A 144,179-nucleotide genomic window follows, 5' to 3' on the forward strand; every position below is an offset into this window, starting at 1 on the left:
GGGCCTTGGCTTCCACATATGCAGCAGAGGAGAGACAGGTGAAGTAAAGATAACGCTGTTGATACCAGTAACTAAAGAGCTGTATAGTGAACAATAAGCTGACATGATGACAGATGTGTCATCATGCTTTTGTGTTTTTCGCTGAGCTAGACCTGAGAATATTTGTTGAAAAACTGTTTGATGATGCTGTTCTGCCCTCTTTGTTCTCCGTGAACTTCGTTGGCAGTGGTGAGCCCCGATGTGCTTCATGAGGAGTGACTCCTGGTGTTCGCTCCTGTTCTTCACCACTGTTTTGGAGGAAGAAAAAAACGTGAATAATGGGCAAACCGGACAATCCTTACTCCTGTAGCCACAGAGTGTTGAGTGACATCTTATTCAGTCACAGACACCACTACCTGTTATTAATAGATGAACATATAAAGGTCACCTATTATGCAAAATGCACTTTTCTTAATGGCTTTTAAACCTAAATATGTGTCCCCAGTGTCTCTACAGACCCCCAGAGTGTCGGACAAAAACACCCTCTTAGCTTTTCTCCTGCTCCAATTGGAAACCTGTGTAAATAAAGAGCTGGTCAAAATAGGGTCTGTAATATTAGTGACACACCATAGGAGTTCCAGAGTAACGTACATACCAAACTACTGTCAGCAGCCCTCAATCTCTCCGGTCACGGTCTCACTCAGTCGCTATTTGCACTTAATACAAAATGTACACGCTCTTGGTTTACACCACACCAGTTACACTCCTAGTCAAATGCTCTGTGTAATTCATTTTCTTCCTCCGTACTTGATAAAACAAATTTTTACACTGTTTGTTGCCATAACTACACATGAAAAGTGATGATGTTGTAGTAAACTTTACTCCTGTTACACTTACTGTCATACACGTTGATGTTATCCTGTCTAACAGGGAATCTGCCGTGTTTTGCAGGTGATCTCAGTGACCTGATGCTCGGTCCTGAGGCTCCTGTCTGATGAGGTGTTCCTGAACGCAGCAGATGCTCCTCACAGTATGAGGAACCATCAGAGGAGAAGACGAGCAGATCAGAAATGTGTTTCATTTTTGATCAATGCACTTTTAATGAGGTTATCCACGGTAGAGATGCTCCTAAAACACTCTGTTGACATGTATTGCCGAGGCGAGCAGCACTCGTAGAGCTGAGCAGAGACTGAGGCTCAATCCCAACAATAAAGCCTCAAACCCTGAACCCTCGGGGAGTTACTGACGTCACCTGGTGAATGCTTGAGTGTGAGAGACTGTAAGGGCTTGAAATGGTGTAAATCCGAATGGGACAGCACTTTGCTGCGACATATCACTTTACCATGACAACGTCAACAACTAGATGTCAAATTGTGGGTATTTATTTCATGCTTTTCAATTTGAATGTCTTCCAGGCTCTTTCCCAACAAGATTCGAGGTAATTTCCAATAATCTATTTGCTCGTTGTTTTTTGTCAAAACAGCTTTAATGACTAAATGTAATGTTTGATGAATAGATCTGTGAAATACAATATCTGCTTCCATTCCTCTGATTTCATGTGTTTCTATGTTCCATCTTTAGTCCTTAATGTTTCTGAGTAAATGGAATATGCCAGTCCTCTTTGTTTACCTTTTTTTTACGTCTCCATGCTTCCACAGGTAACCGTCACATTGCTATGAATTGTGGGTAATTCCCTTGGGCAAAGTCTGCAGAAATGCAGATTTACGGAAAGGGTTCATAAAGGACTTAAAATGTCAGCCAGAGAGCCCTCAAACACTCAGTGATTTGACAGTGGGACAGCCCTAAACCTCAAAGTCCTTGAGTACGTGAGTGTGGAGTTTGGGGCCTAATCCCAATCTCCACACTCACGAACGCGCCTTACAGTCCGTGAGGGTTTAGGGTTGTCCCAGACTTTGTCGAAGGGAATTACCCACAATTCATAACAATGTGATGTTAAACAACGGGTTACCAGTGGAAGCGTTGAAGCCAGAGACGTAACAAAAGGTAAACAAAGAGGACGGCTCATGGGAGTTCAGCCTGACATTACATTTACACTAAAACATTTAGGATAAAAGATGAGTACAAAAAAAGCACATGACAGCAGAGGAATACAAGCAGAGGAATGCAAGCAGAGATTATTACTCAGCTCTATTCATCAAACATTTCATTTTGTAATTGTAGCTGTTTTGACAAAAACAAGTAAATAGATTATTTGACAATTACCTTTCATCTTGTGAGGCAAACCTGGAAGATATTGAGATCAGGGAGTAAAAAGTATAAAATAAATACTCACAAATGTTGTGTAGCATGTTATGACGTAATCATGTTAACGTGATATGTTGCAGCGAAGTGCTGTCCCATTCGTATTTACACCACTTCAAGCCTGTAGAGCCTCTCACACTCAACCATTTGACAGGTGACGTCAGTTAAGTCCCTCAGGGTTCAGGGTTAATGGCTTTAGGGGGGACATTGGGATTGGGCCCAAGAGAATATTGTCGAATTACAGGGAGATGCGGAAGTGTTAAACCAATCAGAGCAGACTGGGCTTTTTCGAGAGTGGGGCTTCAAGAGAACCAGAACTTTTCAGACAGAGGGTAAATGCAGGCATATACTGACAGGCAGCATGATAACAATTAAGTGTTTTTGAACATTACAGCATGCAAATATGTTGTTATAGATACACCTGAAAATGAGTATAACAGGAGATCTTTAAGGCATTCATAGATCTTGTTTGAATTGCACCTTTTGAAGATAAAAGGTCCGGCACTATGCCATTAGAGTAAATGCTCTCTTAACATCAGCGTGTTAAAACCTGCGTGGTATGGGTTTGGGTTTTACTCACTCAATTGAATTCCTCATAGTTGAGTAAAGTGCTGCCCATCAGATAGCTGATCCCAACTTTTATCCCCTTTACTGTAAATTGCACACCAGTCATCTCAGATATAGTATTTAAAGATGCCTCTGAACATTACATCATACAATATACAATACTTACAAAAAAGCAGAATTCTGCATCCATGATAATTACTCAGAGAAATTGAAGAAAACAAAGAATTAAAGGTCAAATCAATACTCTGTGAATATTTTTGTCTCCACTACTTTTGCTATTACATATGTAAATTCAAATAAAAAGGCTCTTGCAGAATGAGATCTTTATTTCAGATGTAATTCACTGCATGATGCAGATGCATTGTGAGCTGAGCTGAGCAAGCATGCTGGAGTAGTTGCACACTACAATGTGCCTTTACCCAAGGGCACACAGCTCTCCATGGGATATTGTTTCCCCTGTGTGCAGCTCTCAGTAAGCATCACCCAGTGCTACCCTACCAGTCAGCATGTATGCCAGTATTAATCAAGTATGTTTCTAGAAGTGAGATACACACAACAATGATATTTCTCGCATTAGTTATACTACTGTACGTAATAGTTTGGACGTCTGTTCCAAAAATGGACAAATCAATCAATTGAATTCTCATCCTAAGATGCAAAGCTAAACAAACAACAGAAAACAGGCAAGTCATGATTTTTCTAAACCTAATTGTTTGTGAATAATGGCTTCCCTCCCCACCGAAAGGTTCAACTGTAGCTGTGTTGTGAGTAATGGAAACATACTGCAAATTGGCTTAATGCAACAGTGATTCAATAAAATACAGCAGACAAAGCACTCTGGTCTGAGGAGATCTGTGTTTCTGGGTCCAGGAGGAAAAACACTCCAAAATGATCTTGCAAAAAATTCTATCCATACTGACTTTTAAAGGGTGCCAGTGCAGTGCCAAACAAGAGAACAGAAACCGCAACAACTTTTTGCCTCAAACTCCTAAATGTAGGCCAATAAAACTGAAGGAGAGAAAAAAAAGAACTCCTCGAGTGTTTTTCACACACCTGCAGCTATACACAAGCTTCCAGGGAGTAGAGTAGAAGGCAGCAAAATATCACGCCAGCCAAGGTGCAAGTATTGAACAATGATGCATTTTTCATAATACATGATGATACGGCCTGCCAGGTAGATTAAAACCCACAATAAGGCATCACATTATGGGTGGTAAATGGTCAACTACACAAGTAATCTTGATATTCATGTGTGATCTCTGGATTTGATCATGTTTGTACATGTGCATTCATGTGTTCTCTCAGTCTATATTAGCCAGATGAGTGAGGACCTCAAGCTCAACTACCAGGACAGATGTTTCAAGACTGTAAGTGAGGTTTTGCATTATGCATACATTTCATTTTTTCACCACCTGGCTGATGGCTATAGCCTTCACGGATTGGTCATACTATTATTTTTTCTGGTTTACATGGACCCATTCATGAATATCAGTGCACATCAGTGAAGTATACCAGCTTTCCCCCTGTTCCCATGGATACAGAGAGGGTTATGTGTACTGCAAGCAGCACCATGGACAGCGTCCCATTCAAAGTCACCTCATGTTGACTTTTATGGAAAGATTAATTTAAAAAATCCAAAACATCCATATATATCCAAAATATGAAGCTCATTTCGTGAATAACTGGAGGGGAAAATCTAACATTAAATGTGCCTCATGTTAGAAAAAAGGTAGGCTACACTTTTAATGTATTCAAAGGTAGTGTACTAAAGTTTTGATGTAACCACTTAAGCTGAAATCAGTTCTCAAGAAATGCTGAAATATATTGGAATTTTACCATACATGTATTCAGTTGTACATATAAACCCATTGAGCTATTACTAATATAAGCCGCTTTGACCAGTCAAGAAACAACAGCCCCAAAACTTTGCTACCTGCAAAGTGTGTAATTTGATGATTGATTCATCCAATAAAACGGCGGATGTCTAACAACCATTATTACAGATAGTCACAATATATTTTAGTCTCCTACATTAACAACATAGCTTCCATAACGTAAGCAATATTTTTGATATTTCTACCATTGAATCATATGATGGCTTGGAATATGAAAGTATTGTTAGCCTATGGCAGGATTCCCATTATCACCTGAATTTATAAACCGTTTCAGCACCATGGACAGCTCATGGCATTCAAATGCCTGAACTGACCTCTCTTCGCAGAAAGGGTGCCAGCTCCAGAGACCTAAATTTAGCCAGTGCAAACCTATCGCCTCTGTTTCTGGAGCAGCCAGAATTCAAAACAGTAGATGGCGTTTTGAGCGAAATTACACCAACCAAGCTGAAAACAAGCTTGATAAAACACGTTTAACCTATAGCATATACTCTCGTGAATGTATTTAATGTGCGATGTTATATATCTACGCACGCGTTATGGTTTTTAAGCATTAATATGTAGGCTTTCATTTTGGTCTACATTTACTTCCACACAATACAGTCTAGGCCTACACTGACTTACTGAAGAGCATGCTGGAATGTGCTTTAGTTGTACTATTCTATCTATGTCTGGATATTCCTAAGCCTCTTAGTAAACAACAAGTTACTTATTATTAAAGGAATGGTGCAGCATTTTTGGAATCTCGTTCCAAAAACGAGTGTGAACCAACAATTCACGGTTTTACCGGGGGTAAGGCTATATGTTCTATGTATTAGGATGGAGCGGGGACGCCCAGTCACTTTTATCGGTCACTGCTTTAGAACTTCTGGTGGATTTTAAATTCCAAGCTTTATGCTAAGCTAACTAGCTGTTGGCTGTAGTTCTGCATTGTAGTGACTGACATGAAATATCAAGCTTCTCATCTAACTCTCAGTAAGCAGATTTCCTAAAATGTTGGTGAGTTGGTTAGTTTCAAAACTCAAAAGTTCTAAATTATGTGTTTGTATAAAATAAAGTTAAAGAGGTATAGGGAACATTTAAGCAGAGCTTTTATAGTATGAAACCACAAGAACACAGTGTACTTAATCTCTGTGCACTGAAAGTGCGCTGGCGAAATTCAATTGCACGTGTTTTTCAAGGCAGCCTGTATGGCATAAAATAAATTACGAGTAAGTGCGTATGTTACGATAATGCTTGGTCTCGGTGCACGAGGCTGGGGTTTATCTTTACTCGAGGTGGAGGGAACTAAGTCCCATGGGAACAACGTCACTCCCCTCGGCATATCAGCCACAGCCCGCTGAATGCGCCCAGCAGAGCGCCACAGAGGACGTCAGGATCGCATCCATCCTCAACGCGAAATGCTTTGCGAACAGAATATAACTCGAGCAATCCCCTCCCCGATTCCGTGCGTTTCGGCGAGGAGGCATTCACATGCTCCGGCATACAAGCGGGCGAAAGAACTCCTCGGAGAAGTGGGAAGGTAAATTATAGGTGGAGAGAGCGCTCGCGTCGAGCATGGTCTCTGGTAAAGAGAACGTCACAAAGAGCCAACATCTGTAACTTTGGGATTTACTTGTAAAGGCGCTTTCTACTGGAGATCGTGGGATATTCTTTTTGTAAACATGCCTGTGAGAAGAGGTCACGTTGCGCCACAAAACACATTCCTTGGAATGATTATTCGGAAATTCGAGGGAGAGAGTAAGTATCTTCTTGATTTACAATTAATACTACCTAAAAATATCTTTCAACAAATTAACCTTAAGGTCGAAATGATGAATGAAAACATGTAAGACCTTTTTGTGGAGAAATAATTATTCACATTAAAAACATTTTATGGGAGTAAAAATGTTTTTTTGCCAGACTTTCTTTCATATGGAATGCAAACCAAAGACCTTGGCTGAATGTTGAGTTATATGAGATTTGCTAAACAAAATCATCATTGCTTTTTTTTCTATACAGTGGCAGTTAATCAACTTCATTGCTAATTGCTTGTTGGCTGACCCCATGTTGCTCTGACGTCAGATTTACCACAGCAGTACTCATTACATACTTTTTCTTTACTTGCAGACCGGAAATTTGTGATAGCCAACGCCAGGGTGCAGAACTGTGCAATTATATACTGCAACGACGGTTTCTGTGAGATGACGGGCTTCTCGAGACCGGACATCATGCAGAAGCCATGCACCTGCGACTTCCTCCATGGCAACCTGACGGACAAGGAGGCCATAAGCCAGGTGGCCCAGGCTGTGTTTGGGTCCGAGGAGCGCAAGGTGGAGATCACCTACTACCGTAAGGATGGTGAGTAAGTAACCCGGTACGACAGCGTCGCTGTCGCAGAATACCCGTAAAGGGTCTTTTGATGCGTGTTGCTCCTGACAAAGCACCTACTGCAGCTCCTCACTATGTCCATCACTCCCTGATGTGGCCTGTCAGCCTGTTACCAACCAGCCAGAGTCGATTACAAGATGTGTTTCAGATTCAGACATTACCCCTGCAGGAAAAAGGGGTTGGCAGTTGGCTCTAAAATAACTCCTTGTGTAAATTTAAGCCAGAAGTATTCATGTCGTATTTGGTGAAAGTAAACCGATACATATAGACTAACTTTCCTCATACATCAGCAGGTTTATGAATACGGATTTAAAAATAATGACCTTGTAGAGCAAATAATCACCATATCATCCAAACAGAAAGCAACATGTGCCGCATATAACATCCACCTTTAAACAATAACACATTCGATGGTTGTGGTGGTGTGGTGCGAAAATGCCATGTTATTAGTGTTTGGTTATATGCATTACAGAAGAGGTGTATAATAGGCAAAAGCTCCATGTCCAAACGTGTAAAAACACAACGGTAGTATAATGGATACATCTTTTTGGCACCCGCCATGATTGACAGCATCATGTGCCTGGATGACACAAAAAAAGTCTGGCTGCCAAAATGATGGTGTGGATGTTTTGCATTGAATGTAGAAATAGCATGAAGCAGTAGGTGCAATGTCAAGTGATGGACAGAGTGAGGGATGGTGGTAGTGAGACAAAGCTCACCCGCTGTCCTGTTCTCTAAATTTATCAAAAATACATCGGCTTAACACCTTTCAAATTTAAACACATTCACGGTGTATTTGAGATCCATGACGCATTTAGCCATGTTGTGGTTTGCAGCAAAGTTGTACAGCAGCCTTAGTAGACAGCGGATCAATCCTCTAATCTGTAAATTGCTGTACATGTGGTAGACTACAGCATTGTCAGTTTTGCATGAAACATGCTCTCCCTTTAATGCTAGACTGGTGTTTGTCATTCATTTTTGGCCAATCCTAGTGTCAGCATGAATGGTGCACTGATGAGATAGGAATCCTGAGTCAGAGAGTATTAATACGATTTTACCGCTCAGTGGCATAAATCCCAGGATTGACCACCTCCTGCCATACTCTCACAGGTTTTTATGGTCAACCTGACATAGCTGTACAGAGTCAATCCAAAATAACTCCTCTTTTAGAGCATCACTTTATAGAGCTTTTTTAAATTTTCATTGTGTGCCAGCGTTTGCACCGACACAGGCCAACATCTGTGTTTGTATGCGTGTTATTGTTAACTCATATTGTGTTCTCTGAGATAACTTCCAAGTCATATTGTATATGATACAATATGTATCACATACAGCAGTATATGAGGAGTCTAAGCTAGAAAATAAGAGACATCATATTTTATTTAATCATAAGGAGCCAGGGCTTTAATTTTTAATTGTGAGTTTGATTCGATTCTAGGCCACGGATACATGTTTGATCTGCCATCAGCTGCCATGTACTGCTTTTAGTTTGATGTGTTTTTATTTTTTTATTTTGCTAATCAGGAAGAAACCAAGAGCCAGCTGCTACACTGCTAAAATAGATTGTTTCAGAAACCTGCAAGACAATTACACAAAACACTCCAGGGTCTGTTTGTGAGGGCATGAGCAGCTTGGTTGTTGACAAGTAGGATTTTAAAGCAACTTCATTTCGTCTCCCATCTTACACGCATATGCAAAGCATCATGTGCATGCAATGTTTAAATTGTGGCAGCTGAGAGCTACAGAAATCTTTCGACGTAATCTTTGCTCTGTCTCTTCACAATCCTCCCCGGTGTGCATCGCAGCTTTCAAGACAAAACTCCAAATACTCCTCAGAGGAATTTACAGCGAGCGTGTGTGCTCATGAATATAGAGGTGAAGGCTGACAGTGCAGTGACTGGGGATGAGCAGCTTACAGGGTAAATGCATTAAACTGGTATGGAGGGGACACAATCCGCACGCTCCCACTGCTATGTGGGAATGAACGATTCACGTCATCCTTGAGAGGGATGGCCATATTGATTCAAGTCGCTCTACAAATTGAAGCTGACGGGTTGAAAGCGGATGTATTCCGTGTCTCCTCTCCTAACTGTATTCCAAGTTATCGGTCCTCGTGCAAATCACTTAATCCCTTGAATTAAACCCCTTCCATTTTCCATGCACCTACTGTACGTCCCAAATCCCACAGGCATGTTTAAAAATAGCGTTAAAAAAATCTGCTCAGATATGTTACCACTATTCCCTGCTCTATTTCTCCCTGATTTTTCAGGATGCAGTCTCTCTAAACACTCGCTGAATTATGATCTGTAGACAAGCCTAAATGCTTTAGTCTTTTGAGTAATTCCAAAAAGACATAGTGTCGTTTGTTTTTCCTCTCCCATCAATAACTACAGTGGGGAAAAAAACAAGTTTGAGATTTGAGGAAGCCGTGTGACATCAGGAGCAACAAAGCTTTGTCTTTTTTCTCTGAAAAGGCAAAAAGTTAAGCTGCTTACATGCTTAAACATTAAAAAGTAGTGGAACAATGGGGACCGTGGGAGCGCAGTAAAGGCCTTAAGCATGAGGACAATTTAATTTTGTGTTCCCCTCGATGTGAACAACCAAGTCGGGTTGTGAGAGAAGATACCACATACACAGTCCTCCTCCAGCGATGATACATAATCAATGAGATAAATGCGTTCCCTTGATGTCTTTGTTAAGCCATCCTATACCAGAGGGTGTAATAATACTTTGTACCTGAATGAGTTTTAACAAAAGGAAGCTGACACCGTGCAGAGAGAAGTTAAATGGATAATTGCTATATAACAGTGACAGCTTAGCTAACCGTGCTGAATGGTCTGGGACATGTGGTTTGCGTGGGTGCAGGGTTTCATAGGTGACTCCCCACTGAGGGGACTGAAGGGCCGTGTACCTCTGCTGAGGGTTTAGTGGCAGGGGTGCCTACGGTGCACTAGGTGTGCTGCAGGACTCTTGGGTAACGTTTCAAAAGAACACATCCATTTTTCATCACGCTCATCCCTCTTTGGTGTCTCGCAGTATGAGGTGAAGATACAGAGCTTTCCTCATCATGTTTCATCTGGTAGATTGAAATCAGCTTGTCCAGCTAGATGTTGCAAATTAAAAAAAGCCCAGTGGGGATTTCCATCTTTGTGCAATGGAAAGTGTAGATAACATGTTATAATTTATACTCATTTCAAAGGGATGACATGGATACGGTGTTATTAGAGATACATTTGCATATTTATTTGAATGGACGGTTTGCTGCCCTTGCTTAATTACTTTTTAATTCCGATGTCAAACAGGTTTAGCAAGGAGGAGCAGATGGAGCATTGAACACCACATGAGTACAGGTCTAAATTTGCATTGGACAGGAATGTTCATCCACGGCTATTTTTTATCTCATGGGATGCTTGTACTGGAGGTGGTAATCTAATATTCCTCTCCATACCATCTGTGTTTTTCTTAATCAGTCACTGTATGCCAACTTAAATTTTATTTTAGCATCCATTGCATTCAATCTGCCAACATTTGCGCCATATTAAACAGAATAGAAGATCACAGAGCGATACATCATGAATTGATAAATGTAAACACAAATAAAATGTACCGGTAGTTTGAGCCGGAGCTGCTAGTTATCCCTGATGGCTTTTGAGACACTGATTGAAGATGAAATTAGGCCATGCTGTGTAGCTTACAGCAGTCTCGCAGAGGCGAGATGTTGCCAAGAGGCCCAAGGACTCTAAACAAAGGGTTAGCTTGCATGGCCTCTGCCTACATGCCCTAGTGCCGATTGGCTATGCCCCAGTAACGTTGTGTATTGTAATAGCCCTAAACAAGAAACATGTCAGATTTCATTATACAAGACGTACTACCAGGCAGTAGTCTGCGGCTGTACTGTTTAAAAGCTCTAGTTGTGGATAGTAGTTTGGTAGAAAGATGCAAAGACAAAAATCAGCGCTCAACAGTCATGTTTTTCCCTCGAGCAGATCAGCTGATGCAGATTAATATGAAACCTCAATACATGAATTGAATAACAGGGTTTAAAAAATAGCTTCTCACATACTCCACCACTTTCTCTAAAATTTTGGACAGGAAAGGCAGTTTTGATATGGGCCTGTAGTTCATGGGCAAAGCTGGATCTAAGTTAGGTTTCTTTAATATGGGCTGGATAGTGGCATGTTTAAAATAGGAAGGGACAATTCCTGTAGACAATGAGGAATTGACAATAGATGTTACTGCAGGGCCAATAGTTAGCAGAACTTTCTTAAATACAGAGGATGGAATTATATCCAGAGGGCAAGATGATGGCTTTGTTTTGTTAATTAAGTCCATCAGGTCTTGAAGGCTGATAGGCTGGAAAGAGTCAGCAGGAGAACAGCAGGAGATTGTGAGGAGCTACAAGTAGACGAACAGATCCCAGGCCGAATGCCAGACCTAATACCTGTTACCTTATCAATAAAATAGATCAGGAATTTGTTGCAATCGTCAACAGAATAGCATGGTAAAGTGGAGACAGACGGTGAAACAATTCCTCTGATTGTGTCAAACAGAATCTTGGGATTTCTCTTTGAAGAAGAGATTAGGTTGGCAAAATAAGCAGTTCTAGCTTCCTTTACTCTAGTATCAAAAGAAACTCTGAGGTCTTTGAGATATAAACGATGCACTTCTAGCCCAGTAGCTTTCCAGAGCCGCTCTGTCCTGCGACACTTCTGTCTCAGGCTGCACACAGCGTCTGTCATCCACGGAGAAGTGTTATAGGCTGCCCTGGTCCTTTCCTTAAGAGGTGCCACTTTATCCAGCAAAGTGGTGCAATGTTCATTAAATGACTGTATCAAGTGTTCAACATCATCGAGATTTGTGTTAATATCACAGCAGAAGTGCATAGAGAAATGATCAGCTGTACTCTGAGTAACAATGCGGGAGCGGAACGTTTGTTTCAGACACAAGGGGTCAGTATTGACAGAAAGATCAAAGAAAATACATTTATGGTCACTGATCAATCGGTCCTCATGTTGTGAAAATAAAGCTGTCTTTCACACTTAGAGCGGATTTAAGAATGAAACAGAAGCTCTCAGAGGCGTATAGTTATATTAAAGCAATAGATTTATTTATCAACAGAGTTATTCAGCCCAGCAATCAAACATGCTTGGGTGCTAATGGTTGAACTTCGCAGAGATTCACCATGAGTCACACTTCAACACAGCAGTGTGAAACTTAATATAGGGTTCCACCCCTTGATGTCCATTTGTCAAAATCAAAGTAGCAGGCGGAGCACATTTGTATGTGAATACAACCTGGTTGGAAGCCGTGAACGTCCGTTCACCTTGGCCCCTCCCAGAAGGCGTCTTCTTATATCAGTGTGCATGAAATGTTGAATGAGTGCGGACCTGAGAAACAAGTTGTCAAGAGAGAACTACTTAGGGCGTTGTCCCTGCATCTCTGTCTATTGTTCCTTCCTTATCTTCTCTAAAGATGGCGGCCTGTTCTTTGTGGCGCAGTTAAGTCAGTAATCTTCCTCGTGGTTCTCCCTTGCCCTAGTGTATAAAGTGTGTAATGCGTGAGTGGTTAATAAAGCCTCATAAGGTAATGATTATTAAAACTACTAATATACTAGTGATTAATTAAACTGTATATAAGCTAATTGCTACTTAAAGCTGCATATAAGCTAGCTGCTGATTAAAGCTGTATATAAGCTAATTGCTGATTAAAGCTGTATATAAGCTAATTTTATCAACACTCACAACGAGTATTATCAATATCAACACCCAGAGAAAACACAAGGTCCAAGGTGTCACCACCCCTGTGAGTGGCGCCAGAAACATGTTGCGTGAAATTAAAAGATTCAGTAATATTGAGAAACTCAGTAGCAATACAGTCTGTGGTATCATTGATATGCAGATTAAAATCACCAACCAGAAGCACTTTGTCTAGCTTGATAATAGAGGTCAGAAAGTCTGTGAACTCTGATAAAAACTGACCTGCAGGACCTGGAGGTCGGTAAATAAAAAAACAGTAAAACGGCTTTAGCCGGCCCACTTTAGTCAGCTGTAGTTCAAAAGTAGCATATGATTCTGTGCTCCCCAAGTGGCAGGAAAACTGATTCTTCCAGACCACTGCAAGACCTCCACCGCGGCCTGTCAGACGCGGTGTCCCAACATAAGAGCAGTCCACAGGGCAGAGTTCATTGAAATGGATGCATTCCATATTCCGTTGCCAGGTCTCGGTCAGAAATAAAAAAGCCAAATTATGACTTGTGAACAAGTCATTTAAAATGTGAGCCTTGTTTGTTACAGAGCGTGCATTAATCAGACACATTTTGATGGGGGAAGACACTGTGTTGTCATCAGCACAGGAAGCTTTGGGGGTATGTGCAATAGGACGGGTCACTCGTGCAGCACCTCGAAACGACCATAACTAGGGCGTGAGCGCGAGTCTGTGATTCTCACGGGAATGCTCATGGGTCGTAGAGTGGAAGTTACGGTAGAGGCTGGGGAAAGAGTAGTAGGAGACCCTCCATGCCGCCAGGGGGAGCTAGTGTTGCTATTAGGGATGAATGCGGCTGATGAATGATCGTAGAGGAAGCGTGACAGCGGACAGGGGATCCAGGTGTAAACAGTCAATCATGTTAAGACATCTAACAGTTTCCCCACAACTCTGTCTGACCTGTGAGTCGTTATAGTGAGAATGTCCAAAGGATCACTTGATTAAGCAGCAATGTTTAAATAATTGATGATGGAAATAGAATCTACAGTCATGAAATTTCCATCGTGAAAAGGCAGCTGGTCTTAATACACTGTCCATTCATTCAAGCAGGTGGTAATAACATTTCTTGGCTCACAGGAACACTCTACCTAAAGGTCAGGGAATTAATTTCACTCGCTCTACTGTACAATGATGTTAACCATGTCCAGCAGCTACGGCCAAGTTTGAAAGATATTATGTTGTCTTGTTGACTGATGTAGAAGATTAAGGTTGGATAGCCTGAAACCCAAATGCTCAGTAGTTTTCAGGAGCACACATACCGTACACTACAGCTCACATCTCTACATTTAATGGGGTCAGAAGTTAATCTTGTGCCTTCGCAAATAAATAAAACATAAGACAATTTAAAACAATTCACCAATTTGAAAAGACATATTGTAGACACATGTAGAAATGTCACACGTTGTACAGAACACAACAGAGTTACAACACAAAACAAAGTTTGATGTTGGATACAGCATGTTCAGGCCTTGACGTTAACCTTTTTCATCAAAAACCACTGTGGCTGGTGGTTTTTCAAAGTTACCAGCCACTCAGTATTTATAGCCACAATTTTGTCGTTGGGAATTTACACAGCTAGCTAGTTGCCGGGGTAGCCGCGTAATCTAACTCGCCTATTTACATTTTATTAAGGTTTAAATGAGGCATAATTAAGGGTTTTGCCCTTTTGAGTAATAGGTGGGTGCCATCTCAGGTCGCTAGCTGTCTCTTCTGCTGTATCAACGATCCAGCTCTTTTCACATTTTCAGTTAGGCTGTGTCGTCACTGCCAAGATGGCGACTGCTGAAGAGCTTTGAGCTTCACAACACCTCTTCAGAAACCTATGGTTGACACCATGGAGACTACATCCATATCTGTGCATGAGCACAAACAACAGTCAGAGATTCTTCTCAGCGACTCACAGACACATGTAGGTAACCCTCTCGTTCCCCGGGGAGAACTCAAACGCAGCAGCGCTCAGCTGGGGGCTCATGAGTATCCCCACACCCACCCGGCACCTCTCAGCCTAGGCAACTCCAGAAAAGGCCAGAGTCCAGCCTCTCTCCGGGAGTTTGGTTTCAGAAAAAGTGCTATGCGGAGGTGAGCCCAACTTTACCTAGTTTATATAGCTCCACCTCCTGCACCAGCTCCAGTACTATCCCCAACAGAGAGGTGACGTTCCACATCCCTGGAGGAAAGAAAAGCGCTCCTTATTTAGTTCGCAAAAAGTTCCCTTTGTTTACCAGGATAAGATTAATGTCTGCAAATACGCACGTTTACAAAACCATAAATAATGTAGTGACGAGAACATAATCAAATGTTGCGCTGCACAGTCTGCCAATATAACACAGCAGTTATAAAGAAGCCTTTCCTTTGATCCATTTTTGGGAGAGGTGACATTCAGCAGGAGACCAGATGAAAGGGGACCCCCATGGCCTGGCCTTTAAGCATGACCATTGTTTTCCCATCTGGTCAGGTAAACTCTAGCCCAGAAATATTTCTGCTGAATTCACCGTCTTGGCTGTAGACATAGCATAGTTCAATGTACACTAGATCTCTGTAATCATGTAATACAAATATTCCTATAGTGTATTACTCCTATTATCTCGTTTTTCAGATGGGTGATTTAGGAGCTTATTATTTCATATTTCATTCACAAAAAAATATTTACATTTTTCTATGCTCATGGCTGTAAAGTTAAGAAATGAATATGCAATGCATGGGTTATTGCTCAATTCAGAAAATTAAAGAGTTCCCTGTGTTATTTAGAGTTGAAGCACCTCACCCGAGTCAGATTCACACAAGACTCACACTTCTGGAGTCAGACTCAGGAGGGAAGCTCGTCACCAGAAGGTCTTGTGGCCGGGCGTTAACACATAGTGCTCGGCTGGGCACAGCCCAAAAAAGACCACGTATGATATGTTTATCTTATCTTGAGTGGCTCAGTAATAAGGTCACAATGGACATGGACTTATTTTTGTACATATACATACATACAAGTATAGCCTGTAAAATGAAATCACACATCGAAATTTCATAGTATCACATCAAACTCCCCCCTTAGACAAGACAAGTGGAACACATCAGGTCACAGTAACAAAAGGGTGTCATATTTTCATGCAATTATGTTGCCGATCCATCAGTTTATGACGTAATCTGTCATAGAGGAAGATTTTGGCTATTTCGTCCACCCATTCATTCACTGATATACTGTATCTCCTTTAGTTTTCCAGTGACGTAACACTGGACAACATTGCTAAATGTTGGTGTTAACGATATTAACAACAACATATGTTGGTAAATATGTCATTTACACATTCTGGTTGAAAAGAAAAGAATATGTGGTTCTACCTGTTTTCTCAAATACTGTTCATTTTTTATGTTTTCCATTGTCTTGAAATTACATTATCATATTGTCAGTGGTGACAAAATGCAGCATCACTCCTGTGATTTGATGCAGAAATCGTTCCAACAGAACTCTGGCATGTTGAGGCAGACCGAGATTGTTATATTTAGTCAGACAGCAAGTCTACTGCTAATGAATGCTGCTGGCAGGGTGTCTGTGAGCCATGCAGAGATTACAGGGAACACTGGTAATACGTGTCCTCTGTGAGTAGGAGCAACACAACAAGCCAGACAGAAGGACAGACGGACCTATATAGAGTTGCAGTTAGTATTAGATATATTAATTCCATCGTGTGCTGATTCATTTCAAGATATAGCTTTCTCCCGCACCGGACATGGTCACTGTAATATTGTATGTCAAGCTGGTTGTATGGGAGCTATTGTGTTCTTGTTTAGGGTCCAGTGAGTAGCTAGTTTCATTGCTGGGCAGTTGTGCCCTCAGGCATCAACAGCTTCCACTCTCAGCTATAACCAGTTCAGCTGATAAATTGGTGTATTCAGGGCTCAAGACTAAGTTTAGATCATGGATTGTTTTCTGCTCCACCTCACACAATGTTCGGTGCGAGTGATTGTTCCTTTGAGCACATCGCAATTCTCCAAATTGGCTGTAATCTGTGCTGCCTGTTTGATCTACTGAACCCTGCTGTCTGCACCATGGTGGGGCTCTCGCATTACATTTTTCCAAGTCCTGCTCAGCTTTGTCAATTTCCTCCTGTCTTGCTAATTAAAATACTTGCAGTGCATGTATATGGCACACGCAGCACACATGAACTCACACACAAACATACTTTGTTTAACCACCCCTGGGCTCAATTATTTTATCTCTCGCTACTATTTCATTGGCTCTGACATGCAGGCATTGACCTTTAAATCGGTTCAACTTCTCCTCTGTTTTCCCAACATTTATGTGAAACCAGAGGGAGGTGTTAGTCATTTTTAGATTTCTGTTTAATTAGCATTCCATATAATGGCTGCTAAAATGACTTGCCTGGTTGCAATAGTACTTGTTGATACATTTCCTTTAAGCATTTTGGGTTGTTTTTTTTCTATAGTTTTAGGTAGAATAAAGACATCTTTGGACTTACCCTCTTAGAGGTGACTGGCAAAAGGATAATGAATGATTCTACTTTTTTGGCGCTGACACTTTGTTTCTCTTGCAGGGTCTGACTTCCAGTGTAACATTCACGTAATCCCTGTGAAACATGAAGAGGGCGTGGTGATGATGTTCATCTTAAATTTTGATTTCATCGCGGCGGATGAGGAAAGTGACCACTCCACAGAGAAGATAAGCCCAACGTCCCCTACAAAGTCAGATCAAAGTGAGTATTTGATATACCATTCCCTCCTTACTGTGATATAAATGCACCTGAAAAAGCATTGCTACAGAGAGGGACTATGAAAATAGAAATGGGACCATTATTTTGTCTTTGTTGCTGTTGCTGGCATTTTCATTCGTTGAAATTTAATTTTCATCCCACACCAGTATTTTCTAGGTAAAAACGTCTTTCATGATCAAAGCAAAAAAAAAGTCATGATATGATGCCGTATCAAAAGATGATGCATGGCATTGCATTTGGCATTCATTTGTCACATTGTCTCTTTTTTTTCCTCCAAATTAAACATGTGCCCATTTTGTGAAATGGCACTATTCCTAAAAAAAAAGAATAAATAAAGTTCTATAACAATAGCACTTTACATCTGTTAGACACTAATTAAGCACCAGAGATTTTTACTCCGTTCCCTAAGATGCTCATCCAAAAATTGTTGCCAGCTTCTATTATTATTCCACAAAAAGATGCATTCTTTAAGTTGCCAGTACAATGCAGTTTACAATGATGGAATGCACCGTGTATGAGCAGTCTACTTACATAACCTTATCTTGTTGAAAATGTTTAATTGTTGATCGTTATATATTTGTTTCATGTCTTAGGAGAACACCAAATATATAGCATTTATTTTTGGATGTGTGTCAGTAGGTGTAAATGTCAGTGAGATGTTCCAGCTCCTCTCCGACCGGAGCTCAGCTATCCACTTCCCTCAGCATAAATTCATCCATGGCACTGGCATTTGACTTGTGCTGCACTGTGTGTATGCATGTACGTTAGTTTCTGCATGCATGCATATGTGTGTGTGTGTGTGTGTGCGTGCGTGCGTGCATACATGAGTGTGGTTTCGAATGTGTGAGCGAGTGCCTGTGTCCGTTGCCCGTTGCTAACATTGCTAATCAGAGTTGATTGCCTGTGACCATGCTACAGTGAGGGGACGTGTGGGTAGATGGGGGTAGAAAACAATATGATGTGACTTTTGATTAGAAAGAGTCTTGACTACATGCACACATCAAACTTTAAGTACGACCTTACTATTGTCTTCATCTTTAAGCAGTCCTTACCTAGCACCAGGGCATAAAAGTGTAATTTTACGCGATATTGGGTTTGACGAAATACTCATGCTAATGATTTAGCTTTGGCGCTGCATACTATTGTACTATATTATGTGAAAATACTGTATTGTCTTTTTTATTTTCACACCATATTCAGTGTTTCTTAAGATGTGTTTGAAAAATGCATGTATTCAACTGCATTTAGACCATAACTAGATACTTCAAATTGAAACTGGCAGGTTGTCAGGCACAATGACATGACCAGGGTGTCATGGGCAGAGGAATGACTTGGACATGTCCTTGCTTTCAAAAATAAATTCAGTTATTGTTTAGCACTTTACTTGAAACGATCAGGGAGAACATTCCCAAAAAGCCGAGCCATACATTTTGGTGTAGCGGTCTATTAGAAGTGATTTTTTGACATTGGGGAGCTCATTATGATCTGCTGTTGACAGCAGGCTAAAAGCCCGCAGGTATCAACAAGCACAATATTGAGCCTGGAAGAGAGTAATCCCTCTTTCTCTGAACTGCCATCTAGAACACACCATTCAGCAACTTCAATATGCCTGTAAGGCCCAAAACCTGAGACAATATACTTACAAATTGCTCAGCAGAAAGATACACTGTTCGGTGCACAGAGACTTGCAACAGATTGCACAGAGACATTAGAATATATTAACTTTAAAAATAGAGGCCCAGCCGAGCCAGTTTCTGTCAATATGAAGGTCCACTCCTGGCCCTTTACAGATCTTTAAGTTCCTCATCTTATCCCTAAGGGTGAGCACATGCTCCCTGTGAAGGGAAGTTATGTTGTATCCACAATCTCATACTCTGCAATACTACCCATAGCTCGTGAGCATAGCTGAGGGCTGGAAAATAAATCAACTGCTCAATCATGAGCTTCACCTTCAGGCTCAGCTCAGCTTTTTCAGCACAAAAGACCATGTCACTGCCAATGTCGCATTGATTGTCTTGTTAATCTGACGCACCATCTTTCTTTCTCTCGTGAACAAGCCCCTGAGATATACTTTAACTCCTTCACTTGAAGCAGCAAACTTGCCCACAGTTCAAAGCACAAAATCCACTGTTTTCCAGCAGAGTGAAATGGATTTGGAGATGCTTGTTCTCATCCTCGCCCCTTTACGTTTGGTAATGGAGTCTTAAGAAGTCCTAAATCAGGCAGCTGGAGTTGCTGTTTTATTATTGAAGACATTTCATCACTCAACCTCGGGATGTAATCAGTCTAGTCAGTGGGGAGTCCCAAGTAGGAAGACGTCTTTGGATGATTCACACTTAAAAGTCACATGAGGTGTCATTAAGGCGACTGGTATTTCTAAGGCGAATTCAGATAAAAGTTTTCAAAGAAAAAAATCCTGTGAGAAGCTCTCACTTATTTAATCTCATCAATAAATGTGCCCATGAAATAAATAAATATGCCTATCCTACAGCCTAATCCTTACATAATTAAATGAGACAATAAATGTATAAATGAGTCAATATAGTTCAATAAATAAATATGTTGCTTTTATTCATTTTAGGGGAATATTGTTTCATAATTCCACATTTATTTCCCAGCTCTTATTATCTGTATCTAAAAGTACAGTTTGGCTACTCTGGTATCTGGTACTCTGGTATCTGTGTGTACCATTTTTTATTTTATTCATGGGGTACTGTATGTGTGTTAGTGGTGATGTCATTGTCGAAGGGTTCGGTTGTGGTCATTGATACTACCGTGATTTACTTAAACCACTCCAACAACAAACTGCATCTAATAAGGTTTGACAGCGCTCGACTTTTCCATACTACAATATGTTATTCAGGGATTATATAAACATTCAGCCAGAGCAACAGTCAAGAGCATTGATGACAGTCTCCCCGCAGAGAAGAGACAGGAAGGTTGTCCATATATCTTGCCAGCTCAGGATGTTATTATGTTCCTTCTCAGGAAACTTGTCGAGTGTCATGGCTCTATTTTAAGCTGCTATAGTTGTAACATCAGCACATTTGGCCAGGGAATGGAAACAAATGGCAATGACGTTATGTAAGGAGGCTGCTGAGAGATGGGTGCCTCGCGAGTGAGGCAGGGTTCACTTTTCACTTTCTTTCCTCCTTCTATTTTTAATGAGGCAAAACTGTCCCAAGAGGTCATTAACATTGGCTACGGTGTCCCTTGTGGAAATGTGGTTTCTATACAAGACTTTGGTGAGGCATAATAAATTGATTGTGTAATCTGCACTGAAAGGAGATGATTTGGCAAAAGCACATCTGTTTTGATCGGTCTTCATTTTCATAGTTTACTGCACTGATCTGCGAGCACCGCAAATGTTTAACACTATAGACAATAAAATATTCTGCTCAACATTGTTTTGTTAATTAAAAGACATGAAGCTTAAGTTACAAAAAGATTACAGAAATTTGATCCCCTGCTTGTCTGGGGACAAAACACAGCATGGATGCCTTATTAAAGATTCATTTACATTAAAGGCCAGTACACTTGAGAAACCAGAGCCAAAATGTCTTCATCTCATAAGAGTGGACATGTTTCAGAACCTGACGTTCTCCACGTTGGGCCTCCGTGTACTTTTTTCTTATTACTGTTGTCGCTGAAAGGGGAAGCCGACATGCCAAAAGAACTTTAAGAATAATATTACTTTGCTAATTAACTATACTTTTTCAGAAAAAGGAGTTTGGTTCTCCTGGTTCCACTTTCATGACCTTTGCAATTGATGAAAACGGGTCTATGAATTGAACATTTTATCAGTTCTAAATTACATCTGAAACATTTTTTATGTGTCAGTTTCCATTTTCCCTCATGTCTTGTAGGCAGCATGAACCTGTTATCCAATCATGGCTTTCATTCTGTAAAACAGTGACTGTGGGATGTTTTTATTTTCCGGTGCTGTACACTGAAAGCTTAACAAACTTTCTCACAATGTTTCTCACTTTTTAGGGAGAAGTAGATTCTTCCGCTTCCGCCATGCCGCTTTGAGCCTAATGAATACCAAACAATCTCTTCCGCAAGAGGATCCAGATGCTGTGATGGTGGACCCGCCCAAAGAGAATGAGGGCTCAGTAGCCCTGCGGAGCTTCCCTTCACCCACCAAGAGCATTTGCAGTCCCATTGAGACCAATGACACGCATGGCCTCATAGGCTCAAGCCACCACTCTTCCCAGGCTAGCGTCGGCCCTGAACCACTTGGCCATTCGTCCCCTAAACACATCTGGGAGAAGCTGTACCAAACAGAGCCACACCAATCTTCCACCACCCTCTCAAACACCTTCCCCAGAGGCAGCATCAACAGCATGAGGCGAGCCTCATCTGTCCATGAAATGGAGGTCTACAGCTCAAATTACAAAAGCCTATTCAAGGATCGTCATACCAGTGACGGTATGTACATACCTGCACTATATAAGTAGAGCTTACAGCATCCCATTATGATTGAGTTTGCATTAGAAGGCAGACCAGTGTTAATTCAACCACATGACACTTGGGTCAGATTTAGTCTTCAAAAGTTATATTTAAGACATTATATTTAACATTTTTAGAACAACACACTGTACTTATTTTTACTCTTATTTTGTATTAAATATATATATATATATGTTTGTTAAAAGGTTTCTTCTTTAGTTACTCTGTCAACAAAATGCTCCCTTTGACAATGTCCCAGGTAATCATGTATTTTGCTGATGAACCATGACTCTACTGTTCTGGAGCATGACTTTCAAGAAAGATCAGCAAAAATGCTCTTCATAGATCCACTTTTGCTGGATCAGTTAAGTGGGCTGACTCCACTTAATTATGTGAAATTATGTTTTCTTAAAACAACGTTGTCATTTTGTCACATCAGCCTCATAGCTGCTCTCATCATGCGCTAATCAAAGCATTGCTTTTAGACTAACCTGCATGAATGTATGCTTGTATTATGTGATAACGTAGTAGTTCTGCTGACTAGCTATTCTTCCAAACTACGCCAGCCGTTAATTATACAGTATCCGTGGTAAAATCCTGAATAATTGCATAGCCGTGCACCAACACTATATTATGTTACGTTACAGAAACACTTACTCCACAAATGTCATAAAAAGTAATTTTAGCCAGAGATGTGTCTCCAGTCTGCCATACTGTTAACACGTGTGTTGATGTGTAACCTGTGATGAAAACAGAGGCACAGGTTTTCAAAACTTTGCTTTTAGGAATATGTGAAATTGAAAAGCTTATGTCTCTAAATGAAATACCAGTTCCTCATTAAATATTTAATTGGATCTAATTCACACCCAAGTATAGTTCTCGGTAGCCCACCTTATTCTTACAAACATAAGAGCTGTATTCCTTTTTTCATTTGTACATAAAGTAGCTAAACATTCCCTGTAGCTCCTCCACTATCAGCTGATGCCAGAATATAATAGTCAATGGCAGCTACTGTGTAAGTATAGTGGGCTGCTGCTGTACAGCTGGCTACACCAATGCATCTACAGTATCTACAAAGTATCATTATGTCACCCTATTACCAAAACATAGAAATAAGGTGAAGCATCCTTTTTAATATGTATTAAGTCTAAAAACCAATATCCTTATTTCTCTCATGTATTAACTGTATTTGCTTAAGCTCCGCTCACTACATCAAGTGAGCAGACAGCTTGGGTTGTTGCTGAAAAATGTGAAATCCTTTATACATTTGAAGTATTGTGTACGGCTAAGATTACCAATGGTCCTAATGTGACTGTCATTTGTTCTAAACCACCAGGCACTTTTAATCATGTGCAGTCCAGCCTGCTTGGCTCTACCTCTGATTCTAACATCAATAGGTATAGCACCATCCACAAGATCCCTCTGATTGCACTCAACTTCTCTGAGGGGACTGATAAGAAGGGTCATTCTCCGCCAATACCCGAGACAACCATCATAGCGCCGAAGGCCAAAGACAGAACCCACAATGTCACGGAAAAAGTCACGCAGGTGAGTCAGTATGTTCCACTTCGTTTGATACTGCAGTACCTTCTGAACCACAGGCAAACTCTTCAGCCACCATCACAATACCTGGGGTTTGATTCTCAATCAGCCTTGGTTCTGTAAGAATGGGTGATGGGTGGTAGCTGGCAAAGGGATTACGTCTTCATCACTGCACTGACTCCAAATGTAGTCATTTGATGGAGTACCTCGAAGGTGGGCTGTTGGATTGCGTGGTACTCTGATACACAGCACATATTACAGCTTGCTGGTGACATTTCCTGCTGACCCCATGGTTCACCGAGGTAACACATGACGGCATACTGCCCTTCCAGGTCAACAGTGGAGGAGAGACATTAAGGACATGAGTCCAGGGCATTCCTAGCTGCAGAGAAAGTGAAGATAATATTGAGGGAAAAGTGGGAAAATTCATACTCATCAACATCAGCTAAGAGCAGTTGTTTGAGGAAGGGAGACAAAGGACTGATCCCTCGTAAAATAATTCATCTTTTTACTTGCGTGCCTTCTTTATGGATTCTTGCTCAAGGACAATGCAGCAGGAGTAACACTTCCTGTCACAGGGGATATCTAGTCGCACAATTACCTGTTGACGAGACAAGCAGCACAGCTGATGCCAGCTTGCCAAGGACAGCTAAGAATGCAGGAATCCAACCCCATTTTGATGAATGGATGCCTATGTTTCACCGGATTATATATTCAATAGAAAGTCAAAAGTAATTGAATCGCTTGAATCATCCTGACGAATAATGTTGTTAGGTCTAAATAGCCACGAAAACTTTCTGAAAGTGTCACGACAACAGAAAAACAAAACAGCTACTTTGGGCAATGTTAGCAAGTTCCGAATAACTTCATGTCATTGTTTTCTGTTCCTGTTTTAATTAGTGCTTCTTCAACCACCCTTTTTTATACCGATGTATTTGGGTCCTTGGGGACCCCAGTCAAAAGCAATGGAAAAGCATTTTTGACAGATGTAATTGTTTATTAACCTATCGCATGTTAAACTATCCCACACTAACATGGGTGTTTTGTCAGTCATTTTGAAGGAGACAGACACAGATGCAGCAGACATAGATTTCCTCATGTGCTCTCTCTATTTTCGTCTTATACAATATGCAAATTAACTGTCACTTTCATAAGATAGAATAATGATGTGTTCCCAGGGCCCCCAATCGATAGTCCTTGTATGTTTATTGTTTTGGATGAGAGTAAAACACTCTCCCTCCCTGCTGACGTTACTTTGGAGTTTTGAAACACCGCTGAGACGTGAACACTGCATCTACTACCTGACTGCTAGCATGGGAAAATCCATAATTCATGTGTTGAGGATAGGGGAATGTGCTGAAATTAATAGAGAGACCCGCCGCCCTCATCCTAACTCCTGCACTATTTTCTGTCCTCTCTCTTTGTCTGCCACTGCTTATTAAGCCAAAAACAGCACACTGAATAATGTATCATCCAGTCAGAGTTCATTCACATGGGGAAATAAGTGATTTTTGTTTACCAAAATATATGTATACAAATATATATCAGCACAGTTTATACAGCTTTTCTCCAATTTATCATTCAGACAGTAAAGCACTTAAACCTTGTCCCAAAAATGTGGAAGAAGTAAGTGGCAATCCAATTATTTATGGAGTTGGGACGACACAGGCAATCTACTTGTCATCCTGGAGTGGCTGCCTTTACCTAATACTGTTTGACTGCAGAGCACTTACCTTTGTGTGTCACAGTTGCTGTTGAATCAGTTTTGTTGAAGGCTTTGAGCTGGCTAAATTACCTGGTGGGCCTCAGCCAGCAATTAGGATCATAAGAATTAAGTATGAAGGTGTCTTTAATTCAATTATCAGGTTTCCCTTACTGTCCTGACCCTCTCTTACCACTCCCCCAGGTCCTGTCACTCGGAGCTGATGTCCTACCAGAGTACAAACTCCAGACAGCCCGCATTGACAAGTTCACCATCCTTCACTACAGCCCCTTCAAAGCTGTGTGGGACTGGCTGATCCTGCTGCTGGTCATCTACACAGCAATCCTCACTCCCTACGCTGCTGCTTTCCTTCTCAATGACACAGAGGAACAGAAGAGGCGTGAATGTGGATACTCCTGCAGCCCTCTTAATGTAGTGGATTTAATGGTGGACATCATGTTCATCATCGACATCCTCATAAACTTCAGGACCACTTACGTAAACGTGAACGAGGAGGTCGTCAGCGATCCAGCTAAGATAGCAATCCATTACTTTAAAGGCTGGTTCCTTATAGACATGGTGGCGGCAATCCCCTTTGACCTTCTTATCTTTGGCTCAGGATCAGATGAGGTATGTTATCTCTAAAGCATATATTTCTTCCCTGTTTTTTTTGTTTTGCTGCACATCAACCCGGCCATGCTTGCCCTGTTATCCATTTACTAAGTCCAGACTTGTGCCCCTGGGCCACTATTAAAGCCTGAATCTTTCTGCCTCGGCTTTGAAAGGATTACTTTAAATTGCATGTTTTTTTTCATACTTTTTTCTCTTTTTTTTTTTTTTTTTTTTTGAATGGTCCTCATTCTAGAATCCATTTACACGGATTAATAGCTTACCAAATGGCAATCAATGATGCATTTATGAGAGGAGCAGGCCAACAGGGCTGTGTGCACAGCTTACACGCAGACGTGAGATGGCCATTGGTAGCCGGCTGCCAGGCCTGCTGGCTTGTTTGTTGATAGGATATGTCCCCTCAGGCTCTAGATCTACTTCAGTGCTTTACCGTGCTTTGTAGGCACTCCATTACACCAGAAAAGCTCCTGATTATAAACCACAATCATCTTTTCAGCCAGGGCGGCTGCTGCTGAGTCAGTTCAGTGAATCACAACAAATCAGAAAGAAAATGGATGTTTGTTTCCCCCACAAGACAGTGTACTGTAACAAAGAAATCACAAAACAGTTCTGGCAAATCTTCTCAAAAAGTTGCAAGTAAAACATATAATCTTTTGCGTCTGGGAAATCATTATTATTCATTATAATGAATAATAATAAATAGCATGTTACTGTGATAACATGCCGATACATTGCTTGCAGTTGTAGCTAACCAGCGTGGTCTTCATCATTTTCAGACAGAACATGCAACGTCCCACTCAACGGCATTCAAAAAATAAGAAACAACTGAGACAGTGGCAGATGGTTTTCACAAAGCTCGTTTAATTTAGCAGCAAGACGGTTTTAACCTACAAGCGCTAAAGTAAACCTTTTGATTGGAGCAGAGAATATATTCAAAATAGATTTCAATCAATATCTCGTTGCAACAACTTAGTCTTCCCACAAGATTGAACATACTACGAGAGGCATGATGCAAAATTGACACCATGTGGGGTTTTGTTGACAATGATAATGATTATAATAGAAATACAAATTAAAAAAAAGATTTATTTCAAGCTGTTGAACCTCCTAAATCTTGTACCCATTAGAGAGGAATGGGGAGAGAAGAGGGGAGGGAGGATTGTAGTGCTGTGCAGCTGTGTTTCAGTTTGAAATTGCTTGTTCAGGTACATTTAAGACGTAATTGAACTGCTATTTGATTGTCGAGTGCACTTTGCCTGTTGGCAAATGCATGGCCAATGCATGATTTTAAAGGCTTTTAAAATGACTTTTAGTCATGAAGCAACTACCAAAGAAAACAGAATAAAAATTCCTGCTTATGGCACCATTATAACCAATAGAGAGCTATAATTTAAAGCACATTAAAGAGAATGGTTGTTGGCTCATTTTTAATGAAACGAACATTTAAAGACAGGTTTTGAAGGCCCGAACAACTGACTTTGTATCCTGTTAACCCAGATAGAAACAGTTGTGGAAGTGCAAGTAAGATTCAAAAGTAGTGGAGCTATCGTTGAACAACTTTAACTTCATCCTGGAAAAGAAACAGAATGAGAAAAATGTCAGCTTTTAAAAAAATGTTTTTTATTTTTTAAGAACATCAAGATTGAAGGCGATGCTGTAGTGGTTAAAAAGGAGAGTGTGCAGGCATTAGACATTCGCTAATTGTCAGGTAGATAAATGACCGTTCCAATGGGAATGGTAGTTAGTGCTGCTTAAACCTTTCTTGATGACACAGAAGCAGCAATATACTCCCAGGGAGCCGCTGAGTGAGTGTTACTGCCCGTTCGGTGTTGAACAAATGAGGATTTATCTGTGTGCTGCTGGTGTCTTCACGTCTGTGTTCATTTGCCTTCGGCCAAAGAGCTGTCGGGAGTTGCCACAAGGGAGTCTTTATCTTTTTTCCCTGTTACAGAAACTCATTACCTCAGTTTGTGAAGTGACCCTCTGGATTTATCACTGCTTCAGTGATGCATCATAATGCATGTTGTTGACAGAGCATGTCAGAAGATGTGCCTGTGGTAGATATGCAGCAAATAAGGTTGCTTCTTGATAATTGCATGACAAATGAAATGTCCCATACTGAAACCAGATACATTTATTATAATACTGTTTTATAATACAGTATTATTATACACAGCTTTTGTTCAGTTAGTTTGACATATTAACATTCAAACTACTACTTTTTGTTTAGACCACCACTCTGATTGGCCTGCTGAAGACAGCTAGGCTCCTGCGTTTGGTGCGTGTAGCGAGGAAGCTGGACCGCTACTCCGAGTACGGTGCGGCAGTCCTCATGCTGCTCATGTGCATCTTCGCCCTCATTGCCCACTGGCTAGCCTGTATATGGTACGCCATTGGCAACGTGGAGAAGCCCTACTTGGAGCACAAGATTGGCTGGCTAGACAATCTGGGCGTGTCTATAGGAAAGAGATACAACTACAGCGACCCGAACTCTGGTCCCTCTATCAATGACAAGTATGTCACAGCACTTTACTTCACCTTCAGCAGTCTGACCAGCGTGGGCTTCGGAAATGTTTCCCCAAACACCAACTCAGAGAAGATCTTTTCCATCTGTGTCATGTTGATTGGCTGTGAGTATGTTTTGGTCTTTTTTTAAATTTTATTTGAGCATAACTTTATTCTGCTTTTATCTGGCGCAGCATTGAAGTGGACTCAGTCATGAACTTCATTTTGATTAGATCTATTGCATGTATGTCCATCCTGGGAGAAGGATCCCTTCTTTGTTGTCCTTCCTGAGATTTCACCTGTTTCCTAATTAAAGTTTTTCTTTATCGGAATCGAGGGTCTAAGCACAGATGATTGTCTGCTGCACGGATGTTGTGCAGCAGACATGCAAATTAGTGATTTGTGATATTACTATGATTTGACTTGACAGGTATCTAACTTACCTCTTTTATTGATCATTGTTTGTATTTCAGCCCTCATGTATGCCAGTATTTTTGGAAATGTCTCTGCCATTATCCAGAGGTTATACTCGAGTACGGCCCGATATCATGCTCAAATGTTACGGGTCAGGGAGTTCATTCGCTTCCATCAGATTCCCAACCCACTGAGGCAGCGGCTGGAAGAGTACTTCCAACACTCCTGGGCCTACACCAACGGCATTGATATGAACACGGTAAGTAAAAGGGATCACCACATCTAACTGTTATTTTAACTGGATAGCATGCCCAACAAAATGAACTGATCTTAATGACATTAGAAATGCTGAATATGCAAGATTCTAAAAAGAGCTTTCTTTCTCTTGTCTGCTTTTCATTTGGATTAACATCCCTACATTGGTAAGAGCAGGAGGTACATGTTTTTATTTCTTGTCATTTTCATGTCACTGTTTAAAATAACAACCCCATTATCCAGACAGTGTCAATATCAGAAATGTCATCACTTGCAGTATGCATGATTTGTGTGAAATCATCCAATTATTATCGTGTATTTCACATCCTAAAGCAAATTAATCATATTTTAGAGCGAATTATGCGAGGGTAGCATGCACTGAAATGGCATTTTGTCTTGTTTTAATTCCATCTGAAATTGTAATTGCAATAACCTTATCAGTAACTTTTGCAGGCAACTGCTATATTCCTCAACAATTCATGTGTTAATGTTTTGCCTTTTTATTGCTTTTAATGTTCAAGTAGATATATTCGATCGATTCAAGAAATGTAAGTTTAGGTATTTAAGGCAATATCCCAAGATGAAGTGCCTTCTTACTAATTAAGGCTTTACGATCCCATATATTGGCTCCTCATCCATCATATAATATATAATATATACCATATAGTGGGATAAAGCATAAAAGTTGTGATTATTAAATGTGGTTACTGGTCGGAGAAGTCTGTTTTTCTACTTTAACAAGTTGTGTAAAATGAATAATGTTATGCAGTCAATTATTTCCTTTGAGGTGGATGCATACATCAAAAGTCTGTTTAATTCATGGCTTCTACAAATGAATTGAGGGTATAAAAATGGTCGCTTCTGTGTTGCTCGCATTATATCACACAATACACTTTTCTCTAATATGATGTGTTACCAGTTAAAGAAAAGAAAGAGACAAAGCCAAAACTGAGTAGTCAATGTGGGGCTTTATTTGGTCATTTTTACATATGACATTTGGTATGAAATCAGAAATTGTTACATCTTGATATAATTAACATGAATGCGTCTTGATTAAGAAACACTGTAGTGTCCTATTACATTTGAGCTTGGTCTTCCAATACTCTGTATGACTGTTTAATGGGTCTATAACTCTCCACATTTGTTTCCCTCACATGTCCTTATCTCTGTGCTAGTGTCAAGCTAAATTACAACTTCTCTTCGTAAAAGTACATTCATCTTAACACATTTGCTGCTCACAGCTTCCCGCTGGCTCGCAGAACAATCTCTTTGAGATTATCAAACTCAATATTTTGTGCATTTTGACTCACCAATTGTCTCTGCATCACAGGTCCTAAAAGGTTTTCCTGAGTGCCTGCAGGCAGATATCTGCCTTCACCTCAACAAGAGTCTTCTTGAAGACTGCAAAGCGTTCCAAGGAGCCTCCAAAGGCTGCCTGAGGGCCTTGGCCATGCACTTCAAAACCACTCATGCCCCACCTGGAGACACTCTGGTCCACAGTGGTGATGTGCTCACCTCTCTCTACTTTCTGTCCCGTGGCTCTATTGAGATCCTGAAAGATGACATTGTGGTAGCCATCCTGGGTAAATACAATGCCTTGTTGCTTATGTGAAATATGATAATGGGCAACACTAAATTAATAAGGTATTGTTATGGCCGTCCTATGAAAGCTGAATAAGTTATTAGTGGATATATTCATCTCCTTTGAGCTAAGATTGTTTTTATTTGACCTTTTGCCAGTTTCCATCATCAGCATCAGGAATCTAGTGACACACTCTAGTGAATAACTGCAAAAGTCACCTCCCTGTTGTATTGAAGATCTGCCAGCTGTTGAGACAAAGACTGCTTTTGTCTGAGCTTGAAAGAGGAAATGGTTAGATCTCGTAGATCGGCCCCTTTATAATTGATACAAACATAATGCTCCATCAGCATAATTTTGCTCCAAACTGTCCCAGCTCCTAACAAGGTAGTGGTCAGCCGATGGCCCTCAAGCATTTTCCTCTAGTAATGAGTCCAACAAGGCTGCCAGCAATGTTCCTCGGGTGAGGAATTAGTCTCTTATACCTCCATCCAGGCAGTGATGAATTAAATCATTGTGCTGAGAGCTGCATGTGGGGGAGAGATAAACCACTCTGTGTGAGGCTGTGCTCTGTGGCAGAAAGGTGTCTGGTGCGTGCTGTGATAGGCACACTGGCAGCCAACGTATCATATCTCATTCTGCTGAACCCCTGCTTACAGTGTTGGCATATAGTGAACCCCGGCACCAACAAAGGGCTTTTTCATCATGGCCTTCAAACCAGACCTGTCGTCCTTTGCTAAATTGACCCTTATTTAAGCAGGAGAAACTCCGGTGGTACAACACTTGACTTCCTAGAAGTTTGCTAAAGAATTGGCTTCATTATGTGATTGCCGTTATCGGCGCACATTCTTCCTTTGAAGTACACAAGTGTGTCAATCCCAGTCAAAACCTCCTCTCCCTCCACATCAAAGTTGCTTTGAGCATAAATAATGGATCAAAGATAGAAAGACAACTGATGCACAGCCCTGGGAGAACATCTATACAGCGAGGGAAGACTGTCTGTGCCCTTTAGTGAGACCCTTGGGAACAGCGAGATACATCCCTAAAGAAAACAAGACGCAAGTTATTCTCTATATTGCGACCTGTAGATATAAAAGCAGGTTACACTGACATGTTCCCTATCCCAGTAAACCTTTGGAGAAGATTTATTGTCTCTGTGTGTGTTGATACCAGGAAAAAATGACATCTTTGGAGAAATGATCTGTCTGTTGGCCAAGCCTGGGAAGTCCAATGCTGATGTGCGAGCTCTGAGTTACTGTGACCTGAGCACCATTCAGAGAGAAGATCTGCTCGAGGTGATAGACATGTACCCAGAGTTTGCCGACTATTTCTTCAACAACCTTGAGCTTACCTTCAACCTCAGAGAGGAGTCTCCAAAGGTAGATGATATTGTTGTTCAGGGAGCCACGTTCAATTGATGCTGTTCACATTGTCATGACTATGGATCATTGGATTTATATTATAATTTTGGACAATTCAAAGTCTATCAATGCTGCCAACTAATTGTATTAATTAATAGATTCTAATACTCGCATTGTTGCAGCCCTCAAGCTGCCAAGGCGGTGATTCAGATGGCGAGGGCAGTAAGAGCATTAAAAGAAGGATCTCCCTCACACCGGATGTATCTAAAGGTAAGTGGAAACTAATATGCACACCTCCAGTACAGCCTCTTGTGGTTGCAAATGTGTTCTTTGTTATTGTTAACTGAGTGGAGCGCCCTAAGAGCATCTACTCCACATGGAATACAGAGCAGAACGGCAACGCCTGTTGATTGCTGTTCCACAGGGGAAAGCAGGAAAGTGGTTAAAGACTTGAGTAGGGAGAGGGAGTCCAACTCGTGCCTAAAGAGGAGTTCAGAAGTCCTTTGTACCTCTCCACCCAACGCCCCAGTCCTGGAATCAAATCTCGTTGTCAGAGAAAACGTGGAGAGAAGACCATCCTTTGAAGGTAATATATTTTTGTTTTACTGATGAGTATTTTATTCATGTACTCTTTACTGTTGAGACAAGTACTCGTGGAGAAGTGTTGCTAGGGGTTCCTGGGTGGTGCAGGGCGAAAGGCATGACGATGGGAAGCCAGTGTGGGATTATGTCCTTGTTGCTGCAATAGAAACTCTCATCAAGTGGTTGGAGCAAGTGTGTTGAGGTGGCTGAGATCTTCCGAGGCTTCCAAGGCTAGTTTGAGTGATATATCCATCATTTTAAAGGCTTGTCTTACACCAAAACACTTTGTTCTGGGAGCTTCAGGTGCCCAATGTTTACAGCTGTATAGGGTTTTAAAGACATAACATTTCCAATAATTAAACATGTCACTTACTAAACCAGTATTCATGATATTAATTTGCAACCTTACTCGCACAAATGAAATACAGAATACAGAAAGAGGAAATTACAAATGTACAGTCTTCTTTCTTTTCTCCAAGGAGTCTGCCTCAGAGACATAAAATACTTTACAGTAACTGACAAACCTGATATAGAAATAACAGGAGTTTGTATGGGCAAAGCACATCCCACTGATAAGACTGACTGAGAGCAGAAACCTGAGTGACAGACTGAAGATATTGTTAATGTTAGACTGTTAGACAGATACAGAACATATGGCTGCATAAGGGCAATGGTAAGTGCACACACAGCATCCTACAAGGGTCCAGCCACCTGCACAGACTGCTGCACCAGATAGTGTAATCACAGAACGTGTGTGTTTGAAATCACAAAAGAGGCTGAACACATACTGTATCATTGGACAGCAAGCTGAATACTATACAGGTGCCCGGCAGAGATAACAACAGGGTTGGTTTGCTGCTGGAAAACATTGCGTTGATTCGCCCAGTTTACGAGTTTGATGGATTACAAAAAACAACCTACCCGTAGCTCTCATGTAGAGATTAATTACGTTCTAATTTAGTGTGTGTGTGTGGGGGGGGGGGGGGGGGTTGTATAGTAATGACATTGTTCTGAGGATGTCAAGCATGTGTGTTGGTTTGGCTCTTCAGATCTGTGCTGTGATAAATGGGCCTGTAAGAAGCCTACGGACTACCTGGATGAGTCAGCACAGTTCCAGGACCTGAGAGAGGATGATAATTCTACCAGCGAGATCACGTATGGAGAGGTGGAACAGCGCTTAGGTCAGCTTCAAGACCACTTAAACAGGTACACATTTTCAAAGTCAGCATACAGGGTGTTGATTCTCGTGTAACACATGAACACATAAACGGTGAATTACACCAGAATGCAAACTTTACCAGTTTATAAACCAGTGTATGATGAAAGTGCTTTTGTCTTTTCTTTCATGGTCTAAATGGTTTCTTTTTGTCACCAGCACAGAAAGTATTTTACTTTTTTTCTTTATCATAGATTTATCCAGTGCTTAATTTGTAGATCAGGAGATGCTGGAAAACAGAGAGGAAGCTTTTTTGATCGGTCAGCAGGATAGAAAAAGTCACTCAACGCATCAAATATCCACAGTGCCAATAATCATTCATTCATTATTAATAATAATTTAATAATAATAATTTTGCACCAACGTCCATTTCGACTTGAGGGTAAACTGTTCCAAATTTGATGAACGAAGGTAACTGTGACTTCACAAAACACGTTTTTGGCCATAACTCAAGAATGAATGTGCTAATTATGACAATTTCACACAAAAGGTCTAATTAGATAAAATTATGAAGTGAGGACAGTTTGGACAAACATAGATGTTAACAGAGAAATACAACAAGAATGCGGTCATTCAAATTTTTCATATTTTGAAGAAATAATACTAATAAATAATAAATAATAATAGAAAATTAAATTCATGGTTATTCTTATTAATTGTCCTGCCATTCAATTTTCAGTTCGTGACTTCATGATAATAGTGTGCCTTATATTTTAAAGTTGTCACCTCCTACACTGCAAAAAGTAAGCCACACTGTTCAATCACTGGCAACGTGTAGTTCAATTGCAAAGTGCATGAGTGGGTGGACGAAGACAACTAGCTGACAGGAGCCGTTGTCGGACTCAGAGTGGGAGGCTGGATTTACTGGAAGCAGGATAATGTACAGTACCGCTGCAGAACCGGAACCAATTAAACAAGAGAATGGTTGGATACAACATTTTGCAGTGTTTGTCGTGCTCAGAATCTAAAACTGATGACTGAGAACAGAGTATGTGTGAAACAAAAGCCACTCTCGAGCTAAACTCCCTGTAATTTAAACAATAGATGAGCAGGCAAGCTACCTTTCCAGAGTGAATACATTGCATTTTAGTGTCATTATTTTCTGTAGCGGAGAACGACACTGGCCATAGTTCTAACAACACACCTGCAGTCTGCAGGCCACCTGAAATAGACACACAAATGAACAGCAGGTGGTATTTTTAGCTGGAATAATGACAGAGAACAAGAAACGGCATCAGGGTGCGGGAAATACCGGGCTGGCTCATTTTATTTTGCTGAGAAAAGACATTTTATCCAATGCACTCTACCTGGCCTTGTTTTTTCCCACCAATGCTAGCTTGCTGCAAGAGGAGCAGCACTTTTCTGCCATTTTGTGCTTTTGTGGCTTTGACTGGTCTGAAAGGATATGACAGGAACATTTCTTTGCTGTAGCACAGTGTGGCTGCTTTATCCCTCATCAGTCATAACCTATAAACAAATGCTGCCTTGTTACAATAAGGCAGCACAGCGACACAATAGAGACATAAGACATGACATCGCCCATGTAAATTTGAATTATTATTATTAATTATTATTGTTATTATATAAGGTTATTTAGCATTACTCAGTTTTGCCTGAGCAGAAGCTCAAAGTAGTGTATGCAGGGAAGTACAGCTGGGTTCGTTTTCAGCCATTGCATGATCAGACTTCATCTCCACTGTGATCATCTTTCTTTTTTCTGCTCTTTTCGAGGCTGGAGTCTCAGCTGATGACAGATATTCAGACCATCCTGCAGCTGCTGCAAAGACAATCGACGCTGGGACCTCCAGCCTACAGCACTGTGACTGCCAGTCCAGACTATCACAGACCTGCTGTAAAGGTTCAGCCGGTTGCACCGACTGCAAGCCATTTTTTCAGCCATACAGGAACTCAAGTAAGGAAAGAGGTAGAGACAGTTTTTTCCCCCACACAATAAGTTATTTTTGCACATGATGTTCATGAAGCATTGCATTTTTTTCTGGCAATCACCAATCGCATTCTCACCAAGTCATCAGTGGTGTTGAAGGAGACAATGAGGCAGTCTGTGTAATCTGACAAGCTCCCACTGTTTCTTATTGCTTAGCTGCAACCTGTTTTGAATGATTGGTAGGCATGCCACAGTGTCGGCCAGGAAGTCTGAACAATCAGAGGAACAAATCTGAGCCACTGTCTGACACCATCTCAATTGTCTGGATGACATAAACCTTACCCATATGGGAGTCAATACAGGCTCAATTTTAAATACAGTAGTTTTTATTTAGTTTTTTTTGTATCTGTCAATTATTGCTTTTTTCTGGAATTTATAACTTCACAATTATCGTTCAGTTTTTAGGTAAATACATTGTATATTCTTTTTTAATTTTTCTTTTTTTCTTTTTTCTTTTTGTTTTTAATACATTTTTTATTGAAAGACACGAGACAATATTAAGACAACATAGACATAACAACAAGAGGATGACAAGAACAGTGGGATAAAAGCCAGCAAATGTCATATAGTCAGTGTGTGTGTATGTGTGCGTGTGTGTGTGTGTGTGTGTGAGAATGTCCTTCAGCCTTTTGAGATGGAGGGAAAAATATATAAAAATAATAATAATAATAATTTAAAAAAAAGAAAGAAATAAAACACAACAAACCAAAAAAAAAATGAAAAAATGAAAAACAGGTAAGTATGTGTGCATATGGATGTTCATGTATGCATGTACGTGGGTTTCAATTGGTTGTCCGGCAAGAAAAACATTGTATATAAATACATTGTATATTCTGCCACTTTTCTTCTTAGGGCCCCAACCACAAACTGGAGAGGACCATTCAGGAATCCAAAGACTCTCTGTCGAGCTTGGCCAACGTGAATGCCCCCATCGAGGGCAGCCTTACAGCGTTGCTTGTACAAAGACACACAGAGCCGCAACAACAGATCACAGGGCATCAACAGTCTGCACTGATCCTTCTTCCAACTGAAACCTCGTCCACCTCCTCCTCTTCCTCCCCAGCCCCTTCTGACTCCAACCTGAACACCACTGGACTCAATAAACCTGTCTCAGAGTCTCAGAGTTCCCAGGGCCATAAACCTTCCAGCAGCACGGTGTTCTAACATCTGGGTTGGATTGCTGTAATTACTTTTTAAGTAGCGGCTTTTTATTGGCATGCTGGCACAGACATCTGTATTGTTCATTTGCATTGGCTTGGTATTAGTAAGATGTTTGTTCTTTTCATTATGCATGTGGATAAAATACTGTTGCTGCCGTTAACAGTGTGTTCAACTGTTTACTGCAGTTATCAGTGTAATAACAATGGTTACATATTGTAACAGTAGTTCTATTAACACGGAAGCTCTCTGATGGACTCTAGAAGGACAGAACTTCCCCATTTACTCAGTCGCCAGCTTCCTAACTAAGTTCAACGTAATCGGCAGGAATGCCGGTTAAAGCAGAACTCCACCTGGTTGTGATAGAACTAGCACTACAACACCTAATCGACTTTCTTTTTCAACCAGCTTTGTTCTCTAATGGGCTCTAATGGACTCTGTACCACTGCTCGTGACTCAACAGGTTATGTCCCAACACACAATTGGTCACACTGGGCTAGACTGAGTGGGCAAGTGAGTCAGCCATAGCGAACACCACATGTACTGTATCAAATCGGGGTTTTCACTTAATTCGTGGACCACCAGAAAGAGAGATAGAGATGTCAAGCCAACTGCTCCTCGTCATCCCCAGATAAGGTTCCTGTAGGAGCTGAACATGAGCTGAACACTCAGAGAGAGACCAAAAACAGGTAGAGACACTCAAAAAACATCCAAAGTGCTTCCTGGTCAGGTGTGGGTGACAGCAGCACCACACAGAAAGCGTAGGCCAAGAAAAAGACAGAAGTAAGTCACCTGACGAACAAGGTGACAAATGCCAGCCACCAATCCTTCCTTACAAGTAAAAGCAAGGGAGGGGGGCAGTAAAAAGCCAAACACCCAGATCACCCAACTGTATAGAGCAGAGATCTGGGGCTCCGGGACAAACACTGCCAGGAGAGTTTTTGTCAATCGACTGATGGAATTAGTTGATGCCTTCCGCATAGTTAACAATAGTTTATTTGGACAAGTATTTGCCAACAACCTTTTCAGGCCTTTTCCCACCCTTTCGTTTCTGTAGTCAGAAGAGTGAAAGAGTATCTCCCGATAAGCTGAGTGTCAACGGAGAGCAGCTACTTTACCACTCACTGCCAAAGTGACCATAGAGACAGGGAAATGCAATTGATCGCTTAGCTTCCTGTACTCCAGTTAGTGTAAATAAAGGAAGTAGAGATGGAGACCTCGACTTAAATTTGTAGTTGTTGGCGAAAGGTGGCCCACCTCTGTCACCAGGTCGTCCAAACAGTTTTCAAGTGCAACCTGAGACTTGGAAGCAAGGAATGTGAGCCAAATCTTTGGCCCTGCACTACTTTTGTGTCCTCATTGCCATCATACATGTACTGCATGATTATGTAAAGCATGAGAAGGGGACTTTGTCACAACAGGAAAATGGTGACATAGCCATTCTTGCTCCAGCTGAAGTGTTGGCCTGGCACCTGACTCTGAGGCGCTGACAAGGCCATAAGTCAGAACACATATGGTGAATTTCCTCTGCTGGGATGGTGGCCACATGAACACCCTCAGCAGTCACTGAGGAACCTGGAAAGTCCTGTTAGAGCCTGTTTGAGTATAAAGCCTGTGTGTTACATATATAACCTCTACCACTTAGAGGGCCTGTATACGGTTTTCAGCTATTAGAGCAATACAGCATTATTACAAAGGTGTGAGAACAGTTTTCTTTTCCTTAGTTGTATGCCCGTCTTCTCTGAAGTGTGACTCAGGGGTTGTGGAAAATTGCACTGCAATATATAGCACAGTATCAAGTATACTGTCGTTTTCTTCTTAAAACAATGTGCATTATTACTGTGCAACACTGACGTGCACCGACTGCACGACATTAAGCCAACAGAACGCACCATACATGCTTGTCCAGGTAGTTATCATAACATGCAGATTTAAGTAGTCTGTATTCTGCTGTTATCTTAGAGATAGGACTCTGACAAACAAGTATGATGTAGGTATTTCTACATGGCAGTGCATGTGTTTTCTATTTATATATTTACTGTTTTGCACTGTTTATGAGCCCAAAGTAGCACATTACAATATACAATGATGTCAGAGTATTTGTCTCTTTTTAGGATGCACTTAAAGGGTGGGTTGGGGGAGAGAGGGGAAGGGGAACACATGGAAAGTTAGTACTTGCGCATAAACAGGCCCCAGAGAGGGTTTTGTGCCTATACAACCAATCCAAATGCTAAGTCAGCATCTTCATGTATAACTAACCATGACATCAATGAAGCATATCGTTTGCCTGTACTGTTTTTGTTGGCAATGTACATTCAATTTTAAATATTGTTAGACAGTTGTTAGAAGATAAATACATCACATTGCAAGGTGTTAAAAAATATTTTTTTTTCTTTTTTTTAACTGAGTAAATTATATGAGAAACTCATTAGAAAAACAGTAGTAGATATGTTTGTTTTGAAGCTGTGGGAGCAATAAATGAAAACACACTTCTAGTTGTGTCACATTTCTCTTTTTAAGTCCATAAAGGTGTACTAACAATGCAAACACAAATGACTACACTATCACTTCTCTAAAGTTGCACAAGCTTGCCAGAGCTATGCTCATGAGGTCAGGTCACCGATAGTGAGTCAATGCACCAATGATACAATGGTAAAGCTGTCCCGCCTTTGCAGGTGCTGAATGATAGTGAGGGAAAAGAAAATCAAAGGATTTGAATCAGCCACAACTAAAAACACCTGTGTGAAAGGACAATTGGTGTGTTGGGCCTTTAACTAAATTTACTTCTACTCACGTTTAAACAAAGTTCCTAACAACATGTTGCACGAATATATCAATACATGTTAACAAATGCAATGCCGCTATGAACAGCTGAGTGCGAAAGTCAGTTCTTACAGGTCACTGTTAAAATACAAAAACAGCTTTAAAAACCTCAGTCAGATGCAGGCTAATGTTGTAGGGCCTATTATTATTATTATTTATATATTTATATATTTATTATTATTATTATTATAGGGCCTATGCAAAGACCTGTTATTGAAACGTATTATGTGACAATGCTGACACCTGGTGGCCAGTTCAGTATGGCGTGAATTTGATTACATGGTCGTTGACGTACCAAAAAGTCCCAGATGTCCCAGTTTCCCACTAGCACCTAAACGCAGCATGGATATGCGTCTTTAAACTTTACGCAAGAGACAGTTCATGTAACCTGATCCATATATATATATATCAGGCGATCCGTGCGCACACGTTAAACGATCTAGAAATCCATAAATAAAAATGTCACAAATATTTCAGACATGTGTAAGCTTTTCGAAGGGGATGTATCAGACCGGTGAAGTTTAGTTTATGCATTTGCATAACTGTTTTACAAGTGTTCAAACCGCTTGGTATTAGATTGGAACACGCATTTGTGAATACCGAATATTATTTTGAATTATTAATATTTGTCTATATCACATTGTTCATTTGTAGATCATGTAATAAACAACATGTCTGTGTCGATTTTGAAATCAGTTTCACGACAGTTTAATCCGTGAGGGTTTTGGGAGAAACGAAAGTGAAACCTTTTCATTTCCTAGATACAGTGAATCGTCGTTTTTTAGTGACGCTGGCTGGAGCGACCCTGTCGAGGCTACAGCGCTATCGATCACGCTGATTCGTAATGGCTTCGGATAACGATGATATCAATTATGAGCGTCTCATCGAAGACTATCGGCCGAGGTTGCGAGAGCGCGTTGTGGTGGATCGGGTTCTGGATCATATACAGTTCATCGAAACCGCCCAAAAGGAGCAGATCAGACAGAAGGCGAGGACCGATGGTAATATTGTGGCCACGGATCTCCTGATCTCCGCTGTCCTAAAGAAGCCACATGCCCATGGCTGGTTCAGGGCATTTGTTGACGCGTTGATACACGCAGGTTGTGAATCTGCAGCGGAATACATGCAGGACAATCCCCCAGAACCCGAAGTGGAGGCCGAGAATGATTACTGTGTCAAGCTCATTCAATTGCTCTCTCCAAGTCTTGTGGACATGAAGACTGAAGTTGTGTCCGTTCACTGTTTCGCCAAAAAGCTCCTCAGCAAGGATGACACTGAGCTTGTAAGTACACCGATCATATTTTAATCTGGAACTGAGTAGCACCTGGAGGACAATCAAAGTCTCACAACATGCACCCACTGTAAATGTACAGCAGAAAATGGTGATCACATGTAGTCTGAAAACAAACTTCAGTGTGTATACTTTTTCCAGTTCCACTCTTTAAACCCCATGTCCCAGTAGATGTATTTGCAGTGATTGGCCACACGGTGGCAGACAAATCTAGGCTGTTTTCATCTGTTTTGCACAGCACAGTATCTCAATTCTGACAGTACAAAACCAGTCAATTATTATGCTCATGCTGTAGATTAAAACTACAATGGCAACCCAAGGAAACAGGAGTGGAGCCCGTGAACTTCTCAGTTGTATCGTGAGAGGTCGACCAGGATGGTTCTCTGTCTTCCTCGAGGTTCTGCGTGAAACTGAACACCAGCAGCTGTACGAGCTGACTGGAGGGTCACCTGACTCTGACAAGAAAGGTGACTCACATTACAGGAGCACACACCCAGTGCGTGGAATGCCATTGGTGAAGTATCCGTGTTTGGATGATTCATGAGATAAACTTATTTACTACTGACTTACTTACGAATTAAATGAACTGCCAAAGTGTGATTTGATTATTTCTCACTAGGCTCCGGGGAGAAACTGCCTTCAGTGAAAGATGAACCTATGGAAAGTGAAGCTCCAGCAGCAGCTGAAGGCTGTGAAAGCCTGCAGTCAATGGACATCAGCTATACGGAGGAAGGAGAAGCAGGTCTTGCAGAACACCTTTGTCCAACAATCAGTGAAAGATATATTATCTTTAGATGTCAGTGATAACAACTGGCAGCAGCCCTGATTCAGTAGCCTTTAAATGAAACAAGCTAAGTGAAATTAATTCATTTGGACATTCATACTGTCCAGTAGTAGCAGTTTATGGTTCAGTTTACCCAAATCACAAGACACATATTTCTCATTCACCCATTACCGGGTGTCTGACCACGTAGATCATTTGTTCCTTGTAAAGAAAATTCAAATGTAAGTTGTCAATGCCTCAAGGACCACCCACACAATTCAATCTACCTCCTTTGTTTTTTTGAGAGGCAGGAGACGTCTCCATCTGAAACTATCTGCATTGTTACCACCAGGGGTGAGAGGGGATTGGTCATTTTGGTGAACAAGTCTGAGATGTATCTCCTGCCTTTACCGACTGTGATTTGTATACCTTAGTTGATATCTCAGTATAAGCGTCGTCTTTTTTTTCTTTTATAGTTTTAAGGGCTGAGAGAGCCAGGACAGATGCATTTCATTGCATTTTTATGTACAATTGTAATAAACTAGAACGTTGACTCTCTTTTCAGACCTGTACGAAGGAGCTCCCACTGAATCCAGTCAACTACCAAAGAGCTTGACACAACCAGGTGGGACTAATCCACCGTCACTCACCCTACAGTTGTTGATACTGTTTATGTTTTTTAAGGATTCAAAGTAATGTTAGTGATCTAAAAAGCTGGTGCTGGTCCCACACACGCAAAAACAAAACTCTGGTGAGAGAAAAAATGAATGCTGGATGTGTAGATGCCGTGTAGTACCATAAACGCAGAATGAGTGTGTTTGGAACGTGCTGTAAGTGGAACATTTCAGGCTGCTTACCACCAAAGAATAAGTACCATGTGTGTACCATGATGGACCACATATAGGTCAAAGAGGACAAAGCCAGCGCTTCAAATGAAAACCACATGCTGCTGTATTCGCGCATTGTAAAGTAATGTAAAGGAAAAGTTCCCTTCAAGTCGCTGTGGAGTGGGGCCTTCCATTCCATGATGTGACGAAATGGAGGAAGTGTCTTTTATTGTCCTAATAAGAGGTGACAGTACAGTTTGTCTCATTAACATGAGTAACGGCATGAGCCTGACAGGTTGGCCCAGGTTGCATGGATTAAAAACAGAAAGGATTACATGTAAGATTGTCCCATGTGCAGATTGATTTGTTTGTTCTTCTTGAATTCATTTCACTGCACTGGATCAAACTGAAAAATAAGCCTGTGGATCTTCAGTTCCTTTTGGAACGATATTAAACATAGCTGATTGTTGACTTTCCCGCTCGAATAAGTTCAGCGTCAGGGAACTGCTGGTAAAAATACAGGGGGCCTCACAGGCCACTGTTTACTTGTTATTGTCTCTTAAGCCTTATCTCGCCATCGGCACAGACATGTATTTACTTCGATGTAGTTCCTTGAAACAGCACTTTAACCTCTGGCATACCCAGTATGAGAGGGAGCATTAAAAGCTGTCTGCACGGAGGGGGGAAAAAAAACTCATAACTCATAACTGGGAGGACACGTAGTACTTCTAGTTGAAGGTAGCAGGGAGGGGGGGGGGGGTTAATGTGGAGTTAATTCTGTGTTAATTGTGGTTTAAAATCAGGTGGGTTAACAATGAAAGGAAAAAGTCTGAATGCTCAGTGTTTATGTTTTAAAAGAAGAACGTATTCCATGAAATCAGTGCATATGCACAGAGTGTGTTGTGCATTTTTGATAGCGGCTTAAAGAAAACATCCCACCACAGGACCAAAACCTCAAACAATGACAAGCACAGTTATTTCCTGCTTGTGATGCCTGTAATTGTGGGTTGCTGACCTAGACAAGAAGTTGTGTGTGTCTGAGGGGCTCTGCTCTGCATTACAGATTCAGGAGCAGCGGCTGGAGGCCCCGAAAGAGCTGATATTGTTCTTCGAGATTATCAGATGGACGTCGCTAGACCGGCCTTGGAGGGGAAAAACATCATCATATGCCTCCCGACAGGAAGTGGTAAAACCAGAGTTGCAGTTTACATTACCAAAAAACATCTGGACCACAGGAGGACAGGGGGGCGTTCAGGGAAAGTGGTCGTCCTGGTGAACAAGGTACAACAACCTGACTTGAAACAGTTTGGCTTCGCACCACTAGGCTGACCTACTTATCTGCTTTTTCAAATCCAAAGAAAACATTCTATCTTTCAGTCAATTTGGACATGTGGGTCAGCTCACCACAAATTACATGCCGTACGGTTTAGTCATTCCTCTGCACTTTGCTTCCATTTGGCATGCGCGGGATCTGCCCTGCACTGGAAAAGACCTCTACTTAATCCATTTTGGATTAAAGTTTCTTCAGATATAAAACTATCGAGTTGAGTTTTAAAACAGCTTGAGAAATAGCGACCGTATAGTGACTTAGACTGATCAAAGTGGTTCACTCATCAACTCCGGAAAGAACAGAATAATAACTTGCCATGTCACTTCCCGCAGGTTCCTCTTGTTGAGCAGCATTACTCTGCAGAGTTCTTGCCGTTTTTGAAGCACACGTATAAAGTGGAGAGAGTCAGCGGAGACTGCCAGCTCAAGATCTCATTCACAGAGATTGTGAAGAAAAATGACGTCATCATCTGCACAGCCCAGATCCTTGAGAATTTCTTGGAGAGGTCTAACAAAGGAGACGACGAAGGGGTGAACTTGAGCGGTATGGTTTTACAATGTGATTTTACAAAAGCTTGACGAATCTGACACGAGAATGTAAAAAAACATTCCTTTGGCGCAGTCATTTTATGGTTAAACCTGATCGAAATATTAAAAAAAAGACCAGCATTCAAAATTGAAATAAGGTCAAAACAACCTAATGTTTTTATTTTTTAAAGACATCCTAAAACCTTTAGTTAAAATCTGTTCAGGCTTAAACCACAGACACTGACAGGTCTTGGAATAGAAAGCCACCCAGAGGACTCATAACACCTCCCCTGATGATACCTGACAGGATCTTGTCAAAGTCTTCCGGCTCTGCTGTTCACTATTGTTGGCACTCACCAGCCCAAGGTGGAATAGCCACCTCAGTGGAACATATGCTGTTTGTTGAAACGCCTGAGAGCGTGTCCTTTTTCTTTCTTTTTTTTTCCTATCTCCTGCCTTCCAGGCCACACGTCTGTTCAAGCCATCAGTGTGCGGCTGATCAAATTCACATGAGACCTTCTATCACCCACAGTACATCAAGCTGCCACTCCTCCCTTCTCTTTTTCCTCCGGGGACACATTTGTACTGGTTAAACTTTTTCGTGTGAATGATTATAATTCACCTCACTCTGACTTTTGCTAAATACAAAAAAAATAAGTAATGAGTTTTCCAGCATATGTTATTGTGTGGCTGAAACTGCTGAGTCAGGTTCCTAGAAAAGTGCTGGTATGTGTGGAAGGATCTCTCTCGCAGACAGATGTTGTAATCTGTGAGTTAAAATCACCTCTATTTATTTAAGAAACACAAATAAATGTCATATAAATGGCATTGCTTTGGATGAGAAAATTGTAGTCCTGGATGGTAATGCTACAGTGAGACTCGCAGAAATGTTATTGTTTTGACAAAGCAAGCAGTAATCTTGCCAAACAAATGAATCTCCAAAGAATCTCTTTTTGTAATCCTCCATGTTGCTTTTTACAACTCGACTTCTTTGTGTGACATACTGTACAATACAATGCATTTACATGTTTGGCTGTCTTCTCTTCAGATCTGTCACTGATCGTCATAGATGAGTGTCACCACACTCAGAAAGGAGAGGTCTACAACCACATAATGATGCGCTATCTGACGCAAAAGCTCAAGAACACAAGGCTGAAGAAAGAGCAGAAGGAGCCCATGCCCCTCCCTCAGATCCTGGGCCTGACTGCCTCACCGGGTGTCGGGGGTGCCAAGAAAATGAAGGCCGCTGAGGACCACATACTGCGCGTAAGTACTATTCTCAGCTTCCTGTCCACACCCATGTAGACAAAAGCACAGAGCACATATTAGGTACACCTGGCAAACTGCTATGACACCAGAGGCCATGGCCATAAGGATCACAGAAGAGATGAGTAACCTGTTGTGTCCACACTTAGTACATTCACATGTATCTATCTATCTATCTATGTCAACATCAAGAAAACAATTGTCTTTCTTTGAGTTTCACACTCCTGCCATGTCTCCGCCTTAGTCAGCGAGGATCCTGTTTATCCAGCCAAGCTGCTTCAAATGTTCCACACAGCCATAAAGTTTCCTCGTGCCACAAAAGTCAAAAATTGAAAACAGCCTTTTGGCTTCAGCTCAACTGTGTCTGACATGCAGAGATGTTCGTAGAAATAGTGTCACTAACACGGAGATGTCTGATTTTGATTTATTCCAACGGAAATATATCAACATGTGTCTCTTTCATAGATTTGCGCAAACTTGGATGCTTACAAAATCATGACGACGGACCTTGGGCAGTACCAAAGGGAACCAAGGAAACTGATTCAAACTGTTGAAGACAGAAGAGAGGTACATTGGTTTAACAGGAGATGACCTCATGGTAGCTTGTTGATGCAGTTTCTCTCTCTAAGGAACGGCTTTAAAGAGTGTTATATGTTTGTGTCCTCTTCAGGATCCCTTCGGTGATGTGATCAAGAACATCATGAATGCCATTCATGCACATGCCGAGCTGAGCCCCACATCTGACCTCGGCTCTCAGAATTATGAACAGTGGGTTGTTCAAAAAGAGCGAATCGGTGCGCACCATTCTTTTAATGCTCCTCTTCAGGGATACAAGCCCTTTGTCTTGCTTCCCTTTTTATAACAAGCCACCTGGCTCCTTGGATCTAAAAACTTGTCTCAATTAATTCCAGCTGCAACGGAGGAAAATCAGAAAGTGCGGGTTTGCGCTGAGCACCTTCGACAGTACAACGAGGGCCTGAATCTCAGCAACACCATCCGCATGCGTGATTCCTTCAGTTTCCTGAACAAATACCACGAGGAGGAGATAAAGAGGAAAACCACTCCAGACGAGGAGCATGACATAAAAATCACAGATACTGAGAGATTCCTCTTCAATTTGTTTAAAGGTATTGTGACTTGTTCATGTCTTGTTGCATTTTAAGTCAATACTTGCTTACTTCCCACCTTTTGGGAAATACGCGTATTATGCTTTCTTGCCTGGAGTTCGATCAACTCTCATATCTGTAAATATAAGGCTTGGTGCTGGCTAGCTTAGCTTAGCATAAAGACTGGAAACATAAGGAAACAGCTGGTTGTGTCCAAAGGTAACAAAATCCCCGAACCTAACTCGTTATATCTTGTTTGTTTAATCTGTACAAAAACCAAAGTGTGAAACTAGCAAGTCGTGGTTTCATGTGTACGTTTCCACAGGTTTGCCTGGTAACCCAACGGCAATAACAAGACTTATTTTTAGGAACATTAACTCCTGTACATCCACACATAGTCTTTTCAATTTGGCTTTTGAATAAACGTATTTCCCCAAACTGTTCCTCTAACGTCGAAATTATAGTAAGAATTGACCACAATGCTTTGAAATCTGATGCCTTGCAGAGAACAAGGAAGAACTGCAGAGACTCGCAGAGAAGCCAGAGTACGAAAATGACAGCCTGTCGAAACTGAGAAGTAAAATTCTGCACGAGTTCAGCAGCAGGGAGGCGGCCAGAGGGATCATTTTCACCAAAACACGTCGCAGCGCCATTGCTCTCAGTCAGTGGATTCAGGAAAATCCCAAGTTTGCTGACATCGGAGTGAAAGCCTCTCATGTGATCGGAGGAGGAGACCAGAGTGTTGTTAAACCAATGACCAATGTGAGTGCACATCACACACAACTGCAGCACATCTGCCTCTCGCAACCTGCAAAAAAAATCACAATCACAACTAACCTCGATTGCATCATGTATCAGACAGAGCAAAGGGAAGTGCTGAACAAATTCCGCAACGGTAAAGTCAACGTGCTGATCGCTACCACCGTTGCAGAGGAGGGTTTGGACATAGCGGCGTGCAATTTTGTGATCCGCTACGGCCTCGTGACCAATGAGATTGCTATGATTCAGGTCAGTGACGTCTGTTGTCAAATGACCTGTGGTGTGAGTTCACGATGATAACTTATCTGTGTCCAGTAATGAAGGCACCATTATACATATGTATTACAGGAAGACGTTAAAGCGGTTGTTTACCATTGACTGCCATTTGCTTTCTTTGCAGGCTCAAGGCAGAGGAAGAGCTGAGGACAGCAGTTACACTCTGGTTGAGGTGAAGAACTCTGGGGTGGCCGAAAAGGAGTGCGTCAATGAGTACCGCATTAACATGATGAACCAAGCCATTACCAAAATCAGAGCCTTAAACCAAGCGGACTATGACAAACGGGTACGTTCTCTTCAGACTGTTTTCAAACAGAAAGCTACATTCCAATCGGACCACTCTGGGTGATGTTTTTTTATTCTTTTTCTGTCAGATCTACGAGTTCCAGTTTCAGGCTATAATGGAGGAGAAGGTGAGAATGTCTAAGAAGAAGCAGAAACGCATGCAGGATGAGAAGGGTGACGTGAAGTTTAGCTGCCGGAGCTGCCCCAAACACGTCTGCACCGGCGATGACATCCAGATCATCGAAAACATGCACAGAGTCAATGTTACACCAGAGTTCAGGTACGAATCACAATCCAGAGTCCACTTTCACATTATTCCGTGATGTATGAACTGACTCCCACAGTTGTAGTTATGCTCTCACCTGCATGTTTAGCGAATCTGTCCTAATCTCTCCAAATTCAATTTTAATTTGGACTTCTTTTCTTTTCCAGTCAACTTTTCACGAAGAGAGAAAACTCTACTCTTCAAGAGCGACTTCTGGATTATGAGACGAATTACTACATAGCATGCAAGAACTGCGGGCAGGTAAATGAAAATGTTTCTTTTTTTAATGGGACATTTTGGGAAATGCACTTATTTTCTTTCTTGCCGAAGGTTAGATGAGAGAATTAATACTACGTTCATGTCCGTCCGTTCAATATGAAGCCATGAATCTGCATGGAGCTTTCAGAGGGACTAGTGGTGTACAGCTGTCTCCTCAAACAGAATAAGAGAAATGTTGGATATGAGACCAGTCAACCAATAAGTAGCAATGAAAATAATCACATGAGAGATAACTACAACCAGATGATTCCAATTATTCTTTACTTCGGGCTAGGACTGACTATCACTTACTCTGGTTGCCATTTTCCTCCCAAATTATATTTCAGCTGAGCTCACAGATGACATGAATTACTTTTGTCGTTTGAACAAGCCCTTTGCTCTCTCGGTGTACATATACCACCCTATCATCCCTGATTTGCGTTGCAGAGATGGGGTTCCATGATGCTCTACCGAGGGATCGATTGCCCCTGCCTCCATGTGAAGAACTTTGTGGTGACTTTCAACGGAAAGAAGATCAGCAAATGCACCAAGTGGAGCGAGCTTCCCATCAAGTTCCCCGTCTTTGACTACGCTGAACAAGCGAGCCGCGTGGCGGAGAGCTTAGATGACGAAGACGACGACGCTGAATGAATCACACCTGCGTAGACTCGTCCGTTATTCTCTTGTGTCCTTATCTTTGGCTTGCACGGCATGAATTACTTCACCCGTGTCACTGGCAAATGCAACGCTTCCTTCGAGTGTCATGATAACTGGAGTCTCTGATGGCTGTGGGTTTAAGCATGTGCTGCAAAACATGAATTAGAATTGTTAGTGTATGGGTATGTTGAATTTACTGCAGAAACTCTAACAACCATAGAATATACTGTACGTGCCTATTGTGTGCATCACTGAGGGAAATAGGATTTTCCTCTCAAACTCCTGTGGTCTCCTGAGATCGGCGCCACTAAGCCTGTGATAGCCCCTCAGAGCCCACCTGTCAACACACATGCAGACAAACAAGTGCTGCTGGTGATTTTCCATTAAATCCTAAATGTTGAGCCAGTCACAGCGGCTATTTTTAGAACTAATTCAAAGAATTGTTTTCATCCAACAAAAAGACACCTGAGTGCTCTGATTGTCCGTCCCGGGCACCATCATGCAAGTTGTATCAGTTCTTGAGTCATAAAACTGTGTTCACTGTCTAACGTGTCCTTTTATTTTTGATTTGCATTCATGTTCTAAATAACGAATTCACTTTTTATTAAAAACTCTCCCCCACTAAACACTTGTCCAACACCATTTTTGTGTTTCCTTTTTTTCCCCACAACTGGAAATCTCTATCTCTAGCCAACTTCATTCGTTGAGGGAATGACTTGTGAAAAAGCCACTTCCTAAATACCAGCAAGTTGTGCGCTCTTGGAAAGTTGTGCAGGCAGACTTCAGGGAGGCATCTCTGTCTGTCTGGTGTCGGACTCCTCTCAGGAATGCAGCGGGAAGTGTGAGAAGCCTTGCTTCAACTGAAAGTAGGACGGAGCTCTGTTGTTCTCATGTTGCCGTATTTAGTTTAAAACCATTTGTTTTTTGCTGCGAGAGCATGTTAACCAGGCAGCAGAAGTCACTTTAAACTTCACAATCGTCGACCAGGATTATTAAAAGACTGAAGAGCTTCACGGCGACTTCTTCAGCGTCATGGTCAGTAAATGGATTTATCAGCTTCAAAACGTAGTTGAGGACAAAGTCAAAACTTAAATGCACCATCGGTAAATACATGTAACTCACTTACTGCGAATTCAGTTTGGGATACATTGACCACAAAACGAGAATCTGCAGCGTCAGCTTGTGTTGTGTGATTTTCTGAGGATGGTTTTTGCAACTTTTGTGTCACCTTTCACAGGGCTGCAGCAGGAGGGTGCTGTGGTGGGTGATAGGGACGGTTGTCGTCATCACGTTAATCACGGTCTCGGCGGTTTATTACAGCAGTAAGTTGACGTGTTTAGGTCTGACCTGTCTGTGCTTTCCTTTCTCTCCGTGAGGCTGTGCTGCGTGTTGGGTAAACAGTGTGAAAATAACCAAAAACAATGTGTGACACTGAAGAAAGAAAGAAATCAAGTCCTACGTGTTTATCCTGCATAGTAAAACAATATTACATGAATGCTTTTTAATTGGTTGATTTCTTGTTTTGGTGATTTCATTTGTTTTGTTTTTTGTTTGTTGTGTTTTGCTGCCTAAATGTGTGTATTTGTTATTTATACGTTTGAGTAACAAACTTGTGAACGAACAGACAACGATTCCATGATTTATAAGTGACTCTTATATGGAACCGAGTAATAGCACGCTGCAGGACGTTATAGCGCCACCGCGTGACGTACAGATGGATGACTTTTTTTTTTGTATTTTTAGTATTTTAGTGTTTTACTTTGATTTTGATGCAGGCCAATTTTTACTTGAGTACGGTTTTGAATGCAGGACTCGTGCGTGTACTTTTATAATCGCAGTATTGCTACTTTTACTTGAGATCTGAATTCTTCTACCACTGGATTTCTGGTATTGTGATCGGCAACCAGCCCTAATGCAGCATGTGCATCATTTCAGAGTATGATGCTCCCAAAAGGCTATTCACCCTCGAAGATTACTTCAATGACACCATTAGGTGGAATTCCTACAATTTGATTTGGATATCAGGTAAATCTATATATTACACAGGTTGTTCTTTTTGGGCAAGACAATATATAAATCATGTTGTGTACGAACATTTTTCTTGTCTTTTATATCTGCAGACAAGGAGTATCTGCATCAAACAACAGACGGGAACGTCTTCCTCCACAATGCTGAAACAAATGAGGAGTCACTCTATTTGAGCAATTCAACCTTTGTAATATATTTGTATTTTCCAATATGAAGACTTTGTAACAATAAACACAATGACAATTCAGAATAACCTATATTTTATACTGACAGTGTCTTAATCGTTGTCATTGTAGGCTCAAGTGGATGCCACAGATTACGTGTTGTCAGGTGATTATAGATACGTCGCTTTTGAAAGCAATTTCACAAAGGTGAGAAACTCCCAGTGAATGTGTGTTTTTACAATATTTCAACTTTACAAGAGGTTCGCTCTTTAATCATCGTAAAAAAAAAATAGCTGATAGAAAACGTCTGAAACTAGGTTTTGTGTTTGCACTCCGACAGAAATGGAGACATTCATACGCAGCCTCTTACTCCATCTATGACAGGGAGAGTTCGTAAGTTGCAGTGTTTTATTGTGATGCAGTCCATCGTTTCTCATTATATGGATGGACACACAGAACCATAGGTAGGGATTTATTTGCTATCACCCTAAATTATATTCATATGTCTTTCCAGAACATTTGTTGTGCCTGTGAATCTTCCAACTGTTGTGCAGTACTTTGCCTTCGCCCCGAAAGGAAACAAATATGTAAGTTTACTCCAGGCAGCCCTGCCGTCACATTCAGCTGGAATAAACAATGTTACAGCTGCTTCAACATCACTGGCTTTGAATTATGTTGCCATGATGTGTGACGCAACATGGGACTCCAAAATAAATAGCAGGTCCTGTAAGACTGTTGTAAAAAGTGTACTTGATGAAGTAAAGTTATGAATCAGAGTATGGATTTTGTATCATGAATCATCAATCAAAAACTACATTTTGATTTGCAGGCTTACGTCTCAAACTTCAATGTTTTCTTCAAACCCGATGTAACTTCTGAAGCCATACAAGTAACCCACAACGGGAAGAAGAACGAGATCCTCAACGGTGTCCCTGACTGGGTGTATGAGGGTGAGTAACATTCGCTCTCCCTCAGGTGTGCATCTGTGTCTCTATAAGGAAGATGTTTACCGATTTCTTTTCTTCCAACGATTTCAGAGGAAGTGTTTGCGTCAAACGGGGCAATATGGTGGTCAACAACTGGAAGATTTCTGGCTTATGCAGAGTTTAATGATACAAACGTTCACAAAATTGAGTTCTCTTGGTATGGAGCGGAGCAGTATCCGGAGACAGTGGCGGTTCCATACCCAAAGGTGGGATTCAATATTTACAGTGCCTTTCAAAAGGATTCAGGTCTTGGCAGGTTGGTTGTGGTGCCGTATTTTCTTTCCATTTAATTTCAAGGTTGTAATGCATCAAAATTGAGACAGAGTGGAGGTTTCTGGCACAACTTCACCGACTACTTAAGGTGCATGGAGAAGGGAAGGGAGGAGATTACCCTGATGAAGGCCATAAGTCTAAATACATTGGGCTAAACACCACCGTTGTTCTATATACTACAAGTGTCGCTGGAGTTTGAACCTTCGTAATGCAGCAAAATAGGAAAAACGCCATGGGAGGTGAATACTTTTGCAAGGCACTATATTTGTATTTATTTATAGCGCACATTATATGGGCACATTGTCTGTAATTTATCTTCCTCACACTCTCGTGTAATTATTTCCCAAAAATGCTACTGTATTTGGGTGCAGGCTGGATCTCCCCTTACCAAGGTGAAACTGTTTGTGGTCGATACCACAAATCCATCCCGCCGCACACAGGTGTTCGCCCCCGCTTCTGTTACTTCTGGGTCTGTATATTCTTCACTTCATAGCATCAATTAAATCAAACGTCGCTGAAAACAGAGGCAAACGCAATGTCCTCACGGTCTGCCTTACCTTGTCACTTTCTGTTGCCTTTGCTGCAGAGATCACATGTTGTGCTCAGTGACCTGGGTCACAGACGAACGCGTCGCTGTGCAGTGGGTCACGAGGAAACAGAATTACGTGGTTGTACAGATCTATGACTTTGATGAAAGCGGCTGGCAAGAAAAACAGGTACAGCTGTCATGACCAATGTGTTGACTTCATGGTCACATTTGAGGAAACGCTAATTAACTTCAATGAATTTCTCTATAGAAATTTGAGCAAACAAGCAAGACAGGATGGGTCGGCCATGTAAGTCGCCGAGAAGCTGCCACCATTGATTGTGAATGAACTGTTTGATTCGGTGTATGACTGTAAAATGTCACCTTTTTTTTCCAGTACGTCCCCTTACCTCTTTTCTTTGCTGATGATGAACTCAGTTTCTACAAAATCATGAGTGACACTCAGGGCTACAAACATATTCATCTTGTGAAAGATGTAAGTATATTTCAATTATATTTACCGGTATGCTAAATATACTGCACAGTAGCTTTCATCACGTCTTTGGTGTTGAGGGTTGTATTCACTCCTTTTGTGAAGGGAAACATGACGCCTATCACCTCTGGGAAGTGGGAAGTCATCTATATATCCAAGTTAACAAAAGATGCCATGTGAGTGATGATCCCGTACACAAAACGTATAAGAAAGTAAATACATGTAAATCTGACTCGTGTAAAATTCCTCTCCACAGATACTTTGTGAGTAATGAGTACCAAGGAATCCCTGTGAAGAGAAATCTTTACAAGTAAGGAATACTTTTAATCTCTGCGATGTATTCTTGGACCCCAGGAAGACTAGCAGACACTTTAGCCGAAGCATTTTGGGATTCTATAAAGAATAAACAGGAGCACAATAGACATTACACCGTTAGGATGAACTTGCATTACTTGATCGTCATCACTGACGTGAGTTATTTGTTCATCAGGGTTATTATTGGAAGCAGCCCTTCGGCTCCTCAGTGTCTCACCTGTGACCTGCATGAGGACAGGTGTCAGTACAACTCTGCTTCCTTCAGCTTTGACGCCTCTTACTACCGAATGGACTGCTACGGTCAGTTACCCATCCACGTCTTCTCTGAAGCAATAACTCATTCACGGTGTTGGGGGTCGTCTGTGGCAAGGACCATCTGTGAACAATGATCTGTGCAAAGACTTCCAAAGTGGTACAGAAGACTTGATGTTTGATAAACTGTGTTTGCATTTTCTATTTTTTGTTTTTACCAGGACCTGGGTTGCCCCTCTACACACTCATGGACAACAGGGGCTCAGGTGCAGGTCCGTATCCTTACTAACCATAAGCCCATTGTTGAATTATTTATTGCAGCCATTTTACAGTCAATTCATATTGTCATCTCACTTTGCGTGCTGTACAAATGTGCACAGATTTCTTTTTAAATTATGATTCATATTTTGTTGTTGTAGCATAACTAAATAACAGAAATAGTCTCAAATCTTGTGTGTTTTTAGTGAAAGTCAACCTTCAGTGTCAGTTATACAAAAGTGTGTTATGGTGATATCTGCTCTGTACTTTTCACACTGATTCTGGTCAGGTTGTATCAAGAGAGGTGGCAGATATTAAAGGAGAACAGTTTGTGGTTTAATGTTCACTTTTACACAAGTTTATTTCTTTTTTTGTCAGAGCTCTCCGTTCTTGAAGAGAACAAGGAACTGGAAAACATTCTGTCACAATTCCAAATGCCGACAATGCAGCATGGCACGTTGAAGATTGCAGGATATGGTGAGACAACACAGTATATGTTTAAAGATTCCTACCAGTGTGTTTGAAGATGTCAGGTTTCAGGTTTAACAGGTTTGGACCTAAACACAGATGAGTGCATTGAATTAGTAACAGAAAACCTTACAGAGTCCAAAAATGATTGATGATAATGATATTTAGAACATATTGTGAAAAGGTTAAATTTCTCTCTATTCACTAGGCCCTGCGCCCCCAAATGAAGTGCTATGTGTCTGCTTTATTTTTATTTATTCTGTATTTATTTGATATATTATAAATTAAGCTGTATAAATGACTCAATCTTGTTTAGTTTTCTTTGTTTTATGGGTTCATAAGAGTTTTGTTGTTAAGCTCCCTCTGATCTTGGAGTAGTACAGCGTGTACTTTTTTTTCCTGCCAGATCTTTGGTATCAAATGATGTTACCACCAAATTTCAAGAAGTCTAAAAAGTATCCTCTTCTTATTGATGTGTAAGTAAACAATACTCCTCGGGCGCTCCATCTCAACATAATTCAGTGAGCGTTTGAAGAAATCTGCCGTCGCTGACCCATGCAGGTACGGAGGCCCCTGCAGTCAGGAGGTGGACTACCGCTTCAAGCTGAACTGGGACACGTACCTCTCCAGTTCAAACGGGATCATCGTCGCCAGCTTTGATGGAAGGGGAAGCGGTTACCAAGGTGATGAAATAATGCATGCAATCTACAGACGCCTCGGGACGTTCGAAGTGGAGGATCAGATGGCAGCTGTGAGGTAAAGTGTGTCTGAAAATCACCTCATGTTATGTCGCATGCACTGTGAAGGGATCTCATTTGTTGGCTTTACCTCCCTGACGAGCAAAGTTATGTCATATCATTCACAAAGATTTAAAAGTAAGTAGTGGGATGGTCCGATACTCAAATATGCGTTCATTGTTTTTGTTGCTCATAAATTATTTACGTGTTGTAGGAAATTCATCAACATGGGTTTTATCGACAAAGACAGAATAGCAATATGGGGCTGGGTGAGTTGCACTGTCTTGTTGCTCTTTGTATTTCTCATATACTTGTGTTCTTATTCAGTGTTTTTACATTCACTCAATCCAATCTATTCTGACTTCCAGTCATATGGTGGCTACGTCACCTCAATGGCCTTGGGTGCTGGAACTGGACTCTTCAAATGTGGAATAGCAGTAGCCCCAGTGGCCAAGTGGGAATATTATGGTTGGTGTTTATACGTACTATAGTATATACTTCTACAATCTATTCTGAGAGAACTATTTCCCTTATTTGACATCATTTCTACAGTGTACTTGAGAGTCCTCCACTGATTTGCCATTGCAGTTCCATAACATCGTCAGACACACTGTTGTCACAACAAAATGGATTAAAGTCGATGCAACAACACCAGAGATGTCGTCATTTTCATTCCATTCCATCCACAGACAATGTGGTTGGATATTTCGGTGTGTTTTGCTAGTGCTAGTTAATGTACCTCAAGCTGAGATGAGAAGCAGTCTAACAGTCCCCCCCCCCCCCCCTAAAACTCGTAGTCGTCAGCCCCAACTGACACTGACTCAAGTGACATCACTTGAGGCAGTTTACCAGAATTCATGGAGCTCCCTCTTTAGCGACAAAAGATTTCCACATATTCAGCAGTACTCCTCTAGACCTGTTGCCAGACTTTGATGTGTAGAATAAAGTTTCCCTCGAAGGATTCAAATCTCCATATAAATCTTGTGAACTCTCTCAAAACCTCTTTTCTTCTGTTGGATAAGTGTAATTTATACTGTGTGCTATTAAATTAGTTTTTTTTTGCAGATGCAGTGTACACTGAACGCTACATGGGCGATCCCGCAGAGAATTCAAACGCTTACAAGGTACATTTTTACCAAGTCAGCTCTTTCACAATACTCTTTTTAAACTGCACAATACTAACTTGAGACATACAGTACGTTTTTAATAATGGTGACATATCTATTTTATATATATCACAGAATTCCACAGTGACCGCCAGAGCAATGAACTTTAGAACAGTAGACTATCTATTGGTTCACGGCACAGCAGATGGTACGTTTCATCAAAATACTCGTATTTTCCGTTTTTGAGCATGTGGTAGCCCTGTTTCTTAACAGTGTACCAGGTAACACAGTAAAGCCTTTCGCTAATGGACCCTGTTTGCCTTGAGCTTTCATGTTCATTCACGTAGTGAAAACACTGTCTTTCCTGTAGACAATGTCCATTTCCAGCAGGCAGCACAGATCTCCAAAGCTCTGGTGGACAGGCAAGTGGACTTTGAGACGATGGTAAATATTGGCTCAGGGAAGTGGGACGAATATTGGTCTTGATGGTGTTGATTTAATGAAAGTTTCAAATGGGGGGGGGGAACGGCCATGTGTTATTATGCACAGTCTTAAATATATGGTTTAAAATGAGTATAATTTGATATTGGATTTTTGGATATTCAGAATTGTAGAGGCTATGCACTAATCTGAATTTGGCATTCATTTCAGTGGTACACAGACAGGGACCACGCTCTCAGAGGATCAGCCTTTTATCATACATACACCCTCATGAGCCACTTCCTGCAGAAATGCCTCATTCCTCCCCAATAAATGTGAAGACTGTGACAGCATTCTTTTCTAATTTGTGTATTTTTTTATTTTAGTGATATGAAGTGTCATGTTGAACTGAATTTGTTTTTGTTTTTTTATGTGCAATGGGTGTTGAAATGCTCGCACAAATGAGCACTTTTATTTTATGTGGATTTCGGGATCCTTTGTCAAAATATCTGACATTCAAAACATACTAAAAGCCATTGCATTTATATATGCATTCATGTTTGAAAACATGCTTTTATGTGAATATGACATCATACAATAGATAAATAGCTCGAAACTGATTTATTGTGTGTGTTATGTGTGCAGTCATGTTCTAATAAATAAATATTGTTTTAAATAAAACTGATTGATTATTTGTATATTCTTAGTCCAGATGATTTCCCCACATATCATTTATGTGTAAACATTACAATTCAAAATAATGAAGGCATGTAGATTTTGTCTATTTCAATACATTTTCCTGCATGCTTACTTACAGGCAACTAATGTGGGGAGAATACATGACTTATAAAAATAAAAAAATTATAAATATTCATATATATGTGTATATATAGTTTTGTTGTCTGTACATGATAAAACAAAATATTCAGTTTTTGTTCCATTACACTTAAGAGGAAGTCATTGGAACACATATGGGTGGCAGTATTTGTCAGTCTTTATTTGTCAGGGTGGAGGTCATGTTTGATTGCAACACCTAAAGTGGCAGCTTTCACCACCCAGATTGCTTTATCAAACAAAGTCAAATACATGCAGTGGACTGAGAGGGAAGCTGACTAATGGGTTGAGAGGAATAGAGGACGCTGATGTTTCAGTGACGGGGGAGTCACCTGGGAGAATGCTCCTCAGCTCCACTATATAAGACTGGGCAGATCAAGGGGGGGGACCATGAAACAGCTTCAGAGGGAAGAAGGGCACCAATCAGCGCACTTTACAATCCTTCTCGCAGACGCTTGACAGCAAGGTGAGAATTTTTTCGTACCTTCCTCCTTTCAAATATAGACATAGTCTACATTGTATTTTATTTCTCTCATCCTGCATTGAAATATTCTCACAGTGTCTTTCTCTGCTCATCTTTCAGAAGCTAAAACGATGACAAGCGCTCACTCTTTGGCGGGAGTCCTGCTCCTCATCGTGATCCAAAGCAGCTGGCAGATGCCTGACCAGGACACAGACCAAAACCCCATGTAAGACCAGTTCTCATCTTTGCCTCACACATTGGCCTGAAAAGCAAAGCTCTTTTATGGGAGGATTACAAAGTCTGGCCATGAGTATTTGGTGACACCAGCCTGAGCTGCAAAAATATGCAGCAAATCTTTTGAGAGCAACAACCAGGTTTTAACTAAATTAGATGGCTTAGAGTGTTACAGCAGAAAAGCAACTACCACTTTTCGACTATTTTCTTTTCGTATAATCTTTATTTTTGTGTTTGTTTTTTGGTTAAGAGGGCCAAACATTTCTAAAGCAAGAACGGCAAAGAACTCTTACGCTATGAGACTGCTTTTCCATTGACAGCTCCACATGTTGCTTTCAAAGTATCAGCTATTGACATTAGAGGAAAAGGATCTCCGCGTGAAATAGACCAAATAATGTTGTCATTTGTTATTCTTTATTAAAATAACCTGTTGGCGCACTTTTAGGTGAGTTACGTGAGATAATGTGTATATGTTTCATTTGAATATCTTCCTTGTAGCATGTATTGGCATTTTACCATTTAGTATTTATTTTAGTTGTATTGTGGTGCCCCCTGTCATGGTTGCTGATGCAAAACTCAATTTACAAAAGTATGGCAAAGCCTAATTGAAAAATATTTTAGCATTTAATTTCACAAGCCAAATCCAAATTTACAGATATTATTTCTGATTCTAAAATGTCCGAGTAGTTATTGGTGGATGAGAATGATGCAACAAGATGAACAGCTGTGGTGTGAGAACTCCAGCAAGTTAAACTCCCTAAAAAAGGCGCAGGGATGGTCGGCATTTATGGATGTTCATATGACAGGAAGGGGAGTGTTTGAGATGAAGTTGTGTCAACTAAAGCTTTATTATCTCCATAATTTCCAGTCTATTGGCTGAAAATCGCATGCTGGCCGAACCCATTGAGCTCACAAACATGAAAAGACATTCGGAGGGAACATTTTCCAACGACTACAGTAAATATCTGGAGACAAGAAGAGCACAAGACTTTGTCCAGTGGCTAAAGAACTCAAAAAGGAATGGGTGAGTGTGCCCTTTTCTTACTGGATCACTCACTTCAACTCGGTGGCGTAGCATAAATTATATCAAATATAGCTCAAGTTTGTAATATAACAAGGAGACCATAAGTCTTGCTTGAATGTATTAATACTGTAGATTGCTCGATGCCTGTGGTGTTGGATCAGACAACGCAATTGTACAAACTGTATCATCTGGATGTGTCTGTCTCTACAGGAGCCTGTTTAGACGCCATGCAGACGGCACCTACACCAGTGATGTGAGCTCGTACCTGCAGGACCAAGCAGTCAAGGAGTTTGTCTCCTGGTTGAAGAATGGCCGAGGCAGAAGAGAGTAAACTCAACCAACAGCTGCCAAATAATGCGACGATTCACACTGACTCTGTGCTATTATATGTTTCACAAACTGTACTAGAGTTCTTTTCCTGGTCATGCTATTAAATTCCCCCTAATAAGAAGCTTCTGTCGGCCTTCAGTGGTTGAAGGAAATGTCAAAATGCCAAAAAGCAACAGTATGTTTGAAATAAGTCTCAATCATGAATGCTGTGTGACTATTTTTATTTTATCAAGCATTTGAACCATCATCATTTTTTTCAGATTTTGGCAATTTTCATATTTTTTTTTCACATAAAATTTGTCAGAATATGTTACAATCACATTATTGATCTGAATTGCAACTTGGCAAATTACATCTGTAGATAATCTCGACACCTTTTCTTATCATTCAGATAAGTCATATTTAGTTTTCAATAAAGAAATGTGTACAATCTATGAGTTCCCTCTTTAAAGAACAATGTAATCCCTTTTTGAAATATTGGTTTGACAAGGATCACTCTTCATGGCAAGGATCTACGTCTGACTGTGTCCATCTACACATATAATCTCAGAGAATACATGAAGATTACATTTTAGGCACAGGATCCACCTGTAAATGTTCACCAAAAATATAATTCTAAAACTTCTAAATGAATAGTTATTTCACAGAAAACATTTTCGATTGGTAAATGAGAATATATAAACTATTGTCACTATCCAGTTACCACCAGTGTTACATTTTGACAGCAGGCACCACTCATGCGCTCCTAATCTTTCTGTTTGTGGAGGCAGAACAAAAATCAATAAACACGCCACTACCCTGGGAGAAAAGTGCTGTGGGATTTCCACCAGGTAACAGGATGATGCGTGTCACCTGTCAGCTGCTCACCGGAGGAGGATCACCCAGTGATGCTGTGATAGCACACCAAGGAGGGCTAAATGCTCAATGAAAGAACATGAAACCACGTCAATCAGCTCAGACTCGTTGGGAACAATGACTGGGTCGACACTCTTGAGTTCATCCTGGAAAAAAAAAAAACAGGAATTCACATGAGCCAGCAGCTTGACATGCTTTGGGATGTGCCACCTCTCTCAGCTGTCATCCACCGCACATTCAAACCAGCTGCTGATTGCAAGAACCTCTGCCCACTTCAGCCTATTTGCAGGCCAAATCTCTGAGGGTTGGACATTAATGCTTAGCAGCAATGATATTGGATGTTTCTATCATGGTATCCCCCATGCAGGAATTACATCAATGCAGTGTGTGAACAAGCATGTGCTGCTACCTGATTATTTGACAGTCTGATATGTGATTTGAGCCTAAAAAAAAAAATCCTCTTTGAGTCTAAAATGAAAGGGTTTGTGGTTACTGTTCGAGCAAGGTAAACGTTTCTGAAGCACTTCATAATAAGAGAAAAACATGCTTAACTTATGCATAATGCTCACCTTTAATGTTACAGTCGCTATAAGTTGATGTATTATTTTATTATATTATATAATGGATTATGATTTATAGATTTGTATGCCAACTGTTACTTTCCCACTGCAGACAGAAGCCAGATGTTAGTGGGGGTTTTTATCCAGTACCCAGTATCCAGTACCAATTTTGATCTTGTATCAATTAATGTGTGTAAAGTAACTGTGAAGTAACAATAATTACATGAGACATTAAATGTCAACGAATAACTAATAATCTCAGTGACTTGACGATGTCTTAATGGAAGGAATTCATACATAAAGGACACATTATCATTGGGATTGAATCTAGCTGTGAGAATGATAAGACAAATAGTGCTTATAGAAATGTATTTAGGTAAAATAACATTGACAAGATATATATAATAAAATTGTGTTTTTAAAAATAAGCCCATCCTCTTTTAAAACACCACTATTAAAGCTTTATTGTAATCCTCAGATGTGTAGCAAAATTGCATTTATGATGATGATGCTTTTTAATCCATGATTCACTGAATTTTATACAAACATTAAAACAAATAATGAGATCATTTAAATTTACATTTACAATATAAGCAATGCACTGACACCTGGAGGCAAAATACTGCAAGTCTCTGTAAGCATACAGGTATATTCTCTGGCAAACATTTTAGTCCACAAAATAAATATGGATGAATAATTGATCATGTAAATACAGAATGGACATTCTGACAGAAAGTGTTATTGCATTTGGTTCTTAAGAGTATATTGCCCTTTATCAATCACATTAAAGCACTCATTACATCATTACCATTATTTGGATTCAAAATGGCTCCGTCCCATAAACAGACATCAGAAATGTGTATTTTACTGGCTTTTCATGTTATAGGACTTTTAACACATTTATGTATTTATGTATGGCTTTTCAGAATGTTCTAATGGTTAATGGTCAAGAATGACCTTCGGCTTCTGAAATAGTTACGATATCTTAATCATTTTCACATCATATCCAATGTCTAAAGAGAACATTAGGAATTACAGGGAATCCGTAAACAAATAGATAAAGAATTCAAGGATATGTTACGCAATAAATGTTAATATAATCATATTTCAAAATACAAAGTATCAAACAAAATAAATACAAATTTATCCAACGACAAAAACTTGAAAACAGTCTCCAAAACCTTTTACATCCATCGTTAGCATTTGGTGTAGCAAAACACTTTCTAGGTTTAGAAAGTCAACCCGACAGCTCGAGAAAAGAGAAGGTTTCATTGGTTCCGAAACATCAGATCACACAGTTCTTCACTTACCGAACGCACGTAGATTCACGAGACTAAACGTGAAGGATCGATGAACTGCAATATACAAACACATATTTGATTACGAGCGCACAGAAGGGATAGTGACTAAGACTCACAGCACTGTCCTCCATTTTCTTCATCTTACATTTCTCATCATAAACACCAGTTCTGTGAAACACTGTAGTGGTGAACTGTGAAAATCAAGAAAGAAAAAACAGATGTGTGATTAGTAGATATTTATGAATCATATATTGTCGTTTAAAACAGATGTGTTACCGACAGTGGTGGAACAAGTACTCCGATTCTTTACTGAAGAAAAGGTAATAACATCAGAGTGTAAAAATACTCCATTACAAGTAAAATGCCTGTGTTCAAAATTAAACTTGAATACAAGTACAGTTGTATAATCAATACAACTTACATGCAGAATGGCCCCTTCCAGAGAGATATCAGTGTGTTATTATACTGAATGTACTGTATTTAGAGTAAAACCTTAAGCCAGGCTAGCTGTTCCCCCTGTTTACAGTCTTTGTGCTAAGCTAACCTGCTGGTCGTAGCTTCATATTTGCAGCACAGATACGAGGGTGCTATCGATCTTCTTGTCTAACTCTCAACAAGGAAGTAAATATGCATATTTCCCAAAATGCCTAACTGCTCCTTAAATCTAAAATTCAAAAACCTAAACAACTCAACTAAACGATAGTTAACCTACAGACCGTACTGGAGTAAAAAAAAAAGGATGTGTCTGACTTTTGTTAATACTCTAATACCAATTATTATTGAGATCTAAAGGTACAGTAGATTTTCAATATTTTAGTTTTTGAAGATATTTGAGCCAAAAGTCTTCTGCAATTCGTAATAAGACACTTTTTTAATGTACTTTTGTGTAATGTATTTTCTCTGTAAACACAAAACCAACTGTACGATATGAGTAAGTATACTGTATGTTCAACAATGCAAAAAGTCTTACCATAATGTTATGAGGTCTTGATTCTTTCTGAAATATCTTAGCTGTTGGCAGTCCAAGTATTTCCAAAAGAACCTTTTGACATTTCATCTGTGATATTGATGATGGGTATTCCCCTGTAAAAAGAGATGTCAATTTACGCTCTCATCTTTACTCAACAGATTCAAATGTACTGTACATGAAATGGCATTTAGAAAAAAACTGTTGTGTAAATGGTACTTATACTGCAAGTAAAATATAACTTACTTGTGTTCTTCTAATGGCACTTGCACGACTCCCTCATCTTCTGCCAGTATACTCTGCTCCTCCTCCTGAGGGTCAAATAACACAAATGCATGTAAATGTTAATCAAATGAAATGACATTGACATGCATGTTATGATACATAGTTGTTGGTATATAATAGCAACCTCTTCAGCGTCCTCAATCTTCTTCTTCTTGCTCTCTGGCATGAGGTCATCCAGCCAGCTCATCTCTCTCTTGGTGAAGAAACAGTCCATCAGCTTCCTGATAAACACCAGAGCCAACACCTGCAGAATTGACACACAAACATTGCGTGCCCTAATAAAGGAGTGCGCTGTGCTGTGCTAAGCAGTTTTTGAAGGCAGAATGTATGAAGGATAAATCAGTTTAAATGTTGTTTAAGTACGGTCATAGATGTAGAGGAAGAAGGTGTGACTTTAAACAATGCACAGTAAGCAAAACTCTCTACATTTAGACAACAAAAGATATGAGTGATAAAGTATGATATTATTTGTAATATGTTCCATGTGTTATTTTGAGTTACATGTGCAATATATAAGATGTAGCAGCACAGAAATAGGGGGCAGCATTTCACCGCCATCCTGGGTCCACACAATGTCAATTAACAAAATCCGACCAAACTGCAAACTGCTGACCAGAATAACATCGCTATCTTATAATCTTCATGCGTGGCACTGGCCTTTATTGTGTTTGCGGTGCCACTAACAGGGGGTTTGAACAGTCCATGTACTTCTTGACAGTTTGCTGACTAGATGCTACAAAATTGTTATCGCTTCTCAAGGTACAAGTGGTATTATAAGACAGGACATGAAATGAAAATTCATGACTTTGTCTCCCTTCAATAACTCTTGCATTCATCCCTGTGTAGGTAGGAAGTGCCAAACTCACCCCGGTAACACCTCTGCACACTCAACACTGATCCCTATTAACACTACGATTAGATGTGTGGTGCAAGGTATGCTTCTGTAATGGTCCTTAAAATGCAAAAATGCGATCGTTTACGCACCATCATGGGAAAGACAACAGCAGCCTTGGAGGTCTTGATGACCCAGAGCAGAACCAAACAGCTGAGCTGGATGATGGTAAAGAGGTGCACCTTCCTCAGGGGTACATGACGTAGATAGATGAAGTCCGGCTGGTGCTTATCTGGCATGCCGAATAGTCTCAGACGATCAAAGAACTGGAGAGGGAAATGATGACAAAAATCTTGAATTTCCAGTAACTTATTTTTTGGACAAAGATAGATGGACAGATAGATAGATAGAGATACATATAGTACATCTATTTTAATAATGCACAATTCCAGAAGGATCACCACAACCTATGCACATGTAAGGGTTCCTTAAATCCGGCAAACCCACAGAGAATTATATCATCCAGCTCTGAAGCAGTTCAGCATCTTAAAGGTAATCGTTTGCGCAGCCTTTTTAAACAGAAAAGCTTTTTAAAAGTGACGATACCCCGCCTCCCCAGCAGCAAACAGCAAACAGACATCAAGCTAAAAGTGTCCCCATCTGCTGGATGCATAACTACAACAAGCTGTATCCCCTTGAAAAGCATGGAGCGACACCTGTGCAAAGTATCTTTTTTTTTTCAAAAAGTGTTTGTCTTAATATAAATATAGTTTTCACAACCAATAATAGAGAGTACTTCAAAGAGACGAATGTAAGAATTAAACAGGGCAATTAAATAACAGCCAGGTGTTCTGTAAATGCTGGGAACACACGAGAGGCCAATTAACACTTTTTATCTGGGCAGCCAGACAATATGGAGGCGCTCCCCTATCGTGGCTCAGTGAGAACGATCTACAAAGATTATCCGACAGAAGCATCGATAAATTAAAATGTAACCACACTGGCCAACTGTCTGTCTAATCTCAGCCATGCAGATAATCTCACAACAAATTCATATTCACAACTAAAATTCTGCTCAGATGGTGATAACATTGTAACTCTGGGAGCGCAGACGACTGTTAACTTTCTTGCCTGGTGTGAGCATTAGGACTGAAAAGCTTAAACGTAAAACGTTGCTGTTATGTGTGTGATACAGTTATATTTCAACATTGGTTATATTTAGTCCAGTCAGAGTCGGTCGGATCCTTGCGTTTCCTCATGTCGTGATACATTACGTGAGCAGAAAATGATGGATTAAATACAGTTACAGTTCAAATCATTTTACCTGAATGCCTCTGAGAGAAGATGCCCCCATGTAAAGGAATACTCCGTACAATACAGGCATAGGAATGAACTGAAGAACAACAAAAGTTTTGTGTCAGTAACACGAAAATGTATGCCAGTAACTGCTCTATTATAGCAGACCTGCTGCAATCAGTAATTCACCAAGAAATAACACTGGAAGAATAATTGCACAAAGACGGAAATGCACAAATAATAAAAGACAGTGACCTTCAGCACAGATGTCATGAAGACGGAGCAGCCCATGAGGGTGAAGATCATGAGGCCAGTAAAGCGTTGCTCTCTGATGCCGAGGAACTTGGGCTGCTCTCCCGGAGCGGAGCACTCTGACTCGAGCTTCAGGCTGTTGACGTGGCTTATGGAGAGGACGGTGGCTGCTACGAACCAGGGCAAGCCCATCAGAGAGCACACGCCGAGCATCACCCCCACCATGAACAGGTCGAGGTGGTACCCACAGCCTTTCTGAACGGGGGAAAAGCACCAGTAAATAAAGTTGAAGTTTGGAGGCACGCTCAGAAAAGGCTGAATTCAAGTCACCGTGTTGCCAAGTTACTGTACAGTTTAAGCATTCTTACCAAAGTGTTCAAAGTGTTCAAAGTTGGGACAGGAAAGTACCTTGAGTTTGTGTTCCTTCCTGTTGATGATGACAGCTGTGATCTGCTGGTCCATGAAGATGAGGATGGTGCACAGCAGAGCTGGGAACACTGTAATGATTGTGGTCCACCAGGGGTTGGGCCCCAGAGGGTTGATGAACCAACCTCGATCATCTCTGGTTGGCTGATGAAAAATAAAAAATAAAAAGGTTGTTGTTGGTTTGGCATAATTTGTAGCTTTGTTGATGAAATCTTATTTTGTGGACTAGAGCTCACCTTAAACACACTGGGAACCTTTAGTTTTGGAGAGGGGATCCCTAAGGCATAGTCAACTAAGACCATGGTTAGGATGGTGAGGAAAACAGCAAAGTCACTGATGATGGATCTCACCTAAGAGAGAGGAAAGTTGTATCTATTTTACTCAATATAAATGCAAACAAAAGGGTTACATAAAATGGAACTCCTTAATTTCCAAATGTCCTCGTTTCTATTTTGCAGTATCTACATTTGACCACTAGAGCGCACCACTGCACTATGTAACTATACAGCAGTAGCTTTACCTTCATGCTTTGAATCATAATGCACTCTAATGATAATGTGGGGAAAATAGTACCTTTGTGGGAAAGTAATTGCTGAACTTGAACTCCTTGAGGAAGGCGGACATGAGGACGGTGGAAAAGAAGAGAAGGACACACCAGAAGAGGACATCGGGAACGTAGGGTCCATTGGGGCCGCAGGCGCTGCCCATAAACTCCCCGCGCTTTTCAACACAATCCTGCAACGAGTTATTCATACTCATCATTTCATTAACAATTCAGAGGAATCAGCAGACTCCACGTTCCCACAAATGCGGTTTATCAGCAACCATGTCAACAAAAAACTTAACTGAGTCCAAAAAAATGTGCTTTTATAGTGATTTGCAATGAGTAATCCAATATAATCCAGCCATCATTCCCTTAATCTGCTCTGTTCAGTTTCCTACATCTGGATGGGCAATGCCACTTTAAGGTGGAAAACTGAAATGAAAAGTATTCTTTTCAGTTTGTCTTTGTGTTTGTCAATATTTCCAGCTATAGTGTGCAAATAAAACCTCCATAACCAACAGACTTGTGTTTTATTATTCTTTCTTTCTTTCTACTTTCTTAAACCAAATCAGCGTGGGAAGCACCTTGGTCTCCAGTGCTTCCCAGTATATTTCTGAGGCAGTGACGTTGGTGATCTCCCAATACTTCAGGGTGGCATTGCTGGGGTCAGTAGGCTCAACGCATGAACATCTGTGGAGGCAAATGAACATCTGGTTGACTGAATAATCCCTCATCTGTCAGGGATTTACAGTACCTCCAGGACATGTAAATAGTCGTTACTTTTTTCCACTACTTTGCACAGGATAGTGTGTGAGAATAAGTGTCCATACATACGAGTACATGGTGAGTTTGTCCAGGTTGTTGTTCTTGTTAAAGGGATAGTGGTCTCCCAGGTGGACAAGTTTCTCCAAGGCCTCGTAGATGAAGATGATGCAGATGAGTGAGGCGAAGGCTTCCTCTGTAAAACGTGTGATGTAACAAACGAGGGAACTGGCATCTGTAGCCACCAGGATGATACAGAGGATAGCTGTCCAGAGACCAATGCAGGTTCTCAGAGACAGGTAGGACAAGCCATACTCCCTATGTGCAGATTGAAGGGGGAAAAAATCATTGTGGGACAGAAATGAGATCAAACCACATCATATATTGATTATTCATCGTCTCTAATGGGGTGGATTGATGAAGTCGTTATCACAACGAAATAAAATAAACAGTATAATTTAAATAGATTATTTATGTGTGTAGTTAAATGAATAGAAGACATACTTGCAGAATTTGAACAATATCTTTTCAAACACAAGAACCGGCCCAGTGCTGCCCAGAATGGTTAGGGGCTGCCCGGCAAACAGGGAATAGGCTATTCCAGTCAGTGAGGCTCCAAACAGTGACTCAATTGCACTCTGTGGAATGGGAAAGGACAGAGAGATTATTTGGTGGATAGTTACCTCAAAAATCTTTATCATATTGAACTACAACTGTCGTCAAGTAACATGTAATGCAAGGCTGGTACAGTGCACAGCAGTGTACAGCTAGTCTTGGCAGAACACTGTGAACATTTGGAGGAAAGGGCGTGTGAGTTACTATGCGTCCTTCTGTTGCCTCGCCCAGTAGTCCTCCAAAGGTGATGACAGGAGACATGCAGGCACAGTAGAGGAATAGGAAAGAGGCCATACACTGTAAACTAAAAGCATCAGTGTAGTCGGACAGGTAGTGGGGTGCCTTGCGCTTGATGTCTAGGAAAAGACCACCAAACCACCTGGAAATATAAAAAGGAAATTGACATTACAGCTGTATTATTGACAAATGTGCTGACATTATTATTATTTTGTCTTTTCTATTTACTTGCGTTCCCTCCATTCCCTTCTTCCCAAATGTTCAACAGTCTAGCTGCGAATAGACGGGCAGGATGTTTCTATGGAAACCACGTTATGACTACAACTACAGACCAAGTTTCCCCAGAAATAGAAGATCAGCATTACAATGAAGATTTTTAGTTTACTGGATTGATTTTGTAAAGGTCTGTGTACATTTTAGACAGCGGATAAAAAGGAAATACTGTAACCCAAGAGTATCTCACATAATTGTTTTTTATTTTAATTTATTATTATTAACAGTATTATTTAGTGCCTTATGTCAGTATTAGTATACTTTCTGTTTGAGATATTTAATTACCTAAAGCACCGAAAGCATTTTTGTATTGTAGTCACCCAATTGAATAAGCACACTTTTAAAAATTCCCATATCATATTTAACTGCAAGTTCTTCTCTGTATGTTACTAGGGTTGTAACGGTTTTTAACATCCTGTAGGTGTGCGACAGCACAGCCAGACTGCTTCTGCCTGTACCTTTAACTCACACAAACACACACTCACTTTTTTCAATACTCGTCTAGATTATCAAATGTACACGGTATGATAACCGTCCATTTCAATGCAGTGGAATATCTTGATACCGGTATGCCTTTACAACCCTATATGTGACAAAACATAACAAAATGAGTGCTGTGTGAAGCTCTGGAGGTTGAGTAGTTCAACTGCAACAAAGCAGTGAGCGTTGTGAGTGGGCTGCATGATGTACTGCCACAGCACTGCATATCCACAGTTCAGTATGAGGCACTTCGTTATTTCTGAAAATGTATTTCTTCACCTCTGTATAAAGACTTCATGCTTTTCTACTGGTGATTAGAATTCACGTCTTTTTTTTTTAAACACTGGGTACCTTCCAGTACGCTGCAGTTCTGGACCCCCGTGTCCACCTTCCTCCACTTCTTCTTCGCCCTCTACTAATCCGTTTGGTAAAATGTTACTTTTCTTCCTCTTCTCCTGTTCAACAAACAACCAACAGCAAGTTAGGTTATTTTTCAAGCACAAAATCTTAAAGAGTCACATACAATCTGCAAGAGAGGAGAGGAAGACAACCTGCTAACAAAATTCCTACTAACCTGAGAAGGTACATTTTTAGGTGGTTCTATCCGTATGGATGGGTCCCACTCTCCTGGGGGCAGGACCGTAACTTGATCGAGGAATTCATCAATCCCAGTAATCAGATCATTTCGGTCTTTAGCTTTATAAGCAACATCATGGAACACCTGGAGACAGAAAGATAAGGAAGGTTGATTCGGACTCCCCCTGTATTTGGCATCTCTTATACATATGCACATGTGCAGAATATACGGTACAAACAGAGGATCCGCTCACTATGACACAAGTTAGTGTTAATCACTGACTTACGATTCTCCCCTATATATATATACAGCCCCGGGGCCCCGTTATCTCACATGGAAGAAGTGAGCACCCCATGAACTAAGGCTGAGTCCTTAGCAGAGGCCCACAAGCCCTTTCCTGTCTATCTTCGGCTACACTATCTAATAAAGGCAAAAAAAAAGGCCGAAAATAATCATTAAGAAAATAAAAAGATAAAAAAAAAAGATCGAGTGTCGTCGAATCTACTGAATACAACAAAGTTTGGACTTTGTCAAAGCCCATCTTCTCCTCCTAAGTGATGATGGAGAGCAGCCTACATCCCAGACAACAAGGAGGACATGAGGGCTCTGACTAATCGCCAAAAGCTTGTCACAAAAGCTCTGAGCTGTGTTTCATGCTGAGAAATGTTCCATCACTTTGGGAATTTGTTGAGTTCTGCTGGACTGTGAATTTATGCAAAGTGCCTGCAGAAAATCTGAGTATGACATCTGGTAGACATTCAAAAACAAACCACACTCTTCAAAAGATGAATAAATAAATGACCCCTGCAGAATCCTAACATGATAATAAGGTGTTCTTCAGTGAATTCTTACCTCATCTGTCATCAGTGTTGCAATGGACCTTCCAATCTCATGGTACTGAGGCCCTCTACCCAAGGGCCCGAGAAGAATAAACAGAAACCTAAAGGCAAAAACACATTGTCAAATCAAATCTCTGTCACAACCAACTAACAGGGTTCAGCTGGGTAGATAAACGATATGTAAGCAGCAGCTCATTGAACTGGTTTTAGCTGCAGTCACCTTGTGGCGATGGGGACTTCAGCCAGCCCACTGAGCAGGACCGCCGGTGAAAGGCGGACAAATGCCACCACCGGTTTGTTCAGAGATTCCAGCTCTCCCACTAACACGTTGCACGCCTCGGCCCCTGCTGGGATCTTCTTCATGAAATGATGGTCTATCTGAAAGAGGACACATTGTGTGGTGTTTAGAATATCTTATAAAAGGCCTTTCCGGATTACGTTATCGTCTAAGCTGCTTTGACTGTGAGCATGCTTTGAAAAAGCAAAAAGACACAATGTAAATAAATCAATATTTGTGCTGTCCATCCTCACATTAAGCCCCAAATAAAAAGGTTTGACTGGATTCGAGTCCAAATATAGTCCGGCCGTCCAGACTTTGTGTGTCATAGGGCGTAACATTCAAATAAGTCACACGTGTGACAGTAGAATATTACAAAAACATGGATGTTAGTTTGAACTGTTGCATAATGATTCACAAGAATGAATTTCCTCTTAATTTCCCAAGTATGATTCCTAAAAGCGTATAAAAGCTGACCCCGACGATGAAAGTGATCCTCTTACAGTAGCTAAATCTGCTTTACACTCTTTAATGCAGCGCAACTGCATTGTGCAGAGAATTCTGCAAGACTTAAGGTGTTGATTTTTCAGCGATAATTATGAGGAGGCAAGTGTTGACTGGAGTGTTGTTTGTTCCTTCATAGAGTTTATGCGGCTCTTGGGAGGCAGTCCAGAATCACCCAACAGAATATCTGTGATGTATTGATGGGTCATGACTTCCATAAACACTGTTGTGGTGCTGATTTTTTAAGTATCACAGCTAATACTGAATATTTTGCTGTGTCCATTAGTAAAGAGTAAACAACATTTAAGATGATGCAAAGGGGGGGGGGGGGGACTTTGATTGCTGCCGTGTTCATAAATATATAAAGTTGACGATCAGGTAGAAATGTTCTACAAATACACTCCATATAACCAGAGCACATTGCATTATTGTCTTAAGTGAACAGGAGAACAGTTATTATTGTTGACCTGAACAAAAGGTAAAATCCTATACAGTATGCAAAAGGTTTCAACACAGATTTTGTCTTTGTCTTTGCTGTGTGTGGTTGTTATGTGGTTGCAATACTTAATTATAATCCTAATCCGTAACTAGATGGCTTTTCCATTAAAAAAAATACCAACAATGACCTCCTGTCTGTTGTTTGAAACGCACAATTAAATAACAGCCAGCTCATATTTGTCAAAAATGACGCACTTTTAGTAAGAAGTGCATTTGGGCTAATGTCACACAACTGTACAGTATTCTGACAGCTCTACAATACAATAATACACTACCCACTCTGATAAAAGCGCATTAATTGATGCAAGATCCTTTACAGAAGTATCAAAACTTATAAATATACTTAGTTACAAGTAAAATACCAGCATTATTTTATTATTATTATACAGAAATTAAACTTAAAGTATCAAAAGTCACTCATTATGCAGAACAATAGTATTGCTGATGCATTACTGTTATGTGTCGGCAGCATGTTATTATTGTAGCTGGTAGAGGTGGACATAATTTGTATTTTATACTGTTCGGTATTTTATCTTTGATGACATTACAAGAAATGAACTAGTAACCACAGCTGTAAGATGTTTCCCTCTGACATGTGAAGTAGAAGTATAAAGTAGTATGAAATGAAAATACTTGTGAAAATTAAGAGATTTCTGACGTTATGCACACAAGTTAGAGAAACACAGTGCTGCGATTTCATGCCAGCATCTTTGTTAGCAAAATGACCAAACGGCCTCCCCGTTGTTAACATGCCGTACTTGCCATCCCCCCTCTCCAACCTCTAGTAGCAGAGAGAGTGCCGGGTCAGAGGGGTTGTGTGGTCTTGTCTGCCTGATTCGCTGATCCTCTATCATCTGACTGGGGTTTTGCAAGTTATTAACCGTCCACCTGGCACAGCTGCAATGAATGTATTAATGTAGGCTATTATTGAAGTGAATAGGTGCCACATGCCGATTTAAAGAGGTTACTTCCCCAAACAAAAGGCACAAAAAAAGGATGGAGGAGTAAATCATGGTTACAACGCATGTGTGTTGACTCCGCAGAGATATCGTTGAATGAAATTAGTAGCTCGACAGGAAATTCTTGAAAGCAACACAGAAAGACTGAGATCCTGTCCTGTGGCCTATGGGCAGCACTGGATGTCTTCCAGTGCATCTGTGTGTGTGCTCTACCTTGCTGAAGTCCACAGAACTGTTCTCTCTGCTCAAGTCCGCTTTCCCATCCGGACACGCTAACTGAGACTGGGAGGCCGTCATCTGACCTGGGTAATCCAGAAAGGAGAATTAGAAAGAATTGATGATTTCACTAAATATCTTGAGACTGACCAAGTATACAGAATATTCCTAAAAACGGAACAGGAGTGAGGATCACACAAGGTTCAGAGGACAACTTTTACCTGCGTTTCGGTGGATAAAACCATAAAAGATTTTCATTACTGTTATTGTGTTTGAACAAAAAAATAACAGGCTCATGTTAAGATGATTACTGCAAAGCAGCCTGACAGATCTGGCCTAATTTCTGTATTCATTAAACAGCAGGGTCAAAAGTTAACACTCATTATAGTGTTTAATACGCTTACAAAGCACCGCGTGGCGCTTATCAGAGATTGTTGCTTTGAAATATGCTTGATACACTGTTAGCCCGAACTAGTTGACTTTACTAGAAAACCGCGTGGAAACCCGTTGCCTCAAACCATTTAAGTTTTTACAAATGGAGGAACTAAACAGATCTAGTTGTGTGAACATAGAACCTTAATGAATGCAGACGACAAATTTAAGTCCACATTAGTAATCTTTAATCATTAGTTCACTTGAATTATTTCTGTTCTTCAGTGTAAGTTTAATGAAATAACTATTTTAAGTTCAACATACATAAGCATATATAAACAAATCACTAATATAACATTATTGATTGCTACTTAAGACCATTAGTTTATTTAAGTAATGTCTTTACATTTAATTAAATTAATTATACTATTTGATTTTGAGATTTAATGTATTGTTTCAAGAAAATTGTACAGAAGGAAAGAAATTAAACAACACATTTGAATGTTCCAATGCGTTTTATTTTTTCAAAACATTGCATTGTAACAAGAAATTCCAACTTGTCAAGAGAAGAAATGCAGCATTACACAGTAACTGTGCCATGTGAATGACTATTCACACGCAGACATTTCAACTTGACTGGATCAGGACAGAGGAACTGGGTTAAAGATATCGAAACAACTGAACACCAATATGCAGTCCTGAGCATACGCTGTAAAACACAAGTGGTGGAACATTCCTACTCCTCATTCAACATAAACTTATAACATAATTCAAAATAAGTATCTTAGTCGTTAAACATTTCCTGAGAGTCTTTGGTGACAAAGGGGGATTAAAACCATGTGAGGCTTGACCCACAGTTAAGGTGTCTCTGCATATAAGACCTAAACAGACAGCAAACTGCAATGAATAGTATCAAAAACAGGATTTTAAAACATCGCATGTATCACATGTATAACACATACATGTTTAGGCTTGTTCAGTAGGGTTGCTGACTGTGGCACGCCTCCTGGAGCTTCCCCTGTCTGCTGCCAGGTTGAACCACCTCATTGCTGTTTCACACTCATCATCTGTGGCGGCACGTGAGACATGATTCTTTCGACGGCATCTGTAATCACAAGCAGATCATACAAAATCCCATGAGCCCTCAGTGGAACATATAGCAGACATGCAGTCTAAAAGCTAGTGGCTGTCTGGCATGTAAAGGTTTGCTGTGCTATATTCAGAGCTAATATATCATATAACTATTGTGTGAAGATATAGTCGAGTAATATCTACCTGAGCAGAGAATGAAGTTGAAGTTGCAAAGAGAATTTGTAAGTTTGAACACGACCCAAGACCTCTGGGTGACTTCAAATTGTTTTCATTAAATATTAGTGACTTACACAGGAGCAAAGTCTTCGACTCCATCTGGCTGAAGGACTTTTTCCCATTCATCCCTTTCCAGTTCATTCTCTTCCCAACATCACCGTTGAACATGCGGGCAAGGATGTTCCATGTAACCCGTTTTGTGTCATGTCCGCCGATGGTTGCCAGGGAGGAAATCTAAAATGGATCAAAAAAGTACTGTTAACACTTTACAGAATGTTTTTTCTACAATTTCACTCTTAAAATCATGCTTTTAAACATATAAAAAAAAGAAAGAGAACTTACCAAACAAAGGCCGGCCTCGGGGTAGATCAGTTGCTCTCTCAGGTTTGTCTGAGTTCAGGAGGAAAGGTGAACCTCCCACCCTATTGTATGCCCCCTGTTGCCTGGGTCCTAATGGTAGGCTGCCTGTTACCTGCCTGCAGTATTTGAACGGGGAAAAAAGGCGCGTTTGATGTGCGGATACCCCGGTGTCCGCAGTGAGTCCGCTGTTTGACGGTGCGCGATCCGGGGGCGACCTGAGTCGACTTATGAACTTATAAATTCGGGTTTACAGTGTACTGGCGGTGAAATAAAATGACTTAATGATGTGCCATCAACATGTCTAGTAAACAAAAAAAATGGTTTAACAAACATGTTGGTGTGTTCGGCTTACTCATTTTGTCATGTGGAATTCTGGTAAACCTGAAGCTTATAAAACACTGTGACGATATGGGCAAGTGATGCTTCCAACTACAACCCTGTCCTGGACTAAATTTAGCCCAGAATTCAACCGAAAGCGAAGATCAACAGCAAACTAATTTGCATATTTATAGTACTTATACTACTTATAGTACTTATAGTATTTATAGTATAGTATAGTATGTACTTTTGCACTTTTCTTTTTTTTTATCTCCTTTTTAATTCAACCATTTCAACCAAACGAAAACAACTCGAGTTGCCAGTATCAACATGAATCATGAGAATATGCGCTTGCACAATATGTTTTGTTTTTTGGTATAAGCTGGTAAAGGTGCAAGAGCATACTGCATATCCAGCACATGTTGACTTCAGTGGGGCTGTGGCAGGTGGGTGGGCAGATGGTGGGTGGTGGATGAAATCGGAACGAAGAGAAGATGGAGCATACGCAAGTTGAGACCATATGCGTATAAGACACATACACATATTGCACATTTACAAAGTATCTACACTTAAACACTACTGACCACATTTAATACAGAATCCAGTGAAGCGACCCCTTAAAACAAAGGTATGAATACTGAGGACCCCTTCTCACAGTTTGCATACTATGTCAACTATGTAGTGACCAGTTCAACCAAAGACTCTTTCTTTCTTATCAGAACATTTTCTAGGATTTATATATTTATATCGTTCTGCTTTTCTCACCATTCTTGTCCAGGTGGAGGTCCGATGTCCGTCGACCCATGTCGGCAATGGAGCGCACAATCGGCAGGCGATTAGCCAGCTTCTTCTGGTTCTGGTGATGGTGCCGCTTCAGCAGTGTTTCACGCACTTTCTTCCTGAGCTCGTCTCCCAGTGGTGAGTATAACTCCTGGTGGTCCAAGACCATGTCTAAAGTAGACACAGACTTTTTAGTTTTTAGCTAAGAGCGACTGGAATTTAGTTAGGGCATCAATATCTTCATAGATTTCAAACAGTGACAATCAAACAAATATAAGGAGCACAAAGACACAGCATTATGAAGTTTCCCCTCAAGCCAGTTAACTCAGTAATGTGTGAAATGTAATAGTAACACAGACAATATTTTCTGAGTTCAGGGGTCTTGGGTTGACAGAAACATTAACGTTGTCACTTATTGCTACAACCGTGTGTCATTACGTCAGATACCTGCAATCTCTTCTACGGTATTAGCCCTCATGTCAAGCAGCACAGTGCTGTTGATAATGCAGCTTCGCAGCTCAAACAGGCTGTGTAGAGACAGAGTGGCTACGTAGGGTTTACTCCATCGCTCTCCTCCGTCCTCCACGTCCTCCTCAAACTTCAGCCACCTGTAACAGGAGTTTGAGTACCGGTAAGGAGAGAAGCCAGCAGAAGGCAAACAGGCCGGCCATCTGTTCTGGCTGCAATAACAACACTTACTTACTGTAAGTAGCTTACGTCTGTATTGCCTCTCATCAGGGTATCACTGTATAAAATATGTCTGATATACCATTTTAACAGAAGAACATAATTCACATGATAAATAAAGGAAGAAAGTAACAACAATTTAATTCCTCAAGCCATTACAACACTGAATTGTGATTGCTTAACGTAACGGAAACACAAACATTGGACACGCAGCTATATTTCTCATCAGTATAAGTGGGATCAGGTTCATGGCCGGTCCATTCAATCAGAGCTTTCAGTGATGACATGTAGGTCATGACTGTGTGTGGATACGTTAACGACGTGACAGTCTCACAGCACCTGGCACGTTCCCTCCACTCAGCATCTTCTCCGTCTCGCACACAGATTTCATCCATCTCTGTGAAGAGGTCATGAGGAATATGCTCCTCATTATCATCCTCAGTGCCCAGCAGGAACTGCACTCTCTGGGAGGGAGTGTCTGGGAACACAAGAGATCGCCTTGAGTGGTTCAAATTGAAATGGTCTAAGTGTCTTAAGTTAGTAAAAGATCCTGAACAATGAAATCCTTTTCATGCATACAAGGGGCCATGATATAGCCAGTACCATAAACAGGAGACTCTCTTCCCTCCACCAAGGTGGGGGCCCCGTCCCTGCTCCTTCTCCTGTGTTTGTTTCCATGGTGATGGTGCCTGCGATGGCTGCGGTGCCTGGTACTGCCCAAGGGGACGTGGACCCCGATGTAGAGCGTCCTGTGGCCTATAAGGACACATCCCACAGCGTTTAGAGGACTGCAACATGTCTGTCTGTGTGTGCGTGTGTTTGCAATCACAGATGACCATTATGATTGAACTGTGTTTTTACTGAGATGGAGTGGATTGCTCAAACAGATATGTAATAATATAAGGTTTTACTGAATGGACAATGTCAATGGCTGGCTGCACAGAGAAACATTATCAGAAAAAGCCTTCTTCAATAGTCTTCATCACAAATAATCATCTTGTCCCCAATCATGTAAAAAATAGGATAGACACATCATGATTTCTTTCGGGTCCATGCAAATAAATGTAATGTTCCGACTTAATGCTTGGTAAATAAAAACTGGGCCTGAATAAGTGATCCTAAAACAATTAATACATGAATTAATAGTTTAAAAGTCAAAATAGTGGGTGTTTTTGCCAGCAGGGGCATACAGATTTAATGATGAATGAAACACAGTCAAAAATGTATCTGATAAATATTCTTACAATTTGTATGGCATTCAGTTACAGTGTGATATAGTGAGATTATAATATGAGAACTGTAGTATGGTATAGTATCTATACATGAGCATACTGCATGAAGTCAGTTCATATTGCTATACATATGGCTTTGACAGGGAAAGTGTGAATACAGTTCAACTTACATGATGTGTAAAAATGTAATGTTGCAATTTTACAATAATGAGGGATTTATGTTCATATCTCTGTATGTGTGTCCATGTTTGTGTTTGTGCCGGTATGAGACAGCGTGAGTGAGAGAGAAGAACGTCTGTGTTTGCTCTTGTAAGTCAGCCCACTCAGTTCACTGCAGTATGATATGAAGATTCATGAGTTTTTTGCTGTTGAGCACTGGAAATAAATTGCAAAGAGGTGCCTTACAATAAACCTTTAACTGATCAAATAACACGTTTACAGTTAAGATGTAAAGTTCTCTTCAGTTGTGTCATCTAACATACTAAGGCAGATACAGATGTGTAATGCTGCTGGCCTTTAGTTAGCCGAAGTTACTCAATCATACTGTTTGAATCTTGTTTTGATTGTCCATGTTTTTCAGTGATTACGAAATTGCTGAGGCAAACTCAGCTCACCCACAGTTTCAACATCCCACTCTGCTCTTGTCCTTGACAAAAAGCCGTCAAGAGGAGAGCAGTTGTTTTGAGGACAGAGTGGGCGGACTCAGCTACAGCAGCCTTTCACTGCTTGAAGCTGTTTGTGTTCCAGATGCATTCAGTGCAGTCCAGGTACCTTCAAGGTCCTCCTGGCCAAAGTTGGTTCCCTGTTGGGACCGTGTTCCTCCTCGGTCCACCACCGCCTCGTCATCATTCCTCTGAAAAAAACACATGTTCAACATTATAAACTCAAGACCACAAGAGTCATACAGTATTTTATCTGAGCTAGAACTGGAACATGAAACAACATATATTCAAGTTTACTAATGTATCCTGAACATAGCACGAAACCAAATGTGTGTTGACTTGATGTGGCCTCACGGTCGAGGCCATTATGAACAAACACATTATCCAACCCGATGCCGTGGTCGCCACGGAAACTAATTGCACGTCTCACCTTGAAGAGGAGAGAGTGTCATCCCAGTACAAACAAAAAGCTTTTTTAGAATGGGAACAATAAATGACCCAACTATAAAAGCTGAAATGACGCTCTAGTGTGGGTTCAGACTGTTCTTTGCATGCTTGGGCCTGTAGTGTATTTCTCATGTATCCTGCCATTCACTCCTCTTACGCACACTCCCTCATAATGTCCTTGCTGTCATTGTCTGGGGCTGTCAATCGCATGATCAGCGGTTCTCATCAGCTGATCACATCTATCTAACAGCCCAGTGTCACACCCACATTGTCCATCATTTGACCACTGTCTCTTTTTAAATAACATCCTCTCTCACCCCTCCACTGAATTCCCATCACCACAGATTCATCATTTCATCCTCATCAGCCGATACCAGTCTCAGCACTATCATCAGCCGCCACCAGTGTCTGGACTGCATGGGGGGGATTTATGTTTATATTAAATGTGTACATATTGTAAAGCCCTCTGAGGCAAATTTGTAATTTGTGATTTTGGGCGATAAAAAAATTAATTGAATTGAATTGAAATGTTGCTGCTGCTCAGGGCAAACACCCCTTGATTATAAACCTCCATGTAGAGTGTAAGCACCAAAGACTTTCCGTCAAGACTTTATCATCACCCATCATGTTATGGTACACAATTATCTTTTCTTCATTCACTCGTCTCTCCTGATTAAACTTGTTGAAGGTGCTTTCTTTGCAGTTACCTTTATTACGTTAAGGTGAATCGCTACTTGACACCGTTTACAACACGTTAGTTAAAGTAAGTTTGTAATCTCCTCATATGGCTGTTTTTTTTTCCTTTTCATTTTAATCACTGATTTATCCATCTTCTTCTACCACCAACACGTATCCAGTTACAACAATACATTGCACTTGTTCTTAATAAGTGAGTAGAGAAATCAAACTCAGGCTGCATTCCAAATAAAGGAAACAGGTTTATGATTATCAGCTTTGATATGATATTAATAATTATATTACTAATTCTCATTGCAACAGGCGAGCAAGTTATGAGAATGGTCCACATGGAGTTTATCCAAGCGCCATTTTTATTAGCAGACATTCATACACAAAAGTGACAGAAAACATGCATTTCTAAAAGACTGTAATCCTCAATGCAGAGTGTTTGACAGATGACAAGAACTATGGAATGACACGCTGTTTGAGCAGAAGAGATTTCCCATGACTCGCCTTGTCCTACAAAACCACCAAGCTCAGAAGTACTGGACACTCGTCCCACATGTGGCAAAAGTAATTAAGCAGTTAACCAGATGTGCATCATGTACTTCATGCACCGATCGTTATTTCCTGCAAATCCATGCAGCAACAGATTGAGAACTACAACAAGAGAGCTCTGCAGGATCGCTGTCTCCTCAAAATTGTGAACAGACTACGAACACGTATGACGGTAGGCATCCTGAAAGCTGGCTTGGTATCAGCTGTTCCCTGAGCCATCTTGACCACCAGTTGACCATCAAGGCATTACGATAGTGAATGGCACTGCTGTTCACAACTGCAGTGACACATGGGCTGGGCTGCAGCCACAATGTTGTGGCTGATGTTGATAATCTGTCTACAAATACACAGGGCATGGATCAACGTCCCTGCTCAGATTAAACCGACAGTATTTGTTACTAAAACACCTGACACATTGGCCCATATGAAATATGCACCACTGTTGCATAAAGACAGCATTACAGTTTTGTACAATTGGTTGCACGTATTTCTCAATGCTGAGTTCACTTTTTCCAAACTCAGCACAACACGAGATTACTGTAAATAGGACTGGAATGTACATTCTGCTACGTCTAAAAACAAATCATCAAAAAGAAAATGCATGGACTCCTAATTGGGACGCACATCAACACTGAGCGCCTTTCTTTGATGATCTCTGTGAAAGATTTGTGCTCGGTGAGCAAAGGGTGTCTTTTGTAATTGTATAGGACGCTGTGACGTTTTTACTGTGGTGTCACCTTTCCCTTCGCTCTCCCTTCCTCAACCCCACGAGGGATTTATTACAATAAAAAGCCTATTGATGCATATTGCAGCATTTCTGACTAATTTACATATCTTACATATACATATACTAGATATTACATATACGCTAAGGCAGCACAGTCAATGCAATGGAGAAGGGACCTTTTTGTTCTAATGCATCTTAATTCGATAAATAAATCGATAAATAAAAGATATTGATACATATTGTAATGCTAGATGTGTAAGAAGTGTTTTGGTTGCATTGGTGCATTTTGGATGTTGGATTAACTGTTACTGTAAAGGGGTTGATTGGATAAAGAGATGATGTTAACACATACGTCTGACATATTGGCTAATTCAGACATGATGATCAGAACAAGATCAGATCGATAACTCGGTTCTCAGGATAAAGTATGTTCTGAGGAATCCAAAGAAACATGCTTTTTAGACGAACAATCATCCATTCACCAACAAAATCATGTTACAGTTAAGGGCTGATAAACCACACAGCTGAAGTGATATCACATACTTGGATCTGATCCCTACAGATGGATGTGGCAATTTTGGAACCATCAGTGGCAGCAATATCATTAACTGCACAGGCTTTCATGTGGCACAAAAAAACACTGTAATCCTTAAATGTGTCTGCTATAAACGTCAACATCCTGTAAGAGGACACATTAGTGCTTCGTTTTTTTTTCTCCAGAAATGCTATTTAAGGTGTTTTACAGTTGATAACCCTCGTTTTTGGCAGACTTAGCGTCTGCATCCATCGCCAAGCTGCAAAATGGATCAGAAGCGGTCAGCAGGAGAAAGCTGTTTTCCACTTTGGTGTTTTTTTGCCAAGAATCTACACTGATTTTGGTCCCTTTATACAAAAATGTCCCAAATGTCTGTTCTGTGAAACACACCTCTCTGAACCACATCACAATCTGAGTCCTTCCTGGATCCAAACGGCGCTTGTCCTACCTGATCTTTGAAGAGCCAAGGAGCCTCCAAGTTTTTCGAATGCATGAGCTCTCCCGCTGTGTCCTCTGAGTTTGGACAGAGTGCGGCAAAGTCGAAACGCTGCAGCTCTGCAGTGCAAACGCCTGCTGCCCTGCTTCACACCATGCCTGATAGACACCGACGCCCTTCTGCTGTGCCAAGCAACTGTAATTTGTTAGCATCCATCGACAGTCTCTCATCATGAGATTATAGCGGCGACATCACCACTGCTGCCCAGCAGCATATCATCAAAGACAAAGCTTGATTTCCACCATCTCTCCTCTCTTTCCTCTTCATATGCAAGACTGTCATGACACATCAGATCAACTTGGTTACTCCCAGGAGTGTTTCTGCAGCTCCACTAGTGAGTTTGTCTTCTTATTACACATGTAAGAATTTGATCTTCAAAAAAATGATCCTCGATGCAATAACAATGTACATGCTAGTCTTTAATTTGAAAGTTGACCCGACAGGCCTGAGGGAATGTAACTCACCAAACTTCTACGCCCAACTGATGAGCCAAAGGAAGAGTTGACCTGAAAGATAAATAATCTTCACTTTAGTTTGGAAGGGTTTATTCAGCATCTCAGAACACTATACTCAGACATGTGTCGCTCCAAATCAGATAAAGATTAACTCTGAACTGTTATTTTTAGATTTTTAAAAAATGTTCAGTGACTTTCAAGGCCAGGGTTGCAACCTTACCTTTTGAAATCAAAGCCTATAGTGGCTCTAATAACACCCGAGCAAAGAAGCTCAGTCAGTCTAAAACCTTCAGCTCAATGGAAAAATCTGTTTTTATGTAAACAGCATATGTATGGTGACAAGAAATCTCCTCCAAAGTGATCAGCAAAGACCGATGGGGATGGGCCCACGCGTGAACGTCCCCGGAGAGACTTCTTTTATGTCAGTAGAATTTTTCAACAGAACATTTCGTCCCAAGATACTTGTTGGAAGAGTTTGTTGTAAGCATGTCTGTGTGACCTATAGCTGCCAGAGTATGCATTTAGATCCCGTAGCTTTGTCAGAACAGCATGACGCCACCATACATTTGCCGCATTTTACAAAAAAAAAAACATAATCAACTTTATTGCAGCATACAATGACACGAGGTCACTTCTGCCTGGATTTACTGTCGCACATCTGCACAATGATATAGCACAAAGTAACATCACTTACTGTAATCACTACAGCCTACATGCTTTATAGGCTATACTGTAAAAGAGCATCACACTGACACATAAAGCCTCCTGGTAGTTCCTGTTTCAATTCAGAAAGTAACTTTCACCTCATGCAAAGGTTACAGTGAGTCACATTTTTGGCTCACTCAGCAATAGATTGAACAAAATGCGTCATCAGTGATGCAATATCACAATGGCATTCCTCTTATGTAAGTGAGTGGTGCTCTGCAGGTGAGCCTCACCTGTTCAGAGCTCCACAGGTAGCTTACTCTGTGAAAACATTTTAACTTAAAAACAAAAAAAAAGATAAGCCTCCTTTAGAAACGGTTGCATTTTTAATAACTCTTAAATGTTCGTCTTCAGTACATAACACACATATATTGGGCTTGACGGTCTGGATAAAAGGCGTTCTGAAATATGAATCTACATAGGTAAAAAGATGTGTCCCAGGAGATCGGGGCTCTTTACCGTTGGCAGCAGCGGCTCTATCTGAGCACCTTGGTCCGTGGGGTCCATCTTCCTCTCTCGGCGGTGTATCACCGTGCGATGTCAGAGAGATGGAGCAGAGACCTCCGCAGTGTAAGAATCCGGGCAGGTGTAGCAGTATCTGAGCGACCAAACAGCGGTCACATGTTGATATCACCGTCGGTCAGCCGCTCGCGCCTCTCGTGCGTGTCCTCGTTCTTAGAAACATGCGCATCTCTGCCAGCTGACGTGGACGCGTCGCTCTTAAACGTTGAGCCTTTGTTCGGACGCAGAGGTGAGCAGAGAGTGTGTTTTTCTCCGGGTGAAATGTTCTTTATTTTAAGTTATGTAACAATGTCTTCGTGGTTTTTTCATTAGACTGTGACTCAGTGGGCATATACGCTTACGCATGAGAGCTATTTTAGCAGAATATGCTGCACTCCAAATGTGCAGTGATTTACCCCACATACACAATGTCTCATTCATGCATCCTACATCGAAAAACATTCGTGTAATAGTTGATGTTGTCAGCCACTTTGCAAAATTGCACATTCTTTTAAGTGTTCCTTGGAGATATGTTTGTCCCATAAAATGATTTTTGTGATGGGAGACAGCTTTTCTGAGTCTTCTTCAGTAACCTTTGAATGAACTGAAGATGCAAGACTTATAGCAGTAGGCCTATCCTGGTGTGGATACTCAGAGCAAAGACAGACACCAATCAAATTCTCAGATGAGGAGTGATTATAAGTATTTGGAGACTTTAAGGCATGTATATTGTTAACAATAACAGGAGCATATGATGGCTCCGCCCCCTTCAAGATGACGGCTTAATGATGTGGAATTGTACAATGTTTGTATTAAAGTAACTGAACTTGAGGTATATAGAGACCTCTGAGGGTCCAACGTGGTCCATCTGACTGCATGCTTGTTCCAGCCATTAAATAAAGTTTAAGATTAAGAATATGTGGTATTTTTTAATTGGGACTTTGAGTTTGAGTTTGAACTTGTTTGTTATCAGGCAGAGAGCGTACTTCTTTGTTTGATGTGTTGGTTGCAGCTGAAACCATTTTGGGCTCTGCTGTTTTGAGTCTTTTTAACAATAGGGATTCCTTTCGCTGATAGTAGCATCGCCATCTGGTGTCACAGTTGAATCCAGAGGCAAGTCGCTGTTTGGCCTTTATTTATGTCGTTCATATAGAATTTATTAAAAAAGAATTTAAAAAAATGAAATGTCTCGAAGCTACCTGAGAAGGGCCACATCACGAAAAGCTGTTTGATTAGAGGACCTGCATTCAGTTATCGCCATCTACTGTTTATCCCTGGGAAAGCCCATCGCTGACTGTCAATGAGCACACACACACACACACACACACACACGCACACACACACACACACCCACACACACACACACACACACACACACATTCACACACACTTTAAGACTTTAAATGCTACACACCTGCTGTGCACTTCCCTTTCACACCAAAAGTCCAATTAAGTGCAGATTGGGTTTATTATCCGTCTTCCCGTTTTAATTATATTTCTTAACTTCATTAATTTGATCGCAGTGTTTCACCTATTTTTTTATGACGCCTTTAAAAAGTAATGATAAAAGCATCTGTTCAGTAAGGATTGAATCATTCAATCAGCAGTAATCAACCAATCAATCTGAAGTCTAAATAATAGTAAAAAACATATTTTATATTTGATTTTATCCTTACCCCAGCTGTCTTGTCCTGGTCCTTACACATTTTCACACACGCACAAGACTTCCTTTTGATGTGTCACTTCCTTTGGCTGTCGAGGACTTGTTAACTTCACAACTTTTTTGTTGTTGTTGCTTTCACCCTCTTAGTTTGGCAAACAAAGTCATTCCAACCAAATGTTGTTGCAAAAATTGACTCAGAAAAATATCAGGTAGTGGTATACTTTTCGTAATAATTAATGGAAAATATGAAAATGACACATGCATGACAGTGCAGCGCATTCACATTATTAGTGGCCCCTGTTATTTATGTGCTCTCTTTAATTGAGATTGTTATGGCTGTGCTGTTTTTGACACGTGGAAGTCTCATTACCGAAAACGGATCTTTGAATCCGCAATCTTTTTCTGGACCAATCACACACAAGAGGCAACAAATGTCATCGTCAAAGTAGGATTATTGTAATATATATATATGTTTTTCTTTTTACATGCAAATCATTTGAATAGGGGCATGATATTATTTTAAAAAAAGAAACAACTGAATTGCTTGTCCTGATGATAACTTAATTTATTATGTTTCAATCACATTACAGCAGATACAGAGATTTTCACAACATCATAGCATACAGGCCATGAAAAATAACCGACTGGAAGAAAAAAACAACATTTAACCACATATATCATGAATGTAGTGATCGTCATAAACTTCTGGTAGCCTACAGCATCGATAAAGTACAAAATACATTTTTTTTTTTACTGACAGGGATTAATATGTCAGCATATGCTACACAAGAACATTAAATGTACACGATTATCGATATTTTTGTTTACTAGGCTACTCAACAGAAGAGTTTTTTAAAACACTATTTCGTCGGATTTAATCTATTCTGTGTACATTCAATCACTATCACCAAATGCTCAATATTATGTACATTATTTTCACAATTACAGTGTTTTTCTGGAAACAAGGCGCCCAAGCAATGGAAGAATTTACACTTTGGCCATTAACTGTGGAGGTGTCAGTTCTTCTTTTTTTTTTATTGATTAACAGATAGATGGAAGGATGGATAGATAGATAGATAGATAGATAGATAGATAGATAGATAGATAGATAGATAGATAGATAGATAGATAGATCGATCGATCGATCGATAGATAGATAGATAGATAGATAGATAGATAGATAGATAGATAGATAGATAGATAGATAGATAGATAGATAGATAGATAGATAGATAGATAGATAGATAGATAGATAGATAGATAGATAGATAGATAGATAGATAGATAGATAGATTCAGTGTTCTATTGTTTTAACTGTGAGGATAGAAACTGTAATAACCAATGTCCTTTGTACAGTTTTTCTCACACTCTCTCGGTGCCAGCAGCTCAGATTTCAACGGGGACACTGTCTCTGAAACTGGCGTGGCAGAAGGTGAGATTCTTCTCCTTTTGGCCTGTTCAAAGATACCAGAATCGCTCGAATCAATTGACTTAATGGAGGACGGCGTCTCTATCCAGCTCGACTCGGATGTCATGTCTTTGGGTTTGGTCTCGTCCGAGCCGCCGAGCGGCGACCTCTCCGTCGTGATGGAGTCTCCCTCCTCGACCAGGTAGTTAGTGCCCGCTCTGCCACCGATAGAGTTAGCGGGCCAGCAGGAAAAGACCGAGCTGGATTTGCTGTTTACACCACAGTACTGCGGCGGTGTGCGTCCTCCCCAGCCGGACGGGTCTGCGTAATAGCCAAGAGGCCGGCTGGAGCAGCCTGCAGTCGGCAGGGGAAGAGCCTTCACTCCGGCCGCTGCGTAGGACAGCAAGGTGGCCGCGTTACCGGCGAAATCAGCGGCGTCGTATGCCGAGGCAGCAAAGTCCAGTCGGTTGTTGGCAGGGGTGACAAACCATCGCTGCGGGGGGGTGGCAACAGTGGACTCGTCGGTTTGCTGCGGGGACAGCAAGCTGTTGCCGAGTGGGACGCTGCGCTCCATGCCAGGACCAGTCCCCACGCCAGGGTGAAAGCGAGATTTGGCATAAGTGCTGACAAATTGGTCCTGCAGGAAAGAGCTAGGCATGGCATATCTCGCACCCGGCACGATCTGTGAACGCGGAGAGTCACCCGGTGATGGAGTTAGGCGGTCGATGTCGCAGCCTGTGTAGACACTGAAAAGATGGAGAGAAAAACAGAGGAACAATTCAGTGACTCAAATGTGCTGGTTCTCTAGAAATCAAAGAAATGTACAATTAGATTATCATACGTGGGGAAATCTGCCATTCTAGAGACAATGTTATGATTTTAAACCACTTATGCCTTCAAACCTAATCGTTACGCAAGTGGAGTGTTTCCAAATAGACATGCTGCTTTATGCCAATGCAACGTTGCGTCGTCACAAATATGTCCCTTTGTTCAGTTTCTTTACTTCTGAATTTTACGGGTCAATATTCGCTTGTTATTTTCAGCAAAACAAGAAGAACTGACATGAACGAGAAATGTACGTCATCAATGATTAACCGAACAATTCTAACGAATTTTTGGATACTGTAAATTGTTTTCAAGACTTCACATGAAATGTTGTCTGTTCAATTGAAAATGCATTGCTTCAGCTGTTGAAATGTTTCTTCTTTATTTTTTATTTATTTCATTCATTTTTAAAATCTTATAAGCCCCTCTAATTTGGACATCAACTGAAAACAATAATCAGCAGAATTATAGTGCATTTAAGTGTTTTAATATGATGACAATCCTAACCCCCACATGTCATTAAACACAGAGGTTAACGCAATTACAATCGAATAAAAGTCAAAACATCCTAAGAATAAAATAAAAACGTACGTGTCATAGTTGTCCCGAAATCCTTTGGCAAACGGATTGTGATCGATTTTGAGTTGTGTAATCTGTGGAAAAAGAATATATCGATTAGAAAAACAGCGTGTTTGGAAACAAGCGGACTGCGTCAAATTCAGGAATAATATAATTTTTTTTCATTTTCTTGATTGTATTATAATCCATGTGGTTCTAATTTGTTACAGCATAAATAAGTACAATAACTTGAATCATTTTTCTTTTTTTAAACAATATTTAATTTGTTAAAATGAATAAGGGTTGCTTGGGAGTAATTTGCAGTGTTGTGTGAATTAAGAAGTGGTCGTACATCGGTATTCTGGTAAGCCGTGACGGCGATGAATTGCGTTTCTGTGAAGGTGAAAGTCTGGACTCGTCCTGGTTGGCTGGTGTCCTCCGTCCCATCCTCGTTTACTTCCACCACATGGAGCCTGGGCTGGTACTTGTGGAGAGACTGGAGAACCACCATCTGGAGATTCAAGACGCACATCAGAAACTCGGCTTCAAACTTTGAATAGATGGTTAAAACAGAACGCTTAACTGTTTTAACTCGATTATATATTTTTTTAATGATTATTGTAACAACGTGTCACATGTTGTTGCGCTAGAAAGATGATACCAGTAAGGCAGTAAACCCCTCCAGATGAAAAATAATAATAAGGCTAAATGCAACAAACAAAAATCATTGCATTTTTCCATCTGCTGTTAATCCAAAATAATCCAAAATCGATTTGTAATTAAAGCATTGGGTATGATGATGCATTACCTGTCCTGTGTTGTTTGATGCACCTTTGTTGTTTGTAAGCTTTAGCTTCCCAAATGATATTTCCTGGCGCATCCAGTGCGCTCCGGTATTTGGTGAGTCTGGGTGCATATAAACCCTATTTCCTAAAAAGAATACGCAGAAATACAAAGAATTAAAACACGAACTATATTTATATAATATCATATAAAATAAATTCGTTTGCCTGGATTTTAAATTCTAAACATACTGTGGTCAAAATATATAAAAATAAAGTTATACTGTGGAATTCATAATGTTAATTGCAATACATGTCGGGACAAATTACCTGTTACATTTGTGTCTGCTTTTCCACATGGCACCCACTTGCCTCCTTGAAATCGCCAGTGATTTGGATCAGCAAGTATTACATCCACAAATATATTGTAGTGAGCAGTTGGGTCAAGGCCAGAAATGTTGAAGCTTAAAAATGGGAACATTCGTCTGTGGGAAATAAAGGAAGACAGATTAATAAACCGCCTCTCATAACAAAAACAAAAGCACAAAAATGAGGCGAGATTTCGACCTTTTTGGCATTGAATCCGTTCGTCTTTTTATGTGTAGGGAAATAGTGATTCGATGTTAATACGCATCACTTTTAAACTAAAAGCTTCTCAATGATAGCTCAGAAATTCTGCAGGTCGGGCAAGCCCGTATACGTGCACTTACCGTCCTTGCTTTGTGATGATCATCTCCGTTTGGTGCCTGTGAAACTTCAGCCACAGGGCCCTGTTGCACAGATACACCTGCGCTTTCCCGGGAACCAGTCCTGCCTGCGCCGTGGAGAACTGGTAAAAAGCCCCTCCTTGGTAAGTGTGTCCATACTGTTGCGCGTAAGGGTAGCCCGCTGTCGGGTAGCCTTGAGGAGAAGTGTTGGTCAGAAGGCTGTTGTAAGCTCCGTTAGTTATGACCGGATGATGGGCCATATAACGGCTGGGACTTCCAATAGAAAAAGCCGGGTGCGCTGGTCCATGCTGGGTCGGGTAAGGGAACATGGCACTGGGAGCTGCTGAGACTGACTGCGGCTGGGTAGATGGAGAAAAGATGCACCTTTCTCCTGCCGATCCATCGAAATTATGACGGATGTCAGAGACTCCGTGAAGACCAGGAGAGAGTTTGCCCCTCTGGACGTCCCCCGATGCGTCCTTGGAGTCAGGAAAATTGTCTGCCTCTGACTGATTCGTCATCTCCCTGGAGTTTTTTTTCAGAGGTGAACTTCTCTCCAGGTTGTCACTTGCAGATATAATAGGATGGTCCTGCAACGAAAGCTCTGATCCATCGGAGCTCGAAAAGCCACTGCCCACATTCATAAATTTCTTGGAGAGATCACTCGCTGGCGAGATGGAATTCTCGACCTGCATAGCTCAACGAGAAGCCACTATTTGCTCACTATCGCAAGCTTTTGCACGCGCCTTTCCTAATCTAACACTAAAACGCCTTGCTATGACTTGTGGCGAAGGCAGCAAATTAGCATCCTGCAATCAGGAAGGATTTTCTTTCCATCACTCTCCCCGCTTAGCTAATGAAACAAGCGTTGCCATTGGTTAACTCGAGGCTTTAATTTAATTAGACAGCTCTTAATTAGGACAATCTGAGAAGCGCTGTGAACAAAGTGATTGTTTTTTTAGTGTGACATGGGCCTATATTTTATTAAAATATTTGAATTCCGACATGTTTCTGTTGACGAATATGAGCAAGAAAAACAAAACAAAAAGATGAAAGTATAAGGGTTATAAAGATAGTCAGCTGCGTTATTTACCTATTTATCCGCGTTATTTACCTATTTATGCGCTGTGAGTGCCAAAGTATGTCTGCCGAAGAAGCCAAGATGTATTATTAACACGCCAAAAATGACAGTCCATGACAGGCAGTGCATCTGATGTCTTAAAATGTTTGTGGTATAGCGTGAAATCATGGCGTCCCACTGAAGATGTGTTTATGAGTCCCAGTGCTGATGCCTTAAAGTTATGAACCAGTGGACTGATAACATGGCTGCGGCGGAAAATACATCTCACAGAAAGTAAAGGAAAATCGCAGATATGCTGGAATAATTTTGATGTTGCTCGATTCAAATAAAAAGTTACTGTCGAGGCTCATTACCTCATATTAAGTCACAGATCATATTTGATGTCAGCCCAGGATGCAGATCTCTGAGAGAACTGCCCATCTGTTTGGTTGAAGTACATAGACAATAAAACTGAAAATATCACGTGAAACCACAAAAAAATCATTCTTGTTTCCTTCAGCCCAAAACCTGAACTCTCCACTGCAGTGTAATGCAACTTTGTCAGGAATATTTTGCTGATGTTGTCATGAGATAAAATGAAATATTAGAATGGCTACAGTCTCAGAGCAACTGTAACCGATATAAACACCTTCCTGCTTAACTTACTAACACTGTCATTTCTACGTTTTAACACAAACTGCGTTGGACGCACTGTTTATTCTATATGTTATATTGAAAGGCCTTTTTGAAAATTGCACTGGATTTATACATTTATGGTTCATTCGGTATTGTTAGGGTTTAAAACAGAAGGATGCGAGGCTTCAGCAGGCTGCAGGGAGATTTCTGCTTCAAGCTTCCTACTGCACACGCGCATCAGAAAAACGGAACTGGATCCGGTTTCAAAATGAAACAATATTTAATGTACTACACAAAGTTCACTTACAAACGGAATTAACTAGCAATAGTAATGTTCTCGAGAACAGAGACCACACGCACGCATCTCACTCACAGGTCTGAATTCAGGTACTGAATAACGAGAGCGGATGTGGTCTGAGGAATTCTCTCCAGAACAGTCTCTTATATGTCATAAAACGTGTGACTGATCCTCCATTGATCAGTGATTGACTCCATTCGAATTCTGTCCCCTCCCATTATCGATCCTTCAGCGAAACATCTTTGCTCCTTGCAAAACATCTGTCTTGACTCCACCTCTGGTCAGCTTGTCCTCCCCACTGACCACATCCTCCATTTGCTGCATGTCCCACTCAGAATCCCTGTCTGACCCTCAAACTATTCTCAGTGTTTTAATACCTTTAGTGACTATACTTTTATGGTTTAATACATTCAATTAGTTAATATACTGTAACACATAATATCTTCTAGCAAGAATATTGTAAACATATTGTGACTAACATATTATTATTGTGACACTTCTACTCATCACTAGGGGGGGTTATTTAATCGTACTTATAATGTGTTTAATACTGAAATTATCCACAGTATACAAATAAACAATAATGAAATTCAATGCATCCCTGATGAACTATAGATGCTAAATCAACACTGGACATTTTTTTATGGAGATGTGTTCCACTGCATAATTTGTGTGTTTGTGTGTGTGTGTGTGTGTGTGTGTGTGTGTGTGTGTGTGTGTGTGTGTGTGTGTGTGTGTGTGTGTGTGTGTGTGTGTGTGCTGTAGACATAAAATGAGAAACTCCTATCAATATAATGTACAACATCACTGACTACGACATCAAAAACTGATCATTTTGACTTTACTGATTAACTTTTGGTTTAGCTCTACTGCAGTGTCTTTAACCCACAACCAGACAAGGATGAGAGAAGACCAATCAAGGCCTGTATCACTGGTGCATCTACAAGTTTGTATCTCTAAGGAACTGAATCTCTGAAGCTAACTAGACGGGTCATTACAGTATATAGCTATATGGTCCAGCTATCTATTCCTGTGAAACATGCAAGCACAGGCTTGTCTGTGCCCACGCAAAAGAGGCCACTCTCTGCTCTCCTCATTACAGGATTATGGTTCACTTCCATCACTGATCTTTAATAAGCAAAATGGGCTTGCTTCTTTTCCCCTGAACAAACCAATTGTTGAATCACCCGTGCAGCAGCTACGTTTGTTTCCCCAGGTGCTCTGGTGCCTGTTTATCAGACCAAGTCCTTTCTTTCTATTGGCTCATCCAGCAAGTGGACATAACCAAAGAGGAGGGGGGGGGGGGGGGGGGGGGCGCTGATTTGGTTTGCCTGGCCAGCCTTGTCCCTCCGGGAGGTAGCACAGTGTAGATTAGGATCTCTTCCCCTTGCCTTGCTCAAACCCACCATTGACCAGATGAGCTAAATGCAATGGGTCTCTATGAAAAGTATTTATGCTCATTCTACTTTGTCATTGTCATACTTTTAGATTTAATTCTAATAAGTGCATATATGCATCTACAATGTGTCAATGCAGGCACAGTATGAAAAAATTAAACTCAATTGCAATGAACCTATTTGAAAGATCTCCTTTAGAATAATCCCTCAATAATCTGTGAAAATCCAAAAAACATATAATTATAAAAAATACTTTCCCCTCAAAAAACAGTTCTGGTTAACAATGTTCAGTTGAGCATAAAACAACATGCTTTTTCTTCAAGCCGCTGTATCACCATTTTTCATAGTTGTGCCAAAGGAAGCTGCTTGCCACCTGGGTGTAATCTAATCAATGTGAATGACAAGGAGAGAAAAAGCCTGAAAGTGAGCACCGGCTTAGGGACTTTACCTAATGCCCAGCACTGTCACTTCAATGATATGATCACAGCACACAAAATGACAACAAAATTATAGCCAGCGAGGATATGGGGACATCGTGTGCTCCTCCAGTCAGGTGAAATTGCTTTTTCCGACTATGAAATGGCTTGTCTCTTGTCGGATGGGTAAACATTTCCTTGTCAGGCCAGTAATAAGGGATGAGGCACACTGGGCTGAACTAAGAGGATAGAGCCAAGGTTATTTGGGATTCATGACAGGTAGTGTCTTATATTACAGCGGCACTAAAAATTTCATGGGAATGCATTTAAGATGGCCTTTAAGTTATTTATATGTTGTTTGCCAGACGTCACATTGCAATTTCCATCAATAAATCAAAGTGAAGTATTTCTTCTTTTCTTCAAGGGTCTTTGATTTTTTGTAAAAAAATAATTAAAAAAACAAGACAAAACCTGTATTTACCTTAAGTCTTTAATTAACTAGCATTGGTGGTGCTTTGTACTTTGTTGACTCCCCCCCCCTGTGGTTTCTTGCCATCAGTGATCTGCTCTGTCAGAGGGAATCAGGGTGCTTTCTGACAGAAAGACAGCTGGAGGCCTGTTAAGGGGCGGAGTGGACAGTTGTGGCTTTTAAACCCTTATTAGCCGTGCTCCCTGGACACACCATGACACACGTCTGGGCAGAAGTGCACTCCTACACCTGCTCATTATTGATGTCCAGACCCAACCGTGATTCTTTACCACAAACCTCACAGCAAATTACCCACAGGACAGGTGATTGTGATGTTCAGCGGAAATACAAGTGACATGGCTTGTGTGCCAATACCATACCTGAGCCATGCACTCTAGAGATTATACACGCAAAACAAATATTTATACATGTGCTTCTTTATCTAGAGCAGAGAACAATGTAGGAAAACAGAGATGATATCTCTATAATATATTATTATAATAATGTAATATATATGACTAAAAATCTCGCAATTTATCTCTCTTATGAACTATTTAATCTCCAATTGCTTTCTTATTATAGGTGAACAAAGTCACACTGTTAGTTTGCACTAACAGAAATGTTCTGTTCATTCACAGTTATTGTCTTATGATCTCACCACGATACCATTCAAATTGAAGTAATTGCATTGTTTTTGTATTGTGATCCAATATTTGTTGCAAGGTTATAAACTCAGTCCCATGTGAAAGATGATCAATGTGCCATAAAATATTCTCGTGCCACATTTATCTTTCTCCAGAATAAGGCAGAGGGTAAAGCAGATGTCATTATTAGTCATTTTTATCGTCCGTCTTTCGATTCCTGTCAGTTGTGGCAATTAACACATGGATAGTACGATTATATGGGAGAATGCATGAGCTATCCATGCTGCTAAATTGATCCCACCCCCCCACACACACACACTTAAAAAAATAGAATAAGGTTAATACAGATGACAGAATGTAAAAAATGAATGCATAATTATAAATGTGTGAATTTTGTCTCATACCAATTCTGGAGCAAAGTAGCACTTGTGAAATATTGTAATCCTCTGGGTAGTACACACCCTTAGAGAGTAATGCCTACAACTGCCGCGTGCTCTCTGGTGTGTATTATTTGGCTAAACAAACGGAGAGGATATAATGTCAGGAATCACAAAGTTAGTGGAAGGGCTAATACCGAAAACTTCTTTTATCACCTGCTACTGACCCGTTATCAACTGTTTGGTTTGTTGCTAGTCCCTTTACATTTTAAAGAGCCTGTGTGACCCGGGGAGTGCAGCTGGGGTTTGTGACCATTTTGTTATTTCTGCTGCCATGCACTGTCAGACGTCTGCAAGTGAAGAACATGGCCACTGTCCCCAGTAAACCCATGGCATAAAAAATTCAGACTAACTCTACTTTTTAAGCCATTTCTGATGAAAAGCACACAGAAATGAAACTGACTTATGCCAAATGAATATCATTGAATCGCTGTGATTGTAAGGCTGATGTTTGTAACTTTGAAATTATTTATAAAACATCAGTTCCATTTTAAGAGTAGCCGTGCCATGAAGTGTGCACTTACTCCTTTGAGGATCCTCTGAGGTTTCCCCGAGCACCATCAGCCTAAAGCCGAACAATAGAAAACAGAAGGCTCCAATCCAGTAACTGAAGCTTTGCCCCTTTTGATGCGAGCCTGCATTGCTCAGACAGGATGAAAACAAGTACTAATTATTAATGACTCAGAAGCCTGTTATATGATGAATCAACGGCAAAAATGTGGTACCTAAATATCTTTAATTATATCCGCGAAGGTGATTGACCTTCAACAAAAACACTTTTCAAAAAAACACAAATGCTGCACATATCCCTCAAAAGAACACACATTCTCAGTTTGAAGAGGAAATATTTTGGGGGAAGAATAGGAGCAAACAGGCGACTGTCGTGTTACAAGAATAATCTTCATTAAAATCACAGGCAACAACACCAGGCCAACACACAGCTCATTGGGAATGCAGTGTGAAAAGAGAGGCCCACAGATTATCACTCTACGTAACTCATGTTGAATTTATCCAGGAGCAATATTGTCAAGAGCCCCTACCATTCCAAAGAACTAGAGGCTGATAAAAAGCTGCTATGAGACTTACAGAAGTCCAGAAATAACACAGACTTCGAGTAAAATGTTCGCAAAATGGAGAGAACACACTGGAGAATGAACGCTTTGGAGACATCCTAGATATGTTTAGCACAGCTTCACAGCACTGTAATATAGCTGCTTTAGGATTGTTAATATTGCAAAAGATGACTTCTAAGTGTTCACACATCAACCAGACATGATACACCGCACTTAACCTTTGCTCTGATTTGGAACTATTCCACAAAAACCTGCACCTTCTCAACAGACTGAGCATCTTATAATCCTTAAATCCAGGCAATGTAAGCCAATACAACATAGTCCTATTCGGCTATAAGAAGTAACCTTAAACCAATTTCTATGGTGTGTTTTTTCCCCCTCCTCCTCTTCCTCCTCCTCCTCCTCCTCCCCATGGCTGAGTGAAATGGAATTGCCTCTCACATTCAAAGACAGCTCTAGGAAGGTGATAATAGAGCTACTCCCTGCTGTCTGCAGGCAGGAAATAGGAAAGTGGCATATGGGGCCAGGAACCAAATAGAGAGGAAATGTGACCAGGCAAGGGAAGGAACTAAAGGAAAGGTTAATGATCAGTTCTGAATTCTACAGGGAAGAGAACCATGTTCCAAGTTGAGAGGAAAAATAAATGTGACATGATTTATGTCTCCACCGCTCACATCTCGCTGTCACAAACAAACACGTGGAAAACAGTTTATTTTTCTTGACGAACTTTACCAACGGTAATAAATGTTGTGATCCATTTAGCTTTTTAGCTATAGAAATATATGCTCAATCCATACAGCTGCAGAAGTGTAACACGACATCTCATGTTTCAGGAATGGCATACAGAACATAATATATCACACTGTGCCACCATTTCACGCTGATTAAAAAGATGAGAAATACAGACAGTACCGTAAAATCAAGAAAGAATCCATCTCCACAGCCTCTCTAGTGTGTTCCAACAAGTGTGAACTGCTGGCTGGTGTCCTACATGGTGCCCTTACAGCAGCCCGACCATTTTCCAGCCCGCAGTATCTCCAAGAGCCACGTTTTAAATGACCAGGAAATGAAGCCGCTACACTGGGACTGAATTAGACGTTGGACACTGATTTGTGCATGAGGAAAGAAGAAGGAGAATAAAGGAGAAGATTAATCATAGGGCGACGAAAACGTTTGCTGCGGATGTCAGTGAAAACATGAAAATTAGTGCTGTGAGCGCAATGCAGTGGGTGTGTTATCATTAGGGGTGATGTGTGCTACATTAGCAGCGAGAGAATTTGCTTTCAAATTTTCACCCTGTTACCACACCTTGGTTAAAAGGCTTCGTGCCCTTTCACCACGAAGCTGGATTCCAAGCCTTTTACCGTCAGTTGTATCTGCAGTGAAGGAACTTAAGGCAATTTGCACTCGGCTTGAGCTTCTGATAACATTCAATGTCATTTTTAATTATCTGAAGGAGTGGGTGACATCAAGGAAATATGAAGACAATAACTGCCTGAAGCTGAGAATCAACATTCTAAAAATACACACAATCACGTGGAAATTTTAAACACATAAACGTCCAGATCAACGGAGATATAAATCTCGACATGTACAAAACACGGTCTGAACACTGGATTTAAATAGGTTGCCGGTACAGACTGTTGTAGCAACAGCTGGACATTAGAGACAAAGCAACATCACACAGGCCGGTTTTTTCCAGATCTGACAGCTAGATCATTTGAAGCTGACAAGATAACACTTAAATGCAAAGGTGACATGACAGTGTCTTCGGAGCCAGATGGATCGATACTCAGCTTGGCTCGTCGGGACCTGAGCAGTGGTTCTGCAGCCATGTTTTTTTTTTTACGCTGCCGTTCTGAAAATAGGCTAACACTGTCTGACACAATGTCTGGTGCGTTATCAATGAGCAGATTTCCGTTCTTATGTTGCAACTGAAATATTGATACATTCAATTTAACAAAACAGCCCATGAGTCCAGAGGAGACTCGGAACCTTTTAATCATTTTTACATGAGCCGGCAGCTCGCAGCTAATTTTCCTAACAGTGCTAACGGCACCAACACGAAGCAAGTATGCAAGGGACTTTACCATGTTTCTCCACTGGAAGGGCATCCTCATGTTTTATCATTATGCATTACAAATAGTTGTTTGCTGCCATATGAATACTCTGAATATCATATAGAGAAATGTTAAGTGACAGTTTGAGCTCTAGAAATGTTCTGCATGGTGCAATGTGAGTAGCAGCTGGTACAGCCATGAAATGATATCCATTCAAGACACCCAGGTGACTGAAGAGCTCTGTGCAAGAAGGTTTGATTAAATTCTCAACTACTCGGTGGCAATAATTACGAGACTGAAATGATCAATGACCTGTCAGCTTGTAGTCACCGTCAAAAGGCGCTCGAAGAAGCCCACTTTTCCAAAACGTTCCCCTCGTGAGACGGCCAAGAAGTCCCGTAGATCAGTTAGAAAAACTCGGCAAATTGCCTTGGTGACCATCCAGGCTGCACCGACTGGCACTATCTCTATTCCCCCCCCCCCCTCCCCTCTCGCATTTCAATCTATACACTTAAATAAAAAATCAAACTGTATCTTTCAAATATTCAACAGTCCCTTTTCCCTGGGAGAGGTAAGGAGTATTGTTGAATAATGCAGCCAGACAGGGATCTCCCAGAGCTGGTCTCTACAGGCATCACTGAGTAGGTCTGATCCCACTTGAGTAGCATCTATCATGGTGACATCATCATTCACACCAGGAGATACGATAAGACAGTAGTACACTACTCTACTACTTGAGCCAACTCTAAAACAGGCAGTGGTGTTACTCATTTAAACCAATCTACTGGCCATCTGTTGATGCTAAAATCATGGTCTGACTGCCATTTCTAAATCAAACACCATCAGTATGCCTTTATTGCCTTCGACTGAGCGCTACCATGTTTTCGAGAAGAAGAAAAAAGGTGGCCTGTGAGACACTCGCATATTCTCTTTTACCTTGTGTGATTGTGGTGGGTGTGTAAACGTAAAAAATAAAAAAACACAGGGACGAGCAGCTAAGGAAGAAGAAAACAACATCTACATGCAGCAGCAGCAGGTCTCTACCTCGCAGATTAGGGCACTGGGAGCACTTTGCAGGTTGTTGTCACAGATATGACAAGGGAGAATTGAGCTTGCTGTCCCCAGGTTACTAAAGGTGTGAACAGAATATGCAGCCAATTTGTTTTGTGCAGAATTAGAAGAGAAAGGAAAAAAAACATTGGTAGGAGCAGGAGCATGCTTTGGTTTATCTACCTGTCTCCCACTTGCGTTCCTGTTTACTATGTGTACTCATCCTGTATCAGTGCTTTAACTATCTTTGACTGATTCAAATCACTGTGCTTGGTAGTATACGTGAACACCGTATGTTTCCGGTTCAAATGGTTATTTTAACTGGGTCGCGAGTGACATCAAATCAACAACTAAACACACCAGACACAGCATCAAAAATAAAGCCATCCAATCCACAAAGCTCAATCGAATCACAAGGACAAAGAGAAAGTGTGAGCGCTGGCACTGGAATGACTGATCTTGGGGGAATTGGCAAGACCATCAGCAAGCAAGTGTATTACATATGGCGTGCCATTTTCACAGCTTCCACAAAGAGCGCACAGAAAGTGTTATATCTCACTATCTAAGACTAATAAACAACAACCCAGATATGCTGAATCTGTTTAACACCGGAACAAAGACTTGAGGTAAATGGAGCTTGTTGAAGGCTTTTCGGCTCAGCTCGAATAGAGTACAGCGAGATGATAAGACATACTGAGCTGAGCAAAGACGGTAAGTGAAGCTGGCCTCCCACTAATTCTATGAGGTGTCAGTCAGGAAACTGGTCTGCCAGGATGACTTTCAGCTCTAATCAAGCCAGATGGTTTCTTAACACTGAATAAATGAATTGATTTGTATGTCGCATCTCTTACAAGGGCTCATATCCGTCTACTCGTGACACAAAGGTGGTCAGCGTGCGGGCACGAGCGCTGTGATCTGCTGACCTCGAGGAGGGATATTGTGGAGCTCTTCAGTCCCACTGACATGAATATAACGAACATCTTTGCAGTGTTTGTATCTGTTATGTTGACAAAGTGTGAGGACGAGGTCTTTGTCGTCACAACCATGCACAGCTCACACCTCAAGTGTTAACTTCTTTCTGCGAAATTCACTACACTTTATTACTATCATTAGATGGATCACTGCACTTTCCCTATGGTGTGAACTGCTATCAATTATGCAGCCTTATTTCAATAATTGTATATTCTTATTAAAGTACCTGCTAATGAATTGCGAAAGTACTGTTATGGTGTGATTGTACTGGACAATAACCAGCTACTGTACACTTAAACGCTTTTTTCAATTAGATCTGGGCGCCGGTTTTTCAGTCATTAAGCACATTTGGTGTAAGGAAGTCCACCTTACACTTCGCCAAAGGTGTTTCTGCAGTCGCTGTTAGCCAGCAGCATCTCAGCCCGAATGCAAAGCTGCATGTAAGAGGACTCCGAAGACAACACACGAGTACCCACTGTGATTATCACTGGGGATTTTGATATTCACACCTGTACTAGGTGTTGTTTGGGAGTCTGATAAGCATGTGTGAAACCAGAGGGGTGACTAGAATGGGGAACCTTATTTGAGCTGGACAGATCTTTTAAGCTATATCTATTGAGGACAGCGCTGTTGTTTTGTATTTTCATGTCTAACAATAAGAAGGGACGAAGCCAAATAAGCACGGTGTATCTTAGATACCAGCCATGTGTCTAATTGAAGCTGCACATGGCCATATGGACATGTGCGAAAAATAGAATGTCCAATAACTACATAAGGATCCAAGCAGCACGTGGAAAAATAAAATATTTCCAGCGACATCATTGCCAGTCAGTGACTGCACAGCTCGTGAAGGGGGGATTTATCTTAAAGCCATTGCAAGCAGTGTATAAGGCGAAATAATTCTGAGCGTATGAGGAAATCACAGACCTTATCATTACAGGATCAGAGGCTGAAAAACAAAGTGCATGAGACTTGCTCCTCCTCTCTCCACAATGGTGATGTTCAGAGGCAGCCTGTTATTGGAGGTGTTAATTGGCAAATTCAGTACAAGTCAAGAGCATGTTCCCTGTCGTCCTCGCCCAGCAAGGCTAGGTCATTAAACCGAGAATGGATTCTTTCATGCTGCCTTAATCCCTGAATTGCAAGTTGCCATTCCGCAAACATCGTCAGGCTCCATCCCACCCCCATGTGTCAAGAGGAAAAAACAACCGACACTGATTTAACAGCGACAATGAGATAACAGGAGGATGACATCTTGAGAGCTAGACTTGCAGTCGTACAGTTATTTCAAATTGGCAGCCAAGTGTCTTCAAAAAGTTCAGAAGTTTACACATGTCCAACACCCCCATCCTCCACAAGTAAACATGTAAAAGAAGTCTTTGCTGTGTGAAGATGAACAACTTGATTTTCAGAACAATGTCATCATCAGACTCCACTGATCAGCGCTTGTGTGTTCTGTGTATTGAAAGAGCCTCCCGTCCGCCTCAAGTGTGAGCCTCCTTTGGGGTTCTGGGTGCGATCTCACCACTGCCTCTGTCATCACTTGCGGTGACTGCCAAATCTCTGCTCCAGAAATCAGGGCTCTCAGACCAGCACTGAAACAGAGAGGGGAGGCTGTTTTGAGACTTTGCACAGGCAGCGATGGCTTCAACACATTTAATCGAAGACAAAGCCAGCTCCACCACTGCTGCACAGAGAGCACGAGGAGCCCAACGCATGGCAAGACAACTGTGAGGTGATACTCTGAGCTCGCAACGCCATGAGAGTTGGCAGTCTCGCATGCCAACGGTGACCAGTGCACAGGCAGTTGAATATGCTTCCCTCCAAAGTTGTTAATTATCATCATGACATTGATGTGAAGAGGGCATTCTAGTCAGGTGACCTTAATCCACTTGCTATCTCTCTGTTTTGTTTTATGATTTGATTAAACCCTTTAACAATCTCCTCTTTTTTCCCCCACTGGTGTTACATCTTTTGGCAATGGCACAATCTGATAACCCTTGTTTAAATATTTAGACGGGTAATGAAAATGACAACAATGACTTTGTGGAATGGTGCATATGTCTATTGTCTACGATAATCCATTTAGTGGCCAATTAAGATCTTCATTCATAGAGTCAAATTATTTTAGTCTAAATATTATACATACATACGTAGACAGGTGTGATGACTTTAGGAATACCAGAATTATAGAAGGTAATTGTAAAGGAAGAATTACTGTATAATACAGTATATTAAATAAAGTAGATAAACTGTCAATCGGTGTAAAACAGGAAGAAAGAATAAACACTGGTGAAAGCTACTTTTAACAATACAACAAGACAGATAAATGATTGTAGCCATGTTACATTTCAGTAGATTTATACTTTAAAAAAATGACTACTTAAAAATAGAACATTTGATAGGCCTGCTTTACAGCTGTGTGTACAACCATTATGGGAACAAAGCTTCATCGGAAGCATCAGAAATGAATAGTAGTTGTTTTCCAGCATAAGTCAAAAGGCCTGTCAAGCAGTTTGGTAGTGATAACGGGTTCCAATGTTAGATTTTTGGGGCTACTCTTTTCTGCAAGTGGATTATGAATTGCACTTTTAATGTAATTGGGCTTTCTGTTTATCAACACTCGACATTGCAAACTTTGCCATTTGATAAGTATCATTTTTCGGACTGTGGTTAATAAAAAGTGTTACTATTTCACAGCCTGAGTGTAGTTTTTCATTGCCGAAATGCACAGATGCATCATCCATCTTTAAGCAGCCCTGCTTGCAGCCCTACATGAGTCTTTAACCCAGTCTGAACCCAGCTGATTACAACTAACAATGCTGGCGACACCCTCAGAGATGTGCTGCATGCAGGCAAAATAGCTTTGTTATATGCATATTGTATCTCATGAAATAATCTGATCTGATTTGTATTTTTTGAACCAATCACTGTTCCAAATTGCATGCTTTTTCTTTTTACTTTTAGTACAGCTGCCCTTACAAAGAACGTCTTGTGGCATACAGTATGCATTTCATTTGGGACATTCTACTTGGTCATGCAATTGCAGCTTGAACTTTGACCCTTTTGCACATATATCTGATGCGCATTGAGACTTACTAAATCTCTTTCTGGCACACTAAATAGTATGGTATAGTGGTAGTATGGGTATTCGAACGCAGAGTACGTCTTTCTAAAATATATTAACTAAAAATGTAACACCTGATTCCTGTTTATATAGCCTGTTCATGTTATTTTTATTGTCATTGTTCATTATCATAATTCTAAATGTATCTCTACAATCTGAAAATTTAAACTTTTAATGACATTACTGTATGCATATTATTTATTACACTATGGTGACCTATTACTCCACTCAATCCACTTGAAAAACACTCCAGTGGCAGTACCTCGTCTTTCAAGTACACGCTGATAACGCAGGCCACAGAGATCAGTCTCTGCAAAGGATAACTTACAAGCTCAAGTGATTGCCAACAACTACACGTGTGCTGTTTGGACCCTCTCGTATCTGCTTTAAAATGACTGCGGTCCCCTGAAACCCGTGACTTCCCTGTCTCCCCGAACTCTCTGCAGTATCGACTGGTGGTGCAGAAGCACTGCTGATTAGCATGCAGTAATGATGGTGAGCTGGGCTCCATTGTTCTAACACCTCCCCTCTCCTCCGCACCAATCTGTCACCATTCAGTGGGCTAGAGCTGCCTCAAATGCTTCTCTCCACAAATGAGATGGATAATTAGTTGCCCCTCACGAATGCTGCACTCTTCTCACTCCTGATTGCTTTCACCTTCTTGCTCCTGGCAATTTTGACACCTTGTAATCAGCCTGCTACTTCTCCGTCTCAATCCATATCCTTCTCCTTTTTTTTTGTCCTCTTTCATTTTTTGTACCAGCTCTTAAATCTATGTCAATCCTACTGCCGCTGGTAGCAAATATCCCAAGGAGAAATATGGCCCAAACATCTCATATTCTACTCGAAATGACAGTAATAATAATGCCTTAGAGCTTAAATAGACTGTACACAAGTGTGTAAATATACAGTGTACGGAAATACACACACACGCACACTCACACACACCCTAGCTGTCAGTACGAGTTTCCTCTTCCAAATAACAACGAATGACAACATAATTATGAGCAAGCAGCTGTTCATGATCCCAGAGAGAAAAGCATGCAGGCTGCACAATGTTCGACTCTTCGCAGATTAACCAGATAGGATCATTAGGGATATGTATTTGCCAAAAAAAAAAAGGAGAATAAACGTGTTGTATTTTAGCAGCGCTCCTTTATCTTAGTCTAATGACTCACTAGTTTGGAATAGTTTGTAGCATTACTACATCACTGCATCCTTATGAAACACAGTGAAATGGGCAGTGCAAAATCAGTTACGGTTGATGCAATCAGTCTATTAAGCAGTATTTTATTTTGGAAAGGGATATATGGTCATAATATAGTTATTAAAAAGGTTGTTTGCAGTCTTCACACCAGCTCATCTACCCAGCACAAGTGTTACCAGCCCATAGCTGAAGGGCTGCAAGGTCCTCTCTGCACAGCGCAGTGTTCCAACACACAGTGTGCCCGTTTGTTTGTCAGTCTGAATGGTGAAAACCACTGCAATTGTTTGCAAATGTGTGAATAAATACTGCATAAGTCAAAAGCTGATGCTGCCGTTTAGAAAAGTCAAACATTAGGTTGTGTACATACTGTAAAATATGTCAGTGATTGAAATACCATCTGTTCCATTCCAAAATTACAATTACCTGCATTTCACTGTTCAGTCTCTTTAACAATTTGTAAGAACTGCCATATTTTTCCATAACCATTAACTAATTGATGAATCAATATGAGCATATAATGACATTTGAAGCTGGTACACCTGGAATGTCTCATTTAAATACTTTGCGGAGCATTAATGGAGAAAAAAAACGTCAAATAACACCCTTCAAAATAAATGTGCCTCTCAATACACAATACATAATATTGTCTTCGGTAAAACCATAACTACACAAATAGCAAGGTAATTGGGAATCTGATTTAACAATGAGCTTGTGCCTAATGGTATGTGTTGCCATCTGTGTCGACACTTAATGAGTACATGGCATAATAGCTTTGAAAATAATTTGTAAGTTGGTACTATTCCCAACTCTGCACCAAGAATAACATACAGCTGTTTCAAATAATCCTGGTTGAAGTACACAACATGGAAGAACCAATGGAATATAGTGCTCGTGAAAATGGTGCTAATCAACATGTAAATCGCAAACGTTTGAGTGGTTTGATGAATATTGTTGGCAACTATAATACGTGACACGTTGTTGTTCTGAGGTATAAAATCTTGCTGTGAATGTAAAATGTTTTATTTAGTCTAAAAAGTCCGATTTAAAAATGATTTATTGGAAATTTACAAAGCAAAACATGTTTCTTTTAAAATATAATTGTAATATTATTAATAAAAATGTTTTAAAATAATGTATAAAGATGTTGCGGGGTGAAAGTTAATGAATACACATCTTGTCCACCTTATATCTTTATGTATTGATGCACTTTAGAGTACCCAACCTGTTTTATGTTTCAATGTTGAAAATGATAAAGAAAAATGTAAAGATTAAATGTTTGCTTTATTTGCTCATATATATATATATATATATACACACATATACATATATATATATACATATACATATACATATACATATATATACACATATATATACACATATACATATATATACACATATATATATATATATACACATATACATACACATATATATATATATATATACACATATACATACACATATATATATATATATATATATATATATATATATATATATATATATATATATATATATATATATGTGTATATATATATATATACACATACATACATACATATATATACATACGTACACATACCATGTTATGCATTGTCGTCACTTGTACTAGAGTTAAATCTCAGCGTGATATTAGAAAAATATAATGGGCATAAAGTGTACCATTCAATTCTTCAATATTAAATAAATGGATTCAAGTCTTATTGCAGTGTCATTTCAAATCCAGTACAGCGCATGTTCTTCGTGGCAGGCAGGATTAGACCATGAATACAGTAAGTATTGGAGTAGTTGTGGCCCAGGACCCGTCAGTCTCTGCCTTCACTGTCAATTGTCGGCTTCATTTTTAGGAGAGAAATGCGAGTAGAGGTGGCCGTTCATTCGGTCCTGAGGAACCACAGCGTGGCAGAAAGCACATTTATCAGGACTGCTGCGCTGAGGCGTCGCCAGCTCTGTCCCCACGTCAGCTGCATCACACAGCTCAGGGCTCCAGAGAGGCTGCAGAGCAGGATGAACCAAAGAAAACAATATATTATTCATAGTCTTAACAACCCTTACACTCACTCTATTAAAGCATGCCGGACCGCTTGGACTTCAAGCTGCAGTATTTGTTGCTTTAAGGAACACAAGAACATGTCAACACAATAGTCTGAACAAATACCCCACAACAATAAACGCAAAAAGCTATTCTCAAGTGTTTAATTATCTTGCTATTTATGTGTTCAACCACACCTTCACACGAGCCTCGCCTATTATAAATGCCCGTGTTGATGTCATCTAAGGAAAGAATCCTGCTATGAAAAACTGTTAAACCAACTTTAAGATCTTACTCCATGTCATTCACAATTTTTTTATTAGACATTTATACACATCAGCAAATATAAATCCCACTTAACCACCTTTCTTGTTTCATTAGATTCAGACACTGTAATGTGCTTCCATCTGGCTCACACTTTCCAGCAAAGATGCCAAATATAACCGGAGCATCCATGCTTAAGTAAAAAAAAGAATCAGCACACATTACACAGTAATACGTTTCAAATTAAGCCAAGGGGATTTTTTCTTTTTTTTTATGGACTTCACACGGTTTCACTCCTCCGTTAGCGAAGACCAATCAGAGACTGATCATTTGCTACTAGTTTTCTCAGACTTTCTCCTGTGATTCTCACCTGCTGGGGTCCCCGCACGCTCTTCTGGGAGAGCGAAGATGATGTTGAGTGGGTGAGGGACGGAGGGTAGACAAAAGCCATGGGCAGTTCCACGGACTCCTCTTCTGTCAATGTGGAGGGGACCGTACCGAGAGGCCGCTTGGTGGGCACGTGTCTCTCTGGAGCACTGTTCAGAAAGTCATATTCACTGTCCGCAGAGGGCGGGAATTTGACACTGAGTTTGGTGAGAGAGTCTTCTAAGTCCCTGTCCTCGGGGCTGGCGCCACGAGACGCCAGGGACATGGGCGGGATATCCACTGCTGACCCGAGCGCTGAGCAAAAGGGTCTCTCTGCCTCTGCTGCACGGTCTGTGCACTGGATGGGCATGGAGAACCACTGATCTGTCAGACGGCAGACAAACATGAGATTTTACACAGTTTTTCGGTCTTGGTCACCATGTTGACGTATTCTGGCGCTGGCTTTAAAGACAATTGGGCATTTGACATTGACATTTGAAGTTGCATATATTGAGAAATATATATGTACACATAAAAACACACACATAAACATACATATATATATATATATATATATATATATATATATATATGTAACTATATATGCAACTGTATAAATACAAAGAGAGAGAAAATAAATATTTCCATTACACTTTATATTTATTGTTGTATAAATTATTATTATCCATTATTAATTATACAGCTAGTATCCAGAGCCAACGTTATGCATTTGTCAGTGGAATTATTAAACGTATTTTTCGACCACTTCCTTAAACAGCGGTGGCCAGCTATGGATCACAAGAACAACAAGGCATTCAAGCACAGTCCTCGTTTTAAGGTGTCGCTACCTAATTAACTCAAAGAACAATTCAAAAGCAAGTTAAGTCATAAGTTGATATGACATATACAAACCTGTTTCAATTAAAGCACATTTTCTTTTAAGTAATTGAAGAAAGAAAACAAGTGGATTTAGGTCCAGGCCTTGAAGACGCGGCGGCGTTAATATTTGGTAAATATTAATATTACCGTTTGATGCATCGTTTCCTCCATGGAACCTTTTTAGGTGATCTTTTTGTCTTCTGGTAAGAGAGCGAATCTGCCGGAATTTCCCTTGAATTGCTTCAAACGCAGTCAGCATGTCCTGACTGACAAACAAATGAATAAAGAGTGAGACAAAAAAAAATCCATTCTTTAACTGTAATGTCCATGATTTTTAGAGATATAAAAAAGGTCTTAGAGACATACTAGTCAACGCTGCTGTTGACTGGCATATTAGAAGCAACAGTGCCCGTATTCTCCTGTAAAAAGACACATATACACATTTATAACGATCATCAGCAACAATTATCCAAGGGCATATTGTTCATGTGTCTGCAATTTGATTTACACATCACAAATTGACATTTATTAGTGGAAAATATTTTCTGTCCCATTAAATAATGAACAATAAAGCTCAAGCTGCTGAACTGTGCAAGCGACATTATCCTCTAGCACCATCTGGTGAAGTAAACGTGGATACACCTTGTGTGGAGGGAAATAAAGGGTGGACGCTATTACAGCAGCAATGTCATCTTAGTTTCCTGGATCGCTTGAACCTTTGGAAGACAAGCGAATGGAAACACGAACCAGGAGCGAATTTCTCAACAATGGTTAAAAACTGAAAAAAGAAGAAAAAAAAATTGCAGACCGACTAATTTAAAGGATGATGCTGAGACCTTACAGTCACTAAAGCAGTGCTCAAACGTTATCAGACAGTATGAATCACATATGGATCAACCGTATTCTGAGACTTATAGTTACTGCTATATTGATATGTGTTCCCTAAACATCTGTGTTGACACAAGTGCAACAACATCCAGCAGAAGTACAATCAACGTGCGATTGTCAGTGAGAGGAAGCTGTAGGTATATGCCCATGTGTATTCTCAAATGTGACAATAAAGAAAAACCAGTTCTGCAGGCATCGTATTGCAGGTTTCCCATCGTGTAGACATAAAAAAAAAAGAGCACAGTGCAGCACAGCGAACATACCAGGTACTGTATTTTCTTATAAGCGCTGGCCCCATCAAGGAGATGGTTGCAAGGCTCACATTTCATCTCTCCTAAGAAACCAAAAGTTAGGATTAACACTTTGACCAGGAGGCAATGAGGAAACAAGTTCAGTAAAATGTATTACAATCCAATATCAATGCCCAGAAAGCAATGCAATAAAAGTGTAAATCATCTTGTCGGCATAAAAACAGAGAGATCATCCGGCACGTCTCACTGACCTTTTGGTTGCCTTGTTGCTGATAACTTAGCTTCAAGTTTTGAAATCAACTGCTGTTGGTCATCTATCTGCTTTTGAAGTTTTTGAGTGTATCGCTCATAATAGTCACTCTGTAAAAATGAGGTTTCTGTTATTTTTAGCACCAATATCCGCAATCTGATCTATGCAACGCGTCTGCGTCACATTTTCATATACGTATAGACATGACAGTCATGTTTTCAAAACTGATTTCTTGCTGTCAGACTGTCAACAAAAATAAAATGAGTAAACACACTTAGCAAGCTCCTCTGTGACATTTTATTTTTACTATATCGGTGAAGTTTGGCGCATTTCCCTCAAACTTTGAGAAAGTTTTTCTCCACATGTCGTTACCATGTGTTGCAGCTCTTTTTTAGCATTGTCCTTTTCGATGGAGACCTGTCGATAAGCTTCAAAAGCTTTATTGAGCTGGTCTCCGATGTTCCTTTCCATGCCGTGTGCTCCACAATCATCCCTGACACAGCAGACATTAGCCCTGGAAGTGAGATCACGATGTTAGTTTTTTAAAACCATAAAATAAAGACGGCACTTTTTTTTGGGACTCGTGAAAAAAAAAAAGCATGGAGTTCGTGAGCCTTTTCGCTTGTGACATAATGTTTCTACACACCGTCAACTTGTCTTCACACACTTTAAAAATAATAATACAAATAACTCAACAACTCCTTTTAAGTGATGTTCAATGATTTGATCGATTTATGTAAGACACTGATGCAATAACAAAACATACTTCTTAATCTCTGTCTATTATTAACCAAAGATTGTTGACTTTATTGATTTTAAGTGCAAAAGCAAAATTGCATTGAACAACGCCTTGTTCTAGTTCTGTACGAAATGAGCTTTGACGAGCAACTGAGTCATTGAAAACAAATGACAAAAAAATAAATGAAGTTACTCAATGCATTTGCAATTTGTTGCACAATTTAAGACCACTGACCTAAATAAGATACATGTGTGCCTGTTCTTGTCCAGTGTCAGCACAGACTTTCAAACAACATTTACAGCAGCATACTTACTTTTGTAACGGTTAACATATTGAGATGATGCAAAACAAGAAAGAGGCTGATGTCAGTCTCACCCAGAGCTGCTCATCAATTACTGATCAATCTTCAACACACTGTCGCACCAACAGCTCCTGCATGAAACCACAGTAAATACACTGCATCAAAGCTGAACTACCGAGGCACAGCAGGGAAGCACTTTAAAGTGTCATTCAAAACCTAATCCTCACAGTTCCGTATTCCTTCAACCGCATTAGACCGGTTGGCCAGAGCTCATTCAACCGGTGGCGGATAAAAGCGACCGAGCAACGACTTCCACAGACCGGTTGTCCTCGTTGCCAGTGAGTGAGTGTCCTCTTACCTTCATTCGCGTAACTGTTAAAGTCGAACTTATGGGGTTTGACACCAATCGCAGCGTCGTCTCGCCAAATCTTCCGATGCAAAGTTACGAAGCGCCGGAGAGGATATGGCAGTGTATGTTTTACATAGCCTTGTTGAGTTGGGAACTTCCCTCGGGGAATCCCCTTGTTCTGTAGACTTCCGCCTTTACACAATCCCGGCCAATCAGCGCCGAGCTCGGGGGAGCGCTGGGTGGTTCGCTGGTTGAGGGTTCTTCCAGCCTACGCGTCTGCAACCGACTGTTGTGCATGTGAAAACTGTCCCCAAAGTAGAGTTACACTCTGCTCATTTTACTCTCCAACATTCTGTCTGACATTATTGAACGTTCTGCAAGTTCTGTCGAGAGTATTGAGCCTGCCTCGTTGTAAATAAAGCTGTAACAAGCAGGGCCAGATGAACCTGTTAGGGGGCCCATTGGCAAACCATGTTGGGCCCCTAGACTTTTTAGGTGTATTTCAGACACGGTATTGTGCATGCTGGCTCACTGGAAAAGCTTACAGGGACTTATTAGAACTAAGCCATCGATGTTATGTTAAATGAAATGATCAATTTCACTTGTGTTAAAATGTCTGCCTTAAGAAAGTTATATTGTGGTAGTTATAATAAACACCACCATACTTAAGAATATGTAGCCAGTCCACCTTCGTTGACATTTAGCACTTCAGTGGTTTAAAAATGATTGTGCAATTAATTAAATTAAGCAAAAAAAGAATTGACATGCAGTGAGTTTGAGGCTTTGGCAGTCTGTGAAGTTGCCTGCTTTGCCCGATTAGTAACAAGCAATTAAAGTATATTTCTGCTTTATCACATAACCTTGATTACCAACAGGGTACATTGGGCAACTGCCACATGGACATGAGACCTCCAGAGGCCTCAGAAGGCCCCGGTTTCGCTGCTGTGTGTCAGTTAATTTTTTGGTATATTTGGAAACTGCTAAAGTACAATATCAACTGTGTCCTGTAATCGTGTGGCCCTGTCTTGTGCTCACATGGTCGAATACCCGAAATAAAGTTATGTTTCATGAAATTAAATTAAAATATTAAACTAACTAACTTAAGTTAAGTTACTGTCTTTGCCCCTGAACTTTGGAATAGTTCTTCTTTCATTTTGCTTTGGTTTGAAAATATCAAGATAGTGAAAAATCTGTCTGTATTTTACACAACTGAGGCTTTTTTCACAGACATGTCATAGTAGGACAAGAGCAGGTTTTAATCGTGAAATGAATGATGACTGAATTCAATTAAAAAAGATGGAGTCCCGTCTAATGTCCTTTAACACCTGCGCTTCTACTAGCAGTCCAAATGTCTGCTGTGAAAAAAAACCTATTCATCTGAAATGTTTAAAAACTTCTATTCCTTTCCTTTCCTTTTCTGATCTTTTTCTTCTTGTTTATTGTCAATCATCCAAACAAAGCATGGTTTCTTTATTTTATCTTATTACGTTGACCTCTCATATGTTGCATAGTTTTAAACCTAAATAAGAATTGTATCTTCTTTATTCTGTGTGTGCACACAGTGACATATAGCTGTAAATGAGCTGGGCTCAGTATGAACATTGTTGAGGTATAACCACAGCCAACAGTGATCTCTGTGTACATACTTCACTGCAGCAAGGTGAGGACTATCACCACTGGAGGTCAGCCAAAACAAATTACTTTTCAATCAGCTGCAAATGAGACTACCGGTAATCATGAATGCAGGGACTTGTCTGACTCCCATGCATATGCAGAACGAATAATAAGAATCCATCCCACAGACTGTTTGTATATAAAGACCTGACGGTTTTCCTATACTGTGAAAGCACAACCGTCGAGGCAAGATTTGATCATCTCTTCTGCATTACTCCTCGAAAATGACCAGTATCTCGAGTTGTGCTGTGCTGAGCTGTGGTGATACTGGTTAAAAAAAAGGTAAATTGTGGCCACAAAACATACCACATGGGATCAGGTTGTTAGTAATGTGATATAAAAGGCCTCATTATGCTCCTTCCAAAAACCTGTTCAGAGCCAAACCTATGAAATCCCTGATGAGGATGAAATGATGATGACAGAATATTTTGTTGTTTTGGGAAATTGGGCCACAGCCAGTGGTGGACAATAAGCTAATTTGACTGTGCATGGTTGCACTTCTTTGGCACTGATATGGACTCCTAACCTTAGGTTTGTTTGAAAATTGTTTAGGCAAAGAACATGTGAATACTTCAGGGGGTTAATTTACCCAAATACTACGGTCTACTTATCCCTAATCTGTGACTTTTTTCATTTTGGTACATTATTTTAACTTCTACTAAAACCCAACACCCTAAAGTGCAAATGTCTCAATGCTTCCTTAATGCCTTGGACGTATATTTGTAGTTTTCCTTTCAGCATGAACCTACAAAGTGAGTCATGATGCAATACTCTGTCCTGGTGACAAAGTGTGAATCCCCTCCCTGTTTCTACACAACTATTGCTTTGACACCTCATCGAGCCTCCATTGTTTTATGTAGAACTACGTCTGCACACGATTTCGGTTTATAATTTTGTCTCTATGCTACATTGAGAACTCTCTCCACAGCAAAGGGCAATCCAAGAAACACTAGCAGGACAACAAGATAACCAGTAGATGGCAGGTGAGAGGGATTTGTTCAGATGCAGTATCTTTTATAACTTAGTTTTTTAACAGATGTTTAAGTTATTGAGGATTCTCAGAGCATAGCGGCAGAATATGTACAACCCACTGAAGCTATAATATCAAACAGGGCATTTTTATTGTCAATCACAATTGATCATTTAGAGTGGCACTGTGTTAGCAGAGTAAATTGAAAAAGCTGACCCCGCCCGTGCAAATGCCTACAGTTTCTATATTTTCCATGTATGTTGTTGCTAGTACTAATGGTGCAGTAAATAACCTTTTTTTAAATTCTACCATAAGACACTGGTACTGATACCTTACATTACGTGAAGGCCCTTTAACGTCAGGCGATGTGGCAACGGCTCAAGTCAATTTTTAATCATGTAATAATTCACTGCCGATTATAACATTTCATCAGAAGTGAGTTTCTTCAAACTTGGCTCATCTTGCTTCATCCTATTTCTTGTCTGTTATCTCCCCGTGACCACGAGGCACAGATGCTGGAATTTCTGATCGACAAATTAATTTTCTTTCTGTGAAAGAAACTGGAGTATTAAATCAGATTTTTGTGCTGAGAAAGACACAATGTTTACATTTTGCAATCAGCTGATATTAATGGCTTAAACATGGCTACCTTTTCTTTTACTTTTTACATTTTTGTACATGGGGAGATATGTGCTTAGCCTACAAAGTTTTCTCAGTCTCAGTCTGAAACTGATTGAATCTAGAACGTCCAGTATGAGTAGATGAGCATTTCTTGTCTCTGTCATCAGTGATGAATTAGTTCAGACCTTCGTGTGGCCCGTCCAGCACAGTGGGACTCCAGTGGCCTGGCTCCTCCTTGGATCGTTTTCTGGAGTCCTGCCACAGAGGTTGTCATCTTCTTGACCCTCACTGACATTCCAACATCAACCTCTGCTCCTCCTGAGAATGACTTGCACTCCCAGAGTGCCACCAATTTATAGATAAAACAACAGGAATTTCTTTAACAGCATGCAATCTTAATAAAGGCGTCACATATTTTTCATGGCTGCTTTGAACTCTGAATTCATGGCAACGTGGCTCTTGTCTTGTGGTTCTGGTAAAGAACAATGTCATCTTAGACTGTGGTGAACACAGTCATTCACCTCAGGTATCATTTTCTTTCTATCCTGCAGAGGAAATTTCATTAACCGGCTGACTACTCAGAATGTCAATATGTTACCCCAAAAAACAATACAATTAGGAATATTTCTGCAATCAACTTTACCTGTCATGTCTGGGTGAAGACACTGAAGATGGGAAAATTGCAAACATGATGAGACAGATTTATGAATACTCTGTTCCCTTTCATGTTGCAGTCTTCTCTGTTTGATCTCTCTCTCTCTGTCTCTCTCTCTCTCTCTGTCTCTCTCTCTCTCTCTCTCTCTCTCTCTCTCTCTGCATTTCCTGCATTGCGAGACCACAGTGTATTGACATTATACAATAACCCACAGCGTTGAAAAGAAGAAGAAGAGGAATACACTGCTTGCGTTCATTACAAACCATTGTTCTTCAGACTGGTAGTCAATCTCTGTTACATGCAACCACTTAAAACACATATGCGCCCAATGTCCACAATAAAGTGAGCAGAGAGATGTTTCTCTGTTGAGAGTCTCCCAAAGCAAATTTGTCAATACCCTGACCTCACCACTGACAAGAGGACATCAGTGTTGCAGAGAGGCCTCATCATTTTTTGCAGAAATGATCTCTGGGGACAACCCTAGAGATGGCATATAAAAGGATCAGATGTGTGTGTGTGTGTGTGGGTGCCCTTCATCCATTATAGGACATTGGTGTATGTGGTTTATTGAATGATCTGGTTCCTTAATATCCACATTTAGTAGGATGAGTGGATTGTTTGCATGCTCAATACATGTATCAACTGATCATCTAACGTTGTATTCCCCAGGCCGGCAGGCCCATTGTCCTTTGTGATGTGTCACTGGTGAAATGGATAATTGGCGTATATGGGGCTTGTTCCAGATACACATCACACTGGAGCCTGGCTGGAGCTCAGCAGTAATAAATCTTGAGCCAATGTAAGGTTCCGTCCACGTTTCCTCCGTGTCTAGCAAAATAAACAGTCTGCTGTGGGTCTGCAGAAACGTGGGATCAGGCAGAGGGCAGAGCTGAGGACTCTGGCATGCCGGGGGAGGAGGGGGAGAGGAGGAATGCAGGGGGGGGGGGGGGGGACATACCGGTAGATCAGATTTCAGGAGCCCCAGAGAGAGGTGGAGGAGAATGAAGAGAAACCTAGCTGTCAAGAGACCAAGACACTACAAATGAAAGGAAAGAAATCATAAAAATGCAATTTCTTCTTTGTCCTTTCGCACATTTTCTTCATATAAATGTTTGTATCGTGCTTTTATTCATCCAAATCGTTGTGCCTAAACAATCTACCTCACTGCGAAGAGGTGCAATTATTGTTTTTTTTTCTGGAATATGTAAAAGTAGGTGTGTCAGAGCAGAGCAGTGAGCCACAGTGGTTTCCATCAGAGGCTGAAGCTGCACACAATAGTGTTTTGGTCGAGGCTCTGGCCCCAGGGGCTTCCTGCTATTTGAAGAGGACAGGGTGGGAATGAGCATGTTGAGAAACTGTGACAAGATATTTTCATTCAAGACGTTCAGAAATTCTGCAAGAAGACTTTCCTGCAAGCGTATTGAATTTCCTAACTGATAGCGAGAGGAAGTTCTCTCCCTGTTCCTGTTTCATAAGAGCTAAACCACAAACATGTCATTGTACAAAATGTTGTTTACATCACAGTGTGAAGTGCATCAACCAAACTAAAACATGAATATCTCTTTAATCTTCCTTTAAAGAGTTGATTAAAGAGTTGATTCCTTTAAAGAGTTGATTAATTAATTAGTTGATCAAATGTAAATATATTTTATTTAACTTTACGCAAAAATCTTATTGTGTTTGAGCAAATGCCCCCAAAGTGAGCCAGCAACACACTATCGGTTGTCCTCAAACGTGTGCATTGATTTCTAATTTGTCAGTATCAGTTTAAGATAAGGCATTTTGGGCGTCCAAAATCAATATATGTGGAAAGGGAGAGTCACAGCGTTGTGTGTGTTTCCCACAGTGGGTGAGGTATGTGAGATAGCAGAGCCCACTGAATGCTTTTATTTCTGTGGCATGACTGTAGAGCTCATCTCTGCTGCACAAACACAGCGGTTGGAGTTGTGATTTGCTCTTCAGAACATGCCTGACTCAATGTTGATTTTGCAAATGCTCCCAATTTTTTTCAGAAATGAGAATACATACGAACTTAAGAGAAGACTACAAGTCAGCTATGTGGCTCTGTAGGGTAAAATGGCAAAAAAAATGTCAGTGGAGATGGAACAAAACTAAAGAAGTGAAAGGGCATGTGAGGTAAGAAGAAAGTCCCTAGCTGACCTCACATAAAGAGCCCTCTAGTGCTCTTCATTACTCAAGCTCATGAAAGTTTTATCAGCAGGAGACGTTATGGCTTCTCATAAGACTTCTACCAGCAACAGGAAACAGAGAGCATGCATTCCCACTCTCCGACTTTGAAATGGAAATCATATTTTTCGGTGCATTAGTACTTCCTCAAACCCCCTTTCTGTTCAGTGAATGGACTTTATAGAATGGGGCCGTTCATTCACGGCGTTTCTTGTTTACAAGAGATGGGAGGGTTTGTCTGATGATTATTCGACTGCTTACCAGATGACCAAACAAAGTGTCATTGTATAAAAAGTGAAACCGAAAAAAAGGCTTTGACGGCGGTTTGGATTTAGCAGGATTTGGGATATTTTAAAACAGAAGTTGCCTCAAAGTAACAAAATGCTACTGATCGTCTCCTATGATGGATTTCCACTCATCACCACCGCTACATTAGTTTTTCTCATCAAAATAAACATGTATTTATCTTATTAATGACTTTAACTGCACATTCTAGGCATAACAATAGTAAATACTGTCTGTGGACTATGCAGCTTTAATTGTAGTGTTCTCTCTCAAGCCTATATCAAAATAAAGCATGCGACGGATACAGATCGTTCAGCGCTAACTCTTTTATTGCTCTAATATTTTGGCAAAAGTTGATGGCAGGCTGCCTCCACCAAAGTCAATTTCAAATTATTGTCAAGGTGAATGCATTAACTGCCATGGTGAGAACGTGGACAATGGCATTGCGCTGAGGCTGAACAGCACCATACAGTGTTTACAATAAAGTTTGGAGAGTTGCCTGGCAGCAGAATGTACACAATGAAACGGCCCAGTGGCCCTGCTCTTTATGTCAGTGTCAGGCCTGAAAGAACTGCCTTTGTTCACATATGACTCTCATTCTCATGACGTTTGACATGAGCGAAATGAGGCCAGGCTCCACAATAAAACCTTTCCTGCTGCTGTCAAGTATGTCCTCACTAATGTTGGAAATAATTCAGAAAAGCTTCAAATATGTGTATGAAATGAAATTTGAAAACCTTGTGTCATATAAATATAAAGGTGTTCTAATGCTGTATACAACCCTTATACAGTTATGGGATTTACTCACCTCAACAAAATAATAAATACAGTAAGTGAGCGCAATAACTTGCAATGTGATGACATCCAAGTTCTCCGTTGCTTTGAATCCAACATTATGAATCACATGGAGAGTGGTTACAAAGAATCCTGCAATAAAGACGATGGAAGACCATCTAGTCATTTCAAACATCTACAAATATTATATGACTTTTTTATTTTTTTTTAAATCATCCTCAATTGTTAACTATTACATGGAGCCAGTAAAGTGACTCGTTTATTTTTGGATAACTGAGCAGGGCTGTCATGAACACCACCCCCACATGAGCGCCTCAATTAAAGACCAGAGTTGTGAATATGGCCTTTTTTTCTGTGTGACACACACACACATATGAACTCACAGCTCTCTTTTGTGGCTAGCTTACAGCCAAGAGTCAGGGGAAATTAATCTGCTGCTGCTAAAGAGGGGTTAACGCCCCAATCCATGCGGGCAGAAAGGTACAGAGACTGTTACTAAAAGCTTCTAGGAGCTGCTAAAATACTCCTCAGGAATCTAACACAGAGAGGACGTGAGGATAAATCCCTCTCTCTCTCTCTCTCTCTCTCTCTGCTTTTCGACTGCAATTGCTGTTGTGTTTTGCAAGGACAAAACAGAGAGCAACGTTTTCTTCATATACCTCAGCTGGTAGACACTGCTTTCATTAGCTCCGGGAGGAGTGAGAACAAGTAGCACAATGTCCTAAAATAACCTCTCTCTCTCTTATTTCCCTTGGAAATACCCAGTGTGTGTGTGCGTGTGTTTATAGGTGTGTGTGTGTGTGTGGGGGGGGGAGCTATCTGCGTGTCTATGGATTTGTGTCTTCGTGATCTTATATTCTTTGCATCTATATGCATGTTTGTGCCTGTTTGAGGGATTGTGCATTGGCAAACCTGCATCTGAAAGGAGATCACCTTCAGGGGAACAGCGCATGCTCTCACGATATCTAGCAAAGGCTGATCCTTTCGTATCAAAACAATCTGCTAGCATGGGATTTAATTGTCTATTATATATATACAGCAGGCTTTAGATTTAAGTGAGATGTTCATTCAAAGGCTGGTTGATGATATGGAAAGCAATGGGATAGATAGATACATGTGTAGGTTTATTTAGGTGTTGTTGTAGGCCTATATACAAAGGCAGGGATCAGAGATCACCTTTCCTTTCACTGTTTCATAAAAGGTGATGGTTCAATTGCCTCTCTGGCACCCTGAGCAGAGTGCTGAATCAGACAGCTATACCCTGCTGACCCACTGACTCCTGTTGGCCTGGTGAACTTCTTTACATGCTCTACTGGTGACCTTTGCTTCCATTTAGGGATGGCATATCACATTTCACACCTATGTTTGGCTACAATGACATCATAGTGGGTTCTCAAGGATAATTTCAGGAAATAACTTTAAGGACCCAATTTTACGTTATTTGGCCAAATCAGAGCCACTAGATATTACCACACTGCACGTTTGGGTCGATGAGATAAGGGGGAAAAAACACGGCTATTATTTGTTCTTGCTGACAATAACACAAAACAACAGCTATCAACAACTGCGGACTAAAATCAGGGAGACCACAGGGTTCAGCTGTTAACTAAGTCAGAACTAGACAGTGTTATAGCATGGTGCTTGTACCTTGCTGAAGGTCGCCATTAATTCACATTTTCTGCCACCAGTGTTGGTTTTCCAATCAGCAGGTGACAGTGGTGGGTAGATTGCTTTTGATTTATAGCCCACCCTGTCCCTCTTACCTGCTCAATAAAGACTTCCCCCACCACACAAACCAGCACCACCAGCTGTCACTCACATTAAGAGAGTCCTACTGCACACAATCCATGATAGAAGCCATCTCTTTCAACAGAATATTTCATACTGAAAGACCTAATCTTTAAAAGGATTATAGTAGGAATAATCTAAAGAAATATTTACAAAATGTCCTCTTCTAGTTAATATACTAGTTAAGTTATACTAGTTAATACTAGTTTCTAGACATGCAGATCATTTCTATTTCATGTTCAGAGCGTTTGCGATATTCCCTGGACTGATCATTTTGTTGCCAACCAAACATGTTGTAATTCAATAAAAAAACATGTGTAGGTCTATATATTGAGGAAAGGCCTATTTTTCCAAATGTTTCCGTGTAATTAAAGTCTATTTTTGATCGGTGTCAGTGTGACGCACACGCGTGTGTGTATTCAGACGCGTCTGGTTATTGGCTTACGTGTGTTTTATTTCTGTGCGTTCTTTTTTTAATCACACCTCATTTTACGGGAAAGGGATGCGTTTGTAATACAGCATTTCTACTAAAAAACACCTTGTGATCGTTTTTATTCAGGCCTCTAAAACCAATGTATCGTGGCCAATTACATCGGAGCTCATATAGATTATCAGTAAATCGCTGCCTCCGAACTAAATATAATCCTTCACTGCCATTAACAAGTATCATTAAAACTAAACATAGAACTTGATTTTATTTGCCCCTCTTCTGATAATATTCTCCATAGTGTGTGCGAGTTAAACTCAGAAGAGAAATGCTTTGAAACTTGTCAGGATATCACATGGACCAGCCTTGACGGCGGAATGTTTGGTATGCGTCTTCAGATAAACGAACAACAGGTGTAAACAGTGTCTCTACATTATGTGTTCGGATAACAAAAGCCACTGTAGATTATCACAAATGACAATAAACATCTTAAACGTGAAAAGAATACTTTTAAATCCTCATCAGAGTGAACAGATGCAAATGTATTTGTATTTTGGGATCACTGGTTTAAATAAACCCCCCCTACACTAAATGGTGGAATGGTTTCTCCCACCATGTCAGCGTCTGTCCTGCGTAGCGCTGACTGCAAATCAATGAAGCCAGTCAAACAAACGGGGCTGGGCAATCGAAGTTGGGACAATTTACGGAGGCTTCTGTGGCAGGAAAGTCGACGACAATAAGGATATGTATACAGCTATTATGCATAGAATTATATCGGTGTGTGCTTTAGCGGAGTAAGGAGGATATCCATGCCCACTCATTTTCTACTTATACAAGGAGTTTGATGTATTTCGCTCGAAAATTGTAGCTTATCTGAAAAAAAAAAAAAAAACTACCCTCCCTATTCGAATTGAGGATGATTTTTGCAAATTCTGGAAACCCACTCAGGACTCCGTATCGCAAACAGGTAAACACGCTCACATTTACCAGCCATCTACCACACATAATAAAGCACAAAGCTGATAGAAGTCGCTAAAAAGGGGTCTTGTCTGACAGCAGCACACAGCCTAAATAAACTTATAGCCGACGCGCAAACAGAAAGAAGAAACTTGCTTTGGTTCGGGCTACTTATGTAACGTTCATTTGAAATGGCATGCGTTGTGTTTCTGTGCGTGATGAAGCATTCAGATAGGCCACTTATTGCACACTGAGAATACCTGCTGCTCGGGCTGTGGTCCACTGCTGGAGAGATACAGGCCTGTGACCACAGTTGATGCTGTGTTCTATGGTTATAGTGGCCAAATAGTCGACTGAACCTTCTAATTGCATGACTTTGACATATTTTGGATTATTAAAAAAAAAGAGTACACGAGCTGACAACGAACACCACTTCACAGAAACTCGATCGAACAGATGTTTGCAATTTCCATACTAATATATCATTTTTTAAACCAAAGGTCACCTAAAATGTAATTCCCTGTTTGCTTGCAAATTTGTTTTTCTCTGTGTCTTCCAGAATGATAGTATGGATGTTCCATCTAGATTTTCTTCTTCTTCAAAACTCCCTTTAGCCAAACGATTTGAATGAGCATATTTACTCTGAAGTGCTCTCGCTGTTATCCTGTGGCCAGAGCTCCATGGGCGAGGCCTGTTACTGGAAGCCCTGTGCATTTCCAGTTCGGATATGACAGGCTCTGCCGGTCTGGAGCTGGCTGATAAGATGCCGTCCTCTTCCCCCATCACAGTCCCTCTCACAGTCCCTCTCACAGTCCTGCAGTAAGAAAACAGAGAAGGGAAGTTTTACTCACCTTGATGCCCAGACTGAAAATGTAGCTCGGGGCTCCCTCTGTGGCAAGCAATCTTTAACTTGTGTCATCACTCGTCATACTAGTTCGGTCTTAATCATCATAGGGTTTACATCCAAACACAAGACAGAAAACAAGTGTGCAATTACAACTGATTTCTCAGCAACTCAAAAAAAAAGGAAATCTTGAATGGTAAATGCTGAATTATTAACAAGACATTTGTTTTGTTTTAAGCTGCAGCTATTCCCTTATGGTTCTTAGGTAGATGCTATAGAGATACAAACTGAATCTTCCATACTAATATATTTATGTTAGCAATTAGAACAAAAACAGTAATAACCTAAACTGTAAGGGGCAGGACATGAGACAAATAAATGTTAATGGTTTAGAGACTGAAAAAAAACTTCATGATGTATTTGAATTAAACTTTTTATTTTATTTTTTACATGCATTAGATACAATCGAGCAATAGTTCATAAAATATGAACTAGCACTACAAGACAAGTCGTTCTTTAAGGAGTAATTCCTGTTTCTTTGGTAATTCATGTTAAGTACGTTTTGGCCTAAATGTTGCCTCATCTGCGATTCTGGTATAATAGCCTCCAAGAAATCTGGAAAATCTAATTTACAGTCACGCCACGGTTATGTTGCTTGTAAATGAGGATTCGTCATGAGAGCAACTGTGACATATTTCTCATTTATAATAGTGCAGTGTGACGATAAGGTTTTTTTATTTCATTTTCCGAGAACCGCAAAGGATTTTGTGACTGCTCTTCACGTAGCAACAGTAGCAACATCATTGCTGGTATCTTTTTGGCGATTACTGACGGGCAGTTTTTTTTTTTATCAGATAATCCTTTGTCTTTAATTTGTGGAACAATTTAGTTTGCACCATTATGCTGAAAGCCTGCTCATTATTTGAACTTTGTGACACAGAAATGAGGACTTGTGCCACCAGTAAGTCAATCTTCTGTCACAGTGAAGGCATGTGAGGCTGTCGGTCACAAGTGAATATTCTCTAGTCTTGACTTGGGTTGCTCAATCCTGTCACCACTTCATGCTTGGGATTCCTTCAGCTTCCTCTCAGCTTGTGATTCCTCAGGGGGGGGGGGGGGGGGGGGGGGGGGGGGTAGGTAATCAGTGTTGGATAGAAGACAAATTCCCGAAGGGGAGAGCTCTCTCTCAGACTACGACAACTGTGTCTTGTAAACATAAAGCAAAAAAGTTGCCCAATCGCTGAAGGATTTTTGATTTGTTTCCCCCCCCCCCCTTGTCAAAGGGGAGGCATTATAAGAAATACTTCGACTTAAAAAAAAGGAACAAAAATGTAATAGTACGTGAAATTCAAAGTGCCAGTTGTTTGACTTTTTTATTTTCTGTAATCTCAGAGCAAAACAAATTGTTTTTTTTTTCTTAAACGAATGCTAATGTCACTCTGTATGTGCTGAATGTCTATATAAGCACATTTGTTTGCCAAGAACTTTGCAAGATCAACTTTGAAAGGGGAAATAAGGTCAATACTATTCAGCTCGTTACCTCTGCCCAAAATGATTTATTGCAGGTTTTAAGAGGAACTTAACTTCCCCGTAGACTTTTAATTTCTGCGGACCTCCAGTGGTTTAACTTCCCACCTTGCTGCAGTAATGTACAAGTGTGCTCCAGGGTCTCTCAGTACACTCTGACATCAGAAGCACACTTCTGACTCCACTCTGACCACACCCATTAGAGATGCTGGTTGTGGTCAGAGGCGAATCATTTGTGTAGACTTGAGAACTTTGACGATAAACAATATCATTTCAAACATTTATTTTCTGTGTTTCCCTGTGTATTCCAGCCACCTTTTGCCCCGTCGTCACACCCCATGGCTCCACCCAGCCCGAGCAACCACAGCAGCAGCAGCAGCACTGCAGGCTGGGACCAGCTCAGCAAAACGAACCTCTACATCCGAGCCCTGTCCCCTTCAACCACAGACCATGACCTGGTCAAGCTCTGTCAGCCGTGAGTACCACACTTCTTCTCGCCATTATCTGCTATTGATCGGCCATTGATTTTTTGGCCTACTTAGTTTCGGAGTTTCAGAGAGTAGTGAGAACCAGCAGTGGCAGTCATTTTTTACACGCATTTGTTCAAACACAAATATGGTGTAAAAATATAAAAGGTGAGATGTAAATATGCATCTTTTATTAGTAAAATTGCACACTTATTTTATTGAAACATCAGAAACTGTATTTAGTTTTGTCTTTGTTGTAGTTTACAGTAGTACAAGTCCTTTCTAATAAGCTGACTTTGAATGACACATTTAGCCATAGGTTAGTTTAAATATCGTCCAAGAAATAATTTCAGATTTTATTATCTTTCTATGAAGAATAGAGTCGTTTTGGACCATGCCGAGTGCGTGGTGAGACGCCTAAGGATTTATATGTGTATATTTGAAATGATAACAAATGCAGCCGTATTACAGACTTAATTTAAACATGAAAAATATATCTGGGAAGCCAAACAAGGACAAAGTGTATATGATGAGCATGTGTGGCACAGCAGCAGGGGTTCCATATATCACGTGTGTGAATAAAGGAGAGATATTGTCAGCTTTGGGCTCATCCACAGCTCTCTTTGTGCGCTGATGCCTTATATTTGTTGAGCAGAGAGACCACCCTGGTGCCTCAGAGATTTGATTCCCTCTTTTCTCCGAGGCCCTGACTTCAACAACACAAAGCTGCAAATTCATTCTTTGTGTGGTTAGAAATATGTCGCATGTTGAAATTGGCCTCAGCAGTGACGCTGTATTTTATTCGTCTTTATTTTATTTCATTAAAACATTCAGATAGACAAAAAAGCAATCCTCAAAATGCTTTCCTGTGAGAATGTATTTCTTTTTACTGAATTATGGATTGATCCACGAATGTATCTTCGAATTTAAGACCAACTTAAATGGCACAGTTTTATTTTTACTTTTTAATGTACAGAAATACTTCTCACTTCAAATGTGACCAAAAATATTGGACGTGCTGGTAATCACTATGTACATGTCGATGGTTGTGCCAGCGCAAACATCCTATAGCCACACATGATTTGAGATTTGAGTTCAGATGAAGAAAATGTCATAAATTCATGCACTTAGCCATTAGCCACCATTTAGCCTAATCTCTGGCTGAATTACCCTCCTGGTGAACTGCAGAGTACATCGTGGCTTTTATCACAGTCACTGTGGATTATATAGGTCATTTTTAACATGATACCTATGGGCTGAATTCATCCACTGTAGTTGGCCAAATGGAAAAACACACATTGAAGGAAATATATTTTAAGAGAAGCCTATGTACATTACGTAACTCCCAATTTTAAAGATGTTTTTTTTCCCACTTCATAGAGTATATTAACTCTTTTTGACTGTGCAGATTGAAAACAGTACAACAAATATTTGTTTTATTTGGTAACTCAGTCTGTAGACAGTCTCATACAGTGGTTTACTTTAAAAAAAAAAAAAAGGGACTGTTTAACTTTGCACTCGCATGCAGGGGATTTTAAGCACCACATGGAAACCGCTTCCTGTTTCTCATATTTTTACGGTGATGTCATAGATTATTGCTCAACCATCCCTCTCTGCGTGTTTTATAACTGGCTCAGTCTGGTACATAATCCAGCTAACAATGCCTCTCCTATTTGCTCCTCCCCTAGGTATGGCAAAATTGTATCAACAAAGGCCATCCTGGACAAGACCACAAACAAATGTAAAGGTGTGTGAAGTTGTTCTTCTCTTTCCAACACTGCCCTCTTTTATCTCTCCTCTGATGAAGTATGTATCAAGAAACCTCATGAATCTCCCGGCAGGATTTTTCAACATGGTCAAAAGAGAATATCGTTTTAATATGTTCTGGAAATTTGGTAGACGTCCAATGTGGGAGTTCTATCAAAACATCAAGTCATTGAAAAGCTATGCAGTTGTGTCAGATGATCCGGGCAAGTCAGGAAACAGACAGCCAGGCTGCTTAAAGCTGCCTCCCAGCTGATGTTATTTTAAGCCCTCAGCCCTTGTCTGCCGGTTTGTCGCTGCTGTGGGTGTTTCCTGGGAAGAAGTAGCCGACTCCTCCTCTTCATGCTGAGTGTCGGCGTTGGCCTGATTCTGCCTAGTGCTGATGGGATTAGGAGAATGTTGTCACTCTCCTCTGGATTATGCAGAAGCAAGTTAATTGATGGCTCTCAGTGAAAAGGGACACTGTTAAAGACCTTGAAGAGCTCTGACTGAATTTTGCATAAAAGCCAAAAAGATTGTTCGGCAATAACTTTGTGCGGCCTTGAGTTTCACAAAACTGAATAAGAATGAACTTGATTTTCCTTTTCCTTCTGTGTCGGCATTTGAATAGTTCGCCGTAGCAAACGCAACCACTGCAGCTTCCTAAGCTACCCTTTTTACAAGTTTGGTGGTCCCTCCCTTTCAGCTTCGTAGCTTAGGTGGCAACCATTGAGGGCGAGAAGTGTCCAGCATTCCACACGCGACTTTATGACTCCTCTAAGTACACCGTCCGGGTGCATTTTGCCATACTTGTCAGTGTGAACGCGCTTATTCACTCAAGTAGCAAGTGTTGGTACGCAAGTTGAGACACAGCGTAAGACAAGGATTCACGTTCAACTTTGAGTACCGATGTGACTCGGCTGAAAGCGCCCTGTCATATTCACCTTAATTAAGCTTGAAAAGGTTAAATATAGCAGCTGCAGTAGAGGGTAGGGGCCATAGGTTCACCCTGTTTGTACCCCCCCCCCCCAGGACAAAGAGCCGACCTGAGCCATGAACGTCACACTGGTATCTGCATCCTCAGCGCATTTCTACCTCTCCTTCCACACACACACACACACACAAGCTCACTGAAATACAATGTAGACAGCTAAATATACCAATATAATACAGTACATACAGACATACACATTGTAAGTTAACATAGTGAGACACGGTAAGTAAAGATTTGTTATACCTCCCTATGAACACACAACCCATCACCATCCGCCACACGGAGGCATAGGTCCGCCCACGCAACACTGAGGCTCAGTCGTTTGTTTGTGTTGTCTACATAGGACATTGTCCTAACTGCGCTGCTTGTCTCCTCAGGATATGGCTTTGTGGACTTTGACAGTCCCGCCGCTGCTCAGAAAGCTGTGGCCGCCCTGAAGACCACTGGTGTCCAAGCTCAGATGGCGAAGGTGAGGATTCATTACAGTCTAATCCCGATATCACGCTCGTACACGTCGCCCAGTAACCCCGCTTCTCTTCCCTCTGTCTGGCGAGGAAACCTAAACCTAATCTTTGTGCTATTCGATAGCACGACTGGAATCCTTTACTGCAGAGTGTGTGTGTGTGCGCTCCCCAACTCGGTAGTGACTCTGAGAGTTGAATCATGAAGGAAGCATGTGCTGACAACAGTAAATATACAGTTTGTGTGTATGGAACTGAAATTAGATTTGAGGCTCAGTTTAGCACCAGATTAACTGAGGGACTTGCGTCTATTTCCAGAATCAATGTGACAAATGTGCGCAAAGTTGTCGAAGTTTGAATGTCTCAGTTTGCGTGTAAATAGTGAAAAGTGTCTGTTTGATACAGAATGACCTGCGAGGTCACAATGCCAGTTATACGAGTGGCGCCGATAGTCAGACTACAGAGGGTAGAGATGACGTAGCAGAGACATTATCCACCATGTGGACATGTTTAGGGAGCTGAGACGAGTCTTTCTGTCTCCTTTAAAGCACCATTACACATACAAAAGATTATTTTACTTAAACCTTGCAAAAATGAGGCTTCATGCTGCAAATATGTTTAAAAAAAACCCATTGGCAAACAATGCAGGAAATACAAAAATAAATATCTTCTACAGTAGATACAGTAGGTGCATTAAAGGTTATTGCACTATTGCATTAAAGGTGCCCAGTGTTTTGTGGACAGACAGTCATTAATACGCTCCAGCTCCAGCTTTAGGAGGTTTTTTTTGGATAAAGGGCTTTTAAGTAGGACTGTACTACTTTACTACGCTCTCTGACATCAGTAAAGGAAGTAAATAATTGTGTGTTGTTATGGTAACAGGAGCCAGTCAGGGGAAATTAGAATTAGTTCCCATACGACACCGAGCAAGAACCCTTGGCCTCATTTCCCTGTCTGGGGATCTGTAGAGCTTCTTGACATGCCTCTGTGCACCCATTTTACTTTTTTAATTAAAATAGAGCAGCTCCAAGGGGCTTGCTGAAGTTTAATCTTTGTATTGTTGAAGGTAAATGCCATTATAAAGTGTGAGCCTTTCACTCCAGCTTTATTCTCACTATTGCTGAAGCTTGTTTGGGCTTAATGGACTCTCTGACAAAGGTCCCCTTTCCTGTTTTTTTTATCTGCCCAGGCACCCTTAATGGACTTTCTCTCATTATTATTTCAAAGGCAGGTGGTGGGAAGTGGCCCGATAAGAGTTTCCCTTCTTTTTACCATATGTTATTCCAATTCATGTCTTGTAATACTTGATTCTGTGCTTCCCTTTCTCTGTATGCATATTAGGCATTTACCTCAAGTTATTAATATCGTCAACATTGTATATCATGGAATTATTTTAGATGTTTTTATCAAGCTGCGTAAATGACATTATAATAGAGGAATGGCATTGTTTAATATTGTTTCTTGTGACCGGAAAGTCACAGTAAATGTGGGCAGAGGAAGTGAAAGAGCAGCACTCGCTCTTTGCCACACTTGTGAGGGCCCTTGAGGAAGACGCTCAAATTCCCAACTGCTTCAGTGGAGCTGCTGAGGGGCCAACAGATAAGGCTGAGACAGTACTAGGGCCCTCACCAGGTGTGACTGTGGAGTATTTAGTTCCCAAACAAAAAGCAGAAATTCTAACCTCCTATATCCTTGTAAATGTGTCTACTGTAGATCACATACTTTTTACAGCATCATACGCATCTTGTCTCTGTAGTGAGGCAAAGAGTAGCTTCACATCCATCTTCATCAGCTCTTCCCATCCAAAGCACAAACGGGTGTCTTACCTCACTGCCATGTTGTTTTCCCTCTGTTTCTCTGAGCCTTTTTTCATGCTGTTGGTTTTCTTTCTTTCAAATTTCTCTCAAGTGATGAAAGTCGGTATAAAAACAGAGACGCTGCTCTGGTTCACTTACTGCATCAACAGAACATGGCACCATTCACTTCACCCTCTGACTCTCTTTGAATAAGTCACACATATAATTTCTTCTGGAATACAAACTATGTCACAATAAAGACCAGGCCAAAATGTATCTTGCATGAAGTAATCCATACAAACAGAAAATAAACCAATTTGCCGAATTGGGGGCTATTAAGTGAACACTTACCAGTTTAAATGCTCAGCTCTGTAAAAGGTCTCCTGCTCTCTTTTGAGTTGTAAGACCTGCATAGAGCTGAGGTGTTGAAACGGATGCACCCTTCACTCCATCATCCCATCGCTCCTTCCATCTGTGTTCAGCACCGACTCCTTTTGATTGGACTCCTTTCACTGTGTTTTGTTGAATATTTGTTCAACATTTCTGTTGAAATGTTGACTTGACTGCCAGTGTCCTAAATCAACCTGTCCTTGTGAGCTGACTCTGAACAACACAACGCTGATGGATATTTATGGTGGGAGGCCGCTCTACCCAGGGAATTGTTTCCGTGTCTTGTGTTTCTGCTGACGCTATTAAAATACAGCACGGAATTGGCTGAGGTGAGCCTCAAGCTACTGTGGGCCGCATGCAAATGTCTTTCCATCACTGTTCACCGTGACCCTTCACTACCTAAAACCCCCAACAGAGACAGACAGGAAGAAGCAGAGACATGTTAACCCCTTTACTGATATCCCGTTTTAAAGTCCATTAAACGTTTAGCCATTTCCAGGGATACGTGATATGGAATTTTATGGAAACCCCCTTCCTCTCTTCTCTTTGTTACTAAAGCCAGTGGGAACGTGATACCACAAAGGAATGTTTTTGTGTTTTCCAGGTGTTTCAACAATTTCCTACAGTGTAATGACATTACCTCTGGCTTCTTCTTTCCCCTTTTTGTTCACTGTCCAGCAACAAGAACAAGACCCGACAAACTTGTACATCTCCAACTTGCCAATGTCTATGGACGAGCAGGAACTGGAGAACATGTTGAAGCACTTCGGCCAGGTCATATCCACACGCATCTTGAGGGACTCCAGTGGAGGCAGCAGAGGAGTGGGCTTTGCAAGGTCAGATCATTGTGTTAGTCATTGCCCTGAAGCAATATTAAGAGATAGTTAGCATTTTAACGATGTCAAATATGACACAATGGTATGTTTAAACTAAATAAAGAGACGCCTTTACTGCAGTAAACGGAAACATTACCACTGTGGTATGTTGGCGAGCTCGGGCCTTCTGTGTGGAGTTTGCATGTTCTCCCCGTGGCAGTGTGGGTTCCCTCTGGATTCTCCGGCTTCCTCCCACAGTCCAAAGACATGCAGCTTAGATTAAGTGAAAGGATCAGTAATACCAACAACTACGACTTTCAAATTGTTTATAAAGATTTAAAACTCATTGGGGTTTTCTGATTTCTCATCATAAAAATCCCCATGCAGCTCAATGCAGAATAGGTTTCATTTCTGAAATGAATACTTAAAAACACACACAGCCATGGTGACGAGAAAAAAAGGCGGAGAGAACAGTTCATGAATGGACAAATGGAAACTTCTGGTGAGAAATAGTTTCACAATGACGTGGGTGATTTAATTATAGAAGCACCAGCCGTACTTGTACAACCTGACGTAACCCTGACAGGCGGCGCCAGGGTCACGATTGACAAACATCATAATGCCTCATTGGAATGTTTGTGTAAGTGGGTGTGCACTAATAGGTCCGTGTGGCCATATGGTGGAGAGTATACAAGTCTTTTACAACATGTGTACATTTTGTCTTTTATAACTTCAGGATGGAGTCAACTGAAAAATGCGATGCGGTCATTTCTCACTTCAACGGAAAGTTTATTAAGACACCTGCCGGTGTTCCAGGTAAGACTTTCAGTGGAATGATCTTATATTGCCAGGCTGCCATGACTGCCATGCCATGAATATACTACGTGAAAGAAAATTTCCGGATTCATGTTATTACGGCTTTAATTTGTACAAAGTTAATAGACAGGATGAAGTGGTCAGCCAACTGATTCTTGCCTCCAGCTGGAGTCAGTGAGTCTGCTGCTCATACATACTCGGCCCTAAGGGGGAAGAGCACAGACAAAGAAAACGTGAGAGAGAGAGGGAGCTGCTCTGTGTGGCGTCCGCTCCCTCTCTAAGCTTTTTAATTGGATTATTCGACTGAAATAGTCTCTGCTGGCCTTGCCTCCTTTAGGAAGGGGAGGGGATTACAGCTCCACAGCTGCCAAGTTAGATGTCTGCGTTCCCAGGCTGGCTAGTAAATGTGCACTCCCAGGCTTCAGGCAGTGAATGACTGTATGGCAAGCAATAACAGACGGCAACGCGTGTGTGAGATAACGTTTAACACGAAGCCTTTTTGCTGTATTCTCTCGCCACTGATCTCTCTTTAGCGCCATCTGAACCTTTGCTGTGCAAGTTCGCTGATGGTGGACAGAAAAAGCGACAAAGTCAAAATAAATTTACCCTGAATGGTCGCGGTTGGGGACGGGACGTTGACAACAGGCTGGTAAGTGGTGATGGAAACCGACCCATAAATAATAAATCTTAAGTGTTCAATGATAAACAACAGAACCTGTCACAAATATTGATGGCAAAAGCAAAGGCACTTTAAAGTGACTAATAGTGTTGCTGAAGAGTCATCGTCTATAAATATCACGGATCCTATCAGTAGCTACTCATTTTCATCGAGTTGTAATCCTGGTTACGTTCCCTGCTGTTAATTATGAAGTATTTTGTAGTCACGGGTGCCCTCTTTCAGGTGTGAGCACAATAGACACACAATGGGCCGTCGTTGGGATGATGTTGTGTTGGTTAAAAGTCAGTGTCGCAAGCTTCTGTTTAGTCGCCAAACCTGTGCCTTCCTTTGTTCCCAGGCCGGAATGACACTCACGTATGACCCCAGTGCAGCTGCTATGCAAAATGGGTAAGCTACAACAACGGAGTAGATTGCTCTGTTCGTGGTCAGAATACAATTCATTGGGCTTAATTTGCTTTATTTTATTGAATTACACTTTATTCTGTGTCCTCAGATTTTTCTCACCAGCATACAGTATCCCCAACAGGATGCTCGCTCAAGCATCCATGTCTCCTTACATGTCTCCGCTTTCAACATACCAGGTTTGAATCCCTCCCTTCAATGACACATATGTAGCGTTGACACTGTAATTCAACAAAGACGTGGCATGCATCAGTTTCACACGCAGTAACTCGGCTCTCCCGTCCTCTGGTGTTTTTTGAGGTGTGGCTTAAATACGTGGATGAGTGTGTGGACAAAGGGCACAGTTCCCTTTCATGCTTGTTGCCGTCACAGGGGCATGTGATCTCAGGAAATGGCAGCTGTTCAATGCCGGCGTGTTTACAGAGTGTGTTTGTGTGGTGCTCCAGGTGCAGAACCCATCCTGGATGGCCCATCAACCCTACATCATGCAGCACCCAGTAAGAACAAAATCTCTCCTCATCATCACCGCGGTCTTCCTCACAACTCTATCTTCCCTTTTTTCTCTTTCATCCAAACATTTCCCTCTGTGGTTGTAACAGAAGTGAAACATTTCTCTGTAAACAGACAGACACAATATGGGAGAGTAGTTACACATAAGGTGACACTGATCCTTGAGGATTTACAGCACCAAAGTGTTTTGTATAGGAAAGTAAAAACGATGCTTCGGAGAGGCTATGTGAAGCTGTGTATTTGATGACAGATGTAGAATTTTTTAATTTTTTTTATCACGGATGGGTTTGAACTGCGAGAGAAGACTCCTTTCTTACTTTGAAAAGGAGCCAGCATAGATGAGAAAACACTGTTAGATGCATCAGGCCAGCCAAGATGCTCATAGACAACTTGCTCAGCTTGTTACATTTCACTTTGTGGTGTGGGCATTCGATGTGAAGTCTGAGATTACTGTTACTCTCTGCCTGAAATCCAATCCTGCAAAAAAAAGCACATTACGCATATACATCAGATATTCTGCATACTTTTCGTGACATTCTATCATCTTTAATCTATATGTTTTTTGAGGAGTATTTCAGTATATGTGTATATATATATATATATATATATATACATAAGAATATTCCCTCAGTGACTTTGTGTGCTACAAGCTGCATACATCCCTCTCATCTGGGCACACTTTTCTTCCAGGGTACTGTGATATCGCCCTCTATGGACCCATCTATGTCACTACAGCCTACTTCCATGATGGCCCCTCTTGCGCAGCAGATGAGTCATCTTTCTCTGGGCAGTGCAGGAACGGTGAGTGAACTCAGCATGGCAGAAGAAACGAGTTCACACATTACACTTTATTTGAGAATGAGGTGTTTTAAAGTGCCCCATTAAACTGTAAAATGCATGGCTCATCTCTCTCCTTCGTTGTGCAGTATATGGCCGCCAACGCAGCTATGCAAGGAGCGTATATCCCACAGTATGCACACATGCAGGCATCAAACGTTCCTGTCGAGGTACGTGCGTCGACATCACGGCAGCCTGATGTGTGTAAAAGCATTATCGGGATTTAAAACAACAGCTCACTGTTATTTTTTCCGCTCTCTTCCAGGAAAATGGTGCACAGTCACAAGTGGATTCATCTGGCAATCATTCCCCATATTCCTACCAACAAACAAAGTAGTGCTGAGGTAACATTTGGACAACAGCTGGAACAATCATGCCTACAGAGGCAACGGATGCGAAGGATCTTTTCACTGTTTTGCACAGGTTCTGCAAATGTTTAAGTGAGACTATTTTTGGTGTCATTTTCATAGAGAATATCTGAGTTCATTCAGTTCAAATGATATAGAAGTGTGTGATTTGAAAAAGTCAGATTTTCATACTAGAAAATGTTTATTTTTGACACAAAGATTGACACAGGATACAAGGAAGACTCGTGTGACTAGTTGTTCAAAGTGCATGATAGTAAATATGTCTTTTGTTAATATTTCCAGATTTTTTTTATTCTGACGGCTTTTTTTTTTAAGCCAAACATTTTTTTAAATGATGTTTTTGTGCTTGCTGTGTGAGTGTTGCTATGGTGAAGTGTTACCCGTGTTTCTCGTAAAGTGATTTCTCTTAGTACTTTAGATTGATCTTGCCGTCTGACTAAAACTTGCCTTCATAGTTTTGATACAGAACACCACAGAAGAGCAACAATAAGCAAAACAATGTAGAGAGCTGTTGCCCTGGAACTGAGCTTTATAGGACTTTTTAAATAAAATCAATGTTATTGCTTTTCCCCTCCAAACTGATAGAAAAGTTGAAGACATTTTAGGAAAACATTTTAAAAGAAATGACTTCACACGTGATGATTTTATTGACGGTAATATTTATTTAGTAAGAAGAACTTACATGTTTCTGGATGTTGGAATGTGCTACCTTTTGAATCATGCCTATATGATTACCTGGTATTGAAAAATAGCTGATATTGAAATTGGTGGGGTGGGGGAATGAGAAAGGGCAAATTTATTGTGTGTGTTGGTTGTGTTTTTGTCTTTTTTTTGGGTGATGTTAATTGTTATTTTGATGGGGTGTGTCTTTTTCACTTTTAACTGAACAGCTAACAGGAAAACTTAGACTTACGATTGTGCAAAAAAAACAACAACTCATCAAAGCCTTGTTGTAGAATTTAGGCAAAAGTTCAGCGAGTTGGGGGGGGGGGGGTTAAATGAGAGGAATATGTATATTTTATTGCACCTCGCTCTTTGACAGGAAACAAACAAACTAGGCACTTTCAAATGTAGTTTACTTCACCAAAGATTGCGCACTGAGGACGTCCTTTGTCTCTTTAGCCGGGACATGAGTGACTCTGCAAACTAGATTGCAGTTTGGACAGTGTGCCTTTTTTGTACAATTACATTCAGTTTCATAGGTAATAGTAAGTACAGACACACAAGCAGACAGGAAGCCCTGGATCCAACAAGAGATTAATTTCATACTTAATAAATAAATTTCAACTGTAACAAGATAGTGCTATGACCCTTTAAAAAAAAAAAATTAAAAAATTTGATCATAGTGGATTAAAGCAGGTTTTTTGATTATGGTCCTCCAATAAGCCTGTGATTGGACCTGGTGGTCAGTCAGCTATCTACCTCAGAGTTCTCTTTCTCCTCTGTACTAGGTCGGGTTAGCAGGTCCAGCCCGCCCTTCCAGACCAAATGCCACGCTCAGGAGCTGGCCACATACACCTATTTCCTTATAGGTTGTTTTGAATACTTTTAGATTTTTCCTTTAGACCTATTTTTTATGATGTATTATAGTAATCATTAGGGCGACAACATGTTTCTACTCACGTTCTCACACACACACACACACACTCAGTTTCCTGGTTTTGAAACAGCTGCTGCTTTTTTTTTTTTTTTTTTTTTTTTTTTTGGCGAGAGATTCCAGAGGCTGATTTAAAAATGTTAAAGACCAACAATGTCAACAACACGTTGTGGCGTTGACTGGACATGTTTGTTGCTTTGTCCGGGGGGTCTAGGCAAACATGCGGCAGCATTTCCTCTGTAGTCAGCTTGGGTGTGACCCAATGTAAAGGGCCGCTGTGATTATACTCGAGATTTCTGTGTGATGCCTGAGACTGAGCAGTAATACTGTCTTGTGAGGTTCATGCTGCTAGTGGTGTCTGAACCAAGTGCCATAGTATCCGGGTCAAGAGTTGCAGAGGTGCACCTAAGAAAAACTGCTGGTATAAGTATCCACCATGTTGAACAGTCATTAAGTTATATGAAAAGAGTTCTAATTTATGACGTTTGTTGTACAGACAGCTTCGGGAAATAAGAGATTTTCCTAGAGCTACATGAAAGTTTATTGATTTTATTTTTTTTTAATCTCGTGCCACACAATTGCCAGTGGTAACTTGTATGTACAGTTTAAGGAATCGTTCCTCTGTAAATTTGTTTTGTAGAGTTTGTTCAAGCCAAAGACTTGTTTTGTTTGTTTTTTTGCAGTCGAAGGTCACCTGAGGTTTATTCTTTTCATTTCTTTGGCATTTGTGAATAAACTTTTTCAAACTTTTCAACTTTTAATACAGGCTTCCACTTGTCTTTATTTGTTGAGGAGAGCTGCTGTTCTTCATCCTGAATCCCGAGTCCACCTGTTTTCCATTTTACTGAGTATAGCAGGATGCTAACCTTGGATTGATGATTAGGTTATGTAAATACATCATTTGTGTCGTCATCCAGTAAATAATACATTTGAACATGATGATGGCTGTTACTGGAGCTTGGCTGCAGCCTCAGAGGGCTGGACTACAAGCACGGTCTCTCACTTTGTCTCTCACATTTAGATTTATGTTTAATAAGGAATCTGGCCTTAGCTGAATTTAGAAACGATGCATGCTTTAATGAATCAACTTTCTTCAGACAGTTTGAAGCATCTTGTTGTTTTTGTTATTTTTAAACCGGGCGAATTAAAGATACTTGAGTGGTTTTCCATTTGACAAGTTCAAAAATGGAAGAAAACAAACATCTGTTCAGGTCCCCCATCAACGCAGGTGCTGACAGAGGTCACTTGGCTGTCATTTTTCTCCGAGATAGCAGACTCCATTAATGTGACAGTGACCTCCTACCTCACACATACATGAACCAATATTTCAGAGATTCACTCCGTGAATTAACGAGCCATTATTATCTCTGGCAAGAAATAGTCTGCCATGGACGGGAAAGTAACTGTGATGTTTTCCTCCAAAATGTGGTGTAATCACATGATTATTTAATTAATGACAAGATACAGACAGTACACCTCCATATTAAATAGCTATCAGACAGTTGCAGTCCTCTATGCCATCAATTATAATAACTGATCTTCAGCGCTGCCTTGTTTTGGTACTGCTAAAGTAAATGTATTCTGCAAGATGTTATTCCTCTGTTGAGTTGGTTTACAGTATTTAGGAATTGTCCGGCCATAGGGTGAGGACCTGGTATAGGGATTAAACACTGTTACATGGTATTGTTGACAACATACGTGGCCTGGACATGGTGAGTTAGGGCTATCGGGAAGTATGGCCTACGCTGGGTGGATGGATGGGGGCGTCTGTGAGCAGGCCTTGCCATGGCAGATGGGTCCCCACGGTATCCTGCAGGGTGTTGTGCCACCCTACGGGAAGCCACCAGCTCCAGGCGAGGAGCAAAACTCACGCTCCAGCTGTCTGTGTTTGTGCCACCTGCGCTTACAAGCAATGGAGTTGAAACCCCCTCTCCCCCCTGAAAGACAGACACCTTCCCCTGAAGCTCTCTGCTGTCCCCTCCGTCCTCTTCTGCTCAGTAGGAAGCACCATACAGCCATATAAAAGTAGACAATTTAACATTCATTTCAAGTACATTTTTAAATAATCCAATACATGGCATGGTTTTAATGTGTCATGGTCAATTATAGAAATGTGATGGGAGTCTTAAAACGGAATGCTTTTTCACCTGTTTGGATAGAGACTGAGGGAGCAGAGGGGCAAAGCTTATAAGAGAGTCAATAAAAAACACTGGCATATATAGGCCTTAAAAATCAATATACACCAACACAATTTTCTTCTGGCAACAGCTAATTTAGAGCCTCAAACACGTTACAATTATATGAGATGGGCATTTAAAAAAAGACAACTGTACTTGTAAATAACACTTACTGGTAGAAGGCAGAATCTAGTTAACAATATCATAATATCAGCAAATATACATAACCACAGCATCAGACACATGAGTCAATAATAACCAGTTGACATTTTGGGTGTGTTACAAACACACATAAAACAATGCAAATCCAGACACTTCATTCAGATGAACACTGTGCGTACAGCACCACCTAGAGGTTTCTGTGTGCAAAATAAACTGTATAATTGTTTTGATGCATAACCATACGAACACAACGGCTGAATTACCAAGAAACCTTTCCAAACATTGGCCTATCATTTCCTTTAGTTGTCTGCGCGCTCGATTTTTGTGATACATGATCGTGTACAAAGATGTTTGTTGTTGTCAGTTATGCTAAAGCAGCGTACCATCAAGTATGATCACTAACTTGTAAACAAATCTCGGTGAAAACGGTGCAGATTGGTGCGTTTACGCAGTGTGTTTCAGTGAAGGGATGAGGCCGTTTCTGTGAGCCGCTGTGCTGTGCGTGCATGTGTGGGTGGGATCTCGCTCACGTTGCAGCTGCAGACACCAGAGTGGAGCAACAGTCCGAAAACTAGTTTGGCGCTACACGATCATTCGTCTCTTCGCTGTCATGGAGTCACTGAAGAGAAATCACCGCTCCCTGTCATTAATAGGCAGTGTCTTCGTGTTGTGTGTTCAGCTGCAGTTGGGTCTGACGGGAGGTAAGAGTTCGGAATCCTCGCTCTGAGCTGCTACATTTACGCGATGTCCTTTTGGTGCAGGCATAGCCATGGTTGTAACATTACGCAGCCGATGAATTTAGCCTTGCGTAGGCCTGTGTTACGGTAACCCGCTGCGCTTGTATTTGTTTAGTGTCTTGTTTCTGTCGACATCTCATGCTTTTGATTCCAGAGGGAGACGTATGACATTTACCGTAAATGTATCACTGTTCGCAAACTAATTTCCCTGAATGTCGACACTGTTGTTTTGCATATATGGCAACATAACTTTTGAACCAACACGGAAAAAATCGTTTGCAAAAGTAATCAACACCAATTTAAAACCAGTTTTTTTTTTGTGCGTTATTCTAGTAACTTGAGACCGACGACAACAAAGTGGAACAGTCTAGAAATGCTTGACACCGTCCGCACTGATTAAGCGGAACAGTGGTCACAAGGGCACTTTCAACTGTGCAGACACGTACAGTCTGTTTGGGGGTTTGTAGAATGGTAACTATCCGAACAGACATGACGCAAAGCGGTTGTAGCATCTTAAAATAGTGATTTGGATAGTTGTTAGTTTAAGTCACATATTTTCATGAGGTGTTTTTTTTCTCTGTTTTGTTAAAGTTCCCCCTGCGGCCTCTCACACCTCCGACACAGATGCACTCAGCTAAAATAATTCTAGATGGGTCAGGGGTCAAATCTTTCCATGGTTTCTCCTCAGACTGCCCTGCAGATGGACGCACCTGGGTGCCGTTTGGAGACGGATGTTACCACTTCGTCCACGGAGAAGAAGACAAAATCAAAAGCTACACTTTCGAGAGGGCAAAAACCCTCTGCCAAGGATTTGGTACCTGCGGACATTTTATTTTCAAATATCTTCTTTTTTTTTTTTTTAATGGACTGTACGTTTCCTCAATGTGTGTGTGATTTGGTTGTCATACATCGCTTTGCTTTTTCCAGAGCTTTTGACCATCCAGAGCGCTGAGGAGAATGACTTTGTCATCAAATATAGCCCGGAGGTGTGGAAAAACAATGTCAACATTTGGCTGGGACTGTATTATGACACAAGCAGTAAGTACCATGTGACCGGAGGACTGTGAAAACATGCTGGATAGCTTCCATAAGAGAATATCTGATTTTCTATAACAATCAAAAAGGAACAATTACAACTTTTTAAACTATTCTATGGAGATGACAAGGTGGAAAACCGACACTGAGGGTTTTTCGTTTCAGATGTTTGTAATGTACAAGTAGTCTGTGTGAACTGCTAATCTATATATTTCTGAGTACTTTTCGGACTTCCTGTCCAAGTCCGCTTTGAAGTTAAGCGCGAAAGCCTTACTCTTTTTTCTTGATTCAGAGAATATGGAGCACTGTCTGTCAGCTTGCCTCCGATTTCATGCCAGCTTCTTTTGAAAGGTTGTATGACAAACACCAACCTCATCCTCGTCTTTAAATCCCGGCATGAATCCTGTTGTTTGAAGCAGTCATTGAAGGCACCGTGTGGGGGATGCTAAGCTACCAGAAACTCTAAATCGCATTTCAATGAATCCCAAGGAGGGAAACGCATTTACATCCAACATTATTTTGTGTTGTAACACAGTTCAGTGTAGTTTGTGTGAATGCTGGAGGAAGACCTGAGGCAAATCAAAAGAGAAACGCTAACACGGTTGACATTACCTGTGACAGTGGCTGTGTTCCCGCTGCCCGTTATGCTGGCGTACTGATCGGTTTATGTTGTCAGGTGACAGCATGAAGTGGTTCGGCGAGCAACCAGTGGGATTCAGTAACTGGGAGGACAGCTCTTCTCCAGCAGACCTCGTGCCCTTGGATACGTGTGTGGCTCTGCACACCAACACGGGAAAGTGGGAAAATGTCAGCTGCCTGGATCAGGCAGAGAATGGAGTAGTCTGTGAGACAGATCAGAGTAAGAATTGACATTCAAGGCCAAAATGTCTGCAGACCTGTTCAATAGCTGTTTATTGTGACTTCAGAAGATATGCTTGGGATTGTGTTCCACTTGCCTCACAATGTTTGTTTTTCTTCCTTCAGAGGCAGAGGAAGTCAAGCCGAGTAAGTCGACCGTGGAGTTGTTTTTTCTGTTTCTTTACTTATTCCTCGGAGATGTTTTCATAGCAGTGACCTTCCTTGCATTGTTACTTGTTCTCCTCCAGAATCGAGCGCACTGCTGTCCGGCCTGGTCATTCTCAGCGTGGTGGCTATCATGGGAGTCTCTGCGGTTATTTGGTTCCTGCAGCAGAAACAAAATCCTGGCTCCACTATCCTCACAGCATTCGAGTACCACCCTCCGTTCCGAGTTCTGGACACAGACCGCTCCTGCCTGGTCGAGGCGGAGGAGACTGACAGCGTGCCGTAGGATGAACCGGAGGATCTCTCTTCCAGGAAGCACTGGGTTCACGCATAATCCAAGTCCACGTCCACTTTAAAAGAACAGTGAGTGAAGTAGTTTGGGGTTAACAACGTTAATGTTATGAATAATGTAGTGTGATTGTAAGAAAGCTGACACGAGGCTTACATTTAATAGCGTCTCACTGTGGCACATAAACCTCTCACCACGTTTTATTTTTGTCATCTGCACGAACAAAACATCTGTACATTTATTTCAGATTTGTGCATCAGCAGTTTGGTCTACATGTCAAGTGTAACATCATTATTATCAGGCAACTTTTGGGATAGTTATTTCTCTATTGCATGTTAAAAGGAACTTGCTTTTGCTCATTGACAGAGGGAGGGGTCAAATATAGAGCAAAGCTTTCATTAATGTTCAGTGATTTAGTATTGCATTGCCACAAACTGGGGGACTAACAAGAGGGAGATATAAGAATGTTATTGATGCAGCAAAGACTAAGACAACCTCATGTTTAGTTCCTAGTATGTATCAAGCTCCCTAAAATGCTGGGTTCTACATTTCACATAATGCAACCAATCTCATGTTTGCGTTGGAGCCTGACTGCCTGGTAATGTTCACGTCTTTCAAACCACTGGAGTGTCTCCTTTTTAAAGCAGTATTCAAAGAAACAGGAATGACAGGCTATTAAGGGCACATCCATGTAAATAGCTCGATCGCAACATAAACCCAGCTGCAGTTTGAGAAATTGCCTCGTTATTCCACGCATGTAAATGTTGCCCGTGAGGGAGGTTTGCACAACGCGTAACGCAGAATATTTTCCAGGTAAATATATTGTTTTGAAATGACCAGCCGCCCTGAACCAATACTGCCAGAGAACGTTGTGGCTATTTCCCTTGCGTTCTGTCCTGGGCTTTTTTTTTTTTTTTTTTTTAATTGTGACAAGGTGTGAGACCAACCGGAATATAGCCAGTAAAGCCAAGTTTAGTCAAAAATCATAACACTGATGAAACTCAGTGCATTCATTCCAGGATGGTTTCTAGGTGGTCGTCATTGAAAATGATCTATCTTGATATTGTCATTGCTTTCTTTTGAGGAGAGTGATCGTGGTGTTGGAAATAATAGATCCTTCTGTGACATTAAAGACAATCAATATTTGGCTATGTGATGGGTATACTGAAAAATGAAGCCAAAAGACTTTGTGTAAAATACCCCTCTAAATACTGTTGTACACTTTCAACAGCATGCATCCTTTTGTGCAATATTTGAGATTAACTGTGCAGGATCCGAGCCCCTGTGTGTTTTTCCTAATAAAGTATGTTTGACTGTAAGAAGGGCTTGTTTTTGCTTTTCTTGAATGAGTCAAAGTTCTATTGTAACAGGAAGCATTTGTTGTAATATGTCACCTTCCAGTCTTGGTTTGTCCAGAAGTGTGTCAAAAATATGCAGGTTTAGACATATATGCTGTGCATAACTGAGGGGTAGAAGGATAAATTGGGGATAGAGTCTAATTGGTTCCGAAAGGATGTCTAAATCATTGTGATCTGAAAATTGCCGCACCCTTCAAATGTCCAGTGGCTCTGTTGACATCTCAGCGTGGGCCGGGATGAAACTGCTGAGGGAAGCGAAAAAAAATGTTTCCTTTCCAGTCATGCACATCTAATTTTAGACTTCCAAGAAGTCAGTCATCTAAAATATTTTCTTTAAATCTCCGCTGTGTATGTCTCTTTGTTTGAGTGCTTTCTATCAATGTTTTTTTTTTTTTTTACATCTAGCTATAAACTATCAAAGGCATTTGTGGACCAACATTTATTGATGTAGCACAACTAATAGAGAACCATAACTATAACCTTTTCCTCCAAGCAGGTCATTTCTAGATTTGGCCACAAGGTGGGACAGTGAATCACATTTCTGTCAAGTCACTTCTCTGACATTGCTGGGAGGGATTTTCTTCTACTTGTTAATGAGGTCCGGAAACAATGTCATTATGTTATGAACTGTTGCTTCTCTCAAGGTGTGGTTAAAGAATTCCATCACAGAAAATGAAGACGTTTGAAAAGAGTCTTGAGTAAACAGAGCTTAAAAAGGCTCATTTTATGATTCAAATATGAACAAAAAGCCCAACAACTCAAAACACAACCAAATCCGTCTGGAAGTGATTGACAGGTCTTGACATAATAATGATGAGACAACACTATCTGTAAGGATTTGTTGTTTTTTTACTCTGTCACACATTTCTTTACTGTATATCAATATGACTTCATCAACTGAATGATTGTCAAAGTTAAAAAGGCGTATAGTCAAGTTGAAAAACACATTAAACTAAACTGATGTTTATTCATTCCTCGAACATGCATTGTATAGCAGCTGAAATGCACAGACTGGGCCCTTTAAAGTGCCTCAATTGGTGATATTTAAGCGGATATTTATTTCTGTG

At 40.7% G+C, this 144,179-nt stretch overlaps 9 protein-coding genes across 13 annotated transcripts; 6 read left to right on the forward strand and 3 right to left on the reverse strand.

The window, feature by feature from the left end:
* Positions 1 to 6,364: 6,364 nt before the first annotated feature.
* kcnh7 (potassium voltage-gated channel subfamily H member 7) lies at positions 6,365 to 36,901 on the forward strand (the record flags this gene model as incomplete). Its single annotated transcript, XM_079276632.1, is given in 16 exon segments — positions 6,365 to 6,440; positions 6,810 to 7,040; positions 17,378 to 17,536; positions 21,548 to 21,985; positions 23,343 to 23,554; positions 25,455 to 25,880; positions 28,111 to 28,510; positions 28,859 to 29,058; positions 30,385 to 30,637; positions 31,807 to 32,012; positions 32,177 to 32,293; positions 32,429 to 32,437; positions 32,439 to 32,580; positions 33,626 to 33,782; positions 35,524 to 35,704; positions 36,590 to 36,901. Coding segments are annotated over 16 exon segments (3,519 nt in total).
* A 3,640-nt stretch (positions 36,902 to 40,541) lies between these two features.
* ifih1 (interferon induced with helicase C domain 1) lies at positions 40,542 to 49,944 on the forward strand. The gene is made up of 16 exons (XM_079276561.1): positions 40,542 to 41,000; positions 41,305 to 41,476; positions 41,629 to 41,751; positions 42,338 to 42,397; positions 43,663 to 43,880; positions 44,262 to 44,472; positions 45,505 to 45,722; positions 46,188 to 46,289; positions 46,393 to 46,516; positions 46,634 to 46,849; positions 47,334 to 47,590; positions 47,687 to 47,836; positions 47,988 to 48,149; positions 48,238 to 48,428; positions 48,581 to 48,674; positions 49,119 to 49,944. Exons 1-16 carry the CDS (start codon positions 40,563 to 40,565, stop codon positions 49,320 to 49,322), a joined length of 2,940 nt encoding a protein of 979 aa, XP_079132687.1. The 5' UTR covers positions 40,542 to 40,562; the 3' UTR covers positions 49,323 to 49,944.
* A 124-nt stretch (positions 49,945 to 50,068) lies between these two features.
* fap (fibroblast activation protein, alpha) lies at positions 50,069 to 58,044 on the forward strand. The gene is made up of 26 exons (XM_079277524.1): positions 50,069 to 50,363; positions 50,566 to 50,650; positions 51,264 to 51,353; positions 51,449 to 51,543; positions 51,653 to 51,727; positions 51,861 to 51,913; positions 52,035 to 52,107; positions 52,350 to 52,470; positions 52,558 to 52,712; positions 53,151 to 53,248; positions 53,366 to 53,495; positions 53,577 to 53,615; positions 53,703 to 53,801; positions 53,904 to 53,974; positions 54,055 to 54,108; positions 54,289 to 54,413; positions 54,587 to 54,637; positions 55,002 to 55,100; positions 55,498 to 55,567; positions 55,653 to 55,847; positions 56,043 to 56,097; positions 56,197 to 56,296; positions 56,894 to 56,952; positions 57,070 to 57,142; positions 57,305 to 57,378; positions 57,586 to 58,044. The coding sequence occupies exons 1-26, from the start codon at positions 50,361 to 50,363 to the stop codon at positions 57,685 to 57,687; spliced, it is 2,244 nt and encodes a 747-aa protein (XP_079133650.1). The 5' UTR covers positions 50,069 to 50,360; the 3' UTR covers positions 57,688 to 58,044.
* A 738-nt stretch (positions 58,045 to 58,782) lies between these two features.
* Positions 58,783 to 60,479, forward strand: gcgb (glucagon b; the record flags this gene model as incomplete). The annotated part of the gene is made up of 3 exons (XM_079276930.1): positions 58,783 to 58,877; positions 59,754 to 59,909; positions 60,120 to 60,479. 3 exons carry the CDS (start codon positions 58,783 to 58,785, stop codon positions 60,238 to 60,240), a joined length of 372 nt encoding a protein of 123 aa, XP_079133056.1. The 3' UTR covers positions 60,241 to 60,479.
* Positions 60,480 to 63,962: 3,483 nt separating this feature from the next.
* On the reverse strand, positions 63,963 to 84,621 carry slc4a10b (solute carrier family 4 member 10b; the record flags this gene model as incomplete). The annotated part of the gene is made up of 24 exons (XM_079277641.1): positions 63,963 to 64,038; positions 64,169 to 64,233; positions 64,332 to 64,451; positions 65,192 to 65,365; positions 66,364 to 66,432; positions 66,591 to 66,842; positions 66,996 to 67,157; positions 67,250 to 67,363; positions 67,587 to 67,748; positions 68,142 to 68,247; positions 68,392 to 68,637; positions 68,824 to 68,957; positions 69,139 to 69,313; positions 70,276 to 70,379; positions 70,499 to 70,645; positions 71,354 to 71,441; positions 71,561 to 71,718; positions 73,792 to 73,880; positions 76,918 to 77,103; positions 77,380 to 77,540; positions 77,959 to 78,097; positions 78,223 to 78,375; positions 79,623 to 79,704; positions 84,574 to 84,621. 24 exons carry the CDS (start codon positions 84,619 to 84,621, stop codon positions 63,963 to 63,965), a joined length of 3,210 nt encoding a protein of 1,069 aa, XP_079133767.1.
* A 2,967-nt stretch (positions 84,622 to 87,588) lies between these two features.
* tbr1b (T-box brain transcription factor 1b) lies at positions 87,589 to 91,253 on the reverse strand (the record flags this gene model as incomplete). Its single annotated transcript, XM_079276518.1, has 6 exons — positions 87,589 to 88,432; positions 89,103 to 89,164; positions 89,422 to 89,580; positions 89,878 to 89,999; positions 90,182 to 90,336; positions 90,562 to 91,253. 6 exons carry the CDS (start codon positions 91,251 to 91,253, stop codon positions 87,589 to 87,591), a joined length of 2,034 nt encoding a protein of 677 aa, XP_079132644.1.
* A 15,747-nt stretch (positions 91,254 to 107,000) lies between these two features.
* On the reverse strand, positions 107,001 to 111,868 carry tank (TRAF family member-associated NFKB activator). Of its 5 annotated transcripts, none has more exons than XM_079276543.1 (9): positions 111,736 to 111,868; positions 111,452 to 111,508; positions 110,710 to 110,851; positions 110,339 to 110,447; positions 110,100 to 110,170; positions 109,315 to 109,367; positions 109,096 to 109,214; positions 108,074 to 108,453; positions 107,001 to 107,402 (listed from the first exon to the last, which is right to left on the reverse strand). In XM_079276543.1, exons 2-9 carry the CDS (start codon positions 111,463 to 111,465, stop codon positions 107,232 to 107,234), a joined length of 1,059 nt encoding a protein of 352 aa, XP_079132669.1. In that variant the 5' UTR covers positions 111,466 to 111,508; positions 111,736 to 111,868; the 3' UTR covers positions 107,001 to 107,231. The 5 variants fall into 5 exon arrangements, with proteins under 5 accessions (XP_079132669.1, XP_079132670.1, XP_079132668.1 ...); XM_079276544.1 differs by having other exon boundaries at positions 111,390 to 111,508; XM_079276542.1 differs by having other exon boundaries at positions 111,605 to 111,832.
* A 9,945-nt stretch (positions 111,869 to 121,813) lies between these two features.
* On the forward strand, positions 121,814 to 137,092 carry rbms1b (RNA binding motif, single stranded interacting protein 1b). The gene is made up of 13 exons (XM_079277463.1): positions 121,814 to 122,095; positions 124,768 to 124,931; positions 126,612 to 126,670; positions 128,038 to 128,129; positions 130,986 to 131,143; positions 131,859 to 131,938; positions 132,472 to 132,587; positions 132,955 to 133,004; positions 133,111 to 133,198; positions 133,466 to 133,516; positions 134,220 to 134,330; positions 134,456 to 134,536; positions 134,632 to 137,092. The coding sequence occupies exons 1-13, from the start codon at positions 122,045 to 122,047 to the stop codon at positions 134,701 to 134,703; spliced, it is 1,173 nt and encodes a 390-aa protein (XP_079133589.1). The 5' UTR covers positions 121,814 to 122,044; the 3' UTR covers positions 134,704 to 137,092.
* A 2,131-nt stretch (positions 137,093 to 139,223) lies between these two features.
* Positions 139,224 to 143,067, forward strand: cd302 (CD302 molecule). The gene is made up of 6 exons (XM_079276370.1): positions 139,224 to 139,371; positions 140,096 to 140,221; positions 140,335 to 140,445; positions 141,119 to 141,301; positions 141,427 to 141,447; positions 141,549 to 143,067. Exons 1-6 carry the CDS (start codon positions 139,281 to 139,283, stop codon positions 141,749 to 141,751), a joined length of 735 nt encoding a protein of 244 aa, XP_079132496.1. The 5' UTR covers positions 139,224 to 139,280; the 3' UTR covers positions 141,752 to 143,067.
* Positions 143,068 to 144,179: the final 1,112 nt, after the last annotated feature.

Source organism: Melanostigma gelatinosum, assembly GCF_949748355.1.
Source record: "Melanostigma gelatinosum genome assembly, chromosome: 10".
NCBI lineage: Eukaryota > Metazoa > Chordata > Actinopteri > Perciformes > Zoarcidae > Melanostigma > Melanostigma gelatinosum.

Bases quoted from the DNA above. Each gene is read 5' to 3' on its own strand.
- rbms1b (XM_079277463.1), top strand. From the start codon at position 122,045: ATGATTTTTGCAAATTCTGGAAACCCACTCAGGACTCCGTATCGCAAA. The intron at 133,517-134,219 runs GTAAGAACAAAA...CTTTTCTTCCAG, and splicing joins CCTACATCATGCAGCACCCA to GGTACTGTGATATCGCCCTC. The intron at 134,537-134,631 runs GTACGTGCGTCG...GCTCTCTTCCAG, and splicing joins CATCAAACGTTCCTGTCGAG to GAAAATGGTGCACAGTCACA.
- fap (XM_079277524.1), top strand. The intron at 53,802-53,903 runs GTAAGTATATTT...CCTTTTGTGAAG, and splicing joins ATATTCATCTTGTGAAAGAT to GGAAACATGACGCCTATCAC. The intron at 56,297-56,893 runs GTTGGTGTTTAT...TTTTTTTTGCAG, and splicing joins GGCCAAGTGGGAATATTATG to ATGCAGTGTACACTGAACGC.
- ifih1 (XM_079276561.1), top strand. From the start codon at position 40,563: ATGGCTTCGGATAACGATGATATCAATTATGAGCGTCTCATCGAAGAC. The intron at 41,477-41,628 runs GTGACTCACATT...ATTTCTCACTAG, and splicing joins ACCTGACTCTGACAAGAAAG to GCTCCGGGGAGAAACTGCCT. The intron at 44,473-45,504 runs GTATGGTTTTAC...TCTTCTCTTCAG, and splicing joins CGAAGGGGTGAACTTGAGCG to ATCTGTCACTGATCGTCATA.
- tank (XM_079276543.1), bottom strand. The intron at 110,448-110,709 runs GTAACGACATGT...TCATTTTTACAG, and splicing joins AAAAAGAGCTGCAACACATG to AGTGACTATTATGAGCGATA. The intron at 109,215-109,314 runs GTATGTCTCTAA...TTTGTTTGTCAG, and splicing joins GTCAACAGCAGCGTTGACTA to TCAGGACATGCTGACTGCGT.
- cd302 (XM_079276370.1), top strand. From the start codon at position 139,281: ATGGAGTCACTGAAGAGAAATCACCGCTCCCTGTCATTAATAGGCAGT. The intron at 139,372-140,095 runs GTAAGAGTTCGG...GTTTCTCCTCAG, and splicing joins GCAGTTGGGTCTGACGGGAG to ACTGCCCTGCAGATGGACGC. The intron at 141,302-141,426 runs GTAAGAATTGAC...TTCTTCCTTCAG, and splicing joins AGTCTGTGAGACAGATCAGA to AGGCAGAGGAAGTCAAGCCG.